Source organism: Simochromis diagramma, unplaced genomic scaffold (genome assembly GCF_900408965.1).
Source record: "Simochromis diagramma unplaced genomic scaffold, fSimDia1.1 OVJJ01000761.1, whole genome shotgun sequence".
Lineage (NCBI taxonomy): Eukaryota > Metazoa > Chordata > Actinopteri > Cichliformes > Cichlidae > Simochromis > Simochromis diagramma.
Window position 1 is genome coordinate 329,357 of NW_024387069.1, and position 144,179 is coordinate 473,535.

At 40.7% G+C, this 144,179-nt stretch overlaps 4 protein-coding genes and 5 long non-coding RNA genes across 11 annotated transcripts; 6 read left to right on the forward strand and 3 right to left on the reverse strand.

Annotated features, from left to right (window-relative positions):
• Positions 1 to 7,462: 7,462 nt before the first annotated feature.
• LOC120742157 lies at positions 7,463 to 7,881 on the reverse strand. The gene is made up of 2 exons (XR_005697792.1): positions 7,738 to 7,881; positions 7,463 to 7,655 (listed from the first exon to the last, which is right to left on the reverse strand). It is a non-coding gene; the product is annotated as an uncharacterized LOC120742157 (long non-coding RNA).
• Positions 7,882 to 8,610: 729 nt separating this feature from the next.
• Positions 8,611 to 10,073, forward strand: LOC120742156. Its single transcript, XM_040045284.1, has 2 exons — positions 8,611 to 9,270; positions 9,425 to 10,073. The coding sequence occupies exons 1-2, from the start codon at positions 8,944 to 8,946 to the stop codon at positions 9,971 to 9,973; spliced, it is 876 nt and encodes a 291-aa protein (XP_039901218.1). The 5' UTR covers positions 8,611 to 8,943; the 3' UTR covers positions 9,974 to 10,073.
• A 6,181-nt stretch (positions 10,074 to 16,254) lies between these two features.
• On the forward strand, positions 16,255 to 31,324 carry LOC120742168 (acidic mammalian chitinase-like). Its single transcript, XM_040045315.1, has 11 exons — positions 16,255 to 16,535; positions 18,211 to 18,240; positions 18,319 to 18,523; positions 24,156 to 24,212; positions 24,302 to 24,467; positions 24,968 to 25,092; positions 25,241 to 25,364; positions 28,211 to 28,393; positions 28,566 to 28,682; positions 28,805 to 28,931; positions 29,026 to 31,324. The coding sequence occupies exons 1-11, from the start codon at positions 16,517 to 16,519 to the stop codon at positions 29,232 to 29,234; spliced, it is 1,362 nt and encodes a 453-aa protein (XP_039901249.1). The 5' UTR covers positions 16,255 to 16,516; the 3' UTR covers positions 29,235 to 31,324.
• A 17,297-nt stretch (positions 31,325 to 48,621) lies between these two features.
• LOC120742171 lies at positions 48,622 to 50,076 on the forward strand. The gene is made up of 3 exons (XR_005697805.1): positions 48,622 to 49,376; positions 49,545 to 49,608; positions 50,005 to 50,076. It is a non-coding gene; the product is annotated as an uncharacterized LOC120742171 (long non-coding RNA).
• A 2,839-nt stretch (positions 50,077 to 52,915) lies between these two features.
• LOC120742165 (acidic mammalian chitinase-like) lies at positions 52,916 to 55,909 on the forward strand. The gene is made up of 11 exons (XM_040045295.1): positions 52,916 to 52,940; positions 53,033 to 53,059; positions 53,168 to 53,372; positions 53,507 to 53,563; positions 53,796 to 53,961; positions 54,154 to 54,278; positions 54,390 to 54,513; positions 54,620 to 54,802; positions 54,919 to 55,035; positions 55,131 to 55,263; positions 55,621 to 55,909. The coding sequence occupies exons 1-11, from the start codon at positions 52,916 to 52,918 to the stop codon at positions 55,866 to 55,868; spliced, it is 1,410 nt and encodes a 469-aa protein (XP_039901229.1). The 3' UTR covers positions 55,869 to 55,909.
• Positions 55,910 to 57,277: 1,368 nt separating this feature from the next.
• On the reverse strand, positions 57,278 to 61,179 carry LOC120742164. 2 transcript variants are annotated; one of them, XR_005697799.1, is made up of 3 exons: positions 61,068 to 61,179; positions 59,790 to 59,916; positions 57,278 to 58,548 (listed from the first exon to the last, which is right to left on the reverse strand). It is a non-coding gene; the product is annotated as an uncharacterized LOC120742164 (long non-coding RNA). The 2 variants fall into 2 exon arrangements; XR_005697798.1 differs by lacking the exon at positions 61,068 to 61,179 and having other exon boundaries at positions 59,790 to 60,830.
• A 7,425-nt stretch (positions 61,180 to 68,604) lies between these two features.
• On the forward strand, positions 68,605 to 99,158 carry LOC120742166 (acidic mammalian chitinase-like). The gene is made up of 11 exons (XM_040045296.1): positions 68,605 to 69,508; positions 96,335 to 96,361; positions 96,460 to 96,664; positions 96,799 to 96,855; positions 97,088 to 97,253; positions 97,446 to 97,570; positions 97,682 to 97,805; positions 97,912 to 98,094; positions 98,211 to 98,327; positions 98,423 to 98,555; positions 98,782 to 99,158. Exons 1-11 carry the CDS (start codon positions 68,605 to 68,607, stop codon positions 99,036 to 99,038), a joined length of 2,298 nt encoding a protein of 765 aa, XP_039901230.1. The 3' UTR covers positions 99,039 to 99,158.
• A 1,277-nt stretch (positions 99,159 to 100,435) lies between these two features.
• Positions 100,436 to 101,038, reverse strand: LOC120742170. Of its 2 annotated transcripts, XR_005697804.1 has the most exons (3): positions 101,024 to 101,038; positions 100,751 to 100,928; positions 100,436 to 100,663 (listed from the first exon to the last, which is right to left on the reverse strand). It is a non-coding gene; the product is annotated as an uncharacterized LOC120742170 (long non-coding RNA). The 2 variants fall into 2 exon arrangements; XR_005697803.1 differs by lacking the exon at positions 101,024 to 101,038 and having other exon boundaries at positions 100,751 to 101,011.
• Positions 101,039 to 135,468: 34,430 nt separating this feature from the next.
• On the forward strand, positions 135,469 to 136,347 carry LOC120742163. Its single transcript, XR_005697797.1, has 2 exons — positions 135,469 to 135,670; positions 136,097 to 136,347. It is a non-coding gene; the product is annotated as an uncharacterized LOC120742163 (long non-coding RNA).
• Positions 136,348 to 144,179: the final 7,832 nt, after the last annotated feature.

The following is a 144,179-nucleotide window of genomic DNA, read 5'->3' on the forward strand; positions in this document are numbered from 1 at the left end:
CCTGTGTGGATCAGCGCGCTTGTATTCAAAAGGTTTCCCCATGTAATGATCTGCTAGAGGATGTAGAGAGCCATAGCCCCGTCTCCCAGGGCATGAAGCAGGCATGGAGGAGATCCAGGCTCCAGACATCCAGAGGCCCCAGAGTGTGAGAGCCCAAGGAGGACCACTGGAGGGGCATCCATGCCACCCTCCTGGGAAGAACTGAGGAGAGCCCCAGATGAGGGGTCACCCAGTAGCCATGGAGCAGAAGCCAGAGGGGGCTGCAGTGGCGTGCCCGCCGGCTCTGCCGGCAGCCAGTTGTGCCAGGGTGAACCGAGCCGCAGGCCCAGAGGCCTGAGGCCCGAGGGCCCCCCGCACCCCGGAGGAGGCCTGACCGAGCAACAGGCACCAGGCCCTGCCAAGTAGTCACCGGGAGTGAGCTGGTACATACCTGAGCGCCCAGCCCCGGACACCAAGAACCACCAACGCACCGACCCCTGAGGGCATCAGTCACCGGCAGGGAGTGTGGTGAGGGGAGATAGGCCTTTGGAAGGCCTGGGAGTTCCCAGAGAGGTGGAGTGTAAGACCCGACCTGACATATAGACACAGACAAACTCTGTACATAAGATGTAAGGGCGGTGGCCACAATTCAGACATGGTCCTGGTCAGTGTTGGTCAAGTTACTTGAAAAAAGTAATCAGTAACTAATTACTGATTACTTCCCCAAAAAAGTAATCCCGTTACTTTACTGATTACTTATTTTCAAAAGTAATTAATTACTTAGTTACTTAGTTACTTTTTAAAAACACGATTTACAACCTGAGTAGGTGATAAAGAGATCTTTAAGCCCAATTCTACTTTTTCTACATAATCCATCATATAAAATGTAATCAAATGGAAAAGTCTCTTTTTAAAACTTGTTTTATTAGTTTTAATCTTTTAACTTTATGCATCAAGCAAACATTTAATTATATGCAACATTCTCTGACTGGAAGAAATTAGTTTAACATTTAAACCTATTTTCAGCACATAAAATAATTTGTTTTTGTGTGTTTACACTCAGTCTTTCAAATAGATGCAAGTAAAACACAGCAGAAAATAAATAAAGTCAAAGACTCAGCGGTCCTGTTGCTCTATTTTCACCTGTAAAGCAGGAGTGGGACAGGCGGAGGTTTACCCTGGTGCAGGTGTGCCGCAGCGGTCAGTGGAAGAATCCGCGAGTTTCTCTGTGAGTTTCCCATTACGTCGTAGCTACTCTATGCTTGCTCGGAAGTTTAGGGGGTTTTTTCGCTGTAAAAAGAAGTTTTCTTCCCACACACAACGGACACTAATGTTTTTGTCACTTTTTATGGAATCAAACTCAAAGTAAGGTCAGTACTTCCACGCTTCAAACGCTGCACGCTCATACTCTCTCCTGCACTCGATATATGATCCATTGTTGATCTGCACACAGCTGTTGTCACGAATGTCGCACTCGCTTACGTCACTGTCATGAGACACTCTCGCAAAAAAATCACGTTTTTCGTAACGCAGTAACGCAGCGTTCCTACGGGAAAGTAACGGTAATCTAATTACCGTTTTTGCAATAGTAATCCCTCACTTTACTCATTACTTGAAAAAAGTAATCAGATTACAGTAACACGTTACTGCCCATCTCTGGTCCTGGTGTTTCACTGGGATGCTCTCTCCACATTGTAATGTGTTTATTAAACCCACTTCAAATCAAGCTCACTGGGTGTGTTGCAGGTTATTGTTAAAATTTCCACAACAATGTGTATATGTGTTAGTAGGATTAATGTATTTTCTGTTTGTGTGTGTGATTTTTGTGTGCCTCTCCTCCATGCAGTGTTTCAGACACTTTTCAATTCTCCACTCAAAGGCAGTCGGTTTACCTCCCCAGGTTCCTTAGCCCAATCTGATCTCCCACACTAAACAACAGCGTTCTTCCATTTCTCCTCCCCCTCCTTCCATTAGAGTCTCGTCTCCCCCCTTGCAGCAGTCCATTGCAGTCAGTTGTCTTCAGCTTTGTCCTGTGTAATCGCACTGTCTCTGTCTGTTTGGTCATGCAACATGCGGCACCTGTATAAAAAAGGCCAAAGCAGACTGTACTTCCTCAGGAGCAGCACAGCACAGAAGGACTCATCCAGGCTGGAAACACGAATCAGGAAGGCTGGCTCTGTGGTCGGCATGAAGCTGGACACTTTGGTGACAGTGGCAGAGAAAAGGACACTAAAGAAACTGCTGGACATTATGGACAATGCTGGGCATCCTCTGCACACGGTGGTAAATAATCAGAGGAGCCTGTTCAGCGACAGGTTGCTTCTCCCAAAGACAAGAACCAACAGGCTTAAAAACTCCTTTGTCCCACATGCCATCAAACTCCTCGTTGGAGGGGAGAGGGAGGGGAAACAGGAGGACAAAGGAGGGCGGTAACCACTGAGCTGTAGTACTTTTTTTCTTTCAACTGTGCAATATTTGCAATATTGTTTTATATTCGACCTTTTTTGTGGGGCAAATAATATTGACACCAGTCATTTTGTGTTTTTCTGAAATTATTCTGTTGTTGTGTACAAAACATTAAAATAATTAAGCTATAGGGAAATCCTCTAGTTGAAAATCCTGTTTAAAAAAAGCAATTGGGACAATTGTGTTGGTGACAGCTTTTGTTATAATATCAATAATATTTCTATGAATATGGGATACTGTTAAATGTTTGCATAGACTTTTGTGGAATATGGAGACACTCCTGGCATTATATGAGCAAAGTGAGACTCATTTTTTAGGGTTGGTGGAGATGAGTGTGAAGATCCAAACAATCCCTGTCAGTGATGGAGAAGCTTTGATGAAAATATTTGGTAAAAAGTTCACCCGCATGAAGGAAATGAAGTTTCAAACTTTCCTTAGGAGGAGCCCAGCACGCCTGCTTAAAGAAAAGTAAGTGTGGCGATGTGGATGCTTGCAGCGACTGCTGTATAGAGGCCATCCTGCTACACATGAAACACATCAGAGTCATAATTGTTATTTTAGTCACGTGTTTGTTTATTATCCTTATTGTTTTATCTGGGACTGTTTGCAGACATCTCAGAGAGAGGAGACACCAGCATCTGAACAGAGACTCAAACCAGCAACCTGCAGCTCCCTGCTTGGCTGCTCCAGTTTTCTCCCCACTCATGTTGCCCACCAGTGATTTCTAGCTGCCCACCCACACAGCAGGCTAGAATATGCGCTGAGCCTCAGCACCCAGTACTTGGACATGTTTTGTTTATTAAATAATGAACCAGACCCCAAAAAGTAAACAGCTGTTGTTGCTAGGCAACGGGAGCAGCATTTGGTGATGCAGCACCTGACATTCCTGACCATATGGGCGGAGCATGCATGGAATGGAATGTTTAGTAGAACTGTGCAACACAAGCACTTAGTTCCAGCATGTTTCATTGTATCCAGACACAGCTAGAGACACATCTACAGCAGCATCTCTGTGCAGGACAAACGACAGTTGACGAAGAAACATCGAAAACTTCACTTCACTCCTCTACAAAACGTTGGTTCCTTTGTTTAAAAGGCCAAAATGAATCGAGGGAGAACGAGAAGAGGATCGGCGAGTGCTTCACCTCACAATTCAGTACAGCTGATTAACCTGCAAGAAGAACTTCAAATGATACAGGCTGAAAATGTCAAATTAAAAGAAGAGGCAGAAAAATCAAGAGGAGAAGCTCAAAATTCACAGTTTGAAACTGAAGTAGTATTGCAGGAATTACTGCATGTGGGTCTCAAAGTTAAAGGAGAGAAAATGGGAAAACAACAGGCAGAAAACCAGAATGAAAACATGAAGAAAGAACTGTTGGAAGCTCAAAAAGCATTGGAGGAAGAGAAAAGCACAGCACAAGAAGCCAAAAAGAAATATCAAACTGCAAAGAAGGAGGCAGGAAATGTGATTCAGGAATTACAGGAGGTGCAGGAAGCTTTTGAAGAGGAAAAAAGGAAAATGCAGTTGGCAACACAAGAAGCTGCAAATGTAACGGCTGAAGCTGAAACACTAAGGAAGGAAATACTGCATGTGAAGCAACAACTTCAAGAGGAGAAAAAACGTAAACATGAGGCAGAAAATGAGATTGAAAATATGAAGAAAGAATTGTTGGAAGCTCAAAAAGTGTTGGAAGAAGAGAAAATGAAAATACAGGAAGCAAAGAAAGAAATGGAAGATACAAAGAGTCACACTCAAAACATGAAGAAGGAACTGATGAAAGTGCAAGAAGAACTTGCAGAAGAGAAAATTGAGGTGAAGGCATTCAAGAAAGAAATGAGCGGCTCTGCGGTGACCAAGAAAGACTGCAAAGACGCACTTAAAGAAATACGAAAGCACAAAAAGGAAGCTAAAGAGCTCCTCAAACACAAAGGGAAACTGGCCAAACAGCAGCTGAAAGAAACATTTAAAGATGCCGAGGAGCAGCTCAACAAAACCTTAAACGAACTGAAGGCAAAAGAAAAGCAAGCCGAGGACAGGAGGGGATTCTGGAGCAGCCTGCTGAGAAAGAACTGACCCAGCAGCATCAAGTTTGAGGACATCAATAGTTTCTTCCTCCTCTCTCCACCTTTCTTTCACCCCATCCTTCTTCTTGGGACGTTTGTTTGTTTTTTAAAACCTCTAATCTAAATACATGTACTGAAATACACAAATAAAATTGCCATAACTTGACCTCATGTTACCTGCTTCTTTTCTTGTGTGTCTGTGGATGTAAAACAGTAACACACCTCCTGCTCTGTGTCTTTAATTGTAAATAAATGCAATATGTTCTCATTTTAAAATGCAGTGCAAAAAACTTCTGCTCTGAATCTTTTTTTTTTTTAGCAAAAAGCTTTTTTTTGCCTGTTGTGGAAGTTTTCCATTCAAATAAAGCCTGCAGACGAGCGGTGAGCGGTAGCTAACATTCTTTAATCAAACACACAAAGAACAGACAACCAAGCTTGATGAAGTCCCTGCATGACCGCGGGACAGACGGTCAGCAGAGTCTCCCTGAGCCCAGCATGGCTCTCAGTTAAATACCTTCTCCAGGAACAAAAGGCAGTACACAGCTGTTTCACACTCCCTTGCTACCTCCCAGAGTCCTCGAAGACACAAAAGACTCTTCCTGTGGAGTTGTCTGCTTCCCCCAACTTCCTTACTACACCCCCACCATTTGTCTTACTGTATGGGTGTGAGACATGTTAAAATCCAGTGGCACCAAGGTATCATACAATAAAATAATGTGATTAATACATAAGTAAAAGAAATTCCTATACACTCCTTTTTTGCAACTATAACATCTTCATAGATTTTTCTTTGTGCACTGGTGTGCAGTCATAGGACAAGAAGGGGCCATCCACAAATTGTTCCCACAAAGCTGGGAGCATGAAATTGTCCAGGGGGTTTCTTCCATTGGAACTGAAGGGCACTCTTATGACCAACCACCAAAACCAGACTTTTCCATCAGATGGCCACATGAAGTGCAGTTCGACCATAATATCCTATTAGAGCGATTAGAACATGCTGTAGGTATTACAGGTACTGCGCTGCAGTGGTTTGTATCATATCTATCTAATAGACTCCAGTTTGTGCATGTAAATGGAGAGTCCTCTTCACACACTGAGGTTAATTATGGAGTTCCACAGGGTTCAGTGCTAGGACCAATTCTGTTTACATTATACATGCTTCCCTTAGGCAGTATCATTAGAAGACATAGCATACATTTTCACTGCTATGCAGATGACACCCAGCTCTATCTGTCCATGAAGCCAGATGACACACACCAATGAGTTAAACTGCAGGAATGTCTTAAAGACATAAAGACCTGGATGGCCGCTAACGTTCTGCTTCTTAATTCAGATCAAACTGAGGTTATTGTACTCGGCCCTGAAAATCTTAGAAATATGGTATCTAAGCAGATTCTTACTCTGGATGGCATTACCTTGGCCTCCAGTAACGCTGTGAGGAACCTTGGAGTCATTTTTGACCAGGACATGTCCTTCAATGCACATATTAAATAAATATGTAAGACTGCTTTCTTCCATTTGTGCAACATCTCTAAAGTTAGAAATATCCTGTCTCAGAGTGACGCTGAAAAACTAGTTCATGCATTTATTACTTCCAGGCTGGACTACTGTAATTCATTATTATCAGGAAGTCCTAAAAACTCACTGAAAAGCCTTCAACTAATCCAAAATGCTGCAGCAAGAGTCCTGACAGGGACTAGAAAGAGAGAGCAGATTTCTCCTGTTTTGGCTTCCTGTTAAATCCAGAATTCAAAATCCTGCTCCTCACATACAAGGTCTTAAATAATCAGGCCCCATCTTATCTTAATGACCTTGTAGTACCATATCACCCTATTAGAGCACTTCGCTCTCGCTCTGCAGGCCTACTTGTTGTTCCTAGAGTATTTAAAAGTAGAATGGGAGGCAGAGCCTTCAGTTTTTCTTTTTTTTTTTCAACTTTAATTTTTATTAGTTTAAGTTAACATTGAAAACCATACAATAAAGAAAATTACAAACAAACAAACATACAAATGGTCTGGAGTTTACATTTCTTTTTTCATCTGTCACATGAAAATTTCTTGTTATGTTGTGTTTTTGGTGTCACTTCAGAATGCTTTCCACTTCCTCCATTGTCTATCGTATTTACATCCCATCAGTCTAATATTGAATGTTATTTTTTCCATCTCTGAGATACCCTCTACAATACTGATCCAATCTCGCTGAGTGGGAGGGTCTGGGTGTAACCACTTCTTTGTAATTGCTTTTTTGGTTGCGGCTAGAATTATTTTAACTAGATATAAGTCCTCCTTTTGTATCTGTTCTTTTATGTTTCCTAGATACATCACTTGGCAGGTGTTTGGAAGTGCATAACCCAGAATATTATCCATGGTCATTTTAAGGTCTTCCCAATACTTTTTAATTTTTATGCACTTCCAAAATACATGTGAATGATCTGCTTCTGTTTCTCCACACAGTCTCCAACATTTCTGTGGACATGAGGTCTGTTTGCTTTTTATTTTGGGTGTAATGAAAAAACGTGTCAAATTTTTCCAGCAAAATTCCCTCCACAATGGCGAATTCGTTGTGCTGTGTTGTATTTCACACATACTGACCCATTCCTTCTCTGTTATAGTTATGGCCAGTTCAGCTTCCCATTTCTTTTTAAGGTAAAATGTTGTGTCCTGTATATCTTCTTCTAATGATCTATAGAAAGTGGAAATGGCTTCAAATTGTTTATGTTCATAGCAAGTTTTTACTATTCCAACAACACCCAATGATTTTTCAAGCCAGTCAGACTTTATTTGCTTTACGCAATAATCCCTAACCTGCAAATATCTAAAAAAAATCTCTATTTTCCAATTTGTATTTATTTTTTAATTGTTGGAAACTCATTAGTCTTCCATTTTTCATTAGAGTACAAACTGCTGTAATTGTCACAACGGGACTGAACGGACTCATGCGCAGGCTCTAGGTCTTGAAAGCACAAGAGTCTTTATTATGATACACCAGGTGATTATTTACAAAAGTGAGGGGAAAGCCGGGCTCCGGGGGTCCACACACGAATGGGAAAGATGCCGATAGTCTCACACACACACACACACACACACTCCGTCCACTCCTCTTCACACTCCACTCACTCGGGTAACACAGGGGTAGGTCCAGGGAATCTGTACACAGAGACACGAAGGGATAGTAAGGCAAATCGCTGTGGAAACACTTTAGAAGTAATTGAGCTGGGGTTACACTGACGAGGGTCGGCAACGGTCCAGCGACGAGAAACACAGAGCTGCCATCTTATAAAGGAGCTGGATAACTCGTGATGAGCCACAGGTGCGTGGGCCAAGGGCAGGAGCCCACAGGTGAGCTCCGCCCAGGCAGAGGGAGGAGGGAAAGAGGGGAAGGGAGAGAGCAGGAACAAATAAAAAAAGAATACAAAACATATGTAGCCATACTGAGCCGACTGGGTAGGCACGGGGACCCTGACAGTAATCCCTTTTAACTCCCACTGTTTGAATGTTTGGTCCAATTGTCCCGGCTTAAATTTTTTATCATGTCTAAACCATCTCAGCAAAAATAATTGTTCTTTTAACTGATATTTTTCTATTACTGTGTGCCATATGTCTAATGTAAATTTCACAATTTGATTCATTCTACTTTTGTAAGAGGTCATTAATTGTTTGTCAGAGATACAAATTAGAATTTTGTTTCCCTCAATTTCTTTCTCAATTTCCTTCCACCGTGCCTCATATTCTGGTCTACACCAACCAACAAGAGGTCTAAGTTGGACTGCGTAAAAGTATTCCCTTAGGTTAGGCAAAGCCATCCCTCCCTTACACTTCGGGAGTTGCAGTGTTGTTAGCCTTGTTCTGGGCTTCTTCCCATCCCATATAAACCTTGAGATCATCTTGTCCCATATTTTAAATTTTCTTTGAGGTATAGGAAGTGGGAGTGATTGAAACATGTATAGCAATCTTGGGAGAACATTCATCTTTATTATTTGAATTCTAGAGTAAAAGTTTGTAGGTGTTGTTGACCACCGTTCTAGGTCTTTTTTTATGTTACCCTCCACCTGATTGTAGTTTGTGTCCAACATAGCAGATAATGATTTTGTCAAGGTTACGCCCAAATATTTCATGGTATTCAAGTGCCAATTTAATTTATATTCATCTTTAATCTTTTGAGAAGGTGTATAATTGAATGAAAAAATTTGTGTTTTGGATACATTAATTTTGTAGCTCGACAAGTGTTCGAAGGTATGGAATAGTTGCATCAAAGTTGGAAAGCACTTGTCAGGATCTCGTAAGAAAACAATGACATCGTCAGCAAATAATCCAATAGGGCTTTGGAGTTGACGTCACGCTGCAGTGCATTGTGGGATCGCGGCGCCATGTCAGTAGGCCAGAAAGCAAAACAAGCGCACAGTGTTGGAGTGTTGGATTCGGGACTGCCAGAACCATGCTCAAAATCAGCGCAAAAGACAAAGGGCTGTATCGCGACCGATTGTGCCCAGACGCCAAGAGACGGTACTTTGAAAAAATTGCATGCATCGGTAATGTGGACCCATATGAAATAAGGAAGTGGAGTGGAAACCCAGACGACCTACCGCCTTTGTCCTATCCCGATATCTTCGCATACCTTGTCTGTGGAGTCAGCGCATACACCGCGAACCAGTTTAAGAATTATAAATCCCTGGAGGCCCACATCCAATTCACGAACGGCTGGGTGCAAGATTTGTCCATCTTTAAGCCTCCACGCTGCGAGTACGTTGTCGTTAAGACAAAGGTAAGTCGCTTTGAACTTGATAACTTTCTAAACAACTTCCTTGTTACAGTTTTGCACGTACAGCCAACCCATCTATATTAGCCTCTGTTAATTACAGTTAATTTAAGTTAATGTTAATTTACCTTTTATTAAAAGTAGTTTTTGTGTGTTTCAGGTACTGCACTCACAACGTCTGAATGAAACTGCATTACAGCCATGGGTCATTGTGAGCACCAATGGGAGAGTTGAGGCTGCTCACTGCACATGCATGGCCGGAGTTGCAGAGACCTGCACCCATGTTGCTGCTCTTTTGTTTAAAGTCGAGGCTACAGTGCGTATCAGAGGCACCAGAACTGTAACAGACGAGCCAGCATATTGGGTATTGCCCGGAAATATGACCAGGATACAGCCCGAGGTTGCACACAACATTGACTTCTCCTCAGCAGCTGCCCAAAAGCGTGGTCTTGATGAAGTCATAAACACACCCTCTGCATCGATAGGCAAAAGGAGGCGATCGCAAAAAAGGCAGATTCCTATTGCAACGCTGGAGGATTTGACACCATTACTGGATACGCTGCAGAAGCACAGCAAAGCAGTGACTTTGTGTGAAGTCGAAAACTATTACACCAACTACACTACACAGTCACCCACATTACCCCAATCACTGGCGCGTTTACACAACAGAGACGCCTTGGCCTTCCTGATCTTCAGGTGCACTGTCTAAAGTTTCTTACGGCAGCAAGTGTTACAGAGGCGCAGGCAGAAGAGATTGAAGCACAGACTAGATCGCAGCACATGACCCCTGCATGGTTTCGCTGGCGTGCAGGGAGAATCACAAAACAGCATGCATAGCCGAAGCGGCTATGCATGCTGTTTTGGCTACAAGTTTGGACACTCCAGCCCATAGTGCTGTGAATCGTGTGTGTTACCCAGAAAAGACCTTTTCTACTGTGCAAACAAGGTGGGGTATCGAGCATGAAGAGGATGCAAGAAAGGCCTACAACGAGATAATGGCATCGCATCACCGCAATCTGCAGGTACGTTTATGTGGTTTCTGTGTGAACACCAATTTTCCGGAAGTAGGAGCATCTCCAGACGGACTGACAATATGTGACTGTTGTGGTAAGGGGTGCCTGGAGATAAAGTGTCCTTTTAAACAATGAACGGCCAGCATTAAGGAGGCTTTGGCTGTTTCAGGAGGGCGACCATGATCTCGGCAGAAAAGGAGTTCATGGTGAAGTAGTTCAGGTGGCCGACCTGGAGGCCGATGGCACAAGAGTCCAAAGTCAGGCAGATCAGGGGGCGGTCCTGGAGGTCGACAGCATAGCAGTTCATAGTTCAATGGTTCAGGGGGCCGACCACGTGGAAGGTGGCAGTGGCGAAGTAGGTATGGCTGGCCACACTCGGGTGGCTTCGCTTGTGGCTGGCAGCGACGTGGACGAGACCTGTCGGGCGGCTTGGCAGGTGGTCGACGGTAGTGTGGATGTGATATTTGAGGACTTCTCCGCCGCAGTCCTGAAGAAACGCCAGGGATTCTAACAGGGAGATAGGTATCCCCTTCGCGATGATGTACCCGACTAGCCCCAGTATCAAGCTGAATGGTCAGGAAAAATCTTTTAGATCCCCCAAAGCGGGCTCACCTTACCTGGATAAAGTGCCTCAAGTTGCGGGGTCACGCTCACCCTCAGTGGCCCCAGCGGACTGTTGATCTGCGCTTTAATCCCATACGTGTCATGTGTCGGCTGTATGCAGGTGGGAATGGTGGGCCCAAAGTGCAGACTCACGGCAGGCAAAAACTGCATTCAAAACTCAGCTTTTATTGCTGGATGGCGAAACGTAACAAAACCCCAAAAACACAAAATAAAATTAGACAGGCAGAACACACAGCGTGGGATGATTGTAGATGGCAACACAGACCGATGAAAACACAGGGCTTATATACACAGAGGGAGCAATCAGGGAATGAGAGACAGGAGGGAAGCACAGCAAAGACAAATCAGGCCTAACGAGCCAGGGAAAGCAAAACCAGACACATTAACATAAGACATGGACCTTCAAAGTAAAACAGGAAACAACACAGAGACGCGGACCAAAACAAACAAAAAACAAGGAGCCAGACTTAAAAAACAGGGAACAAGAGTCCAAAACAGAGTGTCTAGAACAGCACTGAGGCCAAGGAAACAGTTCAAAATTAAACAAACAAAAAGGTCCATGAAAGGCGCAGGGGCAGGCCTCTAGAGTGCAACCAATTTGTGACCAAATGGTGTGACTAAAATAAATAAATAAAAAGTTTCCGCAACTCTGAAAGTCTCTGAAAGTCTCTGTGTTCAACAACAGACACACATTATGCCCATGTCGTGTTCTAAACCAATCAGAGATAGTCAGGGGCGGGGACCTCTGGCAGGTAGCTCCATGCCCTCCTGGGTTTTAAATGCACCTTAGAACACACATGCATCAACACTACATATGAGCGGGCGGAGGGAGGTTTGGAGTCTTCACACACCCCGTTCTCTTTAGCCTGTTGGAGTCGGGGGGGCTAGCAGGGGGAGTTGGCCGTCCGATTGGGGTCTGGAGTGTGGGGCCTCCCTGCTGCTGCCGAGTTGGGGCAGTCTGCTTCTCTCTACCCAGGGAAAAGGGTAACACCACCTGGGTCTGGGTGCAGTTCCCCCCTCCAGGGGCAAGGGTACCTAGACCTGGGGTATGATTAGATTCAATTCAATTTTATTTATATAGCGCCAAATCACAACAAAAGTCGCCTCAAGGCGCTTCATAGGTACAGAGAGAAACCCAACAATCGTATGACCCCCTATGAGCAAGCACTTTGGCAACAGTGGGAAGGAAAAACTCCCTTTTAACAGGAAGAAACCTCCGGCAGAACCAGGCTCAGGGAGGGGCGGGGCCATCTGCTGCGACCGGTTGGGGTGAGAGAAGGAAGACAGGATAAAGACATGCTGTGGAAGAGAGACAGAGGTTAATAACAGATATGATTCAATACAGAGAGGTCTATTAATACATAGTGAGTGAGAAAGGAGACTGGAAAGGAAAAACTCAATGCATCATGGGAATCCCCGGCAGCCTACATCTATTGCAGCATAACTAAGGGAGGATTCAGGGTCACCTGGTCCAGCCCTAACTATATGCTTTAGCAAAAAGGAAAGTTTGAAGCCTAATCTTGAAAGTAGAGATAGTGTCTGTCTCCCGAATCCAAACTGGAAGCTGGTTCCACAGAAGAGGGGCCTGAAAACTGAAGGCTCTGCCTCCCATTCTACTTTTAAATACTCTAGGAACAACAAGTAGGCCTGCAGAGCGAGAGCGAAGTGCTCTAATAGGGTGATATGGTACTACAAGGTCATTAAGATAAGATGGGGCCTGATTATTTAAGACCTTGTATGTGAGGAGCAGGATTTTAAATTCAATTCTGGATTTAACAGGAAGCCAAAACAGGAGAAATATGCTCTCTCTTTCTAGTCCCTGTCAGGACTCTTGCTGCAGCATTTTGAATTAGCTGAAGGCTTTTCAGGGAGTTTTTAGGACTTCCTGATAATAATGAATTACAGTCGTCCAGCCTGGAAGTAATAAATGCATGAACTAGTTTTTCAGCGTCACTCTGAGACAGGATATTTCTAACTTTAGAGATGTTGCACAAATGGAAGAAAGCAGTCTTACTTGTTATCATCTATCGTCCACCTGGGCCTTACAGAGTTTCTGTCTGATTTCTCAGAGTTTTTATCTGATTTAGTTCTGAGCTAAGATAAAATATTTATGGTAAATAGACTGGTTCTTATATAACGGTTTTCTACTCTGTCTGAGCACTCAAAGTACTTTATGCAACTTGTTCATTCACCCATTCACTTTTACTAAGTTGTTAAGTGCTCCCTATCTAACATTCATACACATTCATACTCCGATGTATACATCGGAGAGCAACATGGGGTTAGTATCTTGCTCAAGGATATTTGGCATGCAGACTGGGATGGAACCACCAACCTTCCAATTAGTAGCTGACCTGCTCTACCACCTGAGCTACAGCCATCCCATTGTGGGTGATTTTAACATCCATGTAGATGCTAAAAATGACAGCCTCAACATGGCATTTAGTCTGTTATTAGACTCAATTAGTTTCTCTCAAAGTGTAAAAGAACCCACCCACCACTTTAATCACACTCTAGAAAACCCTCTGCTGTCTGATCATTTCCTGATAACATTTACATTTACAATAATTGATTACACAGCAGTGGAGAGTAGACTTTATCACAGTAGATGTCTTTCTGAAAGTGCTGTAACTAAGTTTAAGAATATAATCCACCCACTGTTATCATCTTCAATGCCCTGTACCAACACAGAGCAGAGCAGCTACCTGAACAGAGGTCGATCATGTTCTTAATAATTTCACCTCCTCACTACGTACGACTCTGGATACTGTAGCTCCTGTGAAAACTAAGGCCTCAAATCAGAAGTACCTGACTCCGTGGTATAATTCTCAAACACATAGCCTAAAGCAGATGACTCGTAATCTGGAGAGGAAATGGCGTGTCACAAATTTAGAGGATCATCATTTAGCCTGGAGAAATAGTTTGTTGCATTATAAGAAAGCCCTCCGCAAAGCCAGAACATCTTACTATTCATCACTGATTGAAGAAAATAAGAACAACCCCAGGTTTCTCTTCAGCACTGTAGCCAGGCTGACAAACAGTCAGAGCTCTGTTGAGTGAACTATTCCTTTATCGTTCCTTCTCACTCCTAAACCATTCCTGGGTGAATCCAATGGATCCAATCTTAAATATTCACTCAAATTGAGATACAGGAGAAAAGTCATGCATTTCCTTGAAAACAAAACAAACCCCAACACCAGCTGTTATAAATTGCTAATGCTACCCAGTGTGTTAAGGCCAATGTGTGACCAAACCTGCCAATGGGACACAAACTTAAATACAAGAGCAGTAATGAGTAATATCACAGACCCCAGATTGTATTATCAGTTTTAAAATGGTAAATGGCCTGCATTTGTATAGTGCTTTTCTAGTCCCAAAGGACCCCAAAGCGCTTCACACTACATTCAGTCATCCACCCATTCACACACTGGTGATGGCAGCTACATTGTAGCCACAGCTGCCCTGGGGCGCACTGACAGAGGCGAGGCTGCCGGACACTGGCGCCACCGGGCCCTCTGACCACCACCAGTAGGCAAACATGGGGTTAGTATCTTGCTCAAGGATATTTGGCATGCAGCCAGGAGGCAGCCTGGGATCGAACCACCGACCTTCTGATTAGTGGCTGACCTGCTCTCCCACCTGAGCTACAGCCACCCTGAGCTACAGTTTTAATTCATTTTTATTAAAAAATTAATTTACGTAAAGGTGAGGTATAGTTGAGTCGAATTGAATTCAAAACTACTAGCATTCATTCCCAGGTAAGCATGAATATCCACAGCAAACAAAGGAGAGGTGTAATTACACATTACAAACTAATTCAAAGTAGGTTTTTGAACAAGGATAGATTTGTACTAAAAATACAAGCTAAAATACAGCTATATCCAGCTGTATATAGAGTAACTACATGCAGCCACGGTTAGCTATCCTTAACCTTTAAACAAGTTGTCTAAATATTAATTTTATAAATATTTGATGTGTAGCAGTAGTTGACTCTAAATTGAGGCAATGTTCTTAGTAATGGTGATCACTGGGATCTACTTTTCACTGACATTCAGTGACCCTTCTCTTGTGGCACAACCTTAAAACCACCTGCGTAATATTGTATAGATCTGCTTTGTGAGACTAAGATGATTTTGATCAGATGATTGTCAGAATTTTTCACAACAGAACACAAACTGTAACAAGATGATTAAGTTGTGCAGACTTCAGGGCTTGTTTGATGTGGTCACATCATCTTAATGTCAATGTCAAAGTGCAGGTGATAAGAGTTCAGACTGGATTCCCACCAGTCCCACCCCAACTCTTTGTAAGATCTTACAAATCCAGTTAAGAATTTGACCAATCAGATCAGTAACTGATATTGCAATGCTAACTGTAATCAGCGTATATTGTATCTTTGTGAAATAATAACAGTAAATTCTGCTAACTAATAATGAAATATGGTGTGATATAACATGATAGATGTAGACTAGCATCTTGTTACTGAGCAGTGTTCTGCTATGAAAGATTCAGTTCTGATAATCACCTGATCAGAATTGTTTTAGTGACAGACCTATAGATCACTAAGCAGATATTTTTAATGTTGTGCCTGATTACTGACATACGCAAGGAAAAACGTCAACACAAAGCAGATTCCAGTGATCACCATTATCCAGGATTGCATTCCATGTATAGTCCACTGCTGCTCAAACATTTAAGAAATTCATATTTAGGCTGCTTGCTTAAAGGTTAAGGATAGCTAACTGTACTGTATGTAGTTACTTTATATACAGCTGGATATAGCTGTATTTTGTGACTTTTAATACAAATCTATCCTTGTTTTAACTCAACTTTGAATTAATTTGTAATGTGTAACTACAGCTCTCATGTCTTTGCTGTGGATATTCATGCTCACCCGGGGATGAAAGCTAATAGTTTTGAATTCAATTCAAACAAAAGTTGCCTCAAGTCACTGTACTTCTACAATAATAGAGCAGTGTATTATTGTAGGGTTTGTTTGATGATCATCCAGTGACTAAGTAAAAGCTGATTACAGTTATCATTGCGATATCAGTTACTTATCTAATTGGGTCAAATTCTTAACTGGGCTTGGCAGGTCTTACTAGAAGGGGGTGGGGGTGTGGGGTTATTAGGCACATCAGACTCCCACCACTCTGAGCTCTTATCAGCTGCACTTTGACACCTTCTATTAGTCATTAGGATGATATAAATCTGACCCACTCAAACAAGCTCTCAAATCTGCTTCAGTTCTTCTTGTCAAACGGTAATGAGATCATCATTGTTTTTGTCTGGTTTGGTTGCTTGTAGTGCATTTTACAGTAGCTATATGTAAGCCTAAAATTAAAGATAAATTAGTTATTAGGTTTTTTTATTATGTATGTTTTAATAATTAATTGTTACAAGTGCATCGGAGTTTAATCTAAGTTTTGTCCGTTTGTAAAACGCAGTCTGTAAAATTTTGCTCAAGTGAAGCTTAGCTAGTTAATTAGCGAAAAAATGTTTCTGTGACAGCACTTAATGTCTGATTTTGTTACTTGTGTGCCAGTGAATGAAACTGATTCACTCATTTGGAAGTTCACTTCTACGAAAGGAAACCCGTGGAACCTGAAAGCAACATGGGGAAACTCCTCATAGGTAAATTTCATTAAATATTACATTCATTTATTCATCCATTTATACAATAGTCGTCCTTTGTTTATTTATTCAGAAGTAGAGCATAAGAAGTAAGTAGTTTGAGAGGTACAGGTTAAATATGGTTTGGCTGAAACAAACCACATTTGACTGTTTTATGTGCTGAACAGTTCAGAGTATGACCCCTGTTGTAGTCCCAACATGAGCTGGTGGAAGGTGTCCTAGCTGAGGACTTCATTTTCCTGCTCAGGACAATAACATAGAGACTGAGGAGTGTGATTCGGAGCGCAGTATTCCAACAGTATCCTGTTATTAGACTGGAGGCAGCTGACAAGTATTACAAGATAAGTTTAGTTTGGCTCTGGTCAGCCATAACTGAACAAAATTTTTTGGGGGGGGGGGGGGTTCGGTGGCAGGCAAGGTGGGAAATTGAGACGCGTATTGGTCTGGCATTGGCAGTGGTTCATGTTTGTTGTGAGGCAGAGACAGATGGGCATGAAAGCGATGCTGTTCATTTTACTGGTCAGGCTACATTCCTATTCTCAACTCTGTCTGTGAGTAAAACTGCCTCAAAGAAAGAGTTAAAAATGCGACGTAAATAGACTTCCTCCATTGGGTGTCTGACCTCACCCGTGGAGATAGGGTGTGGACCTTGGAGGCCCTTTGGGAGGGGCTCAGAGTAGAGTCCCTAGTCCCCCACTGTCATGAACTGGCTGTGTGGAGACAGATGAGGACCCAAACGCAAAACTCACGGAGACAAAAAGCTGAACTCAAAATCACCGCTTTATTGCAGGCTTCACAAAGAAACAGAACTAAACTGGGAATGCTAACTGAGGACCGAGGGAACACAGAAAAGCACAGAGGTTCGGGGAGGAGACGTTGACGACGCGACACCGAACTGAGGGAGACATGCACATAAATACACAGAGGGTTAACGAGGGAAGTGGGAGCACACAGGAAACACAGCTGACACAGATAATCATAACAAGACACGGCAGGAGTAACACAACACTGACGGGAGACTGTCAAAGTAAAACAGGAAGTACACAGAGGTGCAGACAGGAGGAGAGAGAGAGACAGGAGAGCACAGGCATAGCAGGCTGGGGAAACATGGAATAAAACACAAGGAGGGGAGACGAGGGCTCACAGATACACAGAGGGGCACACAGGGGGTAAAAGTCATAAGGGGAAATCAAATAAGGAACAACTTAACAGAGCAACCCAGGAACCATGGCCTAAATAAAGAACAAAATACAAAAATACATGAAAACTAAGAATGCTGGGCCAACATGGCCCAGGATCATGACAACCACATGAAAATGAGCAAATTGAAGTTATTTAGGCGTCTGATTAGGATGCCTATTTGGTGTCTCCTAGGTGAGGTGTTGCAGGAATCTAGGCTTCAGGACAGACCCCGGGTATGCTGGAGAGATTAAATCTGTCAGCTCCCTTGACAATGCCTCGGTGTTCCCACACAGAGCTGGAGGAAGTGACAGGGAAGGGAGAGGCCCTGGCATCTCAGCTTGTACTGCTACTTAGACTGCTGCAACCTTGACACGATTAGGCAGCAGAAAAATGATGGATGGAGTTTGTGACATGATCTTCTGTATTCTATGTTGTCTCTAAGTTTTATAGTTTCTAGGTAACCTGATTTACTTTTTTTCCATCTCTTTCTCAGCTCTGGGCATTCTATTCATTCTACATAATGGTAAGTATTTGTATTTAGTGATCGAGTCATCTCATCACCATGATGGTTACAGAGAAAACCGAATGTGTCTTCCTTCAGTTTCATCTAGTAAGCTGGTGTGTCATATGACCAACTGGGCCCAGTACAGACCAAGTGCTGGCAAATTCACTCCAGACAACATCGATCCCTTCATGTGCACCCATGTCATCTACGCTCTGGCCACCATTAACAGCTTCAACCAGATCAGCCCCGTTGAGTGGAATGATCCGCAGCTGTACAGCAGCCTCAACAGCCTCAAGAATGTGTGAGTTTGCTCAGTCATAGAGTCAGACTGGGCACCAATGTTAATTTAGACAACTACGGCAGTCACAGTAAAAAGAAAGTAGACCCACTTTAAGAGATGGTTGATGTTACAGAATAGATAGGCTGAGTTGGAGGCAGGTGAGTAATTGAAAATCAAAAGTATGGTTGTTTGGTTGGGTGAGGAGAAATAAGAAAGCCTCTTCTCTGTAAAACAAAAATGGAAGCATGACTTAGCTCAGCAAAACAGCATCTGAACAAACCACAACTTCTTGCTCATTGTTCTCTGAACAGACAAGACCAAAGTGCAAATGTCTGGCCAAAATGCATGGCGCCACGTTTGACAAAAGCATGTTAGCGTATTAGTACAAAGACCAAGCACAGCCATGCTTGACAGTTGGTATGAGGTAGAGGGGTGATAATCTGGGCTTGTTTTGCAGCCACAGATTCTGGTTACCTGGGCCCTATTTCAGAAAGCAGGTTTAGAAAACTCAGAGTGAAAAACGATACTCAGGGTTGAGTAACCCCGAACTGTCCAACTCGGAATATTCGGTTTCAGAAAGGCTGATAACAATTAGTTCAATCAACGCGGAGTTGCTTTAACCCCAAGTTAAGCGCGCGCACGAGGATACATAAAGCCCTGATTAGTGGAGCGCAGATTAAGCGAGTCACTATGGAGACGGAGGGAAAGAAGGCACGGTCAATGTATTTTACAGCGCTTGAGGCCGAAATTCTGATGGCAGCATATGCCGATAACATGCAAATATTGCGGAAAAAAAGTAACACAGCCTCAGCTGCAAAAGAAAGGGAGCCGACAGAGTCAATGCGTGAGTGTTAATTTAAACATTGAGCTAGGGATTTCCACCCATTTAACACGTTATTTTATTATATTTTATTTTATTTTTTATTTTATACATTTGATTTTGTGATGTGATGTGAGCGCAGGTGCAACCCAACAGGCCCCAAACGTTCCTGGCAGCAAGTAAAAATGAAATATAAAAATATAGTCCGAACAGGTGAGGTGTAATTGTATCATGAGCCATAGTGCTTGGTCTGTTTGTAAATCAATTGCAGTTAGAGGCTACATTAATTTCCCCTCTGTAAGCACTTATTGAAATTATCTGAGCACATTACAAGTACATATTTGCTTACTCTGTATGCTCAAACGTGACCCGTTATAGCCAACAGAAAAAAAAGCAGAGGCCCGAAAAACAGGTGGGGGTCCTCCACCACCACCACTCACAGAGGCTGAGCAGTTGGCTTCCACATTTGTGATAATGTTGGCAGCATCACATATGATCTTCACAGTGCAGAGAACACAAATTAGCATCCATTACTATAATGAAATAATTTGTTAGTTTGAAATGCTACAGGGAACTATGTACCTGTACATTAATGCTGTGGAAAGACTTCCTGTTCACATAGTCTCCTTCATTTACTGAAGGAGCAATGATTGGAATGTGAGTGCCATCTATACAGCCAATCACGCCTGGGAACCGTGAGAATAAATGTGAAATTTAAGTAGTAGTTCAAATATCACCACATCATGAATTAAGTTTTGTTCATCCTGATACCTGCAACTTTGTGGAATCCCTCTTTGATAAATCTTGTGGGTCTATGACCGGGGAACACCACAGACGAGTACAGGAGACGTTTCAGTGCAACTGTAACATTCCTGACTGTCCGACAGACGGTAGCCTTGGAAACGTGCTCAGTGTCACCACCAAAAACCGAAGTGCAATACAAATAATATGTACAGAACTGAGAGAATGTCCGCGATGTGTCACATGAGCAATATTAGGCCTGAGGATGTTATTCAAATAAATTATAGATTGTGCTGAAAAACGGTAACGTTCACACAGAAAATCATCAGGAAATGATAAAATGTCCGAACGCGCTCTAATCACTCTCTCCCGGCGGAGAGCTCTGCGGAGAATTTGGGCTTCAACATCTACTGGCTCTTCAAGGAAGGGGCAGGCCATGTCTGACACTTCCTACAGTCAGGTTTCTGACAAAGAGGCGGAGAAAGTCAGGGTTAGTTGAAGTAAACCTGCTAGGGGGCAGGTTAGCTTCACGGAGTGTGTCGTCATAGTAACTCACTCAGAATTAATCTAAACTCGCTTTGTGAAACCGAAAACCCAGAGTTTTCGTTAACTCAGGGTATACTTACTCAGAGTTTGCACTAAACCGGCTTCCTGAAACAGGGCCCTGGTCATTGTGTCAACCATGAACTCCACTGTGTAGCATTATACAGTCAATTATGAGGCTGTTGGTTAGCTAAAGCTTGGTCAAAGCACAAGCACGAAGGCAAGTCTACAACAGAATGGTTGAATGGTGCTCCATCAGCTTTTCAAAGATTAGACTTCAACCTGATTACAGTTCTGTGCAGGACCTTAACCTGTTGAACCCTGATGTCCCTGGTACTGGGAGCAGAGAGGGAACATTTCAATTCAATTCAATTCAATTTTATTTATATAGCGCCAAATCACAACAAAAGTCGCCTCAAGGCGCTTCATAGATACTGAGAAAAACCCAACAATCATATGACCCCCTATGAGCAAGCACTTTGGCGACAGTGGGAAGGAAAAACTCCCTTTTAACAGGAAGAAACCTCCGGCAGAACCAGGCTCAGGGAGGGGCGGGGCCATCTGCTGCGACCGGTTGGGGTGAGAGAAGGAAGACAGGATAAAGACATGCTGTGGAAGAGAGACAGAGGTTAATAACAGATATGATTCAATGCAGAGAGGTCTGTTAATACATAGTGAGTGAGAAAGGTGACTGGAAAGGAAAAACTCAATGCATCATGGGAATCCCCCGGCAGCCTATGTCTATTGCAGCATAACTGAGGAGGATTCAGGGTCACCTGGTCCAGCCCTAACTATATGCTTTAGCAAAAAGGAAAGTTTGAAGCCTAATCTTAAAAGTAGAGATAGTGTCTGTCTCCTGAATCCAAACTGGAAGCTGGTTCCACAGAAGAGGGGCCTGAAAACTGAAGGCTCTGCCTCCCATTCTACTTTTAAATACTCTAGGAACAACAAGTAGGCCTGCAGAGCGAGAGCGAAGTGCTCTAATAGGGTGATATGGTACTACAAGGTCATTAAGATAAGATGGGGCCTGATTATTTAAGACCTTGTATGTGAGGAGCAGGATTTTGAATTCAATTCTGGATTTAACAGGAAGCCAATGAAGGGAAGCCAAAACAGGAAAAATCTGCTCTCTCTTTCTAGTCCCTGTCAGGACTCTTGCTGCAGCATTTTGGATTAGCTGAAGGCTTTTCAGTGAGTTTTTTGGACATCCTGACAATAATGAATTACAGTCGTCCAGCCTGGAAGTAATAAATGCATGAACTAGTTTTTCAGCGTCACTCTGAGACAGGATATTTCTAATTTTAGAGATGTTGCGCAAATGGAAGAAAGCAGTCTTACATATTTGTTTAATATGTGCATTGAAGGACATGTCCTGGTCAAAAATGACTCCAAGGTTCCTCACAGCGTTACTGGAGGCCAAGGTAATGCCATCCAGAGTAAGAATCTGCTTAGATACCATATTTCTAAGATTTTCAGGGCCGAGTACAATAACCTCAGTTTTATCTGAATTAAGAAGCAGAAAGTTAGCGGCCATCCAGGTCTTTATGTCTTTAAGACATTCCTGCAGTTTAACTCATTGGTGTGTGTTATCTGCCTTCATGGACAGATAGAGCTGGGTGTCATCAGCATAGCAGTGTAAATGTATGCTGTCTTCTAATGATGCTGCCTAAGGGAAGCATGTATAATGTAAACAGAATTGGTCCTAGCACTGAACCCTGTGGAACTCCATAATTAACCTCAGTGTGTGAAGAGGACTCTCCATTTACATGCACAAACTGGAGTCTATTAGATAGATATGATACAAACCACTGCAGCACAGTACCTGTAATACCTACAGCATGTTCTAATCGCTCTAATAGGATATTATGGTCGACAGTATCGAATGCTGTTGCACAGCCCATGACACATTTGGTGTCATGGGCTGGGCCACCAGGTCTGTTGTTTAAATGTAGACATGTATGGTATCCACAGAAACGTTACAATCTCAGGTAAAACCTCACAAACCATTTCTATGATCACCACCGACTGCTATTCAATACCTAAGAACTTTCCACTTTCATAGATGGTACCATTTGTACCAAATTGCAAAACACTAGATATATATCTAATTAAACCTCTGTAACATTGCTCTGTTTCACTTCAGTAGCATTGATCTTTCTGCAGGTAATGTCCATATTTTGATTCTTTTTGGTGAGAGTTAATCAGTTCATTTTAGGTAAATGTACTGATTCTTCTGTGGTGCTTTTCTACTCTCCCAGAGCGCTCAAAGCGCTTTTTGGGCATGTCATCTTCAAGCAGGAGCCTCAGAATAGCCCTGGAATTCAAAAGGTTAAGAAAGCTGTGCGTAAACACTCGCAACCTCAATGAATTGATGCAAAGAAATAGTGAACAAGAGCCAAACTTATTCCACAATAATGTGAGAGACTGATGACATCATGCAGTTATTGCTAAATCCTGGGTGCACCTAGTTTTCACACACCACTTCTGCACTTTGGCTCAGATTTTTTGTGTTTTATATGATGATATGGTGTAATATGTGAAGTGTTGTTGTTAATCTCATGTTGTGTTCATCCAATTTTAACACCTGTTAAGAGAAATTTTTTTATTATGTCCTAATATGTCAAACCTTAGAAGAAACAGAAGTGCATTTTTTCACCATGACTGTATCTGTGATCTCTAAACCCATCCCAACATTTTTTCATTATTTAGAAATAATTAGGATGAAAGTAAATAACTTATAATAAACAAAGGAGTCTTTCCAGGATCTTAAACTACACATGAGCATGTTTTTGGATGAAGAACATCAAGCAAAGGTCATACTGGTGACAAATTAGAACCCTCGACCCAGAAACATCAAGCCTCAGTGCCACTTTTTGACAGATTTTCTTTTCATTTGCATCAGTATCAGGTCAGTAGTTTGATTATGGCAAAAGTTAAGTTACAATCTGAGTTAGCTATTAAGTGGTGCTAAGAATTCAAAAGGATGCCAGAGAAAAAGTGTGCAACAAAAAGCTTGGATTACAGTAGGATCTATATGTAGAAAGCAAGTAATTGAGCTGGACATACTGGCAATATGACAGAATGTGAGCATCAGTGTGTTAAAGCAGCATCTGTATTTATCAGGTATTTAATCACCAAATGGAGCAAAAAACAGATTTTCCCATTCAATTTTATCTAAATGGAGCTACCACAATATTTATCATTATCATGGTGTACCATCTAAATACATCAGAAAACCTCTATAATTATCACCCAGTCCTACTGCAACCAGCCAGGGCTTCCAACCTGCTTCTGCCCTTTTCGGTGGATTGTTCAGGATTCTGTTATGTGCAGAATCCTTTTTCAGATCTCATTAAAATGTTGAGCAAAAAATTAAATAAAATTATAGCTAAGAATATTATATATATATATAACTGTATGACATAAGCCATTATTAATTCTCCAGGCAACCCATGGCTGTGAAATACACAGTCATCGGGAGTATAAATGGGGGTAAAGTGTTCTTGAATTATTTAAGGTCCTGTCTTTTCTCTGCCTCTCTATTACCAGCAACCCTGCTTTGAAGACTCTGCTGACTGTTGGAGGAACGGTCAATGGAGTCAGCCCGTGAGTTCCATCTACACCAGTTCTCATATTTTCGTATCTATTTCAAAAACATTCCTTTATTACGGTTCTTTTTCCCTGCATTGCACCAGATTCATTGCTATGGTTGCCAGACCTGAAAGTCGTGCAGCCTTCATCAGTTCTGTTATCAGTTTCCTTCACACCCATAATTTTGATGGGCTAAACCTGGACTGGGAATATCCTGGACACAATGGCAGCCCAGTGGGGGACAAAGAGAAATTTACTCTATTGGTCACGGTAAACACAGCTCACATTGTCCTTAAATTTTCAATACAATACTAATGTATTATATTGGTGTATTATTTTTGTATTGTAATGTTTATCCTTCTTAAATGTTATTATATGTTATCTGTTATTAACTAGTGCATTGCAATTTTGTTACCAGAAAAGTCAGCCAATCCTGTTAAAATAGAACAGTCTATATACCTTTATGTAGGGCCCATATAGTAAACCTCACAAAGACATTAAATAAAATGTGGCCCAGGCCATACTGCATGTCTTGTTTCTTTTAATGCAGTAGACTAGCACAGTGCGGACACATTAAAATCTACCAATACATGATCATATTACAGTATTTGGTCTGTTTGTGCTACTGATATACCTAATGGCATTGAAAAAAACAACAACAAAAAGATTAGATATGGTATCTTGATTCAACTCCTCTGTTGTTAATGATGCCAGGGTGTGACCAGTGAAACTAACTGGATCTAAGTTGCTTTAGTTTGGTGTGTCTATAGGAGCTGGCCAAAGCCTTTGAGGATGATGCAAAAGACAGCGGGAGGAGTCAGCTGCTGCTGTCGGCCAGTGTTGCTGGAATCCGTCAGACCATTGACAGAGCATACGAAGTTAACAAGATTGCACCGTAAGTTTAAGCATGTATGCGCATTTTCAACAAAGTAACACCAATCCATAAAGTAGGTGTCGTGTACTGAAATAGATATATCACTATTACTCATTTCAAATGACACAAAACCCCATTTTACATTTACTGTTCAATAAAAACCCAACAGACACTTTGACTTCATCAACATCATGACCTATGACTTCCACGGACACTGGGAGGCAGTAACTGGACACAACAGCCCTCTTTACAGTAGCTCTGCGGACCCTGGTTCACAAATTCATTACAATATAGTAAGAAACACACCAACACATCTACATCTTTCACTGTGTTCATGTGAATGAATAATAATGAATACTGATTTCATAATAAAAAAAAACATTTTTAAATGTGAAATTAAAAAAGGATTTTTCATACTGATGAGAAAAAACTGGAAACACTAAGTACAGTACTGCTGTACTTAGTGACCAGTACCAACATTTTTGTAGTACTAGTGCTAGACAGTCTCACAGAAACACAAAGTAGCACAGTAATACACAACTGAATGGCAACATGTTTTTTTTTTTCACATTTGTCACACTTAACTGTTTCGGATTATAAGAACAAATATTATAATTATACAAAGATAATCAGAGTAAATACAAGACATAGTTTTAAAATGACGATTGCATTCATTCAGAGAAAAAAGCTATCCAAACCTACCTGAAAAAAGTAACTGCTCTCTAAACCTAACACCTGGTTGTTCAGCCAAAACTGCACTCCAGCATTTGCAGTAACTAGAAATGACTCTTTCACGTGGAGGCCCAGGTCAGCCTACTCTTTGAAGAATTGTTGTAATTCTGCCACATTTGTGGGTCATTTGGATTTAAGGCCTGACTTTGATTAGGCCACTAAAACCTTTTGTTTGTTTGTTTGTTTTCCGTTTGCTTTCAGATAGATATGATTTGAATTACTGCATCACAGTTCCTTTAATGGTATGTTCTAATCTCTTAGTAAAATATTGTGGTCGGTGCTACCGATTGCTGCACTGAGGTCCAACTAGAACTAAACTAGATTCGATTAATGATTAAGGAAAGAGGAATTCTGGAGCAAGTTGGATGAAGTGGTGGAGTATGCCCCCTGGGGGGAGAAAGTGGCGATTGGAGCAGACTTCAGTTGAAATGTAGGTGAAGGGGACAAGGTGATTAGTAGGTGCTGGGTAGGTATGATGTTAAGGAGAGAAATGTAGAAGGACAGATGGCAGTCATTCTTGCGAAAAGGATGTAAATGGCTGTAGGGAACATGTATAACAAGAAGAGGGAGGAACATAAGGTGGCATATGAGTGGAGGAAGGTGTATAAAGGTGGACTGCATCTTATACAGAAGTAACAGAAAGAGATAGGACACCACTTTGCAGTGTCCTACCTGCCTTAGCCAGGCAGAACTACAGAGAGTGCAGAATTATTAGGCAACTTAACAAAAAACAAATATATACCCATTTCAATTATTTATTTTTACCAGTGAAACCAATATAACATCTCCACATTCACAAATATACATTTCTGACATTCAAAAACAAAACAAAAACAAATCAGCGACCAATATAGCCACCTTTCTTTGCAAGGACACTCAAAAGCCTGCCATCCATGGATTCTGTCAGTGTTTTGATCTGTTCACCATCAACATTGCGTGCAGCAGCAACCACAGCCTCCCAGACACTGTTCAGAGAGGTGTACTGTTTTCCCTCCTTGTAAATCTCACATTTGATGATGGACCACAGGTTCTCAATGGGGTTCAGATCAGGTGAACAAGGAGGCCATGTCATTAGTTTTTCTTCTTTTATACCCTTTCTTGCCAGCCACGCTGTGGAGTACTTGGACGCGTGTGATGGAGCATTGTCCTGCATGAAAATCATGTTTTTCTTGAAGGATGCAGACTTCTTCCTGTACCACTGCTTGAAGAAGGTGTCTTCCAGAAACTGGCAGTAGGACTGGGAGTTGAGCTTGACTCCATCCTCAACCCGAAAAGGCCCCACAAGCTCATCTTTGATGATACCAGCCCAAACCAGTACTCCACCTCCACCTTGCTGGCGTCTGAGTCGGACTGGAGCTCTCTGCCCTTTACCAATCCAGCCACGGGCCCATCCATCTGGCCCATCAAGACTCGCTCTCATTTCATCAGTCCATAAAACCTTAGAAAAACCAGTCTTGAGATATTTCTTGGCCCAGTCTTGACGTTTCAGCTTGTGTGTCTTGTTCAGTGGTGGTCGTCTTTCAGCCTTTCTTACCTTGGCCATGTCTCTGAGTATTGCACACCTTGTGCTTTTGGGCACTCCAGTGATGTTGCAGCTCTGAAATATGGCCAAACTGGTGGCAAGTGGCATCTTGGCAGCTGCACGCTTGACTTTTCTCAGTTCATGGGCAGTTATTTTGCACCTTGGTTTTTCTTGCGACCCTGTTGACTATTTTGAATGAAACGCTTGATTGTTCGATGATCACGCTTCAGAAGCTTTGCAATTTTGAGACTGCTGCATCCCTCTGCAAGATATCTCACTATTTTTGACTTTTCTGAGCCTGTCAAGTCCTTCTTTTGACCCATTTTGCCAAAGGAAAGGAAGTTGCCTAAATATTATGCACACCTGATATAGGGTGTTGATGTCATTAGACCACACCCCTTCTCATTACAGAGATGCACATCACCTAATATGCTTAATTGGTAGTAGGCTTTCGAGCCTATACAGCTTGGAGTAAGACAACATGCATGAAGAGGATGATGTGGACAAAATACTCATTTGCCTAATAATTCTGCACTCCCTGTAGATAGCGTTCTATAAAATGACTTTGGGATGAAGAGGAAACGGATGAAGGTAGTGCCAATGATTAAATTGTGGAAGTTGAAGAACAGAGTTCATAGAAGAGTGGTAAGGAAGAGACTGGGGAAGTACAGATGCAGTGCTTGTGGAAACTGCTATGAAGGTGTTTCGTGGACAGAATCAAGACAAATATATATATAAAAAAATCTGCATGTCTTACAGCTTCTCTGTCTAACTGATCTCTAAAGGAGATTCAGAGAAACAGGTAAAGCTGGTAAAGAAATAATAAATTCTGAAGAATTTGGTACAGATTTACAGTTGAAATGAAGTTCCTTTCCTTTTTTGTAGAACTCCTCTGTATTCTATTGGATATCCCTGGGAGCACCATCTGGAAAGCTGCTGCTAGGTTTCCCTACTTATGGAAGAACCTACCGTCTTAGCAGTGGGGCAACTGGCCTGGGAGCACCAGCTAATGGCCCTGCAGACCCTGGACCCTACACTCAAACTGCTGGATTCTGGGCCTTCTATGAGGTACAAAACGTTCTTAAAAAGCTCTGATTGGTATATGCTAAAAGTCATCTATTCCTCAAAATATCTATTATTACCCTTGACTAACATCTGTGGGCAATTATATACAGCTATAGAGTATCACTATCACAAATTCACTGTTATCTGATGTAGGTCTATGTGTCCCTCTTATCAGATCTGTGACTTCATTAATACTGCTAGTGTTGGGTGGATCTCTGAACAAGAGGTTCCATATGCCACCTATGGGAGTTCCTGGTTGGGCTATGATGACAAGCGCAGCTATTCTTCCAAGGTAAAGAATTTCTGTGCTAAAACAAGAAAAGCTATGCTTTTTATTCATTTTTGTTGTGCTCTATTGAATTGTACCTGTAATTATTCTAAGAGTTCTTGCTTCCTTATATTGCTGTCCTGTAGGTTCAATGGATGACTGCCAACAACCTGGGAGGCGCCCATGTGTGGACTCTGGATATGGATGACTTCAGTGGATACTTCTGCTCAGCTGGCACATATCCTCTTATCAACCACCTCAGAATGTTGATGGGTAATTACTGTAAATTAGCTTCACTAACTTAGATTTGATTTAAAAAAATCTCTTGCTGTGTGCAACTTATATTTTTTCATGTCTCATTGTGCAGGCTTTACGCCAAAGCCCACCACCACTCCACGCCCTACCACCACTAGGGACCCCAGTGCTGACTTCTGCCGTGGCCGTCCTGATGGGTTATATGAAAACCCAGCTGACAAAACCACCTTCTTCCAGTGCTTCCAGGGAAACACCTACCTGCACCGCTGCCAGCCTGGCCTCATCTACTGGGACTCCTGCAAGTGCTGCAACTGGCCCTGAGCCACAGCAACATAAACTACAGAGCACAACATAATAAATGTTTAAGGCAATCGGTTATGTTTCAGTAAGATCTTTTCACAGCTCATGCTAAAACATCCTGGGTTTTAGCAGGAACAGAATATACGGTGGCGTGAAAAATTGTTCACTTCTTGATTTCTATTTGTTTTTTTGTATGTTTGTCACACTCAAATGTCTCAGATCGCTGAACAAATGTTCAAAGTGTTCAACATTTTTAGGGTTGTTTATTATTATTAGGGGGGGAAATACAAACGTACAAAACACTGTTTGAAAAAGTGATGCACCCCCCCTCGATTGCAGTTGCTGCTAAAAAAAAGGGTGGCCCAGTCAGTTATTAGGTTTAGGCAGCAATCACTTTTTGTTGTTTACTTGGTTGGCTGTTGTAAAGGGGTTTCACTTGACCATGGAAATGATTCTGTGATCATCCACCTCTGTTATCTTCTGTGGACGTCCAGGTCTTTTTGTGTTGCGCTTTCCTTCTTTCTCAGGATGTAACATTTTTCCAGGATGTATCATCAAGCTGTTTTTGCCACTTCTAATATTGTAGCAATTTGTCAGATGTTTTTTTTTTTTCTGTTTTAAGGATGGCTTGTTTCAGCTACATGTAGAGCTTCTTTTCTCTGTTTACAGAAAACCTTCCAAATGCAGGCACCACACCTTATATCAACTCCAGGACTTTATCTGCTTAACTGATAAAGGCTATTTCATGGGCAGGTTTGGGCAATTCCTTCATTATGTCATTGAGTCAACTGTCCATTTACTTTTGGTATCAGACAAGCCCCAGATGCAGGCGATATAAAGATGCTCCTGAGACAAATCAATGCATAACAGCAGGCTGCAAGTTGCTAGCAGGCAGAGCATACATGCAACACCATAACGAAGTAGCTGCATAGTATACAGGAACATCTATGCCGAGTATGACATTGCCACTCCCAAAGTCAAAAAATGAGAGACAACCCCCAGGGTGCTTGACTTACATATACAGATAGACAATGGCTAACCAACTGAACATATTAGCGGTCGACAAGCAAAAGAAGATGGCTGTAGTGGTAGATGTAGCTATGTCAAGTAATATCGCTATCAGGAAGGAGGAGCATGAGAAGCTTGAAAAATACCATGTGCCTGGACGAAGGAGAGGATTGGCTATCCTTCTATCAGGCAAACTACACTTTGAAAAACTATTTGAGATAAGTGATAAGGAGGGGCGATTTATTTTAGTAAGGGAAAATATTGAGGGGGAATCCAGTCACGTTACTAAATATATATAAGCCACCAGGAAGTGACATCAATTTCTTTAAGAACGTCATTGATATGATGCTATCAAAGAGACCATAGGTCTTCTAATCTGTGGAGGAGATTTAAATATACATCTACAACCAAAATTAGACATTTGTAATGGAAAAGCACTGAATACAAAACCATTAATTAAGAATATTAATACGTTATTTGAGGAGGTTGGTCTAATTTATATTTGGAGAAACTTACATCCCTATCAAAGGGATTATACTTAATATTCCTCACCCCACTCATTAAACACAAGAATAGATTATTTTATAACACTCAGGAAAGACAAAGATAAAATATACACTTGTGAAATTGGGACAATGGATTTAAGTGACCACGCACCTGACTGTTGATTTAAACCTGCAACCAAAATCCAACAATTGGAAACTAAATTCGAGCACACTCAGTGATCCTCAGTTTAAAGAACAGATTAAGAAAGAGATTCACCTTTACTTGGAAACTAACAACAATGGTTATTAGTTTCCCCTAGGACCCCTTAAATGCTGTCCTGAGAGGGAAAATTATAGCAATATCCTCATAAGAAAAAGATGAGAAATAGGAAATTAGAAAACTTACAAAATAAGTTAAAAGAATTAGAGAAAGTTCTTACCTAGTCTAATACATACTGACCAGACAGTCTTTATTCGAGAGTGCCTAATAGAAGATCATGTACAAATTATTAACCACATTTAAAAGAATAAAATAGAAGCAATGGTAATCAGTATCAATGCAGAAAAAGCATTGGATTCAGTGAACTGGAGCTTTTTTTTAAAAATATTTTTTATATAGTCTTGTTTAGATTTGGCTTACATGAAATGATAATTAAGATAATACATTCACTATATGATAACCCCAGGGCTAGGATTAAAATTAATTGCTGTTTATCACACAGTATTATGATGATAAGAGGAATAAGGTAGGGCAGTGCATGTTCACCATTGTTATTTGTGTTATACTTGGAACCATCCATCCCATCCATTCGCTTCCCCTTTTCAGGGTCGCGGGGGGCGCTGGAGCCTATCCCAGCTGTCATAGGGCGAGAGGCGGGGTACACCCTGGACAGGTCACCAGTCTGTCGCAGGGCCAACACACAGGGACAGACAACCATTTGCACTCACATTCACACCTAGTGGCAATTTGGATTATCCAATTAACCTATCCCCACAAGCTGCATGTCTTTGGACGGTGGGAGGAAGCCGGAGTACCCGGAGGGAACCCACGCAGACATGGGGAGAACATGCCAACTCCACACAGAAAGACCGGCCTGATGGTGGAATTGAACTCAGGACCTTCTTGCTGTGCGGCAACAGTGCTAACCACCGTGCCACCGTGCTGGAACCATACTTGGAACCATTTGCTCAATATTTAAGGCTAAACAAAGAAATAAAAGGTATTAATATCCATGAGAAGGAATATAAGCTGGCTTGCTAAGCATGCAGATGATATTTCAATAGTTTGGGGTCAACCAGCAAACTCTCTATCTAAACTAGTGCAATCTCTTGAATACTTTGATCGATTATCAGGATATAAAGTTAATATGAGTACAACACAACTGCTTAAATACAATTATACTCCATCAGAAGAAATTAAAACTAAGTGTCATTCAGCATGGCAAGCAGAGTATTTTAAATATTTGGGAGTTAGAATACCAGAGGATCTCACAGAATTATTAGAATGAAGTTACTTACCAATACAAAAGAAAATCAAGGAAGATATGGAACTTAATCCCATATCTAAGTTTATTTTATAAGATTTGATTAAAATTAATATACTACCCAAATTATTATATTTACTTCAAACACTGCCAAAAGAAATAAGCCAGAAAAAAATTAATGATGGGGACAAAATTTTGTCCAGATACATAAAAGGCAAGGTAAAAGGCCCTGATTTAGATTTAAAACCTTACAATTGGCTAAATGAAAAGGGGGGTGGGGCCTTCCTTCTCTCAAGGACTATTATTGGGCAGCACGGCACACCTATTATATGTTGGTGTAATCACTCATAGGCTGTGTCCCAATTCAGGGTCTGCACTGCATGGCAGGTACATCCTGTCACTGCCGGATGCTCGCTTGTCATCTTGACACCTCAGCAGCAGTTCTGCGACAAACTGCTCTTTTTGCAACCCCAAGCAAAACATGATTAAACTTCCACCTATAAATGATTCTAACTAATGTGTGTGTGTGTATGTGTTGACCTTACATGCTCTCTCATCTCACCCGTTGCACTTCTGACTTTTCACCAGAACAGAGGCTCATCCTCACATGTAATCCTCAAAATAACCTGCACTTAGACTACTTTCAGTTTCAGTTCTGCAAAGCCTGCAACTTCCTGTCAGCCTGCAACTTAGTCTTTCTGAAAGACACACACACTGTTTAAACATCTGAATGCAATATCAATACTGTAAATTATATTATTAATGCAATAGTAATGATGATGATTATTTAACAATAGCAGTAAAATAATTTCCCTGCTCCACAGTTGGTCATTCATTTTTGTCATGACATCACTTTGATTAGTTGAGTATCTGAGGCTGAGACCACGGGACTGTAAACATGATTGTTGGGCTTCATTTCTGTGCTGAACAGTCATTTAAGTTTAGTTAGTAAATAACAATTATCTAATGTTGTTCATGAGACTAAAGTCATCTCACTGTGGTAATGTAAATATAATATGGCCAATATTATAGTATTGTCAGATTATTATAATATATATATACTAAGGGTGCAACGATACACAAAATTCACGGTTCGGTTCGATACTTTGGTGTCACGGTTCGATATTTTTTCGATACAAAAAAATGTTCATGCATTTTTAATTTGTCATTTATTAAAATTATAAATATATATTTTAACTCAAAAGTACAGTTTTTAAATTTAACCCTAACCCTTGTGCGTGTTTTTTATTTTGACAGCGAATGCGCACCTGCGGACCACTTATGTGCAGCCCTGGTTATTTAGCTCGTCATATTGCAGCCACAGAAATTCTTTTGTCCATGAAACCATAAAGCTGCACTTTCTTTTTGCCTTATAGTCTGATTTGTCATAACTTCTCCGTTTTGTGGTAAGCTTTTCTTTGGCTGTCACTTCTTCACCCTGACCTGTCTTATTTGGCTCAGCAGAACTGAAATGCTTTTACACGCTCACTCACATAAGCTCAGCGATTCTCTGCGCGATCAACCTCTCACATGTTTAAGCTTGCTGCGGGAGATTTCACTTGTCATGTTTGCATAGTAAGCTAACGATTAATAAGACGATGTCAGAGGAATTGGTGCACAAATTATCATCATTCACAGATCAGTGCTGTCGCTCTCTATACACAGTTCGCACGATTGCAAAGTGAAAGCAAAAAAAACAAGCGCAAATTCAAACGCGACTTCAATATGTCACATATTGACAGTGGCTCACCGATGCCAATGACATAATTACCCAGCTACATTTCTGAAAGAATGCAAAAGCATTGACATATATTTTTCCTACAATAGCCCGACGGGCAGGGAAGAGATAGATTTTGGTAGCCCGACTGAAAAAATCGCTAGCTCCGGGACGTCGGGCTAGCGATATTGCAAGCCCTGTATCTGATTGAGGAATCACTCATCTTTGGAAAAGAGAGTTTATTACAGAGAAATGGCTCTTTCCAAAATAAAAGCTATACTATCCGCTTCTTCTGGGCTATATTCTCAGCAGCATAAGGAGAATCATGTGCTAACAGCTGTCTAAATGACTCGGCTAAAGTTAGTAGCATGCTTGCTTTTTTTTGTCTGCTTCCACTTGTCTTTGCACTAGGATGATGTCGGCGTAAATGTACAGTCATATTTGTTGTGTTCCCACTAGTGCTTTCAGGTTAATCTCGTTGAAATGACCTTAACGCCACAACACGGCAAATCTCCGTTAACGAGCTACCGCCGATCGCTCTGTGCATGGGGCTAGACGGCAAACACGTTAACGAGCTAACTGCGCTAACACACTAGTTCACACCAATGTAATTGAGCATTGCATGGCACATCCAACATACTGTTTTACTTTAGTCCATGACTCACTTACCTTCAGGGTCATACGTCACATGAAAACCAAAATAATTCCAAACGCCAGATCTGAATGTTGCAAGTAGAGCTTAACTTCTGTCTCGCTAGCTTGCCCTGCGCTCTTCCTTCTGACTATGCTGTCTGTGTTGAGCGCTCAGTGGATCTGCGCTCGACAGTGCAGCCTAGGCGGAGTAGTCGAACACAGATTCACTGAGCGCTCAACACAGACAGCATCGTCAGAAGGAAAATTGATAAAATAAATTACAAATGTTGTATTGTTCGATACATATGCGTACCGAACCGAAAGCACTGTATCGAACGGTTCAATATCGATACGAATATCGTTGCACCCCTAATATATACACACACACACATACATATATATATATAAAAAAAAAAAAAAAACCACCCAGCACGCCCCTGCGGGCAGTTTATCCTTCAAGCTCGGGTCCTCTACCAGAGGCCTGGGAGCTTGAGGGTCCTGCGCAGTATCTTAGCTGTTCCCAGGACTGCGCTCTTCTGGACAGAGATCTCCGATGTTATTCCCGGGATCTGCTGGAGCCACTCGCCTAGCTTGGGAGTCACCGCACCTAGTGCTCCGATTACCACGGAGACCACCGTAATATATATATATATATATATATATATATATATATATATCACTGACTTTCAGCTTGTTGTGTTTGTGGATATATGACTGACTTTATTATTAAACATTCGCACATAAATAAGCGACGTCATATTCAGTACTTTTGACAGTTCACTCTTCGGCCGCTCCATCTTATTAGGGAAATTCCATATACATAAATGTAAATTTCAAAACTCAACCCCATCATTTAATTTGTTTTTGATTGAAATTGAATATTACTTACACTCTCTTAAATTAACTTCCAATAAAAAAGGTTTATCATTGATTGAAATTCATTCAGAAATGTTTAACGAATGAGCTGTCACGACTTTCAAGTACAAAGTTGTTATGAAGTCTGTCACATTCCCGCCCTTTTTTTTCTTTTTTTATCCTTTATTTATTTATCCTTCTTATTTCACTGTACTGTATATTGTTACTCTTATTTGCCTTGTATGTCTACTGTACAAACTGAACTGGAATGACTGACTGTTCGCTTTATAAGTTCAATAAAGTTTGAAAAAAAAAAAAAAACTCTTCGGCCGCTCCCATCTGCCGTATTTTGAGGCAAAATTATCCACACCCACCGCCGCGCTATGAATTGTGGGATATATGGGACCACGAAGCGTGCACCGGACCACGCTTGATATTTGGGGAAATCGACGGCGCATTTGGAGTACACTTTTCGAATTGGGACAGCCGTCGTCCCGTGGCGGTGACGTAACCGCACTTGAAATGCGTACTTCAAGCGTGCAGACCCTGAATTGGGACACAGCCATATGATGCTCAGTGGAAAGGCATTGAGGAGGGCCTGACCTCCATTCTCATACAAGCTGTTATAGCAGACAGTAGCCTGCAAGACCTTATAAAAACTATTAAAATCCATGGATCAAGCTGACTTTTAAAATTTGGAAAATAGTAATGAAAGAGTATAAACTAGAAGAAGATATAACAATTCTTAAGTGGTGTGCATGCGATACACATTTTGCTCCAAATAAATTGGACACTAGAGTCAAAGATAGGAAAAATAAAGGTTTAAGGGGTTTTATGTAAGGTACACTACTCAGTTTTGAAAAGAAAAATATTCATTAGAAACACAGGATTTTTATAGATACCTACAGATGAGGCATTTTGTCAGTAAAAACGATCAAATTTAAGGCTGAATTAAGCAAACAGCTGTTAGACCTATTTAAAAGGGCGTACAGCTCAAAGATAGAAGCATGATCTCTGATCTGTATAGAGGGCTTATAAACATGAAACCAAACTCGACCCTATTCAGGGTGATTCAGGGTCACCTGGTCCAGCCCTAACTATATGCTTTAGCAAAAAGGAAAGTTTGAAGCCTGATCTTAAAAGTAGAGATAGTGTCTGTCTCCTGAATCCAAACTGGAAGCTGGTTCCACAGAAGAGGGGCCTGAAAACTGAAGGCTCTCCCTCCCATTCTACTTTTAACTACTCTAGGAACAACAAGTAGGCCTGCAGAGCGAGAGTGAAGTGCTCTAATAGGGTGATATGGTACTACAAGGTCGTTGAGATAAGATGGGGCCTGATTATTTAAGACCTTGTATGTGACGAGCAGGATTTTGAATTCAATTCTGGATTTAACAGGAAGCCAATGAAGGGAAGCCAAAACAGGAGAAATCTGCTCTCTCTTTCTAGTCCCTGTCAGGACTCTTGCTGCAGCATTTTGGATTAACTGAAGGCTTTTCAGTGAGTTTTTTGGACATCCTGATAATAATGAATTACAGTCGTCCAGCCTGGAAGTAATAAATGCATGAACTAGTTTTTCAGCGTCGCTCTGAGACAGGATATTTCTAACTTTAGAGATGTTGCACAAATGGAAGAAAGCAGTCTTACATATTTGTTTAATATGTGCATTGAAGGACATGTCCTGGTCAAACATGACTCCAAGGTTCCTCACAGCGTTACTGGAGGCCAAGGTAATGCCATCCAGAGTAAGAATCTGGTTAGATACCATATTTCTAAGATTTTCAGGGCCGAGTACAATAACCTCAGTTTTATCTGAATTAAGTAGCAGAAAGTTAGCGGCCATCCAGGTCTTTATGTCTTTAAGACATTCCTGCAGTTTAACTCATTGGTGTGTGTCATCTGCCTTCATGGACAGATAGAGCTGGGTGTCATCTGCATAGCAGTGTAAATGTATGCTGTCTTCTAATGATGCTGCCTAAGGGAAGCATGTATAATGTAAACAGAATTGGTCCTAGCACTGAACCCTGTGGAACTCCATAATTAACCTCAGTGTGTGAAGAGGACTCTCCATTTACATGCACAAACTGGAGTCTATTAGATAGATATGATACAAACCACTGCAGCACAGTACCTGTAATACCTACAGCATGTTCTAATCGCTCTAATAGGACATTATGGTCAACAGTATCGAATGCTGCACATGAACTATACATGCTATACATGAACAAAAAATGAGAAATGGAGGGAGGAATAGATATGACGGAGGAAGAGTGGACAACAATATAGACATACCAATGGAAATGTAGCAGCTCAAAAAGGTGGAGGGAATGTTGTTGGAAAAGCCTGATAAGATATTAATTTACACCTTACCAAAACTCTCACTTTGAAGGTAGCCCTCCTGTTTGCTGGAGAAATTGTGGAAACACAAATGCAAATCATTATCATATTTTCTGGGTCTGTCATGTTATTTAAACTTATTGGAAGGGAATAAATGTAGCAAGACAAGAGATATTTGGAAGTTATTTGACTTTGGGAGTCCAATTTTGAACATGTGGATGGACGTCGCAGTGGACATTTACAGGATGGAGAAAATGACAACGAATGTGAATTACAAGAGGGACCTGTGTGTATCATGTTGGAAGAAATGAATGGACTATATAATAACACACAGGCCTGATTTTGACTTCGCTAACCTTAAATAATATATCATGTATATTACTGGTAATTAAATCTTGCTCCCCAAGTGTTCATGTTTGTTTCTTCTTCCTTTCTTTTGTATTTATGTACTTTCTGTTAAAAAACATGTAGGTGGATGTGACAAATTATTGAAGCTGATGCACATGATACTGTACAGTGACTGTCAATAAAATGTCAATAAAAACTAAATTTAAAAAAAAGAAAAGAAAAATACCAAGGGAGGAGGGACAGAGAAGCTTGAGAAGATGTAGAGGATGAAAACAACAGTGGTCCCCATGGTAATCGGCACACTCGGGGCAGGGATCTCTGTCCAGAAGAGCGCAGTCCTAGGAACAGCAAAGATACTGTACCGGATCCTCAAGCTCCCAGACCTCTGGTAGAGGTGAGAGGAAGGAAAGATTTCACTTCTCAGGGTCCGGGACGGGCGTGGGGTTGTGGGGGTGCTCCGTCTCCAGGATGGGGCCCTGGCTGGGCCTCGGGGGCTTGGGTCCTGGTTGGTGTGTTGCCGGGGTTGTGGGCGGGTGGGTGTATGGGGGCCCAGCCCTGGCGCAGGGTGCCGCCAGTGCATCGAGCCACCTGGGGGGCTCTTCGACTGGTAGGGGAGGTTGCTACATCTTGCAGGAGCTCTCCTCTCTTCAGGAACTCACCCTGCAGGAGGGGGAGATACAGGAGAGGTGGAGGAAGATCTCAGCCTGGGCGTCTATTGTCTTATGTAGTCTGGAAGATGAGTGGATGGTGGGGTGGGTGCAGTTTTCTCTGTGGTGGGGTCGGGTGGGCTGCCCCGGGCTCTGTGGGGCCAGGCGGCGCTGCTGTACTGGGCCCCGGTCCGGGTGGGCCTGGGCCCCCTTGCCCTGGTGGGTTCCAGAGTATGGGGGTGCCTACTGGTGTCAGCGGGGGAGCTGGCCCCAGGGAGGGGTCACTTGCCCCTCCCTTCCTTCCCTCCCCATCTCCAGCTGCCTCCCTCTTCCCGCTCCGCCACAACCACCCACACATGCAGGGCCTTGGAGTAGGGGTATGTCACCTGGGTGAAGGGGAGGCACTCCCCCCTGTCCACCTCTGGCTGCCTGTGCCTCAATTTTATCTCACAACTTAGACATTCACATTACTCACGCTCTCATTACACATACATATAGGATCTTGGGGGTGGGCACGCTACATGGAATCCAAGTTACCATCAGGGTGTACACCCCACCCCTGGCGTCGTTGCCCACCTCTCAATTTTAAATACACGTAGACATTGAGGGCTAGCAGGAGGGGCTATGCGCTTACCTGCTGCTCTCTGGCAGGTAGCTCCATGCCCTCCTGGGTTTTAAATGCACCTTAGAACACACATGCATCAACACTACAATGAGCGGGCGGAGGGGCAGCCGCGCCACTGTCCCAGAAAGAGCTGAGGAGAGTCCCAGATGAGGGGTCACTCAGCAGCCGCGGAGCAGAAGCCGGGGGGGGGGGGGGGGGGTTGCAGTGACGTGCCCGGGAGCTTTGTTGAATGTCTAAGTTGTGAGATAAAATTGAGGCACAGACAGTTTGGAGTCTTCACACACCCCCGTTCTCTGCGGCCTGCTGGAGCGGGGGGGCAGGAGGAGGAGTTGGCCGTCCGACTGCGGTCTGGAGTGTGGGCCTCCCTGCTGCTGCGGAGTCGGGGCGGTCTGCTTCTCCTCACCGCAGGGAAAGGGGTAACATCACCTGGGTCTGGGTGCAGTTCCCCCCTCCAGGGTCAAGGGTACCTAGGCCTGGTTCGTAGAGTACGCTTGGGGAGTGTGATTGTGTGTACAGCGTCTCTCTATGTCTGTCTCCACGTTGGTTGAGTGTCGAGTAATTGCATATGAGAGCATGAGGGTGGGAATGGATGTTTGTATCTGTGTGTGCCTGTATGTCTGTGTCTATATGTCAGGTTGGGTATCAGGCGCCACCTCTCTGGGGACATCTCAGGCCCTCCAAGGTATGGAGGCCTATCTCCCCCCACCACTCCCCCTGCCAGTGGCAGACGCCCTCAGACATCCGTTGGTGGTTCTTTGTGTCTGGGGATGGGTGTCCAGGTACCCACCGGCTCACTCCTGGTGACTGCTTATCGGGGCCTGGAGCCTGGGGCTCGCTCGGGCCACTTCGGGTGTGGGGTGCCCTCGGCCTCGGTCACTCTGGCACAGCTGGCTGCCGGCGGAGCTCCCGGGCACGTCACTGCAACCCCCCCCCCCCCCGGCTTCTGCTCCGCGGCTGCTGAGTGACCCCTCATCTGGGACTCTCCTCAGCTCTTTCTGGGACAGTGGCGCGGCTGCCCCTCTGTTGGTCTTCCTTGGTCTCTTGTGTTCTGGGGGCCTCTGGATGTCTGGAGTCTTGATCTCCTCCATACCTGCTTCATGCCCTGGAGGACGGGGCTGTGGCCCCCCCACACCCTCTAGCAGATCATTACATGAAGGAACCTTTTAAAAAAAACAAACCAAAAAAAACAAGCGCGTCCATGCTCACAGGTGTACACACGGGTGATCACACCCACAAACTACACCCTTTTTGGCTCCTACCTCAAAGCACACTGTGTTCTGTTGATCTTATGTGCTGCACAATAATGTTTAATATTTAGTATTTACTGTCATATTCCCATATATCATTGTGATGTTGTTTATTCTATTACTCTTGTTCTCTTCTGCTTGTTTTCTTTTTTCTTTCTCAGCAGGTGATCCAGGTGATCGATACATGCATTTTTTTTCTTTTTTTTTCTGCTCATTCTGTTGGTTTTTGTTTTTTGCCCTTCTCCCCCGTCCCTCTTCTCAGCTGTTTCTCTTTCCCTCTTTCTTTCTCCCCTTCTTTCCCCCAGTCAAGTCTGTCCCGTATTCAGTAAGTGAAAATAAAATAAACAATAAAAGGTGAATCAAATGGACCATTACGGCAAGGCTGGGATGGTCAATTTGGTAAAGTAAATCCGTTGGGCATCTTTCTTTCTTTCTTTGCCTTTAGACAACAATTCTGATGGCAAAAGAGCCAAACGGGACAGGCGCCAAAAAAAAAAGAAAAAAAAAAGAGAATAAATAATTTATTTTTGGTAATACCATCATTTTTATAGAGGCAACCCTTCCCATGAGTGATATGGGTAGACATTTCCACCTAGCCAGATCACCTTCTACCTTCTTTAAAAGTGGGATATGGTTTAATTTAGTTAGATCTGCAAGCTTGGGAGAGACATTAAAACCTAAATATTTTATATTTCCCGATTGCAGTGGTGTAAGGCAAGGCAAGGCAAGGCAAGTTTATTTGTATAGCACAATTCAACAACAAGGTGATTCAAAGTGCTTTACAGAGACATTAGAAACAAAAACAAATAAAAAGCATGATTTAAAATTGATTAAAACAAACAAACTAACTAATTAACAAACAAACAAACAAAACAGTATATAAAATCAAAACAGATAAAATCAGAACAATAGATAAAATCAGTAGTTAAAATGTTAGTTTTGAAATTTAAGCTTAAAAGTGTGGATTTGGTGTTTTATTCAAATGCAGCTGAGAACAGGTGAGTCTTCAACCTGGATTTAAATAAACTGAGTGTTTCAGCTGATCTGAGGCTTTCTGGGAGTTTGTTCCAGATATAAGGAGCATAAAAGCTGAATGCAGTTTCTCCGTGTCTGGTTCTGACTCTGGGAACTGATAAAAGACCGGATCCAGATGACCTGAGGGATCTGGAAGGTTCATACTGGGTCAGGAGGTCACTGATGTATTTTGGTCCTAAACCATTCAGAGCTTTATAGACCAGCATCAGAACTTTAAAGTCTATCCTCTGACGGACAGGCAGCCAGTGTAAAGACCTCAGAGCTGGACTGATGTGGTCCACTTTTTTGGTCTTAGTGAGGACTCGAGCAGCAGAGTTCTGAATGAGCTGTAGTTGTCTGACTGATTTTTTAAGGTAGACCTGTAAAGATGCTGTTACAGTAATCAAGCCTACTAAAGATGAATGCATGGACTAGTTTTTCCAGGTCCTGTTGGGACATCAGATCTTTTATCCTTGATATATTCTTGAGGTGATAGTAAGCTGATTTTGTTATTGTCTTAATGTGTTTTTCTAAGTTTAGGTCTGCATCCATCACTACACCCAAATTTCTCGCCTGGTTTGTGGTTTTTAGGTGTATAGATTGAAGTTCTCTGGTGACCTGTAATCGTTTTTCTTTGGCGCCAAAGACTATTACCTCAGTTTTGTTTTTGTTTAGCTGGAGAAAATTGTGGCACAACCAGTCATTAATTTCCTCAATGCATTTACCAAGAGCCTGCACAGGGCCTCGGGCTCCTGGTGACATTGTGATATACATTTGTGTGTCATCTGCATAGCTGTGATAGTTTGTTTTGTTGTTCTTTATAATCTGTGCCAGTGGGAGCATGTAAATGTTAAACAGAGGGGGTCCCAAGATGGAACCTTGGGGAACTCCACATGTGATACTTGTCTGCTCAGATGTGAAGTTACCTATTGATACAAAGTATTATTTGAGACCTTTTTGAAAAAACTTGTTGGCAGGACATCTAAACAGCAGGAGGAGGAGTTCAGTTGACCTAAGATGTCCTCCAGGTCTTTGCTGTTAATAGGGTGAAACTGTTTGATGGTGTTTAAGCAGTTTTTCGGTGGACACAGTACATATTCTGGATCTGCTGTTGATGTACCAATTGCTTGTCTAATCTTTTGGATTTTTTCTGTGAAGAATTTGGCAAAGTCATTGCAGGCCATGGTTGAATGAAGTTCAGCTGCCACTGGCACAGGAGGGTTTGTTAGCCTGTCAACTGTAGAAAATAAGACCCGAGCATTATGACTGTTTTTAGTGATGATGTCAGAGAAGTAGGACCTCCTTGCACTCCTCAGTTGTAAATTATAAGCTTATACGTGGGGGTAGAAGTGTAGAAAAGGAATTATGGAAGGAGCAATTAATCGGAAGGACTGTAGATTTTGACCAGTTAATTGAGTAATCTGATATTCTTGCAAAAGAGTTTATCAATTCAATCACCCCAGAGATATTGGTTTGTGAATTTTGGAGAAAGAGTAACACATCATCCACATAAAGGCTGATTTTATGTTCCACGTTCTTGCATTTTATGCCCTTAAATACTGAATTCTGTCTAATTGCTGCTGCTAGTGGTTCAATAAAAATTGCAAACAGTGAAGGGGAGAGTGGGCGTCCCTGCCTGGTGCCCCTCAAGAGACAGAAGCTGGAGGATGTTTGGTCATTTGTTCTGACACAAGCTGTTGGGAAATTATATAATATTTTTAACCAGTTAATGAAAGAGGATCCAAAACCAAATTTGTGTAAAGTTGCAAATAGAAATTTCCAGTTAACTCTGTCAAATGCTTTTTCTGCATCTAAAGAAAATATTATTATCCCTCCCTGCTCTAATAACAACAACAGGAAGAGGCACTTAATTAACTGTATCAGCATGTCTGTGATACAAACGGCTCATTCAGAGGCTTTTCTCGTCCTAGCAGGTGATTTCAATCATGCAGACCCAAAGACTGTACTTTCCAAACTGCATAAACACATTAAATTTCCCCACACGAGAAAACAACATTTTGGACAATGTTTTCACCACCCAGATAGGAGATTACAAAACCCTCCCCCTCCCCCACCTTGGTGCCTCTGATCACATAACTATTATGCTAATGCCAGCATACAGGCCCCTGCTCAAAGCCACCAAACCAGTTCGTAAGCAGGTACATGTGTGGCCAGAAGGGTCCTCAGAGGCACTGCAAGACTGCTTTTCAACCACAGACTGGGAGATCTTTAAAAGGCCGTCACACACGACAACACCACAGGCCTGCAGGAATATATAGAAACTGTCACTGGCTGCATCTTAAAATGCATCAATGATGTCACAGACAAGCACCATCACTGTCCAGACCAATCAGAAACCATGGCTCACAGATGAGGTCTACAGGCTCCTGAGGGTGAGAAATGCATCCTTCAGAGCCGGGGATGAGATGAGTTTAAGAACAGCAGGGGCAAACCTGTCATGCTGCATCAGAGAGGCAAAAAGGCAATACTCCAGGAGGATTTTGCAAACTTCAGTGGCAGCAGAGATACTCGGAGGCTGTGGCAAGGGATGCAGACCATCACAGACTACAAGCCCACTCTGCAGACCACTGTTGGTTCCACCTCTTTACCAGAAGAACTTCACACCGGCACCAAAGACTCGATCATTCAACACCATCATTCCCCAGCAACTCATTCACAATCTGGATCTGCTGGGGGTCAGCACCTCGCTGTGTAATTGGCTGCTAGATTTCCTGACAGGAGACAGCAGGCAGTATGGGTCGGCAGCAGCACCTCTGGCTCAAGAACACTGAATACATGGGCTCCCCAAGGATGTGTGTTGAGCTCTCTGCTCTTCACTCTGCTGATCCACGACTGCACACCATCACACAGCTCCAACCTTTATATGAAGTTTGCAGACGACACAACTGTGGTAGGTCACATCAGCAACAATAATGAGACCTACTACAGGAGGGAAGTTAACCATCTGACCGAGTGGTGCAGCAACAACAACCTGTCCCTGAATGTGGAGAAGACTAAGGAATCATCAAAGACTTCAGGTGTCATGGTCATGAGCCCATTGACTCAGTGATTTTGTGTTTGGTGTATTACTTATTATTATTGTCATTAATTGTGGATTGTTTTGGGATGGTTTGTGTTTTGGGGTTTTGGATGCTGGGTTTCTGGGTTGGTGCTCGTGGATCGTGGGTGCTTCTCTTCGCTCCCTCCAGGGCATCTACTGCAACTGCCTCATCCGGAAAGCCCTCTGCGCCACAGGTGACTCCACTCATCCATCCAACAGCTTCTTCAGTTGAAGAAACTGCCATGTGGAAGGAGACTGAAGAGCCTCCAGGCCAGAACCAGCAGACTGATAGACTGTCAGGATGCTGAATTCACACACCAGACCTGCATTCACCTTTTCCCTCTGAACCCCCTATTCCTCCACCTGACCCACCACCATTGCCTTTTCACTGACTGCCCCACTCCCACTTGCATACAAACTTGCCCACAGTCACTATGATTGTGTTGGACACTGCTGTTTTAAATAATTGTATAGTATGGTATTGTGTTGTACATAAGACTTTTATTTTATTTTATTTTCCTTTTTTTATCTTTATATTTTAGTGTACACTGCTATGGAAGAATTGCAATTTAAAATTCCTGTGTATGACTGTACATATGGACTTTGACATCATCAATAAACACTAGTGTCCCAGTGCCAAAGACATGCATGTGTTTCACAGATGATATGGTATGCTTTGGATCATGACATTCATGCAGTCGACACTGGAGAATAGGTCCTGAAGCACAAGAAACAGCGTGAGTCAAACAACTTGAGATTAGCAGCATGACCGTGGGAGCTGGTTACCAACATCAGGTAGCTGACGAACTGGCAGGGAGGAGATGACAGCGCAGAGCTTAAATCCCTCTTTGGCCTGATTGCCCCAATTAGCTCCAGATGCGTGAAGCTAAGAAAGCCCTGCCCACGGGCGGAGCCAAGGGTGCTCTGGCACTGATGGAAAATCCCAGCTGCTCACCCAGACCATGACAATATCTCTGAATTCAATTCAATTCAATTCAATTTTATTTATATAGCGCCAAATCACAACAAAAGTCACCTCAAGGCGCTTCATAGATACAGAGAAGAACCCAACAATCATATGACCCCTATAAGCAAGCACTTTGGCGACAGTGGGAAGGAAAAACTCCCTTTTAACAGGAAGAAACCTCCAGCAGAACCAGGCTCAGGGAGGGGCGGCCATCTGCTGCGACCGGTTGAGGTGAGAGAAGGAAGACAGGATAAAAGACATGCTGTGGAAGACAGACAGTGATTGCACTTTGAAACCAACAGCAGCAAAGACTTAGACTGACCTCAATGTTGACTGTCTGTGCCCAAGACAGATGATTGGGAAACTTTTCATTCACATGTTCAAGCCACGTGTCACTCTGTTATTTACTTCTTACCTTATCAATGGATTAATAATTTCTTTGTGCTCCAGTGTATCATTAATCATGATCCAGTTCATTGTTCTTCAGTTTTTTCACAGTCAACAAAGAGATACATTTTAAGCTGAAAATTTTAAACTGACTTTCAAATTTAATTTAAGTATTGCATGAACTTTTTAGACATTAAATTTTTTTATTAATTGGACAGACTCACATCATTTTAAATATAATGGGTATTTTACTATTTGGATGAAAACACTTTGTACTCAATGACTAAAGTCCAGAACCCATAACCATGACCAAATTCTGTGTGTCCTCCCTTGAGGTGCTCTGCTTTGTTTTTACTGCAGCCACCTTCAGTTGCTCCTTTGTGGGTCTTTCTGCATTCAGTTTTGTTTTTAATAACCAGAGAACGTGCTGATTTAATTTAGATCAGGTGACTGACCATTGAAAAATATGGTATCATTGAGGCAATTTCTTTGCCTTGATAAACTTTCAGGTTGCTTTTGCTATGTGGGTTGAATCTTTCGTCATTTGATGCACTGTGAGTTCTGCTGAGTTTGGCAATTTGAGGAGGTCAGTATAGCCCCGTACACTTCAGCTTTCATCCTGCTATTAGCACTCGCATCAGTAAATACTAGTGCAGCCGTACATGCTCATACCATTTCCAAAACCATGCTTGACAGATGATGCAGAAGATGTGATTTGGTTTGGACCGATTCTTATATAGGACTTTTCTACTCTACTGGAGCGCTCGATACAACATGCCACATTCACTTTCTTCTATGATTTTAAGTGCTTACTAACTAACAGTCACACTCCAGTGAATGCATTGGAAAGCAACCGGGGGTTAGTATCTTGCCCAAGGATATTTGACATGAAGAGTGGGGGGAGCCAGGGGTCAAACCTACTCTACCTCCTGGGCTATAGCCAGCCCAACTGTAAAACCCCTTGAGTTAAAGCTTAAAAGCAGTACTCCAATCATATATTAACAGCTAATTTAAAATCCACTGTGGTAGTGTACAGATGTGAAACTACAAAAAACTATGTCTTTGTCCAGCACATTACATTCCTAAGTGTCAGAACTTTCTCCTCACATAGTGTACAAAGTCGTGACTGATTAGACCCCACCTTATCTTAAAGACCTCACTGTACCATATTGTCCCGATAGAGGACTTTGCTCTCAGACTGCAGGCTGAGTGACTTTGTTGTTTCCATGAGTTGCCAGTGGTAGAAGGGGAGGCAAAGCTTTTAGTTTGTGTCCTTCTATTTTGGGTTCAGGAGACACACATCGTCTGTACTTTTAAGATTAAGCTTAAAACTTGATAAAGGCTATAGTTTGGCCTGGATCAGGTGACCTTTGACCATCTCTTAGTTTTGCTGCTATATTCTAAGGTTGCTGCACTTCTCATGATACGATAAGCATTTCTTCTCCACTTCCCTCTCTTCAGTTGCCATCTGTCTATATGCAACAATTGCATGCCATTAATTTTTGTCTTCACTTGTAGATTGTGTTTTGTCCTGTTTCTGTTGTCCTGTGGTCTTTTTACATTCTACTTATTCATCACCCCCAGTGGTCACAGCAGTTTTTAAAAGAGAGGTCTTCTTCTTTACTTCTACCAGAATCCTCTGAACATTGGGCTATTCTCTCGATTATTGCTGTGAACTTGCACAATGTATGTAATGCTAGTTATGTATTTTTTTCTGCACTGTAAAATCTAATATTGTGTTTAATTAAAAATATTAAGTAGGCTGAACTCAATTTTTATCAATTCGTTATTAGAACTCAATTTAAGTAAGTTACCAGTATTATGTATTATTATTTATGCAAAAACGCTGATAAACTCAACAGACCTACGCCTTAGTTCATGGATTCACTTTGTCTAAGGTTTATTTCTGGGATTTCACACAACCCAGGATTCAAATCATGAATACATAATGGGCTTGGATTTACAACATTATGAATGAAATGTGCTCTATTTGGAAGCAGCTGGCCCCTCCCCTTTCGACGGGTTGTGTGTGAGACTTTAAATCATCAAACTGTAAATTATAAATTGTTATTGATCCTTTATCCCGAGTCCTAAAGTGTATATTTATTTTCTTACTCTTCTTCTATTTATTGTTTGTTTACTTGCACTGCTGTAACTGGATCCTCGTCGTCTCGTCTCTCTATATGATGGACTGTCTGTAGCGGAGATGACAATAAAGTTTACTTTGACTTCAGCAGCGAGCAGGCGCACCGAGGGCTCTCGCGCTCACTCTTCGTGTATAGAATTTCGAAAAAACATCGGTGCAGATTATAAGTCTGTATCATAATGTCTGGTGTTTTCGTATTTGTTGGTTTGTTTTTATTTTGTTTAACTTTGCGAGTTGGTTATTAGATGCTGCTCCCCGCCCTCTCCTCCCTGTGCCGCAAGCAGCAGGCGCACCTCGCAAACAAAGGGCGCCCTATACTTCCAGGAAATGGGCGATAGAAAACCGATTGGTGCCTGTACCATTCCCAATATGCGCTGGCTGATGTCGGGGACGCATGAGTACGAGCATTTTTTTTTTTTTTTTTTTTGCCGATGCCCGTGATGCCGCCCCCCACCATGATGCCGGGCAACCGCCCGTGTCGCCCGTATCAAAAACCGCTACTGCTTTGTGGCAGCTTTTGAACATCTATGACATCTATTAATGTCAAATCTAGACTTTCTTTAACAACATAAGCAAACTGCTTTTATATTTAACCGACTTTTCTATTTAATTACATTTTAAATAATAATAACAATAGTATTTATTTTGTTAAAAAATGTGTTTAAAAACAAGTTTTGTTGTGAAAGCTATAATCCAGATAAGTGGCCTGTTAAATGGTTAAAGTCTAGGTTGGCTTTATACTTGAGAATAAAGTAATACAGTTTGTCCTTCTAAAGAATTAAGTTAAATTCCACAGTTGAATCATAAGAAACATTATGTTACATATAAACCCTGCCATATGTTAGATCTGGTCATTTTGCTTATAAGAAACTTTATATATTGGAAGTTAGCTTTTAACAAGCATGTAATGATCATATTTAAATTAGGTGGTCTTTTTTAAACACGTCTCTTTAGGCCTAAATTGACAGTGCCAATACCACACATTCAGACACAGTAGTAGATGGTGTTTTTACTAATATATGTGTTAGTCTAATTTGGTTGTATGGGGTCTACATTGACCCTCTGTGTTGTACGTTATTATGACTGCACAGCCATTAAGGATCGAATTGGTTTCTGAAAAAATTCTGTGTTTTCTCCCTCTGCTTGCTTCTTGCTGTCTTTGAGGCTCGGGACCAGCACTCCTGTTGTTGGACAGAAAGACATCAGTAAGTATTTTGGTTTTCCAATATATTAGCAACTGTCAGTCACATTTATATTAATCAGGCTGAACTTTAATCATACTTTAGATCAGCCTGTTTTACTCATTGTTTTATTTGTGCTTTGGTTTGGGGAAGTTGTTTCTTCACTGATCTTTTCCTGTCTTCTGTTATTAGACTTGAGATATGACTGCACTATGCTGTTGCTGGTGACTCCAGTTAATTATACAAGACATGCTGTGTAAGTAAACAAACAACAGCAGTTTGTCTGCATTTCTTGAAAGATCACATCCCCCAAACTTAGTTTAGAGGGTCTACACTGTATATAGTGAAGTCTGCAAGTTTTCTAACAGCAAAATTTGTTTTGTGCCCAAATCATTTTGCACATCATTAGAATGAAAGTTATTGGCCATGTTTGCATAGCCCTTTTTAAAATGATGCTTTCATGGCATTATTGCATGTTGGGTGGTGGTCAGGGCTATCCAGACTGACAGTGGGACATTGAATGTCACCTCTCTGGTGGGGAGGGGGCCTGAGATTGTCTAAATCTGAGTCTGTTTTATACCAAATGCAGAAAAAAATGTTTTAAGAAAGCAATTAAGTTCATGTTCCAAAAAATATGACTGTTTGCTTGCAGGACAACAGGAGAGATGAGTCCTTCATCACAGATGGTGTGGTCAGTGAAGATGGTCGCCTGCAGGTTCAAGCTCAGATGTATAATCTGCAGGTTTATCAGTCAAGCAATCATAAACGGAACAAACAGAATATGTATCATATGTTCTGTTTGTGTTTTGTATTTTATTTTATTTTTTGAAGATTAATTTTTAAGCACCTTTTTAATTTTAATTTGCACACTTTATTTCACACCCTGAAAACTATGTGTAACATTGAGGCAAACTGTAGAAATTCTAGGGTTTGTAAGGGAAAGCACAGGGGATATTGTGCTATCTAAACGAATAATGTTTAGATAGATGGCCTTACGTTATCTTACAGTGATAAGTGATAAGATAATGTGAAGGAGTGAGCACTAACTGATTGCACAAGCAAGGAAAATCTCTTTCTTTGTTTTTTTTAAATAAAGGGTATATTTTGTTGTTTCAAAACACTTTATGAAATAAAAATGAAATCTGAAAACAGTCAAGAATGATTTGTTGACAATGTAAATTCATGCAGCAGGTGGGGGATCAGAATCACCTGTATTATTTTTTCCTTTCCACTCATTTGAAAGTTTGTTAGTGGTTTATCACTTGTTCCAGCACACGCAAACGTCACACCATTGTAAATCCGTTTATTGCACAGGATAACGTGTATTCACTCAAGCCTATTTCCAAATCACCTAAATGTTAATTATGGCACTAGCTGTGAAACATTTTCATGATGAAAGGTCGTGGCCAGTCTTCAACAAAGGAGAGATATAAAATAATCAACGCGGTTAATCTTAGAAGATGGGCACTTCTATATTGTTATGTCATGATGTTTCTCAGTTTATGATCATCTTTTTTATTATTGTCACATAGCTGACAAACATTGAGTGATTATTATTTTTCATACTTCATCTATTATGTTTAGGTATCAGTTATTGCAGTCATTCACTTCATCACAAAATGCACCCATATGATCGATGTACTTTATATTATGATATAATCGTGCTTTATTTGCTTTAATTTTTTAATTTATCAGTTACAACTGGAAACTAATGATTTTCCATAACAACTGACATCAAATTTTCATGTTATTATTATATCTTATATATTATTATATTATATAAAGACACAAAGCTGAGATACACATGTTGTATACTTGGGTCTACAAAACTTCACACATTAAAAAAAAGAAGGCTACTTTTCAGGAATTAAACCACCAACCTTCAACCAAACTTTATTATTGAAACAACAATAAGGTCATCCACTTTAACAACCTCCAACCCAACTACAAGAAGAGGGGTTAAGTAAAAACAAGAGTTATTTGAGAATAAATTCAAACCTTTATTATTAGCACAGTCATAAACCAGGTAGGAATTATTTTCTATCTTGTATTATGAGAATAAAATGTTTAAATGAATGAATAGAAAAAACATAAAGGAATAAATACTTCCTCCAATGATTCATTTTAAGACTGACTTTAATCTGGAACATGACAGCATAACAATATGATATGTATTCAAAACAAAAATTCTATCAGGTATCATATCATCCTATATTTAATTAATGAATAACCATGAAACCAATTGAGCGTTTCCTTGGCTGTGTGTGGGATCACTGTCTTGCTCAAACGTCCACCCTCATTTCATCTTCATTATCCTGGTAGATGGAAGCAGATTTTTATCAAAAATGTTTCAATACACTTTTCCATTCACCCTTTCTTCAGTTTAAGTGTCCCACTGCCGTGTGCTGAAAAACAGCCCCACACCACGATGTTCCCACCTCCACACTTCACTGCTCTTATGGAGTTTCTGGGGTGATATGCAGTGTTTTTTGACACCCAAACATCGCGTGTATTATGGCATTCAAAAGCAAAGTTTAAATGTACTTCAACATGCTTTTTCTTCAACACTGGAGTCTTACGCAGTGAGCATGGCGGTGGAGTGAGTAACTTATTGTCTTCTTTGGAACAATTGTACTTGCTGATTCAGTGTCTTCTTATGATGTTCTTTCCACTTCTGGATTATGGCCCCAACAGTGCTCACTGGAACCTTCAGTAGCCTAGAAATTCTTCTGTAACCAGTGCTATCAGTATGTCCTCAGAGAGCTCATTGGTTTTATCTATCATGAGGTGTTTCTTATAGGTTATAGGCCATCAGTTGGGACTGAACCAGCTAATTACTAATTCTTGACAGAATTGCTTTCTAGTTACAGATGGATTTCTGCGAGTGTCTTGACTGGTTTTTTTTTTTGCAACTTCCTTTCTGTGTGTGTTCAATACTTTCCCCCCTGTATTATTTCTTATTATTTTGCATAATTTACGGACATCTATGGTTTGATTTCTTTGCGTGTGTGGATTGGATGGGTTGTTAGCGATTGAATTCTGATAAGAATTTCATGTCAGTAGCAAATTTAGAAATATATTTATTTAGAAAATTGGTGACATGTTCTATACTTACTTTACCCCCTGTATGTAATATACTATATAATGATATGATATGTGACCGGTGACCCAAGGTACACCAGGGTCATATACGTGCCACATTGAGTAAATTATTGCCTACATATAGCTAAGACTAAGCAATCTCTTATCAAAGCATGTTCTAATAATCAGTACACTTATGACCTAGATTTACGAAAGACTGCTATATTGTCTTTGTGTTCGTAGAACAATCAGGTGTATAAAAGGCCAAACTTTGTTGCGGCTGTTTGGGTCTTTCTTCTGGTTTGACGGTAAATGAACAAGGGACACAGCCCTTATTCTCTCTTAATCATGGTTTCTTTTTTTTTTTGCTGGTGGGTAGGTGGGTGGAAGGTTGTAGCTTTTATAGTGTTGCTTGATTTGTAGAACTGACATCATTTTTTCTCTTAGAGTCATCAAGTGAAATATTAAGAAGTCACTCTAAGATGGCCAGGCTCACAGTTGTAGCAGGTATTTTGGGAACTTATTGCATGCATACAATATAAATGTAAACACTGACATTTATTTTATCATGCTTTTGCCTACATTCTAATTTTTCTTAGGTTTGTGTCTGGTGATGAGCCAGCTGGGTAAGTTTTTTTCTGTTTCTTTTTTGTTAAAGAAAATAAATTTTGATCATTACTTGTGTATCACTACTGGGACCTGTGATTCTTTTATATTCCTATGTTCCACCACAGGATCTGCCAGCAGGATGGAGTGCTACTTCACCAACTGGTCCCAGTACAGGCCTGGAGATGGAAAGTTCCTGCCACAAAATGTGGACCCTTTCCTATGCACCACCCTCATCTATGCATTCTCCATCATCAACTACAACAATGAGCTGGTTACCTACGAGTGGAATGACGACGTCCTCTACAAGTCTTTCAATGATCTGAAGACCAAGTAAGTGGATATTATCCTATAGGTCAGAGGTAAAGCAAAACACAATACCTCTTGAGCGTATCATGTCTTTAAGAGTTTTCCACTAAGATATTACAGTTTCTTTAATGATATTACAAGTTTTCTGCTGTTTCCAGGAATCCCCACCTGAAGACTCTCTTGGCCGTTGGTGGATGGAACTTTGGGTCAACACAGTAAGAAATACTTTAAAGAAAGAAAATTATTTCACATTAGGACAATGGTACGTAGCTAACCAAATATTGTGTGTAAACCATCAGTCTGAATCAAAATCAAAAAGAAGTTTCCATTATTAAACACAGCAAACATTAATCACAATTCTCCTGTTAAAGACATAAAGCATTAAGCAGATTTTACTATAAAGATCAAATGTTAACTTGGTTTTTGTGTTTTTTTGTTTTTTTGCAGGTTCTCCATCACGGTTTCTACTGCAGCTAATCGTCAGAAGTTCATCCAGTCTACTATCAGATTTCTGAGGACTCATGGATTTGACGGTCTGGATTTGGACTGGGAGTACCCTGGATCCCGTGGAAGTCCTCCTGAGGACAAACAGAGGTTTACTCTGCTCTGCAGGGTGGGTATAGATCTCCATTTTTTTAAATCTACATCTCATTGATGTTGTTTCGTTTGTATCATACTTGAATGGTAAATGCTAAATGGACTGATTCCACTAACCTTCCAATCAGTAGATGATCTGCTATACCTCCTAAACTACAGCCACCCCATGGACTCCATTCTTACACTGTTATGTGGTGCACTTTTATAGGAACTTGTTGCTGCCTTTGCAGCTGAAGCCCAAGCTACCGGCAATCCCCAGCTCATGCTAACTGCTGCTGTTGCTGCTGGAAAAGGAACCATTGATGCTGGATATGAGATCGCTGAGATAGCCAAGTGAGGGTCCTGCTTTATAAACCATCTTACTTCATCTACTACTTTTAGAAATCTGACAGTTGTGCAATGTAAGCATGCAAATCACTGTTTATGTTTATTTCCTTATTGCAGAGAATTAGATTTCATCAATATAATGACCTACGACTTCCATGGAACTTGGGAGCAATTCACTGGACACAACAGCCCTTTGTACCGTGGATCTCAGGACTTTGGTGACCTTATCTATTTCAACATTGTAAGTAAACAGTTAAAACTGAAATAAGATTCATTTAAGAGATAACTGAAACTTTAACAGGTAACTTCTTATGAACACAAACTTCACATTTTTTTAACTTCTATAGGACTATGCCATGAAATATTGGAGAGACAATGGCACCCCACTGGAGAAGCTGAGGATGGGATTTGCATCTTATGGTCGTACCTTCCGTCTGACATCATCAAACACTGGTGTTGGTGCTCCAGCTAGCGGCCCAGCATCAGCTGGTCCATACACCCGTGAAGCTGGATTCTGGTCTTATTATGAGGTACATTTCTTAAGGCTGGAATTTAATGATTGCCTCATGATGTATAGCATGAGTTGCTTTGATATCTAATGATATTTATAAAACGACAAATGTTAACCATGTAGTCTGTGCTGTAGATCTGTACCTTCGTGAAAGGCAGCACCATTAACTGGATTGAAGACCAGAAAGTTCCCTATGCTTTCAAAAACAATGAGTGGGTAGGATTTGACAACAAGGAGAGCTATGAAACCAAGGTAAGTGAGAAAGCTTACATCATTTCTTTATGTTTAACACATTTGTGTGTGTACAAGGTAGTGATATCAATGTCTGTTTAATTTTTCCCCAATAGGTACGTTACCTGAAAGATCAGAAGTTTGGCGGGGCCTTTGTGTGGGCTCTTGATTTGGATGACTTTGCAGGAAAATTCTGCGGGGAGGGTCCCCATCCTCTGCTCTCTCATCTGCACAACCTTCTTGAAATTGGTATGCCCAAAGCAGATTCATATAGATGAATTATTTTAGTCTATATATATTTAATAAATTAGTGTGGAACTGTTATCATAAGAACCTCTGTAATTTAGATAAGATGTTACTACAACAGTCAAAAATACAAATATGTTCGATACAGTTTTGAACTAGTAAAACTTTTGTACGAGGGCAGTAAATGTTCTTCATGTAGCGATTGGAGTAATGAAGAATTCATGTTAATAGGTCAACAGTGGGTTGGGTTAGGGTGAGGTTGTGTTTTAGCCAGTTACGCATTAAGGGATTCATGCTTATTGATACACATGAATGAAAAACCACCAATAACACATAATTCCTTTGATCTGTACTGTCAAGAGCTTCCCCCACTACCCTCAACCACCACCCCAAAACCTGGAGCGAGCACCACTTCTCCACCCAGTACCACCACCACTACTACCCATGCCCCAGGAACTGGATTCTGCAATGGGAAACCTGATGGCTTATATCCCCACCCAGATGACAAAGCCAGCTTCTACATGTGTTCTGGTGGCAACACCCACGTGGGGCAGTGTGGAGCTGGATCTGTCTTTGATGACAACTGCAAATGCTGTAACTGGCCTTGAGCCTGGAGCAGAGGCATTGTGTATTACATCTGGTGCCAACATCATCTATTAAAGGGACTAAAGTGTATCAGTGTATCCTCTATGTACACATTCATTCACCTATATAACTCGGGTCCTTGGATACATAGATAGAGTTGCCATAAACAGGGTATAACTCGCGTCATCAAAAATGAAGGTCTCAGTTCCGACATCATCAGCCTAATAGTGATTTTGTCTCGTACAAAAAGCAAATAAAACAAAAATAATGTCACAGTAGTCACCTCAGCTTTGAATAAAGTGTTAATTACTGCTTAGAGTTTCTAACCTTGCAAAATGCACTATATTGCCAAAATTATTTTCTTTTCTGCTGTCACATGCTTGGAAGTTTAATACAATGTTGACCCACCCGTGGCAGCTATAAAACCTTCAACCCTTCTGGGAGTGTTAGTAGTGTATTTATGGTAACTTTTCACTATTTCTCTCGAAGCACATTTGTGAGGTCAGACACTGTGGGATAAGAAGCTCTGCTCTAATTCAATCCAAAACTGTTCTATCGGGTTGTAGACAGGACTCTTTGTAGTTCAGTAAGATTCTTCCACACGAATTTTGCTCAACCATGTCTTCATGAACCTTACTTGGTTCACTGGTGCAAAGTTATGTTGAAACTGGAAGGTACGGTGGCCATGAGAGGCCAAATGGACTGCAACTTTAGAAAACACCAGCAAACAGAAAAACGCTGCAAAAGGACACATAAACACCAAAACATGCTAAGCATTGCTCTGGGAGACACTTAAAAGAAGTGGAGAATTTTTCAGATTTGTGAGGAATGAAAATACTATAGATATAGGTTTGCTATTAGATGTTAACTATTAGCCTGAAAATCTGTCATCTGTTGAAACACACATGAGGGTTTATATGACTGCTGTTTTGCTTTAGGTGAAATAAACAACTAAACTCAGACAACTTGTGTTTTTCAGGGAAAGATGCACTGTAAAAAAATATTCCGTAGAAAAACGGAAAATGTCCTGGTAATTTTCTGCCAGTACATTTTCTGTTTTTTTACGAAAGTTTGACGGACTTTTCTGTAAATGATAAAACGGAAAATTCTGTAGATTTACAGTATACTCTCTGTACTATTTACGGACATTTCCTTCAGCTATAAAACGGAAAATTCCGTTTATTCACAGTATATTTTCTGTATTATTAACTGATGTTTTCCGTTAATAGAAAAATTGAAATTTCTGTTTATATTACTATGTCCAAGCACTTCTTTCCACTGTAACTCATTAAATATAGTTCTTTATATCCTTAAACGTACATTTCTATGCAATTACAACCTAGTACACCATGTACTCAAAAATTCATAAATTAAAACTTAAATTAATTTGTGCTTCGTACACAACAACATTGGTACAATTAATGTTAAATATTCTTTTATTCTCCTTAACTCAAACACTATACTAAAATATAACGACAGCATCCATCTTGTCATAAAACGACTAAATAGCTGATACATGAACAAAATAACTCACAAGCTTTCAAATTTGAGCATTTTTATTTCCTTGAAATCAGGTTGCCCTCATGTAAATGTATTTATTTACATTCATTCAAGCGGCTACCAAGTGTTTTCTTCAAACAGGACACCTGACAAACAAAAAATGTCATATTTAACGATATGTTCACATTTAATAATATCCAGAGTACCTTTTAGTTAGAATCACTGCCTTGTGGTAGTTTTGCCTCAGCCAAATGGTTAAGGTGTGGTTTACATCCATGTCTGTCCACTTATGATACAGTATACACATGTAGTCAGTTATAGCCAAACACCTTTGATTACTGAATTGCATTCACTTCATTAATGAAGTGAATGTAATTCACATTTGTGTGAACATTTGTCTGAGATTAACTCTTTGGGCTCTTTACCTTACAATATAACATACTTGAGTCAAAATTTGTTGACTGTTTAAGTGGTGCCACATGACTAGAACTGAACAGATCCAAAGAAAATGTTCCTGAACTTTGGGTTTATGCGAACAGGACGGATGGATAACCACAGGACTCTTCCCCATATGATAACTAAAGCACAAAATAAATGAAGACAGATTACTGTCCCAAACTTAAAGATAAAAGTGTATTTACTGGACTTGTTTTGTCAGTGAGGAGTAAAGTACAATTAGAAGTGCTTGTTCTGATGAAAAGTTAAACTGTAAAAGGCAGCGTAGTGAATAAGGATCTGTGTCCACGAATCCTCAGCAGTAACAACACTTAAACATCATAGTTCAAAATCCTTAATGCACACCTTTCTCTCCACGGTGTTCAAATGCTCTTAGCTGTTTAAGTAGAGGGAAAATGACATATTTCATGACCATTAAATGTTAGACAAGACTCTGAAAACAAGGTTACGGTTACAAACAAAAACCTCTGCTTGTGCGCACACACCCTAAATCACAACAAATAAGACAATAGTAAGACAAATTACTACAAAGTCTTGTTACCACTCTTCATATACCAGTGTGACAAAGTCCTGAATGCAGCCTGCATGTTAGTACATCAAGGTCCATCTGAGCTTTAAATAAACTACACTCAGCTTGTCCTTGGATTTTCAGAGTTGCTCAGTTCATACAGGAACTGCAGCAGTCGGAGTTAACGTGTCACTGTGTTGCTCCTCCATGTCAGCCATTGAGACTAGTCGCAATTTATTCTGAGGAAAAAAAGAGAAACAACAAGACATTTTTAAAAAGTTTGTATTTTTATATTTTTTTTTTACCTAGAACATAAACAACATAAGCAAAAAAAGGATTAGGGCTGTGCGATATGACGATATATATATATATATATATATCAGATGACGATATAAAAATGTCTATCGTTTCATTATACGCTATTGTTTGTTTTGTGGTGTTGCAAAATAAACTGTTTACGGCAATATTTTTTTCATGATTTTGATGGTCACTGTAGTGGATATATTATTTCTTAAAGTTCTCTCTTTCTCTTATACTTACAATAACCACACTATGGACCGACAAGTGACTGTTGTTATGCGTACTTTCGTTACCAACAATGACGGTAAAAACATTATGTGGCTCCACCGTCCGCTTGTTTATTTTCCACATAAACCTTTCACAATAAAGCTCAAGTTTCTGTTGAGACTTTTCTGAATTGAACTGAAATGATATACATTATTCTCAAACATAAAATTTCAGAATATGCATCAAACAAATGACCTCAAATAAAAACATCAAGTAACTATAAATGGCGCTTACAGTCACCATGCAGATGAAGGCACAGAGAATACCAGCATGGCCAGCGAGGATGAGGCAGAACCAGCTAGCTCCAAACAGAAGGACCAGTCAAAAGAAATCGAGGACCTTATTGTTAAACGAGGGGCTACCTCTGTAGCATGGACATGGTTCACCACTCAAACACGACAAACCTCTTTAACCACCTACACAAAAATCACATGAAAGAGTTTCGAGAGTGTTTACGAATGAGAAGCAAAAAAGAGCCGTCAGGTGCTCAAAATAATCCTTAGACTCAAACGTTAGAACAGACTTTTCCTCGCAGCACACTGTGTAATAAATACTCAGAAAGAAAATGGCGGCCGTTTAAACTCATGTCTAAAAATGTATAGTTTCATGCATCGGTCAAAACACTCGACTCCATGTACACGACGCCCAACTGAAAACATTTCACTTAAGTCGAGTTGCCCGAAAATCACAGAATTTACAGAAAATGCACTATTTTGTGATATATATCGTTATCAGGAGAGAAATGTCTTATATTGGGATGTGAGATTTTGGTCATATTACACAGCCCTACAAAGGATTAGAATTCACGTAGAGTTGCATACACATAACACCATTCTGTTGCAACAAAAGCAGTTTATAATCAAAGTGACATACATACCTTGAAAAACTAAATCAACCACAACATTAAACTCACCTTGTGTTTGTAGAGAAGGTGATCAGGGTTTTTCTTCATTTCCTGAGACCAGCTGCTCTGGATCATCACCAGCTTGTATCTTCATCTTTTTTTTTTCACTCGGGGAAGTCTGTCCTTGGCCATTGCTCTGCAGTGGAAAACCAAAGTGTGTGATCAAAGGTGAAATAAGGGATATTTTTCCACTGCAGGACTTAGAGTGCTTCAAGTAGTGATAGCTGTTGATGCATTTCTCAAATAATCTGTAAGGATATGGATTTTTAAGAAAGATACAAATATCTCTGCTTATATTTGGCTAAAAGCTTGATATAGACACAACAGTTTATAATATGTCAGCATCCCCCACAAGGCATATAAAGCCCCTGCACACCAGCACTGTGCTTACATTATAGTTCAATCAAGAAATAGTTACTGATTTATTATTGAATTTTTTTAGTAATAATTATTAGTATTTAATCACATTAGCACAGTGGGGTGACAAAAATATTCCACATACTAGAAATGCTGCTCAGCATTTCATAAATTACATTTTCAACAAATGTTGGAGTAAAAACACAGTTACAGGGAAAATGTGTCTGTCTGTAAATATTAACTAAACATTTCTATGTGCTACAAAATAGACATAATTGTAAATGTGCTGAGGTGAAACTATACTTTCAATAATATTAACACTACAGTCTGTTAACCACCGAAATAATCTATGCTGGTCAGCTAGCTAAAAGTATTTACTTTAGCAGCCCAAATCAGAGGCTAACATTAGCATTTGCTAGCGTCAGCCGGGAAGGCCTGAGGCTTAAACTAGGGTTGGTGTAACTTTGCCTGAAACCCTTTAAAGTGTACAGTAGAGCCAACTGTAAAACACAGGTATTGATACAGTACTTATTAGGGTCCTAAAATAATTTCTAGGACCACGAAGTTCTCACTTTTCCCAGTTATCCACATCGCTGACTTTGGCTAATTAGCTAGTTAGCAGTCACAGCTGTGTAATACCCAGAGAGACACAGACAGCTAACTATAATATTTATGAAAACTGGTTCAGCCACTGAAGGGCTGGTGGTATCACAGTAAAAATTATTTTAACATTAACTAAAATAAAGCTTAAGTCATGTTAAACCTAAATAACAATTATTTTAAAAAATGAGTCAGCAAAATATTCCTGACTTGTCTGGAGACAGCCGAAAACCAGTTAACAAACAAATTAACAATTCTTTCTAAATAAAAACGCGGAGTCTTTTGAAAAACATTATTTTAATAAAAGGAAACAAGAGTTTTAATACTTACCACAGAAATTTGAAGGCAGTTTCTCCAACTTCAGAGTCCAAAATCCAGATGAAGCCTGAAAGAAGCCTAATGGCTGCTCTTGCGCTTACTTTTCCCTCCTTTTCGGGTTCTTTTTCCCCACAATGCATTGCAGTAGTTGAGAAATACAGAAAAATACCTGTAAATGACCAATACTGAAAATTCCTTCACGTTTATACAGTAGATTGTACTGTATCTTTACGGATTTTTTTTACAGTGTGCATTGTCCATTCTGTGGGTTTAAGTTTGAAAACAAATTTCATTGTTCATGTGGAAAAAAACAGCTTTGTCCTGGCTAAAGCTGCTGCCACAGCAGCAGACCTCAAATACTCAAGAGGTAATACTTTCTGCACCAGCTGTTGTCTTTTAAGTCTAACTAGTTTTGTAAGAAAATAAAATGAAGAGGGCAAGACTTGTTCACATGTTTGGTGTTTGAACTTTTCAGATCTGTATTCATGTATAACCAAATAGTGTCATAAATCAAATAATTTGTTTGTAGTTGGGAAATTGTAGACATCCGGTGTGATATGACTGATAAATCTACATTTCTGAAAGCAAAAACGTGTTTGTGGTGGATCTGACTGGGAAGAGGTGGTGTTTTATGTATACTATATTCATATGTTTTTCCAGTATTAACTTTATCATGTTTGCTTTTGAGTTATATACAAAGATAAACTAATGAAGAGCCTCTTACTATCTCCCTCTCATTCCCTCCTTTCAGCCAAGTCATTTGTTCAGCATTTGTTCAAATACCCTGAAGGTAAAGAGCCTGAAAGGAGGATGCTCTCAAAATCCAAAAAGAAAAAAAAAAAAGAAATCAAAGAAAACAGTGAGGGTTTTTATTAAAAAAGATTTGAAAACTTTTATTTTGTTGTCTGACAACAGGTTTTCAACCTGTGACCACCATCATTTTTTCTAATATGTAATCTATCTTTTTGCTGGGATGATGAACAAAACAAAGACTGACAAGAGACCCATAAGAGGGAAAGCACTACCATTAAATGTTGAACCAAGCTGGTCATCTGAGAAGCTCTTGGGTGCTGCCATTAAAAACTGAAAGACTCAACCATGAAATCAACCATGATATGGATATGGAAGATGGAGAATACATCCTGCTCTATCCTGCTCTAAAAGAAAAATCCAGGATCACCCTATATGACTGAACTCTACATAGAGGCCATTGGAAAGACTTACCAAAGAATTACACTATTTGCTTGTGTCCTAGAGGATTTCTTGTCATAAAGGGAGTATTAAATAGACTTGACATTGGGCTTTGTTTTTTGTTTTTATTGTTAAAGATTTTTGTGATTAGTACCTTGAAGATTTAACCAAAGTTTGCTTTCACCAAGTGTGTTGAACAATATACAGTTACACTTAACTTTAAAGCATGAGGCAACTGTGTTGAATATGTGCAAGATGCTTACATAAATTCAAGAGAGAGCCAATCCTCTGTAAGTGATTATTCTCCTGGAAGAAGTCCCTTGTCCTGTGGGCATTGTGTGCTGTAGCGCTGTCCTGTTGATAAATCCATAAACCCAGTTGTTACCATACAGAGGTGGGCCCTCAGTCATGAGGGACGCTCTCTGCAACATGTGGATGGTGGGGTGGGTGCAGTTTTCTCTGTGGTGGGGTTGGGTGGACTGTCCCGGGCTCTGTGGGGCCGGGGGGCGCTGCTGCGCCTGGGCCCCCTTTCCCTGGCGGGTCACGGAGTATGGGAGTGCCTACTGGGGTCAGCGGGGGAGCTGGCCCCAGGGAGGGGTCACTTGCCCCTCCCTTCCTTCCCTCCCCATCTCCAGCTGCCTCCCTCTTCCCGCTCCACCACAACCACCCACACATGCAGGGCCTTGGAGTAGGGGTATGTCACCAGGGTGCAGAGGAGGCTACCCCCCCCCCCCCCCCCCCTGTCCCCTTCCGGCTGCCTCTGCCTCAATTTTATCCCACAACTTAGACATTCACATTACTCACACTCTCATTACACATACATATAGGATCTTGGGGGTGGGCACGATACACGGAATCCAAAGTACCATCAGGGTGTACACCTCACCCCTGGCGTCGTTGCCCACCTCTCAATTTTGAATACACGTAGACATTGAGGGCTAGCAGGAGGGACTATGCGCTTACCTGCTGCTCTCTGGCAGGTAGCTCCATGCCCTCCTGGGTTTTAATTGCACCTTAGAACACACATGCATCAACACTACAATGAGCGGGTGGAGGGAGGTTTGGAGTCTTCTCTCACCCCCATTCTCTGCGGCCTGCTGGAGCGGGGGGGCTAGGAGGAGTTGGCCGTCCGACTGCGGTCTGGAGTGTGGGGCCTCCCTGCTGCTGCGGAGTCGGGGCGGTCTGCCTCTCCCCACCGCAGGGAAAAGGGTAACACCACCTGGGTCTGGGTGCAGTTCCCCCCTCCAGGGGCAAGGGTACCTAGACCCGGTTTGTAGAGTACGCTTGGGGAGTGTGATCGTGTGTACAGCGTCTCTTTATGTCTGTCTCCACGTTGGTTGAGTGTGGAGTAAGTGCATATGAGAGCATGAGGGTGGGAATGGATGTTTGTGTCTGTGTGTGCCTGTATGTCTGTGTCTATATGTCAGGTTGGGTATCAGACGCCACCTCTCTGGGGACATCTCAGGCCCTCCAAGGTTTGGAGGCCTATCTCCACCCACCACCACTTCCCCTGCCAGTGGCGGACTCCCTCAGGTGTCGGTGCGTTGGTGGTTCTTTGTGTCTGGGGGTGGGCGTCCGGGTACACACCGGCTCACTCCTTGGCGGCCGCTTATCGGGGCCTGGAGCCTGGGGCTCGCTCGGGCCACTTCGGAGGTGGGGTGCCCCCGGCCTCTCGGCCTGGGGCTCGGTCACTCAGGCACAGCTGGCTGCCGGCGGAGCTCACGGGCACGTCACTGCAACTCCCCCTGGCTTCTGCTCCGCGGCTGCTGAGTGAGCCCTCATCTGGGACTCTCCTCAGCTCTTTCTGGGACAGTGGCACGGCTGCCCCTCTGTTGGTCTTCCTTGGTCTCTTGTGTTCTGGGGGCCTCTGGATGTCTGGAGTTTTGATCTCCTCCATACCTGCTTCATACCCTGGAGGACAGGGCTGTGGCTCCCCCACACCCTCTAGCAGATCATTACATGGAGAAACCTTTGGAATGCAAGCATGCTGATCCACACAGGTATGCACACAGGTGTACACACGGGTATTCACAGACGCGGACTACAGCTTTCTTGGCTGCTGCCTCAAAGCACATTGTGCGCTGTCTATCTTGCGTGCTGCACAATATCGTTTATTATTTAGTATCTACTGATATCTACTGCTAGCTAGTTTATTGTGATGGTGCTGTTTTTTTTATTATGTTGCTCTTTGTTGTTTGCTTTCTCTTCTGGTTTTTTTCTCCATACAGGTGACCCAGGTGTTGTTGTTTTTTTTTCTTTCTTCCCCCCCTTCTCACCGTCTCTTCTCCCCTTTGGTTTTCTTTCTCTCCCTCTCTTTCTTTCATTCTTTCTCCCTGTCCTATCCCCCAGTCATGTCTGTCCCGTTTGTAGCAACTGAAAATAAAATAAATTCATAATTATAATAAAGGTCAATCAAATGGACCAATATGGCAAGGCCATGATGATCCACTTGGTAAAATAAATCCGCTTGGCATCTTTCTTGGCCTTAAGACAACAATTCTGATGGCTAAAGATCCAAACGGGACACACACACAAAAAAAAAACATGTGGATATAGCCAGCAGCTGTTTGACACAGCTGCACCTCCTGAAGCTCCATTGTTCCACTGAAGGAAAAAGCACCCCAGACCATCATCATCAAAACATATCAGGCGGGATCTGCTTGTCTTGCCAGTAACGTTGGAAACCATCAGGACCATTAAGGTTACATTTTTTCTCAGAGAAAACTTTCTTCCACCTTTCAATTTCCCGTGCTTGGTGCTCTTTTGCAAAGTCCAAATGGTCAGTTATGTGGAGTTCAAGGAGACGAAAGCTTGAAGATGTTTTTGTTTTAGAACACCTTCAGTCTTAGATGCCGTCTGATGGGTATGGGGCTTCAGTCGGCACCACCGAAATGCTACAGAGGATCAAGGACAAAGGAGGATCTGCCTAACTTTCAACACTACTTCTTAGCAACTATGCTACAATTCATCTCAGGATGTTTAAAACATGCCCTCTTAGATGAGCCCTGGCTAGATGCAGAACAGGCACTATGTAATAATCTAGAGATTTCAGACCTTCCATTTATCAGCTCAAACATCAAACAACATGAATGCTTTAAAAGCATCAACATCAGCTCTTTCCTGACAGCATGGTGGGAGTTTCTAAAAAGGTCTTCATTAATCCCATGCAAATGTACACCTATCTGGAACAACCCTGACATACTACAGAACAATGATATGATTAACTTCCCAGATTGGCGTCGAAAAGGAATTAAATACTTTGAATATACATTAGAAAGAACAGACTTTATTCCGCTTGACAGACTAGTTATACAGCAAAACCTCTGGTCTCAGAAATGCTCAAAAACATTTAAATTGATTAGATATCCCAGCCTACAATTAATACACTACAAAATACTACATAGAGTGCACTATACAGATCAATGGATGTTCAAGATGGGTGATGTTTGTCTTCTAACAACTGCTCACACTTTGGTTCTGTCCACCAGGGCTGGATTGAGACAAAAAATCAGCCCGGGCATTTTGACTAGAGACTGGCGCGACATCCGCTGGTTTCCTCTTTCTGGTGCAAAGTGTGCGATAAACAAACAAGAGAGAAAAACCAATCAGCTGATCATTGATCAGTTTTATGATTGAAGTAGCAACAGGAGAGGGAGGGGGGAGAGAATGAGAGAAGAAGAGGCAGCTGTGCAGCGTAACGAAACAGAATAACTCCAGCTTTGTGTCTTTTTCCATCCTAGCTAAAGTACGGGACAAACTGTGCTCCTTTTCAGCTCAATATGAAAGGCGTAATATTTTCTCTGACTACATCTCTGAATTCCGTTTTTTACGGGGCGGTTGGCAACTCTACTAACTAACCTTATGAATAAAATAAAGTTCACTATCAGTAACATCATAGCACCCATCCAGCTGTATAGAAACTCCGTCATGCTAGCTAGTACGCAGTACGAGTTATTGTAACTGACTGTAAAAACTATTTGCCTATTTGCACTACTCTGCCTGGTTTGCACTCAATGTCATTTACCCTTATATTGTATAGCTTTCTTGTTATATGTAAAATTGTATTATATTATTTAATTTTATTTAATTTTTTTTACTTTAAAATATTTTACTTGCATTTTTAATCACTCTTATATTTAAATGTTCATTTTCTATTTTATCTAGGGATTGAGAGTAACGAAGTTTCTATTCTCTGTATGTCCTGTACATGTGGCAGAATTGACAATAAAGTTGACTTTGACTTTGAAAAAGTCAGCATAACGAAAATAAATTAGACCTTAGTTTATATCTGACCCAGATAGACTGCAGGTCATAACTTCTTACCTGAAGTTCAGTTCACCTGACACTCGGACCTGCGGCCGCCTTGAGTCTCTCCTCCTCCTGCCTCCCCTTCCCTCATCCACCTGCTGGCCTCTGTGGAAGCTCCGCCATAGCCACCACCAAACAGCTGAGTTATTTTTACACATCCGCCAGCATCTGGCCAATCCACCACCTTTCATTGTTTATACTGTTACAAAAAAAAAAAAACCATTGGCCCATAAAAACAAAAAATCACCATCGGCCCACCGGGCAAATGCCCGATGGCCAGTCCAGCTATGCTGTCCAGCAGTTCAGAGGTTTTTCCCCTGGATATGTTAAGACTTATCAAAGTGTGTGAAATGTAACATTTCAGCCTCCACTTCATTTTGCTTGTTGGGCAACTTGGATGACATCACTATAGAGATGAATGCAGCCCACATGGTTCTCACTGCCCCATGCATTGCCAAGAAAACTGTTCTTACCAATTTAGAGACTGTCTGATAGAACATATTAGTCTTGATACAACCTCTGCTGCCATGTTAGATCAAGCCCTCTAGGCTCCGTTGATCAGCTCCATCACCTAGTCGGGGTGGGGGTCGAGGTTTTGTCCCACCTTTGTCAGTGTAGTTGGGAGGGCCTCTAGTCTTGTCAATGCCTGCTTCATGTCCCGGGGGACAGGGCTATGGCTCTCTATACCCTACCTACTATTAGACAGTTAAATGGAGAAACCTTGTGAATACAAGTGCACACACCTGTGTACAAACAGGTACTCACAGACACACACGTTCTTGGTTGGCTGTTGCCTCTAAACATATCGCGTGTTGACGGTCAATATTTATTCTTTACTTGTGCTTATGTTGGTTGTTGCGGTTTCCCTGCTGTGTTGCCCTGTTATTGCTTTTCTTTCCCCAGCAGGTGATTAAACAGATTTTTAGGTTGTTTTTTTTTCTTTTTCTCTTTTCTCCTCTAATCCCCTCTAATTCCCTCTCTTTCTGTTAAGCCTCCAAAATTTGATTCTGTTCATCTGGACATAGCGTTTTCAGTGGGAGAAACGTTTGGTCGCTCATTCAGGTGACTTCTTCAGTCTCAGCTGACTGCAGGTTTCCCCAATCTTATAAACAGTACATTTGCACAATGACTGAAACCAGCCCACTGAAGGAACAATGGGCTGTGAGGTCAGTTCCTTCATCATGATTATGCAAATTCTTATGACCATTGATGAACAATAGTGATGGGATTTCCGGCTCTTTTTAGAGAACCGGCTCTTTCGGCTCCCAAACGGCTCTTCAGGTTGTTTTGTTGCTTAAATTAATTTATTATTAACAATAATATAAAATTATGCACAAAAGGAATTACTAATGTAAAAAAGTGGTTTCATTTATACAAGTTTATATATAAATATATACGGTGGCCCCTAGAGACAAAGCACGTACAAACTCCAAAACACATTTCTAGCGTTAACTGAACTTCCAAAACAGAGCTACCCTGATCACTGAAATTACACAATTGAAAGCATATGTGTATGGTTTGTGTATTTATACACAAGCACTCATATATATTCAAATAATTTAAAAAATTTTAACCTGTTACTACCACACACCAAATCCAGTCGTTGGTACTTCCTGGCTTGTGTAGCCACTAGGTTACAAAAGCTCAACACTGCCCCCTAGCATCCTGGAGCACTTCTGTTGTGTTTTGTACGTGTTTCGGAGTTTGTACGTGTTTTGGATTTTGTACGTGCTTTGTCTCTAGCGGCCACCATAAATATACGTTCATTTATTCACTCCACATGAAGTGTAATAAATAACTGATATAATACAAAAACCAACTATTCACATTTCAACTTTTAACTGCACATTCTCTGTCATATGGGCCTGCATAAATAAACTTTCTGAATCCTTTATCATCCCCAACTGAAAATAGTTGTGTGTGGCGGGTCGTGTGATGGCTGTGTAGGATAGTTGCTCCCGACCTTATTACCTTTTACCCCAATTTATCTAACTCGAAACTTAAAAAGCTTGGATTTATTTCTGTGGGGGTTTTTATGTTTGGAACAAAAATGCCCAGAAAATTTAAGAAAAAGGATGTAAGAGAACGTAGTGAAGTGGAAGAAGATGCTTCATCGCAAGCTAGCAGTAATATGGAAGAAGACCAGCAATCCGATGCTAACGCTATTGCAAAAGATTACCCAGCTACGATGGACATGATACTAAAAGAATTGTGTGCTTTCAGAAAAGACACAAACGAGCAGTTTAATGCCATAAGGGAGAATGTCAACGGCATTGGTATAAGACTCGATGAAGCAGAGGGACGTGTAGACGTAGTGGAGACTCGAATTCAGGCTTCGGAGGAGCTGCTAATTGAAATAGCAAATCTTCAGCTGCGATGTGAAACTAAGCTACTGGATTTAGAGGGACGGTCACGTCGCAAGAATCTTAGAATATATGGCATGAAGGAAGGGGAAGAGGACAAATTCCCATCCGTTGTCAACTTTGTAGAGGTTTTGTTTGAAAAGACAATGTGTCTCTCTCCTCCCACCGCGTTGGGAATCGAAAGAGCACACCAAGCTGGTGCTAAGAAACCCCCGGAAGGAGCCCCTCCACGCTCAATTGTTGTTAAACTCGCAAGTTATCGTATCAAAGAAGACATTATCAAGAAGGCCTGGCAGGCTAGGGGGTTTGACTTTAAGGATTCTAGGATATATGTGGACAATGATTATGCCCCGGAGATACAACGAAGAAGAAAAGAATATGCGGTAGCGAAGAAGGTGCTTAAAGAGAATAACATTCGCTTCCAGACGCCTTTCCCGGCCAAGCTAAGAGTGTACTACAGAGAGGGAATGGCAACGTACAACACAGCGCATGAAGCGACTATCGACATGGTGAAGAGAGGATTATCGGTAGACGTTGTGAAAGACAGAGACACACTTTTGGATCAAATAAAACAGCAGACTTGGCAAACAAGTACGAAGAAGAAATGCGGAAACACGATCCTAAAGCAGGGTTTAAAAGGAGCGTCTCCAGGTATTTAGGCACCAAGATGACAGTGGATAACCAGCATGTATGTGACGGAGCATCATATTAGAGGTAAACTCAAGAGTATAGAGATTTAAGATGAACTGAGAATATGAACTTTATTTTGATAAAAATGTTTTTGTGATATAATTAGATAATTCTATAAAGAGGGCATATAAAAGTACATTAAAGCCGGGTCATTTATATGCATAGTAAGCTGGACCCTAAAGACCACTGGGCTTCCGGCCTGTGTGCCGAAGAGAGCACTCTTCCACAAGTGGACAGAAGAGTTTCTCCCTCACCAATTACAGCTAATATAGCGTTTATGTTTTTGGAAGTCAACATGATTGTATGTTTTTGTTGTACAATATTTTTTTCTATAATGTTTTTCTTTTTTTTTTTCTTTTTTTTTTTCTTTTTTTTTTCTTTTTTTTTTTCCTCATCGGGGTGTACTTTTCGATCTTTGGCTATGTGCAGAGATTAAAATCATATAAGGTTGTATAACAATGCCTTGTAAGGTAACTAAAGTAGTGTCATTTAATGTAAATGGTTTGGGGAGTCATATTAAAAGAAGTAAAATTATGTCAAAAATAAAAAGAGAAGGAATAGAAGTTGCCTTTCTACAGGAATCTCACCTACCGAAGTTTGAGCATGAAAAACTAAAGAAATGGAAATTTAACCAGTATTGTTCTTCCTGTCCTCAGAGTTCAAAAAGGGGTGTGGTAATTTTAATTTCGAGTAGGTTAAATTTTGAATGCATTCAAGAAATTGGTGATAAGGAGGGGAGGTTTGTGTTAGTTAAGGGGTATCTGGAGGGTACACTGACTACTCTTTTGAATGTATATGCTCCCCCAGGATCAGAGTTAAAAAATTTTAAACAGGTTTTTGAAATGATTGTTGTAGAGGCACAAGGTACTCTAATTTTGGGAGGAGATTGGAATGTTCGACTCAATCCGTCTATGGACTCATCAAACCCACACGCCCCCGGGATTACATAAAATAACCAAAAATATTAAATTAATTTTAAAGGATTTAGGGCTTATACTGTAGATGTATGGAGAGAATTAAACCCCATCAAGAAGGACTTTACCTTTTTTTTCTCACCCACATTCATTTTATTCTAGATTGGATTATTTCTTTATGTGTCAAAAAGACTTTAACAGTGTGGTCAATTGCAGGATAGGAGTGATGGATTTATCGGATCATGCCCCACTGTATCTGGAAGTAGTGCTTGGACACGAAAGAAGAGTTACATCTTGGAGATTAAATACAAGTACTCTATGTCCGTTGAAAGAGCAAATTAGCCAAGATCTAATAGATTATGTAGCGGAAAATGACAATGAAGAAGTCTCTCTGAGTATTTTATGGGATGCCCTAAAAGCGGTTATATGAGGAAAACTTATAGGCTACAGTACTAACTTAAAAAAGAAGAGAAATGAGCATTTAAGAAAACTCCAGGCACAACTACAATATCTTGAAGATGCCCATAAAATAAGCGCAGATATAAATTTGAAATTAGAAATACAAAAGAAGAAAAATGAAATTGATGAAATTTTTTCAAGTGAAATACAAAAAAATATGGCTTTTTTACAACAAAAATACTATGAGGTAGGAGGCAAATCTGCAAAATTACTGGCCTATGAATTAAAAAAACAACAATCAGAAAATATAATACATAAAATAAAGGATCCTCAAACAAATAACATTGTGTATAAATTGGAAGACATTCACTTCGCTTTTCTAAAATTTTACAAAGAACTATACACACAACCTAGAGTGAATGTTAAAGGTATGATATCTTTCTTGGACTCACTTTGCTTACCAAAGCTGAATGAAAACCAGAATATAACCATAATCAAGGACATATCTGAAATTAAAATTAAAAAAGCTATTTCAAAATTAAAACCTAATAAATCCCCAGGCCCGGATGGATTCCCATCAGATTGGTATAAGGAAATGAAAGAGTTATTGATTCCCTTGATGAGAACATCATTCAATTATATTTTAAAGACGGGAGTAATTCCCCCATCTTGGAATGAGGCTTCTATTTCCTTAATAGCTAAAGAAGGAAAGGACAGGCTTGATTGTGGAAATTACCGCCCTATTAGTGTTCTTGACCAGGACTATAAGATATTCACATACATCCTTGCCAAAAGAATTGAAAATATTCTTGTTCAGATAATTAGCTTGGATCAGACTGGTTTAATTAAGCAGAGACAAACGCAAGATGATGTTCGCCGAACATTACATGTTATTGATTATGTTGGTAAAAATAAAACTCAGATGGTCCTTATGAGCTTAGATGCTGAAAAGGCCTTTGATCGGGTTAATTGGGAATTTCTATATAAAGTCATGGGCAAGTTTGGATTTCATCAATCGTTTATCAGGATTATTCAAGCACTATATAAATCACCAAGGGCAAGAATTAAAGTTAACGGGGCGCTTTCTAATGTTTTTAATTTACAGAGAGGGACAGGTCAGGGTTGCCCTTTAAGTCCCTCACTCTTTGCTCTTTTCATAGAGGCCCTGAGTCAAAGTGTTATACAAAGCAATAATATTACTGGAGTCAAGATCATGGGTCGAGAGCATAAGATTTCCTTGTTTGCTGATGATATTTTGATTTACTTGACAAATCCAAACATTACTTTCCCCAAGCTGTTATCACTTCTGGAGACCTTTAGCTCACTATCAGGTTATAAACTAAATATATCGAAGACTCAGATATTAACTTTTAATTATAAGCCAAATCAGGAAATTAAGTCTAAAGTCAATTTTAACTGGGAGTCGGAGCAGATGAAGTATCTTGGAGTAAATATTACTAAAGATCTCTCTAAGATATATAATGCAAATTGTAATCCTTTGTGTTATAAAACAAATGAGGATATTAAAAGATGGAACTTATTACCATTTTTAAATTTTGAATCACGTATTGATACAGTTAAAATGAATATCTTGCCCAGGATGTTTTATTTGTTCCAAACACTCCCAGTTGAAATAACTGATAAACAATTTCAGGAATGGGACAAAATAATCTCTAGATTCATATGGCAGGGGAAAAAACCACGGATTAAGTACCAAACTATCCAGTTGGCTAAAGACAAAGGGGGGTTGGGGTTCCCATGTTTGAAAGATTATTATATTTCAGCTCAATTCAAATCAAATCAAATCACTTTTATTGTCACATCACATGTGCAGGTACATTGGTACAGCACATGTGAGTGAAATTCTTGTGTGCGAGCTTCACAAGCAACAGAGTTGTGCAAAATACAATAATGTAAACAAGCAAAATACAAGAATGGCTACATCTGAAACTAATAAATATATGTACAATATATAATAGTATATGCATTTCTGGATGTGTATACTAAATATTTTTCTACGTGTGTGTGTGTGTGTGTGTACACATATTTTACAAATTAAATAGAGTAAACAATAAGTAGAATATTTAAAATAAATAAAATAAAATATACAGAGTGAGACATGTGCAAAACAGTGGCATTACTGTACAGTATGGAGTGCATAATGTTAAAGTTCCAGTAGTGAAGCTGAGGTGTCTATGAAGTGTTCAGCAGTCTGATGGCCTGATGGAAAAAGCTGTCTCTCAGTCTGCTGGTACGGGACCGGATGCTGCAGAACCTCCTTCCTGATGGAAGTAGTCTGAACAGTTTATGGCTGGGGTGACTGGAGTCCTTGATGATCCTCCCCGCTTTCCTCAGGCACCGCTTCCTGTAGATGTCTTGGAGGGAGGGAAGCTCACCTCCAATTATCCGTTCAGAGCACCGCACTACTCGCTGGAGAGCTTTGCAGTTGTAGGCGGTGCTGTTGCCATACCAGGTGGTGATGCATCCAGTGAGGATGCTCTCAATGGCACAGTGATAGAAGGTCCTGAGGATGCGGGGGCTCAAGCCGAATCTTTTCAGTCTCCTGAGAAAGAAGAGGCGCTGCTGCGCCTTCTTCACTGTTTTGTTTGTGTGTACTGACCATGTAAGATCCTCAGCCAGATGTACACCAAGGAACCGGAAGCTGCTCACTCTCTCCACAGCAGCGCCGTTGATGGTGATGGGGGTGTGTACTTCTCTGCACCTCCGGAAGTCCACTATCAACTCCTTTGTCTTTGCGACGTTGAGGGTGAGATGGTTGTCTTGACACCAGCGGGTCAGGGCGCTGACCTCCTCCCTGTAAGCTGTCTCATCACTGTTGGTGATAAGACCCACCACTGTAGTGTCGTCCGCAAACTTCACAATGATGTTGGAGTTGTTAGTGGCTGTGCAGTCGTAGGTGTAGAGTGAGTATAGGAGAGGGCTCAGTACACACCCCTGTGGAGCACCAGTGTTCAGTGTGATGGGGGATGAGGTGATACTGCCCAGTCTGACCACTTGGCGTCTGTCAGACAGGAAGCTAAGGATCCAGCTGCAGAGGGAGCTACTCAGTCCTAGATCCTGCAGTTTCCTGTCCAGCTTCGAGGGAACGATGGTATTGAATGCTGAGCTGTAATCTACAAACAGCATTCTCACATACGTGTCTCTCTTCTCCAGGTGTGACAGGGCAGTGTGTAGTGTCAGGGCTATGGCATCATCAGTGGACCTGTTGTGACGGTATGCGAACTGTAGAGGGTCCAGTGAGTCGGGTAGTGCAGAGCAGATGAAGTCCCTGATCAGCTTCTCGAAGCATTTGCTTACGATGGGGGTCAGGGCTACAGGTCGCCAGTCGTTCAATGAGGAGATGGTGGAGGATTTGGGTACAGGGACGATGGTGGCCATTTTGAAGCAGGCTGGGACTACAGACAGAGAGAGGGAAAGGTTGAAGATGTGTGTGAACACTCCAGCCAGCTGAGCCGCGCATGACTTGAGGACGCGGCCGGGAATCCCGTCCGGACCAGTAGCTTTGCGTGCGTTCACCTTCCTGAAGCACCTCCGCACATCCTCCTCAGACACAGTGTGCGCACTGACGTCATCCGCGGTGCGCACACTGTCCGGTCTCATGGTGTTCGCTGTGTCGAATCTAGCGTAGAATACGTTTAGATCCTCACACAGAGAGGCCGTGGTCTGCGGTGTGCTGGTTTTCCCTCTAAAGTCTGTGATCGTGTTTAGTCCCTGCCACATACTCCGAGGGTTGTCAAACTGTTGCTCCACCCTGTCCCTGTACTCACGTTTGGCTGCTTTGATCGTCTTCCGGAGTTGGTAATGTGCGTGTTTGTAGTCCGATGTGTTCGCGGAGGAACAATTGAGGATATTAGTGTGTTGGTGTAATGTAGACTACCAAGCGAGATGGAAAGAAATAGAAACAGAAACAGTGGCCTTAAGAGGTTTTCCAATTCAGGCAAGCTTAGGGGATGTGACACTCATTAAAAAACAAATTAATCAAGGAAACCAATGGATTAACTTGCCTTTAAAACTTTGGTTACAATTTCTTAATAAGAATGATTGGAATGAAGAGGCCAGGATTTTAAGATGGTGCGCTTTTGATTTTGATTTTTTACCCAATGTAAGATATAAAAAATGGGCAGGACAAGGCTTAATGGCATACTGTATGTTTTACGATAAGGGAATTCTTAGGGACTTCCAATCAGTAAAAGATCAATACCAGTTAAGCAAAACGGATTTTTTTAGGTTTCTTCAAATTAGGCATCACCTACATAACTTTATACCTAAGAGAACAGATCTTTTCTCTCTACCTGTTTTGAGTATATTTGTCAAGGCTTACCAGGCAGATTCCGGCCTCAAGGTGATTTTTAGACTGTATAAGGGTATACAAGAGGTTAAGAAGCGGAATACTACCTACATTAAAAAAAAATGGGAAAGGGAAACAAATACAGCAATTTCAAATGATATTTGGTATCAGCAGTGTGCTTTTCAGTGGAGAATTTCTAGTTCTAATATATGGAGATGTTTTGGTTGGAAGAGTCTCTGTGGGTTTTTTATTATTCCTGCACAAAGTAAACATTATTCTAATCACTCTAGCTGCTGGAGAAACTGTGGGGCCCAAGGAATAAAACACTTCCACTTGTTTTGGTCCTGCCACTGATCAACACTTTTTGGGTATCTATTCATTCTGAGTTACAGATCATTTTTAGTATGCAACTTCCCTTTAATTGGGATGAACTTTTGTTTGGATATTTATACTCAGTGAATGTAGATAAAACGTCCAAGCTGTTGTATGGTATTCTGAGTCTGGCTGCCTGTAAGACTATTACCAAGAAATGGCTTAGTGTGAAAATTCCATCACTAAATGACTGGTATGAGATTGTTTATATCCCATAAAATGGAAAGAATTACCTTCATTAATAGACTCCAGTATGACATATTTAGTGATATTTGGGTTAAATGGCAACATTACATTTTGTCAAGGAGACCCGATTTTGTTTGAATCTCTGTAATTATGTATGCCACATTTCTGAATTGTTATGTGTATATATGTATATGTCAGTATGTATGAGGGTATAGGCGAATACATATGTATGTAGGTATGTGTATGTATGTCTAAGTATATGGGTGTGTATATGTGTGTGTGTGTGTGTGTGTATACACACTACATGGTACACCCGTTTGTTTATTTTTGATTATTTGTTTATTTTGGTTTGTTTGTGTTCTTCTAGGTTCTTTATTAAAAAATAAAATTTAAAAAAAAGAAAGAAAGAAAATAGTTGTGGATGATTACTATACCTTTCTAATGTGACGTTGTTGTCCCTGGCTCTTTCTGCCTCTCCCTCCCGCTCTGTTCCTGTGCTACTGCAACTGTAACTACCGCCCCTCCCCCCCTGCCCAGCACAAAGCACAAGGCTCGCATGCGGAGTGAAGTGGGAAAAAAGTGCAAGAGAGAGGGTGAGAGAAAGAAAAAAAAAAGATCAATGGCCATGAGTCCCATTCACAGAGAGTTGGGGAATGGCTGCAGTCACAGCATGTAAGATGGTGACAGATGTACTCCTCGATTCAGAGATGGTCTTTCCCTTTTCACGTAAATGGCCTCCTTGACTCCGCCCTCAAACCAGCGTTCCTCCCTGTCCAGGATGTTACATCCTCATCCTTGAAAGAGTGTCCACTGGCCTGTAGGTGTGAATAGACTGCAGAGACCTGGCCTGATGAGGTGGCTCTTCAGTGTTGTGCCATCCGCTTCACCAGAGGTTGTTTGGTTTCCCCGATGTATAAATCCTGCCAATCCTCCTGCACTTAACGGCGTACACCATGTTACTCTGTTTGTGTCGGGGGACCCGATCCTTGGGGTGGACCAGTTTTTGACCCAGTGTATTTTGGGGTTTCAAAGCCACAGAGACAGTGTTTAGAAAAATGCGTCTCAGCTGCTCCGATACTCCTGACACGTACGGGATCACTACAGGTTTGCTTTTAGGCAGCGGTTGTCCTTCTCTCCTGGATCTGCTGGAGCTTTCTTTAGGAGCCTTTCCAGCTTTGACAAAAGTCCAGCTGGGATAACCACATTTACTCAGGGCCTTCTTGATGTGATGTTCCTCTGCTTCCCTGGCTGCTGTGTCTGTGGGGATGGTGTTCGCTCTGTGTTGTAGCGTCCTGATGACGCCCAGTTTGTGCTCCAATGGATGATGAGAGTCAAACCTTAAATACTGATCTGTTTGTGTAGGTTTACGGTACACGTCAGCTTTTAGATGTCCCCCATTACTGATGGAAATCTCACAGTCTAAGAAGGCTAACCTGCCACTTTTCATATCCTCCCTGGTGAATTTGATGTGTCAGTCCACCGAGTTAATGTGATCCGTGAACTGTGGTACGTCCTGAGATTTGATTTTCAGCCAGGTGTCATCCACATATCTGAAGCAATGACTTGGTGGTGTTCCAGGGTAGGATAACAAAGCCCTCTTTTCCACTTCTTCCATTGACAAATTGGCCACAATGGGTGAAACTGGGGAGCCCATGGCACACCCATGTTTCTGCCTGTAGAACTGACCCTTGTATGTGAAGTAGGTGGAATTTAGACACAGTTCCAAGAGCAAACACACTTGGTCAATGCTGAGAGTGGTCCTGTTGCTGAGGTTGGGGTCATCCTGTAATCTCTTACGAACGACCTCCAACGCTTCTGTGACTGGGATGCAAGTGAAGTGAAGCCCAGATGAACAGAATCAACTTTTGGAAATTTACTTACCTGGATGATTGAGCATGCATCAAGATGTTTCTGTTGAGCCATTTCCCAATGTAACTTTTCTTTGTCTTTTTTCTTTCCCCCGATCCATTTTAATCATAATATCTTAAAAATTAAAAAATAAATAAATAATAAACATTGAGTAAACTATGAGAATCAAGTGGATCAGTATGGCAAAAGCTGTAATGATGCACTTGGGGAAGTAAATCTGTTGGGCATTTTTCTTGGCCTTCAGACAATAATTCTGATTGTTACAGTGCCGGACGAGACAGGTAGAAAATAGAAAAAAAAAAAGAAAAAAGAAACACATGGGACACAGAGCTGAGAGAGATAAAACATAACGAGATGGGAGGAAAGAAATCTGAGCACACTAACACAGGATGCAAGACTGTCAAAATAAAACAGGAAACATGACACACACTTAGACGCAGACTTGACATGGAGACATGACTGACTGGGGAGACAGAGGGAAGATGGATCATGGAAACAAGTAAGAAAAGGAGAAACACGAAACAGAGGGAAGGCAGAGACAGAAACCTAAAGACTAGAAAATATAAATATAACATAAGTAGAAAACAATAAAGAGAACCATTCATAAAAATAAATCAAAGAATATTAATTTAAACCAGAGTTTACACATTCTGGTTCTCAGACCCTGTACCGTGACACCAATATTTGCATACACTTAATATCTGTACATCCTCCACAGAAAAAATAAAGTCAATATGATAGGAGGGGCACTTCAATTCCAACTATATCTATATTGAGTTTCACGTAATATACTGGGAGAGAGATATTAGGCCCCTTATGTCAAACAGAGTGATTTGTGGCCCCAATAAAATGATTTGTGACCCCAGGAAGTAATAAAGGAAGTAACAAAAATATGATATTCATAAATATATGATATTCATAAAAAAGTATGATATTCATCAAAACGTTTTTATATCTAATAGCATTATTTTATTTTTAAGCCATTAAAAAAAGTTTTTTACTTTTTATGCTTAAAAACGGCATCTGGTGGTGGGTCAGCGCCTGTGTCTGGGACCGTGCTTGTGTCTCGGGTCCGTGCTTGTGTGTTTAAAAATGTGTTAAACCAGAGTAAAAGTGCATAGCTAAACTTGTGCTTTTGTAACGTTCAGTATGGCCAGACATACAGGTTGCATGCCTCGGGGGAAAACTTTTTTCAATTTATTTGCATTTGTTTAATCCGAACAAAGAGATTTAGAATCAAACTCAGAATCGCAAAAAACTCTCGCGATCCCCGAAAAACTACCCCAAGCATAAGCGCACCGCGGCTCCCAACATAAAAAACTTCCTGAAAAAATCTCCGTATTTCACCAAAAACACACAACAAAAAAAACCCCTAGAATAACTCGATAAAATCTCTCGCGGTTTCCCACCCCATCCCTTAGGCAAATAAGCAGGAAAAAACTCCTGAAAAAACCTCCATATTTCTCCAAAAAACGCACAAAAACCCCTAGAATAACTTGTAGGGAACCCTCCTATACCCAAAACCTTATATTCAAAAACAGGGGAAAAATCCTGAAAAATCCTTTGTCTTTTTTCTTCAAAACGATCCCTCTTACTAGCTCCGTCTCAAATTCAGCGCACAGCCTAAGTTCTACCTCGCTCTTACTCGCATCGAACCACAGCCAGCGCACAATTTTTTCCTTGTTAATTGCTCCGCGGCTCAGCTCCGGAATGCTTGCTTACCTCGTTCGAAATTTGCGCCGGAGACCAACTCCGCCTAACTTCACCCCGCTGCCAATCACATAACAAAGGGGCGGCTCCCCTCGCACCCCGGTTAGCCAATCGCACGCAGCTTGGATTTTTATGATCCCCCGCTGAGGTTAAGACTGGCACGGCGCTCCCACAAGACGTCTGACTTCGGAAGCATGGACAGCTAGCGCCGCTCAGACTGTTTGTGAGTTCGCATAAGACCCCTGTCTCCAGACCGCTTCAACAACTGGCGTCTCTTTCCTTATGTGCATATCAATCGGTAAGTGTTAATCATCCTTTGCTTTTAACCATTTTCTGTCAAAAAAAAGCTTTTCATCTTCAAGAACCATGCAAATAGGGTTTGTTTAACAATTGGAATACACTTTTTAAAATGTATATAAACTCGAGTTTAACACTCGGAGCTAAAAGTGCTTTAGTACACTATACTATAGCAGCGATCATGGCCTCATCAAGTACCTCATTTTTCTTACTCTTGTTCATATAATGCTTATATTTTTACTGTTTTTTCCCGTTTTTAAATACTCCTTTCTATTTCTTTTTTAGACTCTGAAATATGCGTGCTCAACTCCTCTCTTTTTGATTCTCTCGATCGAATTGGTAGGTTTGTTTCATTCTTGTTCCCCTTATTAAAAGCTAATTGTACAAGAAAAAACTTTTTTAAAATTTTTTTTTAGACATCTCAGATTTGGACAACTTTCTTTTTTCAAGCTCACCGAGTTCTTCTCCACCAGAGCTCCAGCGATCCACAGACAAGAACATCCGTCTCTCGACCCGCGACAGGCAAGGCCTGCTCTCTACGCTAGGTCGGTTGGCTTCTTCTTCTTCTTCCGGCCACAGTTCCATCCCCACCGGCGCTTGTTCTCTCCCACGACCATAGGGGAAAAAAATGTCCGTCTGTCCGATAGGGATAGGCAAGATTTGCGCTCAGCGCTGGGTCCCCGTGTCCCTGGCTCCCGGACACGTTAACGGGGCGCTTTCTAATGTTTTTAATTTACAGAGAGGGACAGGTCAGGGTTGCCCTTTAAGTCCCTCACTCTTTGCTCTTTTCATAGAGGCCCTGAGTCAAAGTGTTATACAAAGCAATAATATTACTGGAGTCAAGATCATGGGTCGAGAGCATAAGATTTCCTTGTTTGCTGATGATATTTTGATTTACTTGACAAATCCAAACATTACTTTCCCCAAGCTGTTATCACTTCTGGAGACCTTTAGCTCACTATCAGGTTATAAACTAAATATATCGAAGACTCAGATATTAACTTTTAATTATAAGCCAAATCAGGAAATTAAGTCTAAAGTCAATTTTAACTGGGAGTCGGAGCAGATGAAGTATCTTGGAGTAAATATTACTAAAGATCTCTCTAAGATATATAATGCAAATTGTAATCCTTTGTGTTATAAAACAAATGAGGATATTAAAAGATGGAACTTATTACCATTTTTAAATTTTGAATCACGTATTGATACAGTTAAAATGAATATCTTGCCCAGGATGTTTTATTTGTTCCAAACACTCCCAGTTGAAATAACTGATAAACAATTTCAGGAATGGGACAAAATAATCTCTAGATTCATATGGCAGGGGAAAAAACCACGGATTAAGTACCAAACTATCCAGTTGGCTAAAGACAAAGGGGGGTTGGGGTTCCCATGTTTGAAAGATTATTATATTTCAGCTCAATTCAAATCAAATCAAATCACTTTTATTGTCACATCACATGTGCAGGTACATTGGTACAGCACATGTGAGTGAAATTCTTGTGTGCGAGCTTCACAAGCAACAGAGTTGTGCAAAATACAATAATGTAAACAAGCAAAATACAAGAATGGCTACATCTGAAACTAATAAATATATGTACAATATATAATAGTATATGCATTTCTGGATGTGTATACTAAATATTTTTCTACGTGTGTGTGTGTGTGTGTGTACACATATTTTACAAATTAAATAGAGTAAACAATAAGTAGAATATTTAAAATAAATAAAATAAAATATACAGAGTGAGACATGTGCAAAACAGTGGCATTACTGTACAGTATGGAGTGCATAATGTTAAAGTTCCAGTAGTGAAGCTGAGGTGTCTATGAAGTGTTCAGCAGTCTGATGGCCTGATGGAAAAAGCTGTCTCTCAGTCTGCTGGTACGGGACCGGATGCTGCAGAACCTCCTTCCTGATGGAAGTAGTCTGAACAGTTTATGGCTGGGGTGACTGGAGTCCTTGATGATCCTCCCCGCTTTCCTCAGGCACCGCTTCCTGTAGATGTCTTGGAGGGAGGGAAGCTCACCTCCAATTATCCGTTCAGAGCACCGCACTACTCGCTGGAGAGCTTTGCAGTTGTAGGCGGTGCTGTTGCCATACCAGGTGGTGATGCATCCAGTGAGGATGCTCTCAATGGCACAGTGATAGAAGGTCCTGAGGATGCGGGGGCTCAAGCCGAATCTTTTCAGTCTCCTGAGAAAGAAGAGGCGCTGCTGCGCCTTCTTCACTGTTTTGTTTGTGTGTACTGACCATGTAAGATCCTCAGCCAGATGTACACCAAGGAACCGGAAGCTGCTCACTCTCTCCACAGCAGCGCCGTTGATGGTGATGGGGGTGTGTACTTCTCTGCACCTCCGGAAGTCCACTATCAACTCCTTTGTCTTTGCGACGTTGAGGGTGAGATGGTTGTCTTGACACCAGCGGGTCAGGGCGCTGACCTCCTCCCTGTAAGCTGTCTCATCACTGTTGGTGATAAGACCCACCACTGTAGTGTCGTCCGCAAACTTCACAATGATGTTGGAGTTGTTAGTGGCTGTGCAGTCGTAGGTGTAGAGTGAGTATAGGAGAGGGCTCAGTACACACCCCTGTGGAGCACCAGTGTTCAGTGTGATGGGGGATGAGGTGATACTGCCCAGTCTGACCACTTGGCGTCTGTCAGACAGGAAGCTAAGGATCCAGCTGCAGAGGGAGCTACTCAGTCCTAGATCCTGCAGTTTCCTGTCCAGCTTCGAGGGAACGATGGTATTGAATGCTGAGCTGTAATCTACAAACAGCATTCTCACATACGTGTCTCTCTTCTCCAGGTGTGACAGGGCAGTGTGTAGTGTCAGGGCTATGGCATCATCAGTGGACCTGTTGTGACGGTATGCGAACTGTAGAGGGTCCAGTGAGTCGGGTAGTGCAGAGCAGATGAAGTCCCTGATCAGCTTCTCGAAGCATTTGCTTACGATGGGGGTCAGGGCTACAGGTCGCCAGTCGTTCAATGAGGAGATGGTGGAGGATTTGGGTACAGGGACGATGGTGGCCATTTTGAAGCAGGCTGGGACTACAGACAGAGAGAGGGAAAGGTTGAAGATGTGTGTGAACACTCCAGCCAGCTGAGCCGCGCATGACTTGAGGACGCGGCCGGGAATCCCGTCCGGACCAGTAGCTTTGCGTGCGTTCACCTTCCTGAAGCACCTCCGCACATCCTCCTCAGACACAGTGTGCGCACTGACGTCATCCGCGGTGCACACACTGTCCGGTCTCATGGTGTTCGCTGTGTCGAATCTAGCGTAGAATACGTTTAGATCCTCACACAGAGAGGCCGTGGTCTGCGGTGTGCTGGTTTTCCCTCTAAAGTCTGTGATCGTGTTTAGTCCCTGCCACATACTCCGAGGGTTGTCAAACTGTTGCTCCACCCTGTCCCTGTACTCACGTTTGGCTGCTTTGATCGTCTTCCGGAGTTGGTAATGTGCGTGTTTGTAGTCCGATGTGTTCGCGGAGGAACAATTGAGGATATTAGTGTGTTGGTGTAATGTAGACTACCAAGCGAGATGGAAAGAAATAGAACAGAAAACAGTGGCCTTAAGAGGTTTTCCAATTCAGGCAAGCTTAGGGGATGTGACACTCATTAAAAAACAAATTAATCAAGGAAACCAATGGATTAACTTGCCTTTAAAACTTTGGTTACAATTTCTTAATAAGAATGATTGGAATGAAGAGGCCAGGATTTTAAGATGGTGTGCTTTTGATTTTGATTTTTTACCCAATGTAAGATATAAAAAATGGGCAGGACAAGGCTTAATGGCATACTGTATGTTTTACGATAAGGGAATTCTTAGGGACTTCCAATCAGTAAAAGATCAATACCAGTTAAGCAAAACGGATTTTTTTAGGTTTCTTCAAATTAGGCATCACCTACATAACTTTATACCTAAGAGAACAGATCTTTTCTCTCTACCTGTTTTGAGTATATTTGTCAAGGCTTACCAGGCAGATTCCGGCCTCAAGGTGATTTTTAGACTGTATAAGGGTATACAAGAGGTTAAGAAGCGGAATACTACCTACATTAAAAAAAAAAGGGAAACAAATACAGCAATTTCAAATGATATTTGGTATCAGCAGTGTGCTTTTCAGTGGAGAATTTCTAGTTCTAATATATGGAGATGTTTTGGTTGGAAGAGTCTCTGTGGGTTTTTTATTATTCCTGCACAAAGTAAACATTATTCTAATCACTCTAGCTGCTGGAGAAACTGTGGGGCCCAAGGACTAAAACACTTCCACTTGTTTTTGGTCCTGCCACTGATCAACACTTTTTGGGTATCTATTCATTCTGAGTTACAGATCATTTTTAGTATGCAACTTCCCTTTAATTGGGATGAACTTTTGTTTGGATATTTATACTCAGTGAATGTAGATAAAACGTCCAAGCTGTTGTATGGTATTCTGAGTCTGGCTGCCTGTAAGACTATTACCAAGAAATGGCTTAGTGTGAAAATTCCATCACTAAATGACTGGTATGAGATTGTTTATATCCCATAAAATGGAAAGAATTACCTTCATTAATAGACTCCAGTATGACATATTTAGTGATATTTGGGTTAAATGGCAACATTACATTTTGTCAAGGAGACCCGATTTTGTTTGAATCTCTGTAATTATGTATGCCACATTTCTGAATTGTTATGTGTATATATGTATATGTCAGTATGTATGAGGGTATAGGCGAATACATATGTATGTAGGTATGTGTATGTATGTCTAAGTATATGGGTGTGTATATGTGTGTGTGTGTGTGTGTATACACACTACATGGTACACCCGTTTGTTTATTTTTGATTATTTGTTTATTTTGGTTTGTTTGTGTTCTTCTAGGTTCTTTATTAAAAAATAAAATTTAAAAAAAAGAAAGAAAGAAAATAGTTGTGGATGATTACTATACCTTTCTAATGTGACGTTGTTGTCCCTGGCTCTTTCTGCCTCTCCCTCCCGCTCTGTTCCTGTGCTACTGCAACTGTAACTACCGCCCCTCCCCCCCTGCCCAGCACAAAGCACAAGGCTCGCATGCGGAGTGAAGTGGGAAAAAAGTGCAAGAGAGAGGGTGAGAGAAAGAAAAAAAAAAAGATCAATGGCCATGAGTCCCATTCACAGAGAGTTGGGGAATGGCTGCAGTCACAGCATGTAAGATGGTGACAGATGTACTCCTCGATTCAGAGATGGTCTTTCCCTTTTCACGTAAATGGCCTCCTTGACTCCGCCCTCAAACCAGCGTTCCTCCCTGTCCAGGATGTTACATCCTCATCCTTGAAAGAGTGTCCACTGGCCTGTAGGTGTGAATAGACTGCAAGAGACCTGGCCTGATGAGGTGGCTCTTCTGTGTTGTGCCATCCGCTTCACCAGAGGTTGTTTTGGTTTCCCCGATGTATAAATCCTGCCAATCCTCCTGCACTTAACGGCGTACACCATGTTACTCTGTTTGTGTCGGGGGACCCGATCCTTGGGGTGGACCAGTTTTTGACCCAGTGTATTTTGGGGTTTCAAAGCCACAGAGACAGTGTTTAGAAAAATGCGTCTCAGCTGCTCCGATACTCCTGACACGTACGGGATCACTACAGGTTTGCTTTTAGGCAGCGGTTGTCCTTCTCTCCTGGATCTGCTGGAGCTTTCTTTAGGAGCCTTTCCAGCTTTGACAAAAGTCCAGCTGGGATAACCACATTTACTCAGGGCCTTCTTGATGTGATGTTCCTCTGCTTCCCTGGCTGCTGTGTCTGTGGGGATGGTGTTCGCTCTGTGTTGTAGCGTCCTGATGACGCCCAGTTTGTGCTCCAATGGATGATGAGAGTCAAACCTTAAATACTGATCTGTTTGTGTAGGTTTACGGTACACGTCAGCTTTTAGATGTCCCCCATTACTGATGGAAATCTCACAGTCTAAGAAGGCTAACCTGCCACTTTTCATATCCTCCCTGGTGAATTTGATGTGTCAGTCCACCGAGTTAATGTGATCCGTGAACTGTGGTACGTCCTGAGATTTGATTTTCAGCCAGGTGTCATCCACATATCTGAAGCAATGACTTGGTGGTGTTCCAGGGTAGGATAACAAAGCCCTCTTTTCCACTTCTTCCATTGACAAATTGGCCACAATGGGTGAAACTGGGGAGCCCATGGCACACCCATGTTTCTGCCTGTAGAACTGACCCTTGTATGTGAAGTAGGTGGAATTTAGACACAGTTCCAAGAGCAAACACACTTGGTCAATGCTGAGAGTGGTCCTGTTGCTGAGGTTGGGGTCATCCTGTAATCTCTTACGAACGACCTCCAACGCTTCTGTGACTGGGATGCAAGTGAAGTGAAGCCCAGATGAACAGAATCAACTTTTGGAAATTTACTTACCTGGATGATTGAGCATGCATCAAGATGTTTCTGTTGAGCCATTTCCCAATGTAACTTTTCTTTGTCTTTTTTCTTTCCCCCGATCCATTTTAATCATAATATCTTAAAAATTAAAAAATAAATAAATAATAAACATTGAGTAAACTATGAGAATCAAGTGGATCAGTATGGCAAAAGCTGTAATGATGCACTTGGGGAAGTAAATCTGTTGGGCATTTTTCTTGGCCTTCAGACAATAATTCTGATTGTTACAGTGCCGGACGAGACAGGTAGAAAATAGAAAAAAAAAAGAAAAAAGAAACACATGGGACACAGAGCTGAGAGAGATAAAACATAACGAGATGGGAGGAAAGAAATCTGAGCACACTAACACAGGATGCAAGACTGTCAAAATAAAACAGGAAACATGACACACACTTAGACGCAGACTTGACATGGAGACATGACTGACTGGGGAGACAGAGGGAAGATGGATCATGGAAACAAGTAAGAAAAGGAGAAACACGAAACAGAGGGAAGGCAGAGACAGAAACCTAAAGACTAGAAAATATAAATATAACATAAGTAGAAAACAATAAAGAGAACCATTCATAAAAATAAATCAAAGAATATTAATTTAAACCAGAGTTTACACATTCTGGTTCTCAGACCCTGTACCGTGACACCAATATTTGCATACACTTAATATCTGTACATCCTCCACAGAAAAAATAAAGTCAATATGATAGGAGGGGCACTTCAATTCCAACTATATCTATATTGAGTTTCACGTAATATACTGGGAGAGAGATATTAGGCCCCTTATGTCAAACAGAGTGATTTGTGGCCCCAATAAAATGATTTGTGACCCCAGGAAGTAATAAAGGAAGTAACAAAAATATGATATTCATAAATATATGATATTCATAAAAAAGTATGATATTCATCAAAACGTTTTTATATCTAATAGCATTATTTTATTTTTAAGCCATTTAAAAAAAGTTTTTTACTTTTTATGCTTAAAAACGGCATCTGGTGGTGGGTCAGCGCCTGTGTCTGGGACCGTGCTTGTGTCTCGGGTCCGTGCTTGTGTGTTTAAAAATGTGTTAAACCAGAGTAAAAGTGCATAGCTAAACTTGTGCTTTTGTAACGTTCAATATGGCCAGACATACAGGTTGCATGCCTCGGGGGAAAACTTTATTTCAATTTATTTGCATTTGTTTAATCCGAACAAAGAGATTTAGAATCAAACTCAGAATCGCAAAAAACTCTCGCGATCCCCGAAAAACTACCCCAAGCATAAGCGCACCGCGGCTCCCAACATAAAAAACTTCCTGAAAAAATCTCCGTATTTCACCAAAAACACACAACAAAAAAAACCCCTAGAATAACTCGATAAAATCTCTCGCGGTTTCCCACCCCATCCCTTAGGCAAATAAGCAGGAAAAAACTCCTGAAAAAACCTCCATATTTCTCCAAAAAACGCACAAAAACCCCTAGAATAACTTGTAGGGAACCCTCCTATACCCAAAACCTTATATTCAAAAACAGGGGAAAAATCCTGAAAAATCCTTTGTCTTTTTTCTTCAAAACGATCCCTCTTACTAGCTCCGTCTCAAATTCAGCGCACAGCCTAAGTTCTACCTCGCTCTTACTCGCATCGAACCACAGCCAGCGCACAATTTTTTCCTTGTTAATTGCTCCGCGGCTCAGCTCCGGAATGCTTGCTTACCTCGTTCGAAATTTGCGCCGGAGACCAACTCCGCCTAACTTCACCCCGCTGCCAATCACATAACAAAGGGGCGGCTCCCCTCGCACCCCGGTTAGCCAATCGCACGCAGCTTGGATTTTTATGATCCCCCGCTGAGGTTAAGACTGGCACGGCGCTCCCACAAGACGTCTGACTTCGGAAGCATGGACAGCTAGCGCCGCTCAGACTGTTTGTGAGTTCGCATAAGACCCCTGTCTCCAGACCGCTTCAACAACTGGCGTCTCTTTCCTTATGTGCATATCAATCGGTAAGTGTTAATCATCCTTTGCTTTTAACCATTTTCTGTCAAAAAAAAGCTTTTCATCTTCAAGAACCATGCAAATAGGGTTTGTTTAACAATTGGAATACACTTTTTAAAATGTATATAAACTCGAGTTTAACACTCGGAGCTAAAAGTGCTTTAGTACACTATACTATAGCAGCGATCATGGCCTCATCAAGTACCTCATTTTTCTTACTCTTGTTCATATAATGCTTATATTTTTACTGTTTTTTCCCGTTTTTAAATACTCCTTTCTATTTCTTTTTTAGACTCTGAAATATGCGTGCTCAACTCTTCTCTTTTTGATTCTCTCGATCGAATTGGTAGGTTTGTTTCATTCTTGTTCCCCTTATTAAAAGCTAATTGTACAAGAAAAAACTTTTTTAAAATTTTTTTTTAGACATCTCAGATTTGGACAACTTTCTTTTTTCAAGCTCACCGAGTTCTTCTCCACCAGAGCTCCAGCGATCCACAGACAAGAACATCCGTCTCTCGACCCGCGACAGGCAAGGCCTGCTCTCTACGCTAGGTCGGTTGGCTTCTTCTTCTTCTTCCGGCCACAGTTCCATTCCCACCGGCGCTTGTTCTCTCCCGCGACCATAGGGGAAAAAAATGTCCGTCTGTCCGATAGGGATAGGCAAGATTTGCGCTCAGCGCTGGGTCCCCGTGTCCCTGGCTCCCGGAGAAGCATCCCAGCCAATGCTGCCTCTCCCCCTGGCAGGCGAAACTCACGGCGCTGGCTTTTGAGATCCAATCACGGTCAGTCTCTCTAGGTTCTCACTTTTTTCTTATTTTATAAAAACTATCCCTTTTGTATTTAACATGATTAACTATTTTCTATCTTACCCTCAAATTCTAAGGGCATCTCATAAGGAGGAACAGGAGCACAAGGCAAAAACGCAGACGAAACCAGCTCGCTTCTATCGCTCTTGGAGCTGTCAGGGTGAGGATTGTGCTGAAAAGTTCCTCGCACATTTTAGACGCCCTCTCTTTAAGGGCTCTATCTTTGTCGCTCATAATGCTAAGGGGTTTGACGCGTACATTATTCTCAGGGTTATGGTTAAGCAAGGTTTAAAACCAAACTTGATCATGCAGCTTTACAGACCCAGACTTTAATCAGCGCTATATTGACTCCTCCTGCTTTCTCCCTATGCCACTGTCCAGTGTTGCCAACTTAGCTACTTTGTCGCTATATTTAGCGAGTTTTCAGACCCCTTAGCGACTTTTTTTCTAAAAAAAAAGTCGCTAAAAAAAGACGTGAAAGCGCGTATCGCTTTTACTCTCAACAAGCAGCGGGTGCTGTAACGCTGTCAGTTCTTTTACTCTTTTACTCTTATGCTGTTTTGTGGATCACAAGGTTTAAAACTACTTATAAACACACACACACAAAGTAACTCCACCAGAGTGCCTATTTCGGGTCACTTGCCGGTCCAGGCCCGGGTAAAGGAGCAGGGTTGGAATTGCAACATTAAAAAAACAATAATTGCTAAAAGAAATTTAATTTGTAGTTCTAAATAAACTCTAAATGCATTTAGGATGTTTTTTACTCACTTTATGTCTCTTCCACGATGTTATTTCTCTCTCCAACAACATAGGTTACAATTAGATTAGCATGACCAATTATGCAAATTAGGTGATGACGTCATTTAGCGACTTCTAGCGACTTTTAGGACAGCCAATAGCAATTTTCCTTACTGAGGAGTTGGCAACACTGCCACTGTCAGCTATACCCAAAGCAATGGGTTTTTCAGACAGCATTAAAGGCTTTTCCCCCATTGTTTCAGTTCGAAACAAAACCTAACTTATTCAGGCCCTTACCCTCCCCCCTCCGCTTATAGTCTGGAACGGATGACGACCCAAGGCAGGCAGGAATTTTACGAATGGTATGATTCAGTCAGCTCCGGCACCTTCAATTTCATGAAAGAGGCCCTTTTATACTGTGAAAACGATGTTGAAATTCTAGCTCGGGGTTGCACATTGTTCAGAAACGGATTTATTGAAGAGACAGGAGTAGATCCTTTCAGCCGCAGCACGCTTGCAAGTGCGTGCCTAAAAACCTATTTAACAAACTTCATGCCAATGAATTCTTTAGCAATACCGTGCCCTCTAAATTACCGTAATCAGGTCAAATCATTTTCCTCATCCTCAATTCAATATCTCTTGTACACACAAGGTGTTTTTATAAGGTGCATTCGCTTGATCTCTCGTGAAGTGAAGACATTGCTGTCTGTTTCTTAGTTGTTGTTTTTTAGAATATATCAGCTTTAGACTTGTGTCCTGTCCGTCTGACGGTTTTCCCACTCTGTCTCTCTTTTTGACCGTTTTCCTCTGCTTTTTAAACTCTGTCAGCCTCCGACCCGGAGGCCGTTTTAAGGGTCTACGTGAAATTGTGCTCAGCCCCGAGCCCTCTTGCTGATCTGGTGTGTTCGAACGAGTCAAATTTGAGAGTGAGGAGGTGACAACATCTGAAGCAAAGCCTTTGACAGCCGCTTTCAAGTGAGGTTTTGCGATGCTCACACCCCGCTTTATGAACGGGGTTACAAATCTAAACAATTTTGAGAAAACAGATGCTATTCCTCGTCCGTAAATTACAGGCGCACATGAAAAGCCGGGCAGGCCGTTACCAGCCTGGGTTTCGTAATACCGTATAAATCTATTATTATCCATTTTGTTATGAGATATGTCAGATTCTTGACAAGCCGGAAATGTAGCTTGACTATCATTTTACCGTAGGTAAAGTTTACAGGCTCGTTCTGATCGGTTTTGATTTCAATATGGATATTTTCTATGTGTTTGCGAGCCACAGAAATATAGTCTGGTTTGTTAAAACACAGGGTGATGATATCTCCGTACGTAGTAGCGGGGAGTAGCTATCACCCACGAGCTGTAACACAGCTATATCAGAATAACAGAATAGAATTAGAATATCCAGAATTGAATTCAAAATCCTGCTCCTCACATACAAGGTCTTAAATAATCAGGCCCCATCTTATCTCAATGACCTTGTAGTACCATATCACCCTATTAGAGCACTTCGCTCTCGCTCTGCAGGCCTACTTGTTGTTCCTAGAGTATTTAAAAGTAGAATGGGAGGCAGAGCCTTCAGTTTTCAGGCCCCTCTTCTGTGGAACCAGCTTCCAGTTTGGATTCAGGAGACAGACACTATCTCTACTTTCAAGATTAGGCTTCAAACTTTCCTTTTTGCTAAAGCATATAGTTAGGGCTGGACCAGGTGACCCTGAATCCTCCCTTAGTTATGCTGCAATAGACGTAGGCTGCCGGGGGATTCCGATGATGCATTGAGTTTTTCCTTTCCAGTCACCTTTCTCACTCACTATGTGTTAACAGACCTCTCTGCATTGAATCATATCTGTTATTAACCTCTGTCTCTCTTCCACAGCATGTCTTTTATCCTGTCTTCCTTCTCTCACCCCAACCGGTCGCAGCAGATGGCCGCCCCTCCCTGAGCCTGGTTCTGCCGGAGGTTTCTTCCTGTTAAAAGGGAGTTTTTCCTTCCCACTGTTGCCAAAGTGCTTGCTCATAGGGGGTCATATGATTGTTGGGTTTTTTTTCTCTGTATCTATGAAGCGCCTTGAGGCGACTTATGTTGTGATTTGGCGCTATATAAATAAAATTGAATTGAATTGAATTGAATAGATGATAACACCCTGCCTTTATATCTGCAGGATATGGGGCAAATTTGTGCTCGAATCGCTGCCAGACACCTGCTGGGACACCTAGCATATATGCGAGAGGCGGGAAAAACCTGAGTTGATATATGCCCCCAGCTGTGAATTCAAACTTTTTAACAATCGGGTGATATTTTAGATAAATATCAGAGTCGATACACCTGAGGCAGGCTTCAATCTCTGCTCTCAACGTGTCCCCATAAAAGCCGGTGCGTATTTTCGTTTTAACCATGTCATCAGGCCTCTGCTCAGCATCACCCTTTTTCCTCCATTCAAAATCAGGCCAGTTCCTCCATTTGACCAGGAAATAAACCTGTCCCCTCTGTTTACGCTTTGGGAGAATTTTGTCTATGTGATAGAGCTTATCCTTGACAAGAGCGATTTTCTGCAGCTCATGCTCGTAAAAACTACCGATAATTTCTTCCCCATCATAATCTTTGATTTTATAAACAGGAAGGTCTCTAGGTATGCATTGGTCAATAGTAAATATCTCACCGGTGAATGTTTGCTCATACCACTTATCAAACACACCTCTAACTTTAGACAGCCTCACGTGACCTCCCTTTTTAAATTTCATGGGCTTTTTTCTACAGCAAGAAGAAGAAGAAGTGCCATATAGGTTTTGAAATACTAACGCTGTGTTATCAGAATTTACTTGAGTCGGGGCCATTTTTATGGACCGATGATAACTAGTGTTATAGCTGTGTAATAAATCTTGTAACACATCGACATATCTACAGTACGTGTATTTGTGAAATATCTATACATTTTACTTCCTTTACTTAGTTCTACTAAACCTTTCACAGACTGAGGCTTTTAGATCACTCCCTGTAGCAAAATGATTTATACCACGCTTTTTCATTAAAGATTGAAAACTGGAATTAAAAAATTCCTTACCACTATCTGTTTGTAGCTTTTGAGGGATTTGGCTATCTTTTAAGACAGCCTCAAAAGCCTTAGTGACTTAAACGCCTGTTTTGTTTTTCAAAACTCTTGCATAAGCTTTTTTAGAGAAAATATCTATAACTGTAAGCAAATATTGATAGCCATCGTTATGCTCGGATAATGCTTTCATATCACAAAGGTCTGCTTGGTATTGATTAAGAGGTCTGGGGACAAACACACGGTTTCTCGGAAAGCGCAGGCGTGCAGCTCGGTGTAAGGTGTAAGCATCCTGCTCTGACAGGAACGGCTGAGCTGTTTGCGCGTTAATCTTTGTACCAGTCTCATCCTGTACGCTTTTAATCAATTTTTGCACACCGCAAAAACTACCAGGGTGAGATGGGCCATAATCAGTGTTGGTCAAGTTACTTGAAAAAAGTAATCAGTAGCTAATTACTGATTACTTCCCCTAAAAAGTAATCCAGTTACTTTACTCATTACTTATTTTCAAAAGTAATTAATTACTTAGTTACTTAGTTACTTTTTAAAAACACGATTTACAACCTGAAGAGGTGATAAAGCGATAGATCTTTCAGCCCAATTCTACTTTTTCTACATAATCCATCATACAAAATGTAATCAAATGGAAAAGTCTCTTTTTAAAACTTGTTTTATTAGTTTTAATCTTTTAACTTTATGCATCAAGCAAAAATTTAATTATATGCAACATTCTCTGACTGGAAGAAATTTGTTTAATATTTAAACCTATTTTCTGCACATTCCAGCACATAAAATAAAATATTTTGTGTGTTTACACTCAGTCTTTCAAATCGATGCAAGTAAAACACAGCAGAAAATAAATAAAGTCAAAGACTCAGCGGTCCTGTTGCTCTATTTTCACCTGTAAAGCAGGAGTGGGACAGGCGGAGGTTTACCCTGGTGCAGGTGTGCCGCAGCGGTGCGCTTATGCTTGGGGTAGTTTTTCGGGGATCACGAGAGTTTTTTGCGATTCTGAGTTTGATTCTAAATCTCTTTGTTCGGATTAAACAAATGCAAATAAATTGAAATAAAGTTTTCCCCCGAGGCATGCAACCTGTATGTCTGGCCATACTGAACGTTACAAAGCACAAGTTTAACTAAGCACTTTTACTCTGGTTTAACACATTTTTAAACACACAAGCACGGTCCCAGACACAGGCGCGCGCCCGAGCGCGCGCAGATACACAGCACCGCCAGATGGCGTTTTTAAGCATAAAAATAAAAAACTTTTTTTAATGGCTTAAAAATAAAATAATGCTATTAGATATAAAAACCTTTTTTTTAAAAAAAATAATCAATTAGTTCTTTTTTGGAGGGAAAAAAAGCAATGAGCTATGAACTAGCATATTTTGGACGAATATCATACTTTTTGATGAATATCATATTTTTATGAATATCATATTTTTGTTACTTCCTTTATTACTTCCTTTATTACTTCCTAGGGTTACAAATCATTTTTATTGGGGCCACAAATCACTCTGTTTGACATAAGGGGCCTAATATCTCTCTCTACTGGGATATTTATAATTAAAGCTATTCTATATTTTGTAACTTTACAATATATTGTACTATTTTATTTAGTTTAATTAGTTACTATCTTATTTTCTTGGAGCATTAACCATATGTATTATTATTATAAGTATTATTATTCTGACTCTATATAAGTAAAATTGAATTGAAGTGAATCAAATTTATTTGAATGGATTGTAAGAACTGCCATAGGTGAGAGCCATTTAAAAAAAAAAAAAGACTTGTTTGTAATTTACTTATTTACTTATTATGTAGGCATATTATGTTATACCTATGCACCTATCCACACACACAAACACACACACACACACGCACGCACTCGTGTGTGTGTATATATATATGAAGGAATTACTTTGTTGCTGCTTTGCTTTATGGTTGATGATCAAAGGTCATGGCTAGTCTTCAACAAAAGATATAAATGCCATAATATGATATAAAGAAATAAATGTCATATGTCATAATACAGCTCAGTTTACGAGCTTCTCTTTTGATTATTGCCACCTTTCTAACCAAAGCATACTTAGAGATAAGTATACTTTGGTTAGATATTTAGTTAGATATTTAGTTAGATTCCTGAATTAATTGATTTATTTTCCCTTTTTAAAGAAATTAGTTATCATGGAAAACAAATACATCTTTTGCTGTTGTTCAGGTCTTCCTTGTTATCTATATGTCACATATATCACATGACAGCGGAGCCGGAGGGGAAGACACATACACACGCACACAAATATACACACTGGCAGGTCCACCGGTCAGGGCGCCATCAGATCCTGACAACATCTAGTTTAAATAACAACCTGAAACTCAAAAACAGACCATTTAAAGGAAAAACAAACAGATTTTGAGAAATTCAAACCTTCATCATTAGTTCCAGGCATTATTCAAGATTCAAGGTCTTTATTGTATAATAATATACACAGTATACAGCGTACCGAAATGCCATTTCGCCCCAAGCCCCCCATGGTGCATTTATAAGAATATAAAAAAATTAATCTCAGAGAGATATAAAACTAGGAATTACAAATAAATAATAAATTGCTAAATTTGGGTAAAATTAAGAGCTAAAAAGGTACTATTACTTACTACATCTCTGTACAATAAACAAAGACAGGACAGAGACAATACGAAGTGGTCATGTGTAATTACAGTAAAGTGAGATGATTGTACAGTAGGTATTGAATACCAGGTTCAAGTTATGGTCAGGATATTGTAGACAAGACAGGATGAAGATGTGCAAGATGCAAAGTGTGCAAATATAGTATAATGTAGATCAGTAGATCATTAATCAGTAAGAAAGGATTTTCTTTCTTGTATTGTCAGAATAAACTTGAAATGTGCAGAATTTTATATAAACACTTCACTGTACTTTGAAGATTGACTTTAATCTTGAAATATTAAAGTTTACATTTTCATTTTGTGCATTTCAATGTGTATTATTGTTTTACAATCAGTTTCGTTATTTTCTTTTTTTTTTTTAATCAAAAATAATCAAAAAATAAAATTGCATACCTATATTTCCCCAGGTAAGGTTACCATGACAGCATAACAATATGTTCTGTATCCAAAACAAGGTTATATCAGGAGATTATTGTGTCTTAAGATTGGTTTAACTGAATACTGATGATAATGTGATATATCTAGTGACCTAAGGTACACCAGGGTCATATACATAAAAAGAATACCACATAGAGTAAATTATTGTCTACTTATGGCTAAGACTGAGCACTCTCTTATCAAAGCACATCCTAATAAAGAAACCATTTATGACTTGGATTTACGAAAGAGTGCTATACCTTCCTGGTTTTCATAATACAATCAGGTGTATAAAAGACCCACCTTCACTGCAGCTTTTTTGGGTATTTCGTCTGGTCTCAAGGTGAGTAAACAAGGGGAACAGTCTCTCGAAATTATTCTCTCTTAATTGTGATTATTTATTTATATATACTTTTATACGTCTTACAGTGTTGCCTGATTTGTAGAACCAACTTCATTTTTATTAAGTGAACTCTTAAGAAGTGAATCTGAGATGGCCAGGCTCACAATTCTAGCAGGTATTTTAAGAATTTACTGGATCTATGTAATATAAGTATATCATGCAAGTTTTTATTTTGCTTACTCTTATATTAAAATTTCCATAGGTTTGTGCCTGGTGATAAGCCAGCTGGGTAAGTTGGGTTTACTTTGGTAAACAACTGACATTTTGATCACTACTTGTGTATCACTACTGGGACCTGTGCTTTATTAATATTACTTACCACCACAGGATCTGCCAGCAGGATGGAGTGCTACTTCACCAACTGGTCCCAGTACAGGCCTGGAGATGGAAAGTTCCTGCCACAAAATGTGGACCCTTTCCTATGCACCACCCTCATCTATGCATTCTCCATCATCAACTACAACAATGAGCTGGTTACCTACGAGTGGAATGACGACGTCCTCTACAAGTCTTTCAATGATCTGAAGACCAAGTAAGTGGATATTATCCTATAGGTCAGAGGTAAAGCAAAACACAATACCTCTTGAGCGTATCATGTCTTTCAGAGTTTTCCACTAAGATATTACAGTTTCTTTAATGATATTACAAGTTTTCTGCTGTTTCCAGGAATCCCCACCTGAAGACTCTTTTGGCCGTTGGTGGATGGAACTTTGGGTCAACACAGTAAGAAATACTTTAAAGAAAGAAAATTATTTCACATTAGGACAATGGTACGTAGCTAACCAAATATTGTGTGTAAACCATCAGTCTGAATCAAAATCAAAAAGAAGTTTCCATTATTAAACACAGCAAACATTAATCACAATTCTCCTGTTAAAGACATAAAGCATTAAGCAGATTTTACTATAAAGATCAAATGTTAACTTGGTTTTTGTGTTTTTTTGTTTTTTTGCAGGTTCTCCATCATGGTTTCTACTGCAGCTAATCGTCAGAAGTTCATCCAGTCTACTATCAGATTTCTGAGGACTCATGGATTTGACGGTCTGGATTTGGACTGGGAGTACCCTGGATCCCGTGGAAGTCCTCCTGAGGACAAACAGAGGTTTACTCTGCTCTGCAGGGTGGGTATAGATCTCCATTTTTTTAAATCTACATCTCATTGATGTTGTTTCGTTTGTATCATACTTGAATGGTAAATGCTAAATGGACTGATTCCACTAACCTTCCAATCAGTAGATGATCTGCTATACCTCCTAAACTACAGCCACCCCATGGACTCCATTCTTACACTGTTATGTGGTGCACTTTTATAGGAACTTGTTGCTGCCTTTGCAGCTGAAGCCCAAGCTACCGGCAATCCCCAGCTCATGCTAACTGCTGCTGTTGCTGCTGGAAAAGGAACCATTGATGCTGGATATGAGATCGCTGAGATAGCCAAGTGAGGGTCCTGCTTTATAAACCATCTTACTTCATCTACTACTTTTAGAAATCTGACAGTTGTGCAATGTAAGCATGCAAATCACTGTTTATGTTTATTTCCTTATTGCAGAGAATTAGATTTCATCAATATAATGACCTACGACTTCCATGGAACTTGGGAGCAATTCACTGGACACAACAGCCCTTTGTACCGTGGATCATTTGACGCTGGTGACCTTATCTATTTCAACATTGTAAGTAAACAGTTAAAACTGAAATAAGATTCATTTAAGAGATAACTGAAACTTTAACAGGTAACTTCTTATGAACACAAACTTCACATTTTTTTAACTTCTATAGGACTATGCCATGAAATATTGGAGAGACAATGGCACCCCACTGGAGAAGCTGAGGATGGGATTTGCATCTTATGGTCGTACCTTCCGTCTGACATCATCAAACACTGGTGTTGGTGCTCCAGCTAGCGGCCCAGCATCAGCTGGTCCATACACCCGTGAAGCTGGATTCTGGTCTTATTATGAGGTACATTTCTTAAGACTGGAATTTAATGATTGCCTCATGATGTATAGCATGAGTTGCTTTGATATCTAATGATATTTATAAAACGACAAATGTTAACCATGTAGTCTGTGCTGTAGATCTGTACCTTCGTGAAAGGCAGCACCATTAACTGGATTGAAGACCAGAAAGTTCCCTATGCTTTCAAAAACAATGAGTGGGTAGGATTTGACAACAAGGAGAGCTATGAAACCAAGGTAAGTGAGAAAGCTTGCATCATTTCTTTATGTTTAACACATTTGTGTATGTACAAGGTAGTGATATCAATGTCTGTTTAATTTTTCCCCAATAGGTACGTTACCTGAAAGATCAGAAGTTTGGCGGGGCCTTTGTGTGGGCTCTTGATTTGGATGACTTTGCAGGAAAATTCTGCGGGGAGGGTCCCCATCCTCTGCTCTCTCATCTGCGCAACCTTCTTGAAATTGGTATGTCCAAAGCAGATTAACGCAAAAGATTTATTTTAGTTTTATATACACACACACATACACACACACACAAAAAAAAAAAATCAGTGTGCAACTGGTATCATAAGAACCTGTGAAATTTAGATATGAAGACGTAATATTTTCTAAACAAGCATATTTTCAGAAGGTAGAATTGATTTTAAGCAGTGACTTATATAAACATGAATTTAAACTTTGTATTTTCCAGAGCTTCCCCCACTACCCCCAACCACCACCCCAAAACCTGGAGCGAGCACCACCACTCCAACCACCACCACCACCACCACCACCACAACCACCCATGCCCCGGGACCGGGATTCTGCAATGGGAAACCAGATGGCCTTTACCCAAACCCAGATGACCAAAGCAGCTTTTACAACTGTGCTGGTGGCGTGACCCATGTTTCCCAGTGTGGATCTGGATCTGTCTTTCATGACAGTTGCAAGTGTTGTGGCTGGCCATGAGCCAAGAGTGAAGGCAGTGTGTATTAAATCTGATGCAAACATCATTCATTAAACATCATCATTAAACTCATCTTGTATACGTACAATCATTTACCTAAATGATTTTTTTTTTTGTTTAAATGTCTCATACAGGTTGCAAATTGCAAAACAAAATCTTCAAAGTACCTTATTACAAATTGGCTTATTATTTTGCTATATTTATTAATAATAAAATATAATATTTTTTTCTGAAAAGTTTTATTTAAAAAAGTTGCCTCTTACAACTATTGTTAAGGGTCTATGCAACAATAATATAATATATAATATAATGGATTTTATTAACTACATATACACTCATGGAATTTCATTTCAGTCACAGAAACTGAGTGTACATAATAGTAACATAATAGACATTGTATCATAATCGTATCATAATCGATTTGAACTGCCAGATTGATGTTTATGCAAGTAGTTCACTCTGTTATATAAAAACTATTATCAATAACCTCGTGAGCAGTGAATGGTAATTGTTTTCAGTAAGCCTAGAACAACTGTGCTGTATAGTCACAACATCAAAGGGGCAAGTCTCAATCCAGACTTTATGAGTCTGATAGTGATTTAGCAGTCCAGAAAAAAAAAAAGTCATTTATGAGTCATGACAGGAATCACATCTCCTCTGAATAACAGGTGAATGCCTGTTTTTGTTAGTGATCTAACTAGGAAAAAATTTAACAATATGTTAAGTGATCGTGCAGGGATGAAACAACTTCAAAACAGAGAACATATCACATAAAATAATAAATATAAAAAAGAAAACACAAAAGAAAAAAGGGTATGAGGAAGCAATTTTAGTTTTTTGGCATTTCTTTCAAGTTTAAGGTTTAAGATATTTTATTCAGTGGTTGGTATTATCAAACTTTCATTGTCAAACTTTATTAGTTTAATAATAATATATGTCACTGAATGAAATACTACATTGTGTTACTTAAGTGCGCTATTTATCTGTTTGGTATGCAGCTGTGGAAAACTATGGTTCTTTTAGTGCTACAGAGAGAAAAAAAAAAAGCTATAAAGGATAAATTATTGTGAGCATTTTGAAGACAAATCCTAAACCAGTACTTCACTATCCAGTTCCATTTAATTCAGTTTTATTTATATAGCACAATACCACCATATTGTAAGTTAATAACCTGGAATAATACAGAGAAAACAGAAAACCCCAACAATCACATCACCCTCCATGAGTAAGCAATCGTGGCAAGGAAGAATTTCCTTCTAACAGAAAAAACTAACAAAAACCCTTAAGGTGAAGGAAGAACTCCCCCTTGAATTGATGACTAGATAAATGAGATTGCTAGAATACTGCAAAATATTACACACTGTAAACCCCAACAGTCTACCTGACTTATAAAGTGTTACGGCCGAGACCGTTTCAGACGAGTGACAGGACTCAAACGCAAGACGCCGAACAGCTCGTAAATATATTTTAAGAATAATGTTTAATGTGTACACAAAATATTCATAAACAAAAGGTGAGCGTAGACGTTTAAACTAAATAATGATCTGGTCCGGGTCAGAGAGGACAGCTATTCCGGGGATTGGATTGGAAAGCAAGTCACAAAGGGTCCAGGAAAAGGTCGAGGTCACTGTAACAGAATGCAGATGTTCAAAACATAGATAAGGAGGCATATGAATATGTTGTTTGGCTCAAAATCCTCCTTCGTACTGCATACTTGCCAACGGAGGTCGGAGATGACATAGAGGGGTGAGTAGTCCGAGTGTGTAAATCCAAAAACTCCTGGCGTGGAGGCAGAGAGGCAGGTAGGTAGTTTTGGTAATAGCCTGAGGGACTGTCAGAAGGTCCAGCATCCAAGTAGAAGCTCTTCGCCAGGGGTTAACTGTTAGGTGTAGCTGAAAAGGGAGGCGCACAAAAACAAAACATACAGTGAGGCAAGGTGATTCAAAAAAAAACACGTAAGGAAATTATGGTGGTGGCCTGCACTGACTGATGTTTAGCAGAGAAGTGCTATAACAATTGAAATTCCTCACAAGTTGAAACAACTTAAAACTTTTCTGTTCGGTTAACGATTCAAACAGTTATAATTGTAACATGGCTTAGAAGTTAAGAGTAAATACTGCTTTCTTAATATGATTTTGAGTAACTGTTTTTGTTTTCCGAGCTCCGCATGTGTACGTCAACTACGTCATGACGTTTTCCTCTCTAACCTGAACGACGTTGACAGAAAATTCTGTTCAATGTGGCTGCCCTTCTCGAGCGACTGGAGAGCACATTTGGAGAAACTTGTAAGTAAAACGGAACCTTTGTTATGTTTATTTTTTTCCGTAAAAAAGCAAGTATATTAATATGTTGCAGGCAAGAACTTCTTTTCGAATGCGCTGTTGTGTTAAAAAGCACAGACCCAGGTGGTGAATAGTTGTTCGTGCTCTTTTTCAAACATAGATTATGTCGTCAGTTTTAACCGATTAAAACAGTTTTACTAAGAATCACACATAAAGGGTCTTAGTGATATTTTAACGACCCCTTGCCAACGCAAGAAAGTTGGCGTTTTTACAACAGCGGCCTCATTGTTCGGCAGGTTTTTTTTTTTCCTTCTCATTAGCATCATTCAAAAGTGACTTAGCTAGCAGTGGCAACTTCTATCTAAAACAATTGAAATATAGCAAGGTGTTGTATATTTAGTGTGCTGATAAGGTTTTCATTTTTATCTTTTCTTCCAAGGCTGAAGACCAAAGAAAGAAGAAAAAAAAAAAATTCAGACTGCAATTAATTTCAGGTGGAGACTGTAAACACAGGTGAGTTGAAAGATCTATTGAAGAGTCCTTTCTTCATGGCCATTAAAACATTTTTAGGTTAATAGGTAAATATAAACACAGTCTTGTTTTAAAGGGGGAAAGCTATCCAAGCCGAGCTGGCTCTAATAAACTAATGGATGTGTGACCCTGAGTGTTTCACAGCCTTAAGTCATTTATCACAGCAAAGCACAGTACTGGGATTAATGCTGATGAATAATATAGCGTAGAGCAAAGACACACACTCTTACACTCTGAGGCGATGGATGCTGCTGTAAACAGAAATGTGTCTTTCTACTGATATACAGTTAGGGTCAGTGTAAGGGTGTCTAACAGATACACCCTACACATGTTGACTGGACACACACCGATTGTGCAGTCAGAGTGTGTCTCCCTGGTGTCTGGAGGTCTATCTACAGAAACGTGTTTCACAGGGACAAACTGAACGGTGGGTGTTTTGGTTTCCAGCACACAAACCTTTTGCGATCTGCAACAACCAGAGTAAAAATTGTGAACGCGGTATTATTAATTGATGTGAGTCGAGTTCACACAGACGTGACTATGGTCTCATTACACACAACATCCTCGGTTTGTTGAAAAAAAAAAAAAAAATAATATATATATAATATATATATATATATATATATATATATATAATAATAATTGAAATAATAGACCTGTGTCATGAATCGCTGTGCGGCAGGCAGGAGTTGGACCCAAAATGCAGGACTCAGACTCAGGGGATGAACGCAAAATCACAGCTTTAATTGCTGGTCACAGAAAACGAGCATACAAAACTAAACTGGGAAAATATAAACTCACACCTTGCAGCGGGGCACACGAGGAAACACACAGCTTGAGGGACAACACGACACTGACTCAGAGAAACACAGGGTTTAAATACAATGGGAAGTAACGAGGGGAATGAGACACAGAAGGAGAGCACAGCTGGGAGAAATCAGAACTGACGAGACAAGGGAGCAAAGTAGGATACACTCACATGAGACACAGACCTTCAAAGTAAAACAGGAATTAGCACAGATGCAAACTAGACTAGGGGAGACAGAGCAACTAAGAAACACACAGGGCAGCTACTAAATACTCAGAGAACTAAACAGAATACAAGAAAACCAAACTAAGACACTACACTAAAGAACAAGCTGGGACAACAAAGAGCACTAAGAACATAATACAAAAAACTCAGAGGCACAAGAAACTCAAAACACTGGGTCACTGACCCAGGACCGTGACAACCTGTTTTTTTTTTTAAATCATGCCCTGGCTTTGTCACACTGAATCATGTTGAAAAGATCTATTTTCATGGCTCCCCCCATTACCATTTCCTTGTACTTCTTTCTACCAGTCTATTTTATTTTGTGACATTAACATCTTAAATGTACCCCTAATTATTAATAGCTGTGTTAGTATTTATAATGCATTTTTTTTTTTTTTTATCATGTGCAGACCTACCAAGGGTCAGTGGCACAGTTCACCTTTTGTGGTAAGTTATAACACTTCATATGTGGTCACATAAGTAAGTTGTTTCATCAGTTGTTCAGTTCTTATAAAATGTTGTATAATTGTACCAAATCACTGAGGATACATCCAATGTGTAAATCACAATCAACAATTTTACTGTGATATTCGCTCGTGTTTAGAGAATCTCCATTATCTTTGTTACTGAGTTTCCATTTTTGTAGGGCCAAATTTGTATTAAAAATTAATATTTTCATATGATGTGAAATGACTCAATCATTTCTAATTTTTAGAAGAAACCATTCATTAAGTCCCTTAAGGTGAAGATTTCATATATTGATAATGATAAAATTAACACAAATTAAAAGTTTCACTGATAAACACACAATTTTTCCTTGCTTTGAACCCCATGTTCTATATAGATTACAGCTCTGATCTGGAGAACACTATTTTAAAATACTGTGTAGGGTTTTTGTCAAATGATTAAGAAACAGACTCTCTGTCACAAGAGACAGAAAGGTTGTATCTTAAAAGAAAAGTCTCCAAAATTTAGTAGAGTCTGATGTCATGCAGTTTCATAAACATGTATTCTCCCCAAAGAATGACACCTGAAAACTTTGCGTTAAATGAACTTTTCTTTTCCCTTTTTAGGAGGCGCCTGATATCAACGTGAAACGCACTGCAGTACTTCGTACCCTTCCTGTATACCTGCGGGAGGAGGACCCAGAATTCTTTTAGACATGTAATGTAAGTGTATTTTTGCATTACTTAAATTCTGCCAGTAAGATAAAATGCTATGGATTTTTTTTAAATACAATTTAATACCCTAGCAGCTACCAAATTGTACAAACAAAATACCCTCTCTTTAGAAAACCCTCACACACAAACACACACAGGTCAGGATGTCACGGACCGCCGGGGCGGACCGTGTGGAGTGAGTAGAGGACCCAAGAGCAAACAGAGGTGAGGACACAAAACTGGATTTAACAAAAGGCGAGCCTTTATTTAGGGCCGAAAACTCATGGAGAAAAACAACTAAGTAACTGAGGTAACCTGAACATAGACTGGGAAACTATGACTCTACTGAGGTTAGACGGTGACTAAACAAAATGCAAACTATGGCTGGGAAACTATGACAAGGGGTGGGGGAAATAGCACAGACGACGCGACACAGACTGTATGAAACACAGAGACTAAATACACATGAGGGATGATCAGGGGAAGTGGCCACACATGGGAGCACAGCTGACACACATGAACCTAACGACAGGACAGGAGAAGTGAAACTGAATACACTGACAGTGAATACAGACTTTCAAAGTAAAACAGGAAACATGGAGATTAGACATGACCAGTGTTGGGTAAGTTACTTTAAATTAGTAACTTAGTTACATTACTAGTTACTTCCATCAAAAGTAACTCAGTTACTTCAAGTTACTCGTTACTTTCAAAGTAACTAGTTACTAGGGAAAGTAATTTTGGTTTTACTCAGACTTCTCTTGTTAATGTGTTGCTAACTGGATACCCAGCAAGACTGCCAGTCTTCTAGCTTGCTTACTTGCCACAAGTGCACTGTGCCACCTACCAAAGGAAAAAATAATGTGCATATTTCCACGAGAGAAATCCCACGCCTGGACCGTTGTTGACCGCCGCCATGATTCTAGCCTACGTCACAGCGTCATGTGCGCTTTTTACATCCAACACAAAAACTGCAGTCGTGGTGCTTTCGATTGTACTCAGAACTCAGAAATTCTGCCTTCTGAATAGGAAGATGTAGGTAACACCAGACTGCAGATGAGCTGCATACAGGGCTGGACTGGGACAAAAAAATCAGCCCGGGCATTTTGACTAGAGACCGGCCCACCATTATAGCAAAAATCATGAAGCCTTTGAATGAAAACAAACACTGTTGTGACAGTGATGTATACTGTCTTGATGGTATATATGTATCAATCAATCAATCGTTTGTTGTAAGACTCAGATAATTATTTATTAAAAGCTAGACATTTTAAATGAGAATAAGAAAGTATTTCCTTGTGCCCCCCTTTCCCTTTTAATGCCCTACCTGGCCCCCTGGCAACACTTTGCTAGATCCGCCCCTGCACAGTTACCAGCTGTCAGCTGCTTAGAAAAGGATCCTGGTGTTATTTGTCTCTCAGAAACAGTTCATAACTTCAACTCATTCATGTCACCTAAAAGGTAAACCTGTTTCTCCATCACCTGTTCAGCTCTGATGATTCAGTAAGGACATTTCCTGGTTTCATCTTCATGTTTCCCTCTCACCACATATCCAAACCGACATCCTGACCAGCAGCTTTACAGCTGTGGCTCCAGCAAACATCAGCAGATACTAGAAATTAATATTAAATAAATTCTAACAACAGCTGACCAAACGTGCTGCTGTTGTTTAACGCGACATCCGCTGGTTTCCTCTTTCTGGCGCAAAGTGGGCGATAAATAAACAAGAGAGAAAAGACGATCAGCTGATCATTGATCAGTTTCATGATTGAAGTAGCAGCAGGAGAGGGGGAGGGGAGAGAATGAGAGGCAGCTGTGCAGCAAAGACACAGAATAACTCCAGCTTTGTGTCTTTTTCATTGTAGCTGAAGTCCGGGACAAACTGTTCCTTTTCACCTCAATACGAAACCCGTAATAATTTCCTCTGAATACGAGACGATTCCGTTTTTTAGGGAACTGTTGGCAACTCTAATAATTAACCGTATGAACAAAATAAAGTTCAACATCATTAACATCATAGCACCCACCCAGCTGTATAGAAACCCCGTCATGCTAGCTAGCACGCAGTACGAAAAAGTCAGCATAACGAAAATAAACTCCACCTAAACTTGGTTTATATCTGACCCAGATGGACTGCAGGTCATAACGTCTTACCTGAAGTTCAGTTCACCTGACACTCGGACTAGCGGCCGCTTCGGGTCTCTCCTCCTCCTGCGTCCCCTTTCCCTCCTCCACCTGCTGGCCCCCACCACTTGCTAATGTTACTGAATCTGTGGAAGCTCCGCGATAGCCACCACACGAAGTAACGAATAACGACCCTATCTAAATCCCAGTAACGAGTAACGCGTTCCTGATTTTGGCATAATAACTAGTTACCGTGCTCGTTACCACAATAATAACGTAGTTACTGTAACGCGTTACTTAATAACGCGTTAGTCCCAACACTGGACATGACACATGAACCGGGGAGACTTAGTACAGGGGGAGATGACATAAACAACTAAGGAACAAAACTAAACTGCCATCTAGAAATTAACTAGGTGAACTAAGCTAGGTGCAAATGAATACAGAAGATACATGGAACTCAAATACTGGGTCGCTTGACCCAGGACCATGACACAGGAGCAGGGCACAGGCATATCACAGCACTATGGCTATGCTGCAGGTGGCCCAAAAACCAGGCTGAAGTCAAGATTTAGTTTCTTTTTGAGATAAAGTCATGAAATAAAAAATTACTTTTTTTTAGAAAAATAACAAAAATACAAATTATGTAATGCAAGAAGCTAACACGTTAATGTACATTTTTCAAAAAAAGTAGAGTACCCTAACTCGTTACAAAGTAACCCACTACACTGCTGAATGTTTTGCTAGATTACAGGTCATGCTTGTCACATTCTCTCAAACCAACCTTACTTATTCAATTGGGGCAATCGTGGCTCAAGAGTTGGCAGTTTGTCTTGTAATCAGAAGGCTGGCGGTTCGAGCCCTGGCTCCGACAGTCTCGGTCGTTGTGTCCTTGGGCAAGACACTTCACCCGTTGCCTACTGGTGGTGGTCAGAGGGCCCGCTGGTGCCAGTGTCCGGCAGCCTCGCCTCTGTCAGTGCGCCCCAGGGCAGCTGTGGCTACAATGTAGCTGCCATCACCAGTGTGTGAATGGGTGGATGACTGAATGTGTGAAGCGCTATACAAATACAGGCCATTTACCATTGATACTGTGTCTATTCCAGGCGGACGCATTGGATGAGTTGACCCTCATTGACACTCCAGTTGCCCTTCTCACAGTGGTTACCGACGGCGCTTCCCAGTCCAGTCCATTTTACTTCCTCAAGCATGGCTGTTGTGGTGAAAGGCGAGTAGGTGATGCGTGATATTCCCAGATTTGCAGATGCATTTGCTTTATTGTTTGGCTTGATCTATGCTCTGCATTTAGACTACCCCAGGAAGCTCGTTCACACATTTGCCTTTGTCCAAAATATCTTCATGGGGCTTGATGATGGCAAACCCCTGAAACCCCTGCCTACATGCTCTTAAGGAATATAAGGCAATGTTTGTTAGGACACGCACTCTGTTACTGAGCACTTTGTTTGAAGCACTTTAAGTTTACTACAGGCTTTGGGTGGATTTAACTCCATCAGTTTACCTAATTTTCCTATACTTGACTGCCTTATCTGGTTATTTGGAAGCTGATCGTCTTTGTACCCATTTTAAAAAATTGTTTTTCATTTCTATTTTAAAAAAAAGTGATTAGTATTTGACTTTTTGTTTTGCATTTTTGTGTATTTTGAGAAAGATACAATTAGGACTGATGTCGTCCTTTGTGATTTTATAAAAAGATAAATGTTCTACACAGAATTTATAATGCTCACTTTATGGTGCCGATGTCCATGTTAGTGGTTTTATAAAAACATTTGTGATGTTTTTAAATTTTCATGAAAAAATTTTAAATAAACAAAATGTAAAGTAACTGAATTCCGTACTTTTTTTTTTAATTAGTCTACACTCAAATATTGAAACATAAATATCTTTTAATTAATAATCAGATAATTTGAGTTTAGGTTCTAATATAATTGCATTGTGTTGCATCAAAATAATAAACTACAAGAAACACAAAAACATTGAAATTCAAGTATACAGTCTTTGAGTAAAGCTCAATTAATAAAATATAAAATATAATTTTAAATTTTTAGGTTAACAATAAATACAAATTTTGAGTACCCCCATACTTAGAAGAGATGAGTTTGTGTACTTAAATCTTTTGAGGTAATCAGTTTCCACAAAAGTTTTAAGTTCAGTCAACTTGTTCGGGTTTACAGTGCAGAGGCTATCTTAGTGGCAAAAACTGCAATCAAACATTTGCGATAACTGGCAATCACGGTGGAGGAAATTTGGTTCAATCTTCAATGCAGAAAATATAACCAACTCCAAAAAACAAGACATGTAACAAAAACATCTAAGGTATGTTTTCATTTCAGAAACTTTGCATTATGAATTATCTGTAATGTGGGTCCTGTTTATAAATTGATATTACTACTGTTTATTCTGGACAATTTCTCTACTGGATGACAATGTTTTCAAGGGTAATTTAGAACCTAATGTTCACTTGTTGCTAATGTTGCTTTTCAACATGGTCTAGACAATTTTACGGCATCTAGATGTCTGTGTAGGGTTAGTCATCCAAGTCATTCAGGTAATCTAAGGAATTTGATCAAAGGTAAAAAGTTTTCAAAAAACATAAAGAAATCCATTTGTTTTCTTTTCAAAGAGGCTTCTTCAGTTCTAAAATCAAAAGATCGAGTGTTCTGTCCTTATTGTGCGTCCCTTTGCCCAACTTGACAGAGAGATAACAGCTTCAATGAACATTGGAGGTGGAAGTAAGTTTAAGGCTTTTTATTTCGTCAATAGTTCAATGATTGACATCTTTTTCTTCCTGTAAAACTAAAAACAAACACAAACTAAATGTTACAAGATGCCTTTTCATTTAAACTCACACTTCTAGAATATGAATGATACTGTTATATAGCATGTGTAATCAACAGTGACTCAGTAGTGATCACAGTACAACTTAGCGAGTTTAGCTTCCTCAAAGATAAACATAACAGATGAAATAACTGGTTTCTAAACAAATCTCTGTAATAGAAATGCACCAAATAAACTTGTAAACATGTTGTACATTAATACTCACAAGCAATAACTCTCCAAGGCAGAAATTTTTAAATGTCTTAAGGCGACAAACAGCATATTCTGCAGGCCAACAAACGACCAGCTTCCTGTTTCCTCTATCCACAGGAACACAGAAAATATGGGCTCAAATTGTGGTCATAAATATTTTGTACTTGTAAATCAGTTTTGTACTTGTAAATCAGGATTTGTATGTGTAAAAAGAATTTGTGTGTCACGGCTAGACGGTCCTCACCGATCGTCTTGCCAATTTTTGTTGGTGTTTGTGTGTTCTCCTCTCCATCCTGTGCATGTGTGTTTTTCTGCTGGAACATGTACTTCCGGAAGCCGTGGCACAGAATGGCAGCTGACCCGGGGGGAGTGTCCTGAGCTGGAATCGCCGCACCTGTGCGTAATCACTTCGCCGGCTACAACTAATCTGAAGCAGACCTATTTAACGGTGCGGTCGAGTCACAACCAACGCTGGAACGTTGAACTAAACCGAGTAGCGTAGTCGCGACTAGCATACCCAGTTTGTGAAGGAGAGAGAACGTTTTCGTTACTGTGTGTGTGTTTTTCTCATCTGCCTCCAGGATTCAGGGATCGGAGGAGGAGCGGGCACAAGGAGTTGTTTTGGATTGTCACTGTACTGTCACCACGGGGAGAAGCCACCGTATCACTGCACTGCTCTTTTTGGATTACAGACTCGAACTGTTGACTCACCTTTTCACTGTGAATAAATTCACTGTCACTCTGCAAGGAGTCTCGCACCTGAGTCCTTTAACCAGGGGCGGAGTGTGGGGGTGGCTTACTGGGCTTAAGCCCGGGTTGTTTTGTCAGAAGCCCGGGGTCTTTTGGAGTGTAATTTTTTCATAGTTAGATGCCTGGCTGACAACTGTATAAAACAAAAAGTACACACAATATTCGAAGCACATAGTGCACACTGTGGGAATTTACAACTGTGCGTGAATCCCCCCTGATATTGATATGATCCGAGCTCAGGCACTAAGCGACTGAGTGAGGGGGCGGGGCAGCTGCTGCCTGTGAGTGCGCTGTTGGAGAAACGGAGCCAGCCATACTAAGGAGAGCTTAAGTTCGACCAGGTACCAAAGCAAATCATTCGTACCGTACAAATAATGTAAATATGACGGTGAATCACAAAAGATTGATATCAAACTGATCACTTGACCAATATTACGTTACTTGCTCTTCAAGTGAATCAACAAATGGCGAAATGAAAAGCTGAACAAATGCTATTTTTTTTTAAGAGTCTTAGCTTACGTGTGTTTATTTCATATTTTCAGGTCTTACCCTCCCCGACTAAATCGGTTTCAGTTATGTACTGAAATATAAGAATGGACATTAGAGGCTTCTTTCAAAGAAAAAACTCAGGTAAATGTTATTTTATATATTATGCTTTGTATGTTATTCAGTAGATTTCTATGCAAAACAAGAGGGATTTCAGTACACAGCAGGATATTCACATTTGTAACCAGATATTTACACTTTATGGAGAAAACATAAAACATTTTTACTGTACAACATCAATTTAGAGTAAACTTTTGTTTTAGATAAATATTGAAATATCTTTTGAATTAGTTAAATGTCAGAATAAAGAGAGACAGAGCTTCTATTTTTATCACTTTCATTAAATTTAGGAGTACATATACACTAAGTTTATTGTTAATTAATAAGAAAACTGCAGGCGATTCCATTCTGAGCTGAAGAAGCTTCTGATAGGTTAGTAGAGTCCATGTGAGTAAATTGGTGGCACACCTGTGGATGCATATAAGGCAAAACACAGAGCCTGTTTCTTTGAAATGGGAAAATGGAGTTTTGATCTCCTCCATACCTGCTTCATACCCTGGAGGACGGGGCTGTGGGCCCCCCCACACCCTCTAGCAGATCATTACATGAAGGAACCTTTTAAAAAAAAACAAAAAAAAAACAAGCGCGTCCATGCTCACAGGTGTACACACGGGTGATCACACCCACAAACTACACCCTTTTTGGCTCCTACCTCAAAGCACACTGTGTTCTGTTGATCTTATGTGCTGCACAATAATGTTTAATATTTAGTATTTACTGTCATATTCCCATATATCATTGTGATGTTGTTTATTCTATTACTCTTGTTCTCTTCTGCTTGTTTTCCTTTTTCTTTCTCAGCAGATGACCCAGGTGATTGATATATGCATTTTTTTTTCTTCTTTTTTTTTCTGCTCATTCTGTTGGTTTTTGTCTTTTGCCCTTCTCCCCCGTCCCTCTTCTCAGCTGTTTCTCTTTCCCTCTTTCTTTCTCCCCTTCTTTCCCCCAGTCAAGTCTGTCCCGTATTCAGTAAGTGAAAATAAAATGAACAATAAAAGGTGAATCAAATGGACCATTACGGCAAAGCTGGGATGGTCAATTTGGTAAAGTAAATCCGTTGGGCATCTTTCTTTGCCTTTAGACAACAATTCTGATGGCAAAAGAGCCAAAAGGGACAGGCAAAAAGAAAAAAAAAAAGAAAAAAAAAAGAAATGGGAAAATCAAGAGATGTCAACCAAAACACCAGGAAAATAACTGTGGAGCTCCATAAGTGTGGCTCAATTTTGAATACAATTTGGTGCCATTTACAATTAAGAAATACAGATAGTTTCTCTCTTTACTCTTAAAGTTAACAAATATGTTTTTTATATTTATCAATCTAAAAAAATAAACATTTAGTCTGATTTGATGTTACAATTAAAAAAGTGTTTGTGTTTTGATCTGAAGAGTACATAAATATGTGGTTTCAACTGTATATTTGATGATTGTCAGCACAGAGAGGGAGAGGGAGGAGAATGAGGACAGAACAGAGATGAACAAGAGCAGGTGAGACTCACATGGTAGTCAAATGGTTGTTTACTAAAAGTATCACCGTATCATAGGTCCTCATGTATCTCGTATCTAGTGTTTCTTTTTAGGTTTGCTATTTTTCAAATTCTACATTTATTAAGTTTTGCAGGCTTGTTTGCACAACAAGGCTAAATAATTATATAAACTTTTCTCAATCTAAATAGTGGACATTGGTAGAATTAAAAAAATAAGTGTAGTGCAGGTCTATGATGATTTTTAGTGCTACTATCATCTAGTTCTGATTCTGGTTCTGTCTTGGTTAAGTCCTCAGTAGTCCTGATTTTGAACTGTTGTAGTCCTGTTTTAATTCTGGATCAGTTCTGGGTCTGGTTGAATTGGGGTTTAGTCCTCGTGTCTTGATACAGCCCCGACTTTGTTCTGCCTTGCTGCTTAATTAAAAAAACTAGTTTAAGGTGTCCTGCACATGTGATATATATTTTTCCCTATATGAAGTCATTCTTTTTCGAACAAAACTCAAAACAGAGCCTATTAATCTTTCAGTCATTTCTACCCCCCCCCCCAAAAAAAAAAAAAAATCCCACATGCATACTACCCTTTAGGGCTAAGCCCCGGGTGTTTCAAATGTCTGGCTCCGCCTCTGCCTTTAACCCAATTCTCCATGACATTGTGTGTGTGTAAAAAAGATTTGTATGTGTAAAAAGAATTTGTGTGTGCGTATGTTAAAAGATTTTCTACATTATACATTATAACCAAATCTTTATAATACAATATAATCAAGTATGCCTTATATTTTGTGTGTTCATATATTTTCGCATGATCAAGCTTAGTGTTAAAGAGAGCATAATGCATTCTTTACCTCAGTGTGTGATGTCAGATAAGCATGATATACTTCTGCATTGTTATTTTCAGTGTATGTGTGCAGGTCAGATAAGCTGAGATAATGCCTGACCTCTCCCCTTTCAGTTAAAAGAGGAAGTACTATGTAACTTACTTTCCCTATAAATAAAGAATGAAGCCTGCGCTCTGGTGTGTGTGTCTTCTCAGAGACATTCACCCGTGCGCACGTTTTCTAATTACTCTCTGAGTCGGTCTGCAGTTGTCTCATTTCTCTTATCTGTGTTTGAACAAATGTCAACCCCTGACATTTAATTGGTCCTTCGAGCCGGAGAACTGACTGTTATTTTTAACGTCTAGTTTTCCACAGACGGTCTTCATCGGATCCTGACGTCATGACGCCTGCGCTGGAAAAAAGCTGTGCACAGTAAACAAGGAAAAGCCGGGAGCGTGAAATTCGGTCTCCGGTCAGCGTCTTATACAGGCCTTCACGGCTCCAGGACCCGATGAGCGCCGGATTCAAAAACGCAGCGCCACAGTAAGGTGAATATGAAACACTGCTGCATTCCATCAAGCGCTAAAATACGTTGATATTGAGATTTTCCTTTAAAATAGTGTGTAAACCTGGTCAGCGCCAACAGATCTCAGTCCAGAAGGGACTTAGAGACAAACAGGCAAGAGCGAAATTCTAGAAATCGCTGTTAAAAGTTCCGGTTGCTCTGGGAAGCAGCTGTAACGGAACAAGTTCCGGTCGCTCTAGGAGTGGCTGCAACGGAACAGGTTGAAGGTTTAACATAAAAATACGGAAAATCTCAATAAAAATTATAAAAACACGCTTTGTCTGTGTTAAAAAGAGGAGTGAGTTGTCATTTACGACCCAATACGCGGTCGAACCGCTCCTACATATTGTTTTCCTGTGTACACTCACGTATTGGTTAAAGTGGGAATTCGGTTGTGCTTCATCACGTAAAATCAATAACCGCTCTCTCAAATAGTGGGAGAGTAGAAGGCTGTTATTGATAACCCCCCCACTTTTTCATGCCAAAGACGGTGTCACAGTTCTGACGTAATTAGTTCAAAATAGTTCAAAATGGGTAATTCTAAAACTAAAGTAAAATTAACAGCAGATGAAGAATGGCTAGAAAAAAACTGTCAAAATGCAGGGAGAGTCAGTGCAAAAAGGTGGAGAAATCCACATAAAATATATTGTCCAGCCTGGCAAGGCAAATGCAACCCAGAGTCAATAACTGCTTTAAAATCTGCTTTGCAAAAAGAACTATATGAGGAAAAAAGTCAAAAGAGAAAAACAAAACGTGTAGCAGAATGGCAGCTTTTCAAAGCATGGGAGGCAGAAAATGATAAGCGCAGTGCTAAACGCGCCCAAAAACAAGAAAATAAAGATAAACAGAAAGCTGCAGGAGAGGAAAAAAATCCACCCCCCTATGCACCTTTATCTCAGCCCACACAAACCACAGCAGCAACAGCTGCACCAATTCCTACGTCACCACTTCCTGTAATCTCGCCTCACAACCCTTTTCATCAAAATCCCTATGCAGAGGCAAAACATCATCTTAATCTTTTGACTAAACATAACCACTACAAAAAAGAAGGAACCGTGGGACAGTTTCCAATGGTTGCCTTATCAAATCCTAGATTTGGGCAAGCCACTGGTCCCGCAGATCCCCAAGGAGACATACCAATAGATGATGACCCTCTGATATATGCATTCCGACCCTGGTCCCATAAAGACAGAGAGAATGTGCTAAAAGATGTGCCACCCCTTAATGAAGGTTTCCAGCCGTGGCGAGACGCAGTAGAGTTGATTCGACGTGGCTGGGGGTTGAACGGTCATGAGATGCTACAGGTTCTTCAAGATTTATTAGGTTTACGTTTTCCTAGAGCCAGAGGCGCTTACACAGGAAATGACCAGAATGGCGACGTGCTAGGACCAGACACTGCTCAGTTAGGACAAGAACTAACTGCCTTGTACGGCAGAGTAGAAGTTAATTTAGCCCCAAGGCCAGATTATGGAAAAATAGGAGAGTGCAAACAAAAAGACGGAGAGACAGCATCAGACTATTTGGATCGCTTACGCCCAGTTTTCAGGCAAAACTCAGGGCTGAATCATGATCCCGATCCACAGTCTGCTTTTCAACAACAATTAAAAAATGCTTTTCTGAATGGCCTGCTGCCCAAAATAAGAGCACAAGTAGACAAACAGTGGGTAACCCAAAACACAGGCACTTTGCCTGACGCTCTGCAGCACGCGGAACATGCAGTAAAAATACAAAGAAAGAAAGAAAAAACAGAAGGAGTTTTCATGATTGACCCAGAGACAGGCTTTATAGCTTTCTCAGGACAGCAAAAACACACAACAGGCTACAAGCCGCGTAAGGGAAAGCAAAAAGCAGGACAAAGAAGAGACAAAAGAGAGATGAAGTGTTATAACTGTGGTAAAAACGGGCACTTTGCTCGAGACTGTAGAAGTGTGAGCCAAGAACAGGAAAGTGATGATGACAGGCGCAGACGCCATGATGAATGACTAGCACGAGAGGAAGGAAAAGAAACAGGTGAAGAGGAAGTTTACAATATCGAACAACTGCTGCTAGGATCAGAAGCAAAGCCAACAGTTATAGTACACGTGAATGGTGTCCCAATAAAATTCCTTTGTGACACAGGAGCGTGTAAATCTGTTCTAACAGTAGAAGTCCCAAATGTAACTTTTTCAAAAGACACTCTAATTGTGAAATCAGCCTCGGGACATGTGACAAAACAGCATTTAACCGTTCCCCTTTTTATGTCACATAGAGAAAGCGGCCGTGGCTGCAAAAATCAGTGCATTTATGACCCATCTTGTCCACTGAATCTGTTAGGGAGAGATGCTTTAACAAAATTAAAAATAGGAGTTATCCCTGAAGTAGGTGGCATGCAAGCCAGACTCCTACTCTCTGACAGTCAGAGCCAAACTGAAGACATTTTTGTCTGTGAAGGTTTAGGTGAGCCACATTATTACTGGACTTTAGACCTGCCACAACTTGAACCCCTAGAGGCCAAAGCTAATATGTACTTACCTGAGCACTCACAAAGGCAAGACCCAGCAAACTACCACAACACTTTGTGGTATAAATACACTCCAGGGCCAGACAAAATTTATGATCAACAAGTGCACAGATTGGGATCACAAAAACTAGTTTTACAGCATCTGTATGTGACACAGAGTGGCAATGCAGTGTGCTCAGTGTTACAGACAGACGCAGTGCAGCATGTGAACAAAATGATGAACCCTCATGTATCTGTTGCCCGCAACGACCAAACGCCCTGGCAGGAGTTAGGTACAGTGCTAAGATCTGTAGAAATGGACAGATATGACAAAACAGAATGTGATGGCTGGCAAAAAGGCCGCAGGACAAACTGCATGAGATATACTTTATGTTGGCCAGTAACCACCATGCCGGCTACACATTTAACCACAACAGAACAAGATGAATGACAAGTGTTAACATTTGAAACATACCCTGAACTAGAAAAACTACCACAAACATTATGGTCTCAAGGGCCCACAGATGTAGGCCTAATCAAAGGAGCAGATCCAGTAGTGGTGAAAACTACAACCACATATAGGCCTGTGAAACCACAATATCCCTTGAGTGCAGAAGCGAGAGAAGGAATTAGACCAGTCATAGCAGACATGCAGAAAGCAGGTATTCTCGTGAAAACTAATGAAGCCACGTGTAATACACCAATTTTTCCAGTAAAAAAGGCTAATACAGGAAAATATCGTCTAGTGCATGACCTACGAGCAATAAACGAGGTAACAGAGCAAATACCTCCAGTGGTTGCTAACCCACACACAATTTTAAATCAAGTAACACCAAAAGAACAGTGGTTCTCTGTAATAGACTTGTCCAATGCTTTCTTTTCCGTGCCTATACACCCTGACTCACAGAAGCTATTCGGATTCACCTTTGACAATCAAAAGTATACCTACACAAGGTTACCTCAGGGATTCCAGAATAGCCCCACTCTTTATGCAGAGGCTCTGAGAAAATCAATGTCATCTTGCTCCCTCCCAGCTGCAGGGAAATTTCTGCTATATGTAGATGATATATTGATTACAGGCCATACACAAGATGAGTGCAAAGCAAACACACTGACAGTTTTGCAACATCTAGCAGAGCAAGGCCATAAAGTCTCACAGCATAAATTGCAGTTGTGGAGCCAGGAAGTAACATACCTTGGCCACAGACTGACAGGAAAAGGCAGGCAGCTGTTAGACAGCAGGAAAGTAGCTGTACAAAACGCTCCTAAGCCAATTACCAAACAACAAATGATGAGTTACTAGGTCTGTGCAATTTCTGTAGATGCTGGATTCCAGAGTATGCACTGCTGGCCCAGCCACTACAGAACCTCATTTATGGTAAAGACCTAGCATTAAAAGACAAAATACAATGGACCCCAGAAGCAGAAAAAGCTTTTATTGATTTAAAAATAGCATTGCAAACATGTACCATCTTAGCATTACCAGACTATGAAAAACCTTTTATTCTCCATGTTGATGGAGCAGGAGGGTACATGAAAGCAGTCTTAACTCAAGCTTTTGGAGAAAAACAACGTCCATTAGCTTTCTACTCATGCAAACTTGCTGCTGGATTACCTACCTGTGTTCAGGCATGCGCAGCAGCAGCAGAGGCAGTTAAAAAATGTGCAGACATTGTTTTGGGACATAAGTTGATCATCAAGGTCCCACATGCTGTGACCTCTATTTTGCTTCAAGCAAATCTCTCTTTCCTCACACACGCCAGACAACTTTCTTATGTGGGGATTTTACTGTCGCAATCACACATAACAATAGAGAAATGTGGCCAGCTGAACCCAAGCACACTTTTGCCGACCCCTCTTGATGGAGAACAACATTGTTGCATTAAAAAATTAGAGGAAGACACAAAGCCTCGCACTGATATACATAGTTCTCCAAACCCCAGTTTCAGTAATGTTTTTGTGGACGGCTCAGCGTCAAAAGACATTTTCGGTAGAAATTGTGTGGGTTACGCGGTCACAACTGTTGATACAGTGGTAGAAGCGAAAGCTCTCAGTTCCTCAAATTCTGCACAGAGCGCAGAACTGACCGCAGTCATTAGAGCATGTACACTGTACAAAGGTCAAAGTGTCAACATACATACAGACAGTCAATATGTCTATTCAGCAGTTCACCATTTTGCAAAAATATGGCAAAACAGAGGAATGACAACTTCCTCAGGCAACCCAGTTCAACATGCAACCCTTCTAAAAAAGCTATTAGAAGTGATAACGTTGCCAAAAGAATTAGCATTATGCAAATGTGCAGCTCATCAAAAGGATGACACAGAAATAACTAGAGGAAATAACTTTGCTGATAAAGCAGCCAAAGCAGCTGCAGAAAAACACATTGATGTTTTAACAACAGAAACCATAGATTTAATACCATTAGAAATATTGGCAGATGCACAGAAAACAGCACCACTGAGTGAACAAAAATCTTGGTTGAAAGATGGAGCAGAATTAAAAGACAGTTTAATGATGTGTAATGGCAAACCTATACTTCCAAAATCTTTGCATAAAACTGCCGCTTTAGTGACACACTCGAGGACTCATGTGTCAAGCGGAGGGATGGTTAATATACTCAATAAACAATTCTATACAAAAAATTTTGAAAGTTCAGCAAAAGAGTTTATCAGAACATGCATGATTTGCCAAAAACACAATGCGCAAGGAAATTTACGACCCAAGCGAGGCCGGTTTCCTATACCGCCTCACCCATTTCACACTATCCACATGGATTTCATAGAACTAAATGAATCTCAATCCTCCAAGTATGCACTTGTGATAATAGATGTATTTTCCAAGTGGCCAGAAATATACCCAGTGAAAAAAGCAGATGCAATTTCAGTAGCAAAATGTTTGTGCAACCATTTCATTCCAACATATGGCATTCCGTCTCTGATAAGATCAGACAATGGCACACATTTTGTAAATGAAGTAATAAGTAAAGTTTCTGAAGCTTTAGGCTTCAGCATAAAACATCATTGTTCTTATCATCCACAAAGTGCAGGATTAGTCGAGAGAACTAACGGCACAATTAAACAGAGATTGAGAAAATGTATGGAGGAAACTAAAAAACCATGGCCTGAGTGTCTAGGTTTAGTTAAGCTATGGATGAGAATAACTCAAGGAGCAGGTGGTCTGACACCATTTGAAATTATACATGGCAGACCATTCCCTCTCCCAATAACTAGTGAGCCAATTAATAAATCTATTACTGAAACAACAATGGCAGAATGGATGACAAAACTGTTTGAGAATAAAGAAGTGATTTTGAGCAATCAGCTGCCGTGTGATCCATCTCCAGTCTCTTGCAGGTTGAACCCCGGTGATTGGATTCTGATTAAAGTCCTCCAGCGGAAAAACTGGAGTGCTCCGCGGTGGGAAGGTCCATTCCAGGTGTTGCTGACTACACCAACAGCTTGTAAGATAGCCGAAAGACCTTCATGGATCCATCAAAGTCACGTGAAGAAAGTGTTTGCACCACAATAAGACGCCGGTTCCCCCGACTCTTTGGTGTCCCCTGGTGGAGAAAAAGGGCTGATTGGGTATACCCCGCCTTTTTATCTTCTTGCCAGTGGTCTACTCACCTGGAGCTCGGGTGTGCCTGGTCGCCCTGAAGAACAAACACATAATAAAGAGTGACCCATCCCACCAAAGAGAAGAACCAATAACAACACCAGGGACGCCTGACAACAAACAAAATGGACCTAGTGGAAGAAGAGCAGCCAGCCCCAGCCCCAAAGCTGGTGTGCTTAAGTGCTTGTAACTTTCAACGGAAACGATTCATATGTCGCCTGATCTGTTTGACGGCTGTCATCTTAGTGATGATGCTCTTCTGGCTGACACCTGGAAGAGCCCTCAGGACAGAACCAACTATTCCCCGTCTCAAGAGGTGGACCCATGACAATTCCCATCTGACTGAAATGACTCAAGACCACATTCACCCATGGATGAATAATGCCTGGTACCGATACCTATACAACACCATAGAAGAAAAAGACTGTTATGTCTGTTCTCATATGCCAAGTACTTCAGTCTACCCCACCATATATGGTCGTGTGATGAACAGTCGCTGGCAAAGTGAATGTGCAGCAAGTTTCGCCAGCATTGGAAAACAACATTTCGCAATCAGAATTGGAGCCATCCCAGGGGAAAAAGGCCTGAAGAATGGAACCTGTGACGACAAATTCTGGGTAGATATGACAGTAAAAAACAGAAATGCTTCTGTCCTTTTCCCTGTCTTTTTGGCCCCTACAGGAAAGCAGCATCCTCTGTGCTTCTACCAAGCAACAGAGCTAGGACGCCACCCCCTGGGCCACACCAGCAACTGCAACAAAACCTATGGAACAGTACCATATGGGACAGTCAAATTACATCGACAGGTAAATGGTACTTATTGGGTACAAGGTATGGCATGGCTGTGCGGACAGCGTGCATACTTTATGCTGCCACCCAACTGGTCAGGCTGCTGTGCACCTATCTTCATTTCAGATCACACTTTTAAGATAACAGTGCACAACAAGACCAGAGTTAAGCGCAATACAGAGCTAAAGCCTCGTGATCCAATCTATGGATCCGATGTTCCAGAAAACTTCAAGCTCTGGACCACCGGCGAGAAGGTGGCCCACGCTTTGTTTCCCTGGACCGGAGTAGGAAAGCACGCACTACAAATAGAGACTTTAGACTATCGTTTTGGACTGTTTTTGAATGCTTCTACCCGCATTGACAAATCACAGAATGAAGAAATTGATGCAATCCGCATCACTGTCATGCAACATCGAGTAGCTTTAGACATTATTCTTGCAGAGAAAGGAGGTCTCTGCATATTGTTTAACATGACATGTTGCACCTACATACCTGACAACATACACTCATTAAACATGACAAATGCTTTGGATGTTCTGAAACAACTGAGAGACGCTCAGCAACAGGACTACGTAGCCGATGGGCAAGGCTGGTGGGACTGGTTGCTGAACGGCTCCTGGAAATCTTTGTTGATTAAAGGCCTGATGGCCCTCTTCAGTATGATGATACTATTTTGCATTTTCGCTGCTTGCATTATCCCTTGTCTGAGAAGCATGGTGATGAATATGTTTAACCGCACTTTAGGAAATTATGTCCTGATCCAGAGAAATGTTGAGGATCCCTTTCGCCAATATGATATGCTAAACATGGAGGACAGAGTGGAGAATCTCTACTCTACTTTTAATGGAGCTGTTGTCTAAGTATTTCACTGAATGTTGTTTAAATACTTCGCTGAATGACATGCAAGTTGAAAATGTGATTTAACAAGTGACTATGCATTGATGTAAATCTGTGAAATATATTAACATCAGGAGGGAAATGTTAAAAGATTTTCTACATTATACATTATAACCAAATCTTTATAATACAATATAATCAAGTATGCCTTATATTTTGTGTGTTCATATATTTTCACATGATCAAGCTTAGTGTTAAAGAGAGCATAATGCATTCTTTACCTCAGTGTGTGATGTCAGATAAGCATGATATACTTCTGCATTGTTATTTTCAGTGTATGTGTGCAGGTCAGATAAGCTGAGATAATGCCTGACCTCTCCCCTTTCAGTTAAAAGAGGAAGTACTATGTAACTTACTTTCCCTATAAATAAAGAATGAAGCCTGCGCTCTGGTGTGTGTGTCTTCTCAGAGACATTCACCCGTGCGCACGTTTTCTAATTACTCTCTGAGTCGGTCTGCAGTTGTCTCATTTCTCTTATCTGTGTTTGAACAAATGTCAACCCCTGACAGCGTAAAAAATGATTGTGAAACTCTGCAAGTTACAAGTACGAATTTTGACCCTACTTTTCTTCCTTTGATCTGATTGGTCAATGTCATGTCAATCACAAATTTAACTATCCAATCAGAGAACACATGGGTTTGGCTATTGTAAGGGTGCTTTATGGAGCTTCAGGTCCTTGAAGGGAATAAATGCCCTTTTACATGCCAGCCCAGCATTTTCCTTCATCACCACGAAGGAAAACAGTCTGTGGTCGTCCGAGTTTGGTGATTTTTGTGTCACAGGTTTACGTGCTTAATACAGGGACTTCCACAGCCTTTTGAACAGCGCTGCGGACCGCGGGGGGCTCAGCAGCCAGCGCAACAAATTCTGGATCCTTTGTTTTTGTTAGCAGTTAGCATTAGCAGCACATCCTGCGTCCAATGTGAAAGGACCTTTATGCTGCGCACTGTGACTCACAGCAATGGTCCCGGGTCAGCCCTGACTTTGTGTTAAACTAATCCTAAAGTAATAATGGTATTTCTAACCACTGATATACCACAACTTTAGCCTTTCAACAGCTACTGAAAGTTAGGGGGCCTAACTTCTATTGGATATTTATATAGAGATCCTCCAGCTTCAAACTGTATTACCCTTCAAGGACCTGCAGTTCAAAAAAGCGCCCCTCCGACAGCCAAACCCATCTGTTCTCTGATTGGATAGTTAAATTTGTGATTGACATGACATTGACCAATCAGATGAAAGGAAGAAAAATAGGGTCAAAATTCGTACTTGTAACTTGCAGAGTTTCACACGTATTTTTTTGGCCACATACAAATCTTTTTTACACACACACAAATTATTTTTCCACATACAAACCCTGATTTACACACACACAAATTATTTTTCCACATACAAATCTTTTTTACACACACACAAATTCTCTTTACACACACAAATCCTGATTACAAGTACAAAATATTTATGACCACAATTTGAGCCCATAAGAAAACCCCACCAAAATATAAGCTTGTGAGTATTCTCACTATGACCAGCAGAGGGTGCTAAAGAGAAAGAACCTAAGCATGTCATAACATAGAGACTACCAGGTATTTAAACACTAGGGACAACTCTAACCAGGGTTTGTTTATTTAAGGAGTAGGGGTGGCTGTAGTTCAGGAGGTAGAGCAGGTTCTAGTGGTGGACTGGTTGTTTGATCCCTGGTTGCTCCAGTTTGCATGATAAATATTCTTGGGCAAGATACTAACCCCAAGTTGTTCTTTGATGAGGCCATCAGAGTGTGCATGTTAGATAGAAAGCACTTAAGCATTGACAAAAAAAGCGCTTGCATGAATCGGTAAATGAGGCATGTAGTATAAAGTACTTAAGGTGCTCAGGTAGAGTAGAAAAGCACCATATACGAATCAGTCCATTTACCATAAAGAGGACATTTCTCTTTCCTCAAGAAGACAGATGATTGTGAATATAGTATTTCTATTTCACAAACAAATGTCCCTTTCAAATAAAATGGGCATAAGCCTATATAATGCAAAACAATTCCACTTATTTATATATTCTATTCTCTGAATTACTGTGACTCTCAGAATGTTATCTGTTCCTGGATAATATTAACCGTTGTAAGACAGTTTAAGAGCTCTGGAACCATAAATTGAGTGTCTGAACTTTGATACTTCAACGTAGACTATATGTTTTAATGTTTTAATATTTTTCCTCTAATTGTTGTGTTGACTGAGTTTTGTCTAAACCCTTTCTTTCACTTAGTGTCCTGAGGTACCAGGACACTCTTTGTTTGTTTTTGTTTTTCTATGAATCAAGATGTCTTCTCAAGATGTTGCAGTTCTCTGCAGGTTTTGTCTGTCCCAAGTTGGCTTCATGTTTTAAACTTGTTTTGTGTCAACTTGTCTGAAACGAGTAAGAGTGAAACTAGAAAAATGTCTTACTAGCTTTCACTGGCCTTTGACGCAGTGTTTCAATTGTTTGTGATTCGTGTTTTAAGAAAGCATTTTTGTTCTAACCGCATAGTATTCTGTTAGAAGTCTGATCATTTATTTCTTTGTGCTTTATTTAACGCCTAGCTTTTGAGTCTATATTTGCTGTTTAGCTTTTGCTAGCTTTTGATTGCTGTCAGCTGTGTTCCCACCCAGTTCCTATCTTCTCATTATCCTTTAATTTCTCACTCTCTCGTCCCTTTTCACATCCTCCCTTAAAAAGCTGTGTTCCTTGTTCTTTCCTTGAGTCCTAGATTACTCAGTTCCCAACTCTTGGTTTACCTGAGTTATTGTGTTGTAACGTTTTTAGAGAGACTACAGAATTAAAGGAGCTTTTTAATTTCAGTTCTTGTCTTGAGAGTCCTTCTCACCACTCACCTGAACATTAGCTCCGTTGCTTCCTCCAAGAGCTCCTTGCTGCTTTTTAAGTAAGGATTAACTCTATCAAGATTTACTTACTGCCCGTGTTCTCTGCCTGGCAACAACCCTTCTTTCCCTCTGACCCACATGAGACTCTCGCTTCTGCCATGTTTTCATTGTTGAAACTCCTAAGTTAAATAAATTATTTTGAACCAGCCTGTCAACCAGGGGCGATTCTAGGATCAGGAACTTTAGGGGTGCTGAGCACCCAAAGAGCTGCCCAAACTTTATTCGTCACTGTGATGGCCAAACCCGTGGCCACACTCTAAAGTCGGTAACTTTTGTATTTTCATTCTTCATTTGAACATAGTAATACATTTTAGTTTCCAATAACTTTATTGATTGGTTTGGATACATTTGTTCTATTTGTAAGCGCGCACATTTAGTTTACTTATGTATTCATACTACTTCATTTCTTTGCTTTCTGACTAACTTTTGTCTTTTTATTTCTTACCTGCCATCATCCCTGGGAGTTGCTGGACAAAAGATGGCAGCCAGGGTTTGAAACCATTAAATATGAAGGAAGATAATTGGACCACACCACCACTTCCTGCTGAAGGGGGAATGTGTGTTTTCTTTACTTTAAAAACAAAGTATTTGTATTTAATTAATTATTTGAGTTTAGGGTTTAATGGGGTTTTTGATTTTCTTCTTTAGTGTTTAGTTTATTAACAAACTAGATTGTACTGCATCGTTTGTGATTTATGATTGTGTTTTGTTTGTTACCCCTCATGTGTCACAATGGTCTGATCAGCCATTATATATACCCTTGTATGTCATTTCATGTTTAGGTCAATTATGTATGTTTGGGCAGTCATTTGGTTTGTTAAGGTTGCAGTCTTTGCCTGAGTTCAGTTTTGTTTCTTTGACCTCTTTTATGAGCTCAACATTTATTAGTCTTGTAAATATAATTTTTGGGGGTTAAATCAATGGAAACTATATTTTTGTACTTTCTCCTCATGTTCTCCTCTCTCCCTCTTTGGACTGACAATCATACACAAATAGATTGTATTCAATTAGATTTAAAAAAAAAAATACTATTAAGGTCACCAATAAAAAAGTCCTCTCAGTGTACTTTCAACCAAAAGGCAAATAACCAAGCCACATGAACATCTAATAAAGGATATAAATATTGAAACACTGATCCAACATTATCCTTTATTGATGGATCATGTGATCTTACACTTTTACCTAAATGTGGCTCCTGTTTTTAAAAAAACTTCCTTATATCCATTAGGAACCTGGCTGTCTCTCTGTACACACACACACACACACACACAACAGGAGTTATAAGGTGGGTGAATATAATCCACCCACTGTTATCATCTTCAATGCCCTGTACCAACATAGAGCAGAGCAGCTATCTGAACGCTACCCCAACAGAGGTCGATTATCTTGTTAATAATTTCACCTCCTCACTACGTACGACTCTGGATACTGTAGCTCCTGTGAAAACTAAGGTCTCTAATCAGAAGTACCTGACTCCGTGGTATAATTCTCAAACACGTAGTCTAAAGCTGATGACTCGTAATCTGGAGAGGAAATGGCGTGTCACAAATCTAGAGGATCATCATTTAGCCTGGAGAAATAGTTTGCTGCTTTATAAGAAAGCCCTCCGCAAAGCCAGAACATCTTACTATTCATCACTGATTGAAGAAAATAAGAACAACCCCAGGTTTCTCTTCAGCACTGTAGCCAGGCTGACAAAAAGTCAGAGCTCTTTTGAGCCAACAATCCCTTTAACGTTAACTAGTAATGACTTCATGAACTTCTTCACAAATAAAATTTTTATCATTAGAGAAAAAATTACCAGTAATCATCCCACAGATGTAATATTATCTACAGCTACTCTTAGTACCATTGATGTTAAGTTAGACTCTTTTTCTCTAATTGATCTTTCTGAGTTAACTTCAATAATTACTTCCTCCAAGCCATCAACATGTCTTTTAGACCCCATTCCTACAAAACTGCTCAAAGAAGTCCTGCCATTAATTAATTCTTCGTTCTTAAATATGATCAACCTATCTCTAATAATCAGCTATGTACCACAGGCCTTCAAGCTAGCTGTAGTTAAACCTTTACTCAAAAAGCCATCTCTAGACCCAGCAGTCTTAGCTAATTATAGGCCAATCTCCAACCTCCCTTTCATATCAAAAATCCTTGAAAGAGTAGTTGTCAAACCGCTAACAGATCATCTGCAGAGGAATGGCTTATTTGAAGAGTTTCAGTCAGGTTTCAGAGCTCATCACAGCACAGAAACAGCTTTAGTGAAGGTTACAAATGATCTTCTTATGGCCTCTGACAGTGGACTCATCTCTGTGCTTGTCCTGCTAGACCTTAGTGCAGCATTCGATACTGTCGACCATAATATCCTATTAGAGCGATTAGAACATGCTGTAGGTATTACAGGTACTGCACTGCAGTGGTTTGTATCATATCTATCTAATAGACTCCAGTTTGTTCATGTAAATGGAGAGTCCTCTTCACACACTGAGGTTAATTATGGAGTTCCACAGGGTTCAGTGCTAGGACCAATTCTGTTTACATTATACATGCTTCCCTTAGGCAGTATCATTAGAAGACAGCATACATTTACACTGCTATGCTGATGACACCCAGCTCTATCTGTCCATGAAGGCAGATGACACACACCAATGAGTTAAACTGCAGGAATGTCTTAAAGACATAAAGACCTGGATGGCCGCTAACTTTCTGCTTCTTAATTCAGATAAAACTGAGGTTATTGTACTCGGCCCTGAAAATCTTAGAAATATGGTATCTAAGCAGATTCTTACTCTGGATGGCATTACCTTGGCCTCCAGTAACGCTGTGAGGAACCTTGGAGTCATTTTTGACCAGGACATGTCCTTCAATGCACATATTAAACAAATATGTAAGACTGCGTTCTTCCATTTGCGCAACATCTCTAAGGTTAGAAATATCCTGTCTCAGAGTGACACTGAAAAACTAGTTCATGCATTTATTACTTCCAGGCTGGACGACTGTAATTCATTATTGTCAGGATGTCCAAAAAACTCACTGAAAAGCCTTCAGCTAATCCAAAATGCTGCAGCAAGAGTCCTGACAGGGACTAGAAAGAGAGAGCAGATTTCTCCTGTTTTGGCTTCCCTTCATTGGCTTCCTGTTAAATCCAGAATTGAATTCAAAATCCTGCTCCTCACATACAAGGTCTTAAATAATCAGGCCCCATCTTATCTTAATGACCTTGTAGTACCATATCACCCTATTAGAGCACTTCGCTCTCGCTCTGCAGGCCTACTTGTTGTTCCTAGAGTATTTAAAAGTAGAATGGGAGGGAGAGCCTTCAGTTTTCAGGCCCCTCTTCTGTGGAACCAGCTTCCAGTTTGGATTCAGGAGACAGACACTATCTCTACTTTTAAGATCAGGCTTCAAACTTTCCTTTTTGCTAAAGCATATAGTTAGGGCTGGACCAGGTGACCCTGAATCCTCTCTTAGTTATGTTGCAATAGACGTAGGCTGCCGGGGGATTCCCATGATGCATTGAGTTTTTCCTTTCCAGTCACCTTTCTCACTCACTATGTGTTAACAGACCTCTCTGCATTGAATCATATCTGTTATTAACCTCTGTCTCTCTTCCACAGCATGTCTTTTATCCTGTCTTCCTTCTCTCACCCCAACCGGTCGCAGCAGATGGCCGCCCCTCCCTGAGCCTGGTTCTGCCGGAGGTTTCTTCCTGTTAAAAGGGAGTTTTTCCTTCCCACTGTTGCCAAAGTGCTTGCTCATAGGGGGTCATATGATTGTTGGGTTTTTCTCTGTATCTATGAAGCGCCTTGAGGCAACTTATGTTGTGATTTGGCGCTATATAAATAAAATTGAATTGAATTGAATAAGGTTAATGGGCATCCAGTCAGTTAGCTAGTTAGTACCTTGGGTTCAATATCGGCACATATGACAAAATAACCAGTTTCTCTCATTACATTTCAAACAGGACAGTGGTAACAACAGTAGGCTACGGATAATCTTAAGTTTTAGATTTTAAATAGGCTGTATACATTTCAATGGGAGCAACAGGACAGTCAAATGTCGCTGATTTTACTACAGAGCAGGACGGATTGTAGGGTAGCAAACATGAAGCACCCCCAAAAATGGGCTATAATCGTCCCTGCTTTCAACTGAGCCTGCTTTTGGGCCCACTCCACATACTGGCCTTACAGTCCTTTGACAGACATCTTAAAGACCTCATAGTACCATATCACCCAATTAGAGCACATAGCTTTCAGACTGCTGGCTTACTTGTGGTTATTAGGATCTTTAAAAGTAGTATGGAAAGCAGAGCCTTCAGCCCCTTCAACATTAGGCTTAAGACTTTCTTTTTTGAAAACGCTTATAGTTAAGGCTGGATCAGGTGAATCAGGTGAATCACTAAATTACGTCACCTCTACTTGCATATTGATGTGAAGAAATTTTTTAAAACTTATTATTCACAAATTGATTTAATATAAAGGCAATATGAGCTGAGTGTTACAGGCATGGCCCTTTAAGACTGTAGCCTCATGGGCAGTATAGTCCGTGCTGCAGGGAGAACGTGTGGGACTGCCCCTCCCGCTGTGTGTGTGTGAGCGTGAGGGAGGGAGAAAAAGGAGAGTCGAAAATTACGAGTTGAAACCGAGCAGAAACAGGAGATAGAATATGATAACAACCACTGCAGCCAAAAAGAGAGCCTGACGAGCCCAGCTGTAAGTAAACTATTAAGACTCGACTGTACACTGTGTTCGTGTTTTCCTCCGAAACAATAAAGTTCTGTTGAAGCAGCCTTTCTACGCCACCGCGGTCAAGTGAGCCGTCATTTGTGAGCCGCAGTCAAGCCAGCCGCCTCTTTTCCGCCGCATTAATTTTCTTGCGCTTTTACACCGGCCTTTACGGCAGCACCTTTTCTCCTTATTTCCCAATCGAAAGAGCAGAGTGAAGCTGACCCCCCACCCACTTGAAACGTAAAGGCAAATAGGCGGAGCGGTTAGTGCTACGTTTGTGCAGATTTGTGCAGGTAAAATAAGCATTTGTGCTGCTACGGTTTCCGAGATATTAAACTTTATTTTATAGGTCATTCAAAGGTCATAATCCCCCCAGACTGCTCCAAAATGGACCAAAATGGTCTACTTTTTTACTGCTACGTTTGTGCTGATTTGTACAGGTAAAATTAGCATTTGTGCTGCTATGATATGATATGGTATTACTGCTGAAAAATATATTTTTCACTTGTTCAATAAAGTTCTGTTAAAAAAAACCTCTCATTGTATTTAATCAGCTAAATTTGGAATGAGTGTATTTTTTTAACTTCAATTTCTTTACTTCAATCACTTTTCGTTCATAAAACTACGATGCAAATGCTTGAGTATTCATTTTTTTAGAGTGGATTAAAAAAACTTTATTGAAAGCTACATTTGAACATTTTACACTCCCATGAACACTTTTTGAGAAACGAACAAGCTAGCAGTCTTTTGCATCAAATACAGATTTTCTGGCAGAAAAAAGTATTATTTGGCATTACTGTGTCTGAAGGATTCTTAGAACAGCGTGTTACATCTGATTTCTGAACAAGGTAAGCTTACAGTTATAGGCTTACAGTTCCGGCGCTCGTGGGGATGGCAACCTAGTAAGAGAGCTCTTGACCGAAATTTATTAAAACTGCCCCAAGTAAATTAATACACTATCTAAGTGCACATAAAGAGGAAAAAGGGGCCTAAATGACGTCCAGAAAGAACAAAAGAGCTAAGAAGTTAACATTCGAAAATGTGGAAGATGACAATGTGCAGCTAACAGAAGGGGCTAACGTTAGCCCCTATGGGGCTAGCCAAGACCACTTTCCCACTCCTACCCGCGAGGATTCTGGTACAGAAGATGAGGTTGACCCAGCAAGTTTGACGCTGATACTGAAAGAACTGAGAGCGTTGGGAAAGAGGTGAAAGAATTTCGAAAAGACACGAAAGTGCAACTGCTGGAAATAAGGGGTGAGTTGGATAAAGCCAATGCGCGGCTTAATGATGTGGAAACCAGGGTTGCTGAACACGAAGATAAGCTCCAGAACACAGACGAGATTTTGTCTGAGATACTAACAATGCAGGAAAAGTTTCAAACAGAACTAACATCACCGGAGGCTTACTCAAGGAGGGAGTCGCTCAGACTGTACGGGGTGCCGGAGGGAGCAGAATCGGGAGCTCCATCTATGGCCCACTTTGTTGAGAAGCTACTCCGGGAGAATCTCGCCATCCCACCATCAACACCGTTACAAATTCAGAGAGCACACAGAGCGTTATCGTTATTCCCTCCGGACGGCTCCCAACCCAGATCGATCCTGGTAAAATTCCTGTGCTTCACGGTTAAAGAAGAAGTGCTGAGGCTTGCTTGGCAAAAAAAAAGGTTTTATGCTGAATTCCAGCAAGATCAACCTTGACCACGATTTCCCCCCTGAGATCATGGCTTTGAGGAAGGAGTATGCAGAGGCACGAAAGGTCCTAAAAGAGAAAAATGTACGGTTTAGGACCCTCTACCAAGCGTGCCTTAAGGTTTTTTTTCAAAGAAGGAGCGAAAACCTACAACACGGTGGAGGAGGCAACGGCTGACCTGGCGAGTCGGGGCCTGCCGGCAAAGGTGATTACACCACCGGCAACCCCCAAAGAAAAACTACAAAGATGCCCGCTGTGGCGGGGAGTTGGTGGTCGGCGTCCGCATCAGGTCCGAGGAGCTGCGGGATGTAGAGAGAAGCTGTAAGTATACAGACGTGAAGAGAACTAATTTAATGTTATGTATTAGCTATGGACAACATGGTGAATTATGGTTACTGTCGAGCTAAAATGGGTGGGGCTTCTCGTGCTGTGAGTGCCGTCGCAGTGGAAGGCCCCCTAACTCAGGGAGTAATAAGGGGTTTCCCTTCAAGTTGTGAGGGTGTCAGTGGAAGTGCTCCACTGTCAGAAGCCAGCTTTGGAGCTTTCAAGATCCAGTTATGTTCAAATGTTTTCAGTTCATTCCTAACTTTTTTTACTTGTTACTGTTTTAAGAGGGGGTTGCCTGCTGCTGTTGAGTTTATGCGCTGTGGTAACTTAATATATCTTTATGGGAAGTGAGTCAGTGAAAGTAATCTCTTTTAATGTTAACAGGGTTCTGAACGTGATTAAGATGAATAAGATACTGTCCAAACTAAGGAAGGAGAAGGCCCAGATTGCACTACTTCAGTAGACACACATGAACCAAGTAGATCACTTGAGATTGAAAAGAAAGGGTTTTAAATATGTACTCTCCTCTTCCGTTAAGTCCAAACACAAGAGGGGTGTGGCTACACTTATCTCTGGTACACTTAACTATGAACATATCTCAGAACTCTGTGACGAGGAAGGCAGATTTGTTAGAATAATAGAAAGAATAGAGGGGTCTGAAATCACAATTTTAAATGTTTATGCTCCCCCGGGGAGCGATTGGCTATTCTATAGGAATATGTTTGATTTAATGGTGGATTCTCAGGGGATAGTTGTCTTTGGGGGGGATTTTAACTTTAGACTTGACCCTAAACTAGACTCCTGCACCCTGACCAACCAGGTAACAGCACTTACTAGAAAAGTCAATTCCTATATGGTAGAGATGGGGATAATAGATGTATGGAGGGACCGCTACGCATCTACCAGAGATTTCACTCATTACTCTGGTTCATTTAAAGCGTATGGAGGCTGGACTACTTTTTCATGTTTAAAGTTGAAAAGTTTAGGGTCAGGGACTGTGAAATATTAACAAGAGATCTATCTGACTTATCTCTCTATCTTTGCAGGTGGCTAGGAAAAAACGTACCACACTGTGGCAATTTAACCTTAATGATCCTGCCATAGTTTCCAAATTAAAGGTAGACATTAAAGAATTTCTAGACGTTAATGACACAGGGGAGGTATCTCCAACTATTCTTTGGGATACGCTCAAAGCGGTAATGAGAGGTAAATTAATTTCTATCGCCTCCCACTTAACCCTCTGGGGTCGCCGGGCGCGTCAAAATCCCATGACCAATTTAAGAGGACACAGCTACAAGATGCAGCGATTCAGAGTCTCTATTTCAACTTGGGTCGAAAGTGCGGACTTAAAACTACATACCAGTTTTTGAATTGTGTCGATGGGCCACGTAAAACCAGAGTTAGGATAAAAACTACACACGATGTTTTTTTCTGAACAAAACAGTGGCGTTTACAGCGGGAAGAACGGTAAAAACGGCGTTTTCTACAGACAGCGCTAGCAAACACTCTCCCTTTGCGAGTGAAAAAAGAAAGAGAAAAAACACCCCTTCCCTATTGGTGTTAGAGTTTACCATGTCAGCCAATCAAAAAAAAATGATAAGGCAACATGTGACATTTGGTTGTTTAGGGAGAAGGGGAAGTTTTTAGGAGTGACACCTGCAACGGAAAGCGGGCGAACGAAAGAAAGAGAGAGAGCGAGTTTTCATATTTGAGACATTAGTGACGTTTAGCGTGTTTGGAGGCTGTAGTTAGTGTGTTGTGTAGTTATTGTTTTGTATTGTGTGTCAGTCATACTGCTGAATTCATATTTGCTCTAAAAAAGCCGTCAAAGGCAGATTCCAGTGTAAACTCTGTTCCCACATGGAAAACTGGACTGATTTCTGTATAAGGTTCTGGGGAAGTTTGGCTTTCAAGACAAGTTTATTAGAGTAATCCAAGGTCTGTATGCTCGACCCTCAGCCCGTATTAAGGTGAATGGTGATCTCTCCAAGCCCTTTGCTCTGGAACGTGGCTGTAGGCAGGGTTGTGCAATCTCGCCACTTCTCTTTGATTTATTCATAGAAACATTAGGCCAAGCGATTAGACAAAATCATAACATTAGGGGTGTTGCGCTGTCAGGAGTTGAATATAAAGTGGTAATGTTTGCCGATGATGTACTGGTCTGCCTGGAGGAGCCAGAGAGGTCTTTTAGTGAGTTGATGTCTACTTTAAGTGATTTGGGGAAGTTATCTGGTTATAAGGTCAATATTTCAAAAACACAGGTGATGACTTTAAATTATACAGCTTCTGCAGCTTTACGTAGGAAATTTAAAGTAAATTGGGATAATGAGAAAATTAAGTACCTGGGAATATATTTGACTGCGGACCTCTCGGGGCTCTTTCAGGCAAACGACGAGCCGATATCTGCAAGTATAAAAGCTGATTTGCACAGATGGAATCTGGTCCCCTCAGCTCCCGGGTAACCGCAATCAAGATGAACACGCTCCTGTTAAGGTTCAAAAATTGAGGAAGGAGAGTACAAACAACCATGGTCCAAGAGCTTGTTCAAACAATTGATTTTAATGAAATACACGCGTGGGAAGACCAGTTCCGTTCGCAGACAGGGCTGATCTCCGACTTAATCAAAGCATAAACAGATATTTTATACCATCAGGGCTTAAATTTAATGACGCCCCCTCAACGTCAGATCCATCTCATACATAGGTCAGATCAAAACCACAATGACTTTTAACACAGTTTAAAAAGAACATTGTCTCTGTCTTCATAGCAGATGTTTCCTGTCAACCCGCTTCTCCAAAACCGCAGACAATGTTTTTGCAGTGAGCGAGCACTTCTGCAAGCCCACAATTACAAGCAAACATGATATTTCACGACCTTATGTGGCACTCTGTGTCACCTCTCACCTATAAATGATTCTCTCTAACTGAGTGTGTGTGTATGTGTCGTCCTCAAATGCTCTCTCATCTCACCCGTTGCACTTCTGACTTTTCACCAGAACCGAGGCTCATCCTTACATATAGTCCTCAAAATAACCTGCACTTAGACTGCTTTCGGTTTCAGTTCTGCAAAAGGCACACTCTGCAAACCTGCAATTTCCTGTCAACCTGTGGCTTTAGTCTTTCTGAAGGACACACACTGTTTAAACATCTGAATGCAATATCAATACTGTAGATTATATTATTAATCTGGACAAGAGCAGTAAAATAATTTCCCTGATCTCCACACTCCCCAGACTGCTTTATCTTTTTAGAAACTTGCCAATAGAAGTGAGCGATTACCAATTTATTGAGTGGGACAAATGGATCTCCAGATTTATCTGGCAGGGCCGAAAGCCAAGGATTAACTAGAAAAATTTGCATTTCCTGCGAAAATGCTGTGTGGATGCCTTAAGGGCTGAAGATGTCTGCTGAAAAAAGCTGAAAAAGTTGAAAAAAAAAAGCAAAAAAATGTTGCCCTAAGCAGGATTCGAACCTGGCCCTTCTGGTACTCAAGGCAGGTACATACCTCACTGCGCCACACTCTTTCTCACAAAGAAGAGGTGGAGAGACTGACAATTGTGCTGAAATGAGCAGAAGAGGCTGAGTATTGTGCTGAGAAGGCGCTACCCAAAAGGCGCCACAAGAGGGCACTCCAACACAAGAGATGACATAGAAGCTGCTGAGAATTGTGCTGATAAGAGGTGGAAAGGTTGAAAATTTTACAGAAGAGGTGAATAAGTAGAATTTGGGCAGAAAAGAGGTGAAAACTGAATATTTTGATGAAAAGAGTTCAATCAGCAGAATTTTGCTGAGAAGAGGTTTTTTCTGAAAACAGCAGAAAAAACTGAATATATTGCTGAAAAGAGTTCAATCAGCAGAATTTCTTCTTAAAAGAGTTCAATCAGCAGAATTTTGCTGAGAAGAGGTTTTTTCTGAAAACGGCAGAAAAAACTGAAAATTTTGTTGAAAAGAGTTTAATCAGCAGAATTTCTTCTGAAAAGAGTTCAATCAGCAGAATTTTGCTGAAAAGAGTTTTTTTCTGAAAACAGCAGAAAAAACTGAAAATTTTGCTGAAAAGAGTTGAATGATTAGAATTTCTGCTGAAAAGAGTTGAATGAGTAGAATTCTGCTGAAAAGAGGTTTTTGCTGAAAACATCTGAAAAAGCTGGGATTTGTGCTGAAAAGTGGTGAAAAAGCTGGTATTTGTGCTGAAAAGTGGTGAAAAAACTGAAAATTTTGCTGAAAAGGGGTGTAAAAGCTTAAATTTGTGTTGAAAAGAGTTAAAAAAGTTTAACTGTTGACTGAAAGAAATGTTGCCATAAGCGGGATTTGAACCCCGGCCTCCCAGTCTGAGAACGGACGCTCATCTCACTGAGCTAAAACACAGGTCAAGCCGGCAAGGAAAATCAGTGAGGCCACTGATAATATGCAAAAAAGGGCAAAAAATATTGAAAAGAAAAATCAATATCTCAAAAAGTATAGAAGTTATGAGCACCAAAAGTCATAGCAGGAAAGAGCAGAAAGAGCAGAATTTTTTAAGATTTGAACTGAGAAAATAGCACAAAAACTGAGGGAGTAGTTAGCGGACAAAAAACGGCAAAAAACGGAGCAACTTGAAGAATAACTAGAAAAATTTGCATTTCCTGCGAAAATGCTGTGTGGATGCCTTTACGCTGAAGATGTCTGCTGAAAAAAGCTGAGAAAGTTGAAAAAAAAAACTGAAAAAAATGTTGCCCTGAGCAGGATTCGAACCTGGCCCTTCTGGTACTCAAGGCAGGTTCTCAACTCACTGGGCCAAACTCTTTCTCACAAGGAAGAGGTGGAGAGATTGACAATTGTGATGAAATGAGCAGAAGAGACTGAGAATTTCATTTGAATGGGACAAATTAAGCTTAATATTTTAAAAAGTATAATAGCAGAAAATACCAAAAGACATAGCAGGAATTAGCAGAAATAGCAGAATAGTTTAAAATTTGAACGGTGAAAATCGGCTGAAAATTGTGGAAGTAGTTAAGTGCCAAAAAGATCCCAAGAGGAACTCAATACTTCACTAGAAAAATTTGCATTTCCTGCGAAAATGCTGTGTGGATGCCTTAAGGGCTGAAGATGTCTGCTGAAAAAAGCTGAAAAAGTTGAAAAAAAAAAGCAAAAAAATGTTGCCCTGAGCAGGATTCGAACCTGGTCCTTCTGGTACTCAAGGCAGGTACATATCTCACTGCGCCACAGTCTTTCTCACAAAGAAGAGGTGGAGAGACTGACAATTGTGCTGAAATGAGCAGAAGAGGCTGAGTATTGTGCTGAGAAGGCGCTACCCAAAAGGCGCCACAAGAGGGCACTCCAACACAAGAGATGACATAGAAGCTGCTGAGAATTGTGCTGATAAGAGGTGGAAAGGTTGAAAATCTTACAGAAGAGGTGAATAAGCAGAATTTGGGCAGAAAAGAGGTGAAAACTGAATATTTTGCTGAAAAGAGTTCAATCAGCAGAATTTCTTCTGAAAAGAGTTCAATCAGCAGAATTTTGCTGAGAAGAGGTTTTTTCTGAAAACGGCAGAAAAAACTGAAAATTTTGTTGAAAAGAGTTTAATCAGCAGAATTTCTTCTGAAAAGAGTTCAATCAGCAGAATTTTGCTGAAAAGAGTTTTTTTCTGAAAACAGCAGAAAAAACTGAAAATTTTGCTGAAAAGAGTTGAATGATTAGAATTTCTGCTGAAAAGAGTTGAATGAGTAGAATTCTGCTGAAAAGAGGTTTTTGCTGAAAACAGCTGAAAAAGCTGGGATTTGTGCTGAAAAGTGGTGAAAAAACTGAAAATTGTCCTGAAAAGGGGTGAAAAAGCTTAAATTTGTGTTAAAAAGACTTAAGAAAGTGTAACTGTTGACTGAAAGAAATGTTGCCATAAGCGGGATTTGAACCCCGGCCTCCCAGTCTGAGAACGGACGCTCATCTCACTGAGCTAAAACACAGGTCAAGCCGGCAAGGAAAATCAGTGAGGCCACTGATAATATGCAAAAAAGGGCAAAAAATATTGAAAAGAAAAATCAATATCTCAAAAAGTATAGAAGTTATGAGCACCAAAAGTCATAGCAGGAAAGAGCAGAAAGAGCAGAATTTTTAGAGATTTGAACTGAGAAAATAGCACAAAAACTGAAGGAGTAGTAAGCGGACAAAAAACGGCAAAAAACGGAGCAACTTGAAGAATAATAAAGAACTAGAAAAATTTGCATTTCCTGCGAAAATGCTGTGTGGATGCCTTAACGCTGAAGATGTCTGCAGAAAAAAGCTGAAAAAGTTGAAAAAAAAAATGTTGCCCTGAGCAGGATTCGAACCTGGCCCTTCTGGTCTAAGGGCAGCTATTTAACTCACTGAGCCAATGTCATTCTCACAAAGAAGAGGTGGAGAGATTGACAATTGGGCTGAAATGAGCAGAAGAGGCGGAGAATTGTGCTAATAAGAGGTGAAAAGGCTTAAATGTTTCAGAAGAGGTGAATAAGCAGAATTTGGGCAGAAGAGAGGTGAAAATTCTGCTGAAAAGAGTTCAATCAGCACAATTTCTACTGAAAAGAGTTTAATCAGCAGAATTTCTACTGAAAAGAGTTTAATCAGCAGAATTTCTACTGAAAAGAGTTCAATCAGCAGAATTTCTACTGAAAAGAGTTCAATCAGCACAATTTCTACTGAAAAGAGTTTAATCAGCAGAATTTCTACTGAAAAGAGTTGAATGAGCAGAATTCTCCTGAAAAGAGGTTTTTGCTGAAAATAGCAGAAAAAACTGAAAAACTTTTCTGAGAAGAGCTCAATCAGAAGAATTTGTGCTGAAAAGAGTTCAATGAGCAAAATTCTGCTGAAAAGAGGTTTTTACTAAAAACAGCTGAAAAGCTGGTATTTGTGCTGAAAAGTGGTGAAAAAAACTGAAAATTGTCCTCAAAAGGGGTGAAAAAGCTTAAATTTGTGTTAAAAAGACTTAAAAAAGTGTAACTGTTGACTGAAAGAAATGTTGCCATAAGCGGGATTTGAACCCCGGCCTCCCAGTCTGAGAACGGACGCTCATCTCACTGAGCTAAAACACAGGTCAAGCCGGCAAGGAAAATCAGTGAGGCCACTGATAATATGCAAAAAAGGGCAAAAAATATTGAAAAGAAAAATCAATATCTCAAAAAGTATAGAAGTTATGAGCACCAAAAGTCATAGCAGGAAAGAGCAGAAAGAGCAGAATTTTTAGAGATTTGAACTGAGAAAATAGCACAAAAACTGAAGGAGTAGTAAGCGGACAAAAAACGGCAAAAACGGAGCAACTTGAAGAATAATAATAATATAGAATAAAGAGAAACAGGAACACTATAGTGTGGATGCCTTCCAGGCATCCACACAATAAAGAGAAACAGGATCACAATAGTGTGGATGCCTTCCGGCATCCACACAACTAGAAAAATTTGCATTTCCTGCGAAAATGCTGTGTGGATGCCTTAACGCTGAAGATGTCTGCAGAAAAAAGCTGAAAAAGTTGAAAAAAAAATGTTGCCCTGAGCAGGATTCGAACCTGGCCCTCCTGGTCTAAGGGCAGCTATTTAGCTCACTGAGCCAATGTCATTCTCACAAAGAAGAGGTGGAGAGATTGACAATTGGGCTGAAATGAGCAGAAGAGGCGGAGAATTGTGCTAATAAGAGGTGAAAAGGCTTAAATGTTTCAGAAGAGGTGAATAAGCAGAATTTGGGCAGAAGAGAGGTGAAAATTCTGCTGAAAAGAGTTCAATCAGCACAATTTCTACTGAAAAGAGTTTAATCAGCAGAATTTCTACTGAAAAGAGTTTAATCAGCAGAATTTCTACTGAAAAGAGTTTAATCAGCAGAATTTCTACTGAAAAGAGTTCAATCAGCAGAATTTCTACTGAAAAGAGTTGAATGAGCAGAATTCTCCTGAAAAGAGGTTTTTGCTGAAAATAGCAGAAAAAACTGAAAAACTTTTCTGAGAAGAGTTCAATCAGAAGAATTTGTGCTGAAAAGAGTTCAATGAGCAAAATTCTGCTGAAAAGAGGTTTTTACTAAAAACAGCTGAAAAGCTGGTATTTGTGCTGAAAAGTGGTGAAAAAACTGAAAATTGTCCTCAAAAGGGGTGAAAAAGCTTAAATTTGTGTTAAAAAGACTTAAAAAAGTGTAACTGTTGACTGAAAGAAATGTTGCCATAAGCGGGATTTGAACCCCGGCCTCCCAGTCTGAGAACGGACGCTCATCTCACTGAGCTAAAACACAGGTCAAGCCGGCAAGGAAAATCAGTGAGGCCACTGATAATATGCAGAAAAGAGCAAAAAATATTGAAAAGAAAAATCAATATCTCAAAAAGTATAGAAGTTATGAGCACCAAAAGTCATAGCAGGAAAGAGCAGAAAGAGCAGAATTTTTAGAGATTTGAACTGAGAAAATAGCACAAAAACTGAAGGAGTAGTAAGCGGACAAAAAACGGCAAAAAACGGAGCAACTTGAAGAATAATAAAGAACTAGAAAAATTTGCATTTCCTGCGAAAATGCTGTGTGGATGCCTTAACGCTGAGGATGTCTGCTGAAAAAAGCTGAAAAAGTGGAAAAAAAAACCAAAAAAATATTGCCCTGAGCGGGATTCGAACCTGGCACTTCTGGTACTCAAGGGAGGTTCTCATCTCACTGCGCCACAGTCATTCTCACAAAGAAGAGGTGGAGAGACTGACAATGCTGGTGAAATTAGCAGAAGCTGCTTAGAATTGTGCTAATAAGAGGTGAAAAGGCTAAACATTTAGCAGAAAAGAGGTGAATCAGAAGAAGTTCTGCTGAAAAGAGGTAAAGAAGCAAAAAGATGAGCTGAAAAGAGGTTTAGAAGCAGAAGTGCTTGCTCAAGATGACTGTATGTGTAATGACACACTGGAGAGTGTCAAGAAAGCAGAGCGCATGCAAGCAGGGAACATGTGTAGCAACTGTCACAGGTAGGATTCGAACCTCTGCCACCAGGTCTCACGGCAGCTGCCCTACGCTCTGAACCAAATGAGTTCTGGTCACAAGCAAAGATATGATGAGAGGGAAAATGTGCACTGTGGAGCAGAAGCTAAAAATAGCAGAAAAGAGGTGAAGAGGAAGAACTTTGTTGTGAAATGAGGTAAAGAAACTTAAATTTGTGCTTAAAACAAGTGAAAAAGCTGAACTCTGAAATCCTGCTACAACAGCAGAAGAGGCTGATATTTTTCAGCTACTCATTGAGCCAAACTGGTTCTCACATAACTGAAAAAAGGTGGAAAAGCTTAAAATTCTAATGAAAACAGCAGAAGAGGCTGAGTGCACTGTGGAGCAGAAGCTCAAATTAGCAGAAAAGAGGTGAAAACAGCAGAAGAGGGTGAGATTTGTGCTGATAAGAGGTGAAAATGCTGAACCAATCAGAGGTACTGCTTCTGTCTGCTTCATCAGGCTGTGTACTTGTATGTATTTCTGCCACAGACTGTTAACAAGAATCTGAGGTCCATATTAGAAAAGCTGGTAAAATCATAAAACTTTGCAGAAATGTAATAAATTATCAATATGAATTACCGGTCTGTGATAGTGTATAAATTTGTAGTTAAAAAAAAACATGTTGACCAAGGTGGAATCGAACCCAGGACCTTTGGTCTGAAGAGCCGTGTCATTATCAATCGCGCCACCTGAAAAGGGGGCGGGGCGCCTTAAAAACCAGGGTGATCAGCAGTCAGAATTTGATCGCGGTGAGCGGTGAAAAACGCCGTTTTTTGGAGTTACAAAACGTCGTGTAACTCAAAAACTAGGTGGGATAGAAGCATAATTCTTGCACTGGGTGAATCAGCGGACTTTGGTGTACTTTGACTGCGATTTACATAGCTCTTTGTATCTCTGTCGCGGAGATATGACGAGAGAAGAAACGGCTTCATTTTTGGAGTTTACTAAGGCACTACCCAAAAGGCGCCACAAGAGGGCACTCCAACACAAGAGATGACCTATTTACACTGTAAACAGCCCCTACTAAGCCACTACATAACACAGTGATATTACAGCTATACAAATTCACACAAATACTATGATTTGGCAGAAATACTATGACTGAGTAGTAATACTATAACATAACAGATTTCCTAAAAAAAACTATGAAATTGCAGTAATTCTATGACTTGGCAGAGATACTACGTTTTAGCACAAATAGTATAACAACGCAGAAATACTATGACTTAGTAGTAATACTATAACTTAACAATTCAATGTTCTTGCACAAATACCACAATATGGCAGAAATACTATGTTTTAGCAGAAATACTGTGATTTGGTATAAATACTACGATTTGGCACACATACTATATTCCGCAGATACTCTATAACATAACAGATATTCTACGACTTAGTAGTAATACTATAACATAACAGAATTATTAATTGGGCAAAAATATCACGATTTGGCAAAAATACTATGATTGGGTACAAATACTATGATTTGGCAATAATACTGCGTTTTAACAACAACTACTGAGATTTGATTGAAATACCATGATTTAGAAGAAATACTATGACTCCATACAAATACGATGCTTTGGCACAAATACTATGATTTGGCACAAGTACTATCATTTAGTACAAATACTATGATTGGGCAGAAGTACAATGTTTCAGTACAAATACTATGATTTGGCAGGAATACTCTGATTTAGCAGAAATACTATGTTTTAACATAAATACTGTCTTTTGGCAGAAGTTCCTGCTAAAAAGGACTATTTCTGCTTTTTAGCAGAAATACTGTAATTTGGCATAAATACTATAATTTGTGATAAATACTATGATTTGGCACATATAATATATTCAGCACATATATTATAAAATAACAGAAATATTAGGATTTGGCCTCAAAACCATGATTTTGCACAAATACCATGATTTTGCAAAAATACTATGATTTAGCAGAAGTACTACAATGTAGTAGAAGTACTTTGCTTTAGCAGAAATACTATGATTGAGGAGTAATACTTAAACATAGGAGAAATATTGATACACAGACACACATACACAGAGAGTAAAGGGAACAGGAGCTGTGGAGAGTCTGTGCTTGGTATATGTAGGTCAGTTAAATTAGCTGCACCTGCAGTAGTCAGCCCTTACACACGCAGACACAGAGAGAGGTGTGAGTTTTCTTCAGTGTATTTCTGACATTCAGGACTCCCCTCGAACAAATGGCCATAATTTCCTAACCGTAGAGGCTAGAACGGTCATTCAGACATCGTTTTATTCAGAAGAGATGGGGGAATCTTCAGGTCTTCATAATTCAGAGATAAAACATAAATTATTAAAGATATATGACTTGTAATACACTGTAACTGAGTAGAGGCGAAGTAAAAACTGCCTTGACTTGTGCTCAAACAACCTTTGATAACTCTAAATCTATATGGAGCATCAAAATCATTCTTTCACCGTAAGAGACAGCAGGCTTTGGTGAACAGTCATGGAAATTTTCAGGGCTCTGTGGAAATCCATCAAAAAGATATGACGAGAGAAAAAAGTGGTTCATTTCCACAGTTTGAAATCTGATGAAATCTGAGCGAAGGACAAATTTCCTACCCTCAAACAAGTCCAACTCATTTCAGAACGGTAATAGGTGAGAAAGAAATTCTTGAATTGTGAGCGTCAGGAGTGTCTGAAGATATACGGGGACAAGCCTCATGTCTTAACTTTGCTTCGTTAAGGAGATATGACAATTTGAAAATGCCTCTCATTAGAGAAATCCAGCGGTGATTTTGAACAAACTCTCCATTGACTTTATATGGAGAGTTTTCTGACCATGTGTTGATCTGAGGAGATTTGCCAAAATTCTATAAATCCCACAACAATGATAGTGACATTTCCTGAAAGCCAGCAAAAATACCTACGTTTTGATGTATAATTTGTGGAAGTTGAGTGGAAATTGAGCGAGTAGCAAGGAGTTGTTCAGACATGAAGAGAAAATTCAGAACGGACGAGTGTGCAGTGGGAGTTAATTGCATAGCAACCATAGCAACGCATGTATTTTCTGAAAAATCACCATTTTGCAACTGAAGACTTAAAGAGAGATAAGATTGAAACGGTAGAAGATCTGAAAAAGCTGGATCATACAGGAATAGCCCAATCATTTGAGAACGTTTTAAAGTTTGAATGGAGTTTCTAGGTGAAAGTATGAAGCAGTAGTTAAGTTTCAAAGACAAGAAAGTTTTAGCAGAATTGTGGAAGTTTCCCATTCATTTCAATGGGACAAATTAAAGGAAAAAAGTGTAATATTTTAAAAAGTATAATAGTAATAAACACCAAAAGTCATAGCTGGAATTAGCAGAAAGAGCAGAACAGTTTAGAGTTTGAACTGAGAAAATCGGCTGAGAACTGAGGAAGTAGTTGAAGTCCAAAAAGTGTACGGAAGCAACTAGAAGAATAATAATAAAGAATAAAGAGAAACAGGAACACTATAGTGTGGATGCCTTGAGGGCATCCACACAATTAGTCATTGTCAATTGTTGATTTGTCCTGTTCTCATTGTATGACGAATTATGATGGCTGTTTGGTAGTCGTTTGCATACAACGCATACTCTTTCTCTCTTCATATGTGTGTGTGTCTCTGGTAAAATTTAGTCTGGTTCCGGCAACAGTTTTATGTTAATGTACAATCCTTAATATGTTTTATGTGTGTGTGTGGGGGGGCACCAGAGGGAGTGTTCGCCCGGGGCGCCAAAAAGGCTAGGACCGCCACTGGTTACATGACACGTGTGTATAACCTTTCATAAATGTAGCTGTGTGTCATGGTCCGCGGTGGGTGGCTGGGATTTCCGTGAGGCTCCTGAACATACCTGGGATCCGCCCCTGGGCAGGGCCACCTCCTCCAGTTCCTGCAGTTTCTGGATTCACCTTGGCTCACGCTCTACTCTCGGACTCAGGATACCAAGCCACCATTCTGGAAATCACTCTGTGTGCCTCGCCTGCCTGCCCTCCTGCCATCACACTCCATCTGGAACCTACGGATCTCAGGTCAGCCTCTCCACGCCACTCAGCTCACCCTGGATCCCCGTCGCCCCCCTGTCATCGCTCTGTTTCTCCTCCTGTAATGTGACTGCTTACTGCCCAGTTCCAGTCTGCATCTCAGGCCCCGTTCCCTCTCTCTAATAATAATAATAATAATAATAATAATAATAATAATAATGGATTGCATTTATATAGCGCTTTTCGGGACCCCTAAAAGCGCTTTACAATACCACTATTCATTCACTCTCACATTCATACACTGGTGGAGGCAGCTACAGTTGTCGCCACAGCTGCCCAGGGGCAGACTGACAGAGGCGAGGCTGCCATATCGCGCC

Coding starts and splice junctions, on each gene's coding strand:
- LOC120742156 (XM_040045284.1), top strand. CDS start 8,944: ATGCTCAAAATCAGCGCAAAAGACAAAGGGCTGTATCGCGACCGATTG. Junction 9,271..9,424: donor ACGTTGTCGTTAAGACAAAG/GTAAGTCGCTTT, acceptor TGTGTGTTTCAG/GTACTGCACTCACAACGTCT.
- LOC120742168 (XM_040045315.1), top strand. Junction 24,213..24,301: donor ACGGTCAATGGAGTCAGCCC/GTGAGTTCCATC, acceptor GCATTGCACCAG/ATTCATTGCTATGGTTGCCA. Junction 28,683..28,804: donor AGCGCAGCTATTCTTCCAAG/GTAAAGAATTTC, acceptor GCTGTCCTGTAG/GTTCAATGGATGACTGCCAA.
- LOC120742165 (XM_040045295.1), top strand. CDS start 52,916: ATGGCCAGGCTCACAGTTGTAGCAG. Junction 53,373..53,506: donor TTCAATGATCTGAAGACCAA/GTAAGTGGATAT, acceptor TGCTGTTTCCAG/GAATCCCCACCTGAAGACTC. Junction 55,264..55,620: donor GCACAACCTTCTTGAAATTG/GTATGCCCAAAG, acceptor TGTACTGTCAAG/AGCTTCCCCCACTACCCTCA.
- LOC120742166 (XM_040045296.1), top strand. CDS start 68,605: ATGCCCAGAAAATTTAAGAAAAAGGATGTAAGAGAACGTAGTGAAGTG. Junction 96,665..96,798: donor TTCAATGATCTGAAGACCAA/GTAAGTGGATAT, acceptor TGCTGTTTCCAG/GAATCCCCACCTGAAGACTC. Junction 98,328..98,422: donor AGGAGAGCTATGAAACCAAG/GTAAGTGAGAAA, acceptor TTTCCCCAATAG/GTACGTTACCTGAAAGATCA.